Raw genomic sequence first — 144,179 nt, forward strand, 5'->3', positions numbered from 1 at the left:
TTTCTTTTTTTAAAAAAAATATTTTATTTTATTTTTGCAAGACAATGGGATTAAATGACTTGTCCAAGGTCACACAGCTAGGCATTAAGTGTCTGGGGTCACATTTGAACTCAGGTCTTCCTGACTCCAGGACTGGTTCTCTATTCACTGTGCCACCTAGCTGCCCCCTTTATTTCTTTTTTTGTCTTTGCATTCACAGTGCTGAGCATAGCATCTGGTTGATAGTAATCATAAAATACTTTATCCACTTGTTTTCAATCATGCCCAACTCTTCATGATCCATTTGGGGTTTTCTTGGAAGAGATATTGTAGTAGTCATTTGACAGATGAGGAAACTGAGTCTAACACAGATTTAAGTGACTGATCAGAATCACACTGCTAGTAAGTGTCTGAGGGCAGTTTTGATCCCTTGAAGAAGAGTCCTCTTGATTCCAAGCCCAAATGGTCTCTCCACTACACCCACCTAGCTACTCCTTAGATAATAAATGTTTATTGATTAATTGATCTCTATCAAATGATAATTATTCAACTTATGCCACATATTTTTTGAAGAAAGGACTTTATAACATACACTTATGTGACTACTTGCTGTTACATAGGTTGCAGACCTTTTTAAGAATATTATGGCAACTACAGTAAACTTCTATTACTTTTTTCCAGACTTCATAATTACCAGAAGTATATAAAAATTTTAACCAAGAAAAATATGTGTGGATTGTATAAAATTAAGCTTTTGGATTGAAATCAAAACAGTACTGCCTTTTTTAATAAAGAAAAATCCTGAGAAAAAATATTTCCTAAACTATCATCTTCTTAGTAAGGGAAAAATAAATCATGCTACGGGGATTTACTGGAACTACATCAAAGATTTGAAAAATTCTGCATCCCTTAGTTGCTGAATAAAGATCAGTGGGTGTGTTCTTAGAAGAAGGACACGGTCTTCACAGAAGCACTTTCTCCATGACCAATGGAGAATACTTGTCCGTGATCATAATTGTTTCATCATTTAAGATTTAGAACTTTTGGATTATCTCACGCCTCTTCTTCAAATGGATATTCATCATCACTTCATCTTTTCCATCATGTTTGTAAACTATAAAGTGCTATATAAATGTGAGCTATTATTATTCCTGAAAATCCCAAATATTTAAACATAGTGATAGAAAATAACTGCAGAGAGTTTCAGAAAAAACACCACAAAGATCTGTATGTAATGTTGTTCATCTTCTGAATTATATGGGATAGGGTGTTCAAACAGCATTGGCATTGCTGAGCACTTTTCAGGGATGTTCATCCATCTTTTGTTTCTACCTGTGTTAGGTGGCACAATGGAGACTATATTGGCCTTGGAATCCTGAGGACCTGAATTCAAATCTGACCTCAAGCAGTTGACACTTAACTTTGTGACCATGGACAAATCATTTAATCCTGATTGCCTTGCATATTGGGGCATTCCCAATCATCCTGAATCATATCTGTCCACTCTGACTCTGGAGGAGAGGCTATTGAGTGCATAGCATCCTCTCTCTCAAATCCAATTCACTTGTATTTCATGGCATCACCTCCCTTATATGTCATGATTTTCTTCGAGACTAAAGAACAAGCAACAATAACCTGTCAATTGACTCTCACCTGTGGCTCCAAGAAGCTATTATAGCCTGAGCATCAGTCACATCTCATCTTTACAGATAAGCTAAACTGGACTGAAGGTACCTCACAGAACTCAGATCTGTGTGTAAGGAGGATTTCTACCCCAAACCTGTAAAAAAATTTCCCTGGTAAAATGGATTGATGAAAACTATTTCTTCTTTTCATCATTACCACACTTCCTAATGGTAGTTGAGAATATATACAGATATTGCTGTTCATCCTTCATTAAGCCTTGAAAATGGCTTAAACAAGGGGACATAGTGGATAAAGCACCAGCCCTGGAGTCAGGAGTACCTGGGTTCAAATCTGGTCTCAGACACTTAATAATTACCTAGCTGTGTGGCTTTGTCCAAGGCACTTAACCCCATTTGCCTTGCAAAAAACCTAAAAATAAAAAAGATGGCTTAAACAAGTGCTGTGGAGAGCATAGATCTTGGTCAGACCTTGAAGATGCCAAGATCATCCTAGACATCTCTAGCATATCCAGTTGACTTGACTTTTGTCTTCCGCTGGACTTTGATGACTCTGGATGAGAGAATGTAGCTGAAGACTTTGTGAAACTCTCACTTAAATCTAATTCATTCGCAAGTCAAGACAATACTTTATACCATTCACTCTCATTGAAATGAAGGATGAACAGTAATATATGGAGACCACATATATTCTCAACTACCATTAGGAAGTGTGGTAATGATGAAAAGAACATAAGTTTTGGGGGAAAAAACAGTTCAAATCCTGGCTTTTCTAGTTACTCACTATGAGAACTTGAGAAAGTCATGCAACTGCCCTGAGTCTCTGTTTTCCTCACCTATAAAATTAATATTTTGGACTAAATGACATCTATAGTCTCAACTCTTGATCTGTCATCTTATAATCATCCATTTGGGAAAGGAAAGGTTGAGCAAAAGTGAGAGTATGAGTGAATTGAGTATTTTATTTATTAGACTTTAAAGGACCTTCAAAAGACCATTTAGATTTTCTGTGAAGCATTGAAAGTAGCAATTTGGTAATTATACTTAGTTTGATCCATGTAAACAATTAACCTGAATAAATGAAGCCTACAAACACATAAATTGTGAAGATGGATTGGTCAACTGAGAAACAACCAAGTGTTAATATTTATAGAAAAGAAATAGAACTTTTGAGACTTGCAACCTGTTATATTTTGAAGCTACCCAGAAGGTGATGTTTAATCTAGTGCTTGCCAAATCACAAAGAAATTATGCTTCTAATGATAGGTTGGCAGCATGTACTAAGCCAATTGAGTCTGTCTCTTCTATTTAATTTAAAAGAGTGTCTAATTTAGAGGCTTCATTTTCAATTATTGCTACTTTGCAAGTTCTTTTCAAGTTTTTTTTTAATTTGATGAAACAACTCAAACTGCAGAAAATAGAGAAATTATCCAAGGTCTGATCATTTGCTTCCATTCATCCTTCTGTTGTTGAAAGCTTTAATTGAGCTGTACTAACTTCACGGGTTATTTTATTTTCTTGTATAAATGTGCCCTCTGGCAACTCCCTAAAACTCCAAGCTACAGACGAATGGCTGGTCTGAATTTGGATATGTCATACATGTTCCCCATCCTGATGAAAATAACAGATCTGAATTGGATGAACAATAGAATTATGCACATTCCTATGGGTTTATAAATTTTCTTAGAGAAGTTTTTTTTGCCCTTGATCTTTACAAGTACTGTTAATATCTCACTTTTCACTAATATCAGAATATGTGAACACATACCCACACACACACACACACACACACATACATACATGCATATAGATGCACAAAGAAACCATAGCAAGTTTGTAACTAAAAATTTGTAGCTTTTAGCAGAAAGAGATAATTTCTATTAAATTCTGTTTTGTAGTTACTAAAATCTACAGTGATCTTTCAAAAATTATTCTGCTAATTCTATTCCACTTGGAGTTCTTATAGCATAAATCTCCCCCCCCGTATACATATATATATATATATATATATATATATATATATATATACACACATATATATATAAAACATAAGGACTTATAACATGACTATTAAATGTATTTTATACATAAATAGTATTATTGTTTAATATAATTATTAAAATATATTAAAATTTGAAAACTAAATCAACTTCCCAGATAAGATCATTCTCATTGAATAGATGTATGTGCTTTTTTGAAACAATTTTTTCATGAAAGGAAAAGTATTCAAAGTCAATCCAAAGTGATTTGGCTTTCACAAGAGAAATTATTGATCATGGTTCTTTTGGGGAAGACAAGATAGATGTGTTTTCAGAAGGTCAGTGTACAATACATGCAGAAGGATCATGAGATAATTTTTACTGATTTCAAATAATTGTTTGTTTTTAGTCTTTTGCTGTGCTTAATTGTTGTGCTAAGCAATTCAGAAAACTCGGTAGTGACATAATGGCAGTGAAACAGAGTGCATGAAGGATAACTTATACAGAAGAACACCATTCATAGTTAAAAAGGACTTTCAAAGCACTTATCTCCTCAAAAGTTTTGCAACATATATTTGTAAATATCTATACAATAAAGAAGAAATCAACCATTTGTGTGTTTGAAAACTAGGCAGATCAAAACCAGTCTACACCAGTTTTAAATTAGTTTTTTTAAATAAATAAGTGCATACATACATACAAATATATTCAGAACAGATGAAAGTTGCCATATTCTTTTTTATTATATGAATATTTTGTTTTTTTAGTTACTTACAATGACAGTTTCTACCAATCATTTTTGGGCAAGGTTTTTAGTTTTACAATTTTTCTCCCTCCCTCCCTTCCTCCCTCAACCCCCCCCCCCCAACAGAAGACAATCTGATATAGGCTTTACATCTTCAACTATGAGGAACATAAATCAAAATTGAACATTTAGTAAGAGAAGAATCAGATCCAAAAGGAAGAAAGGAAACAGATAGAAAAATTACATAATGCATAAAAGAACTTTTTTTTTAATTAAAGATAAATTTTGGTATTCATTTAAACTCCACACTTCCTTCTCTGGATACAGATGACATTCTCCATAACAAATCCCCTAAAATTGTTCCTGATCATTGCACTGATGGAATGAACAAGTCAATCGTAGGTGATCATCACCTCATGTTCTTTGTTAAACCAGTTTAATCTTAATAGCTATCTGAGTTTTCGAGATTAAGTCTTATGGTAGCTCAGCTGGGAAGGGTTAGACTCTGCTTTCAACTTCCTAACTCCACTTTATACTATTTGCACACACATGACTATAGGTGTATGTATGAATTCATTTGCATATTCATTTATAATCACAAGTATAGATACGTAACACATATTATATATTATCCACACATATTTCATATATATATGTATATATATAAGCATTATACACACACACACATACATGAGTCTATACCCATATCTTGCTTTATAAAAGGCTCTGAATTTTCTAAACTTTTGGGTAACTCTCAACTTCCTATCAGCAGGTCTGCTTGGTTTTCATTCCATAGGATATCAAGCACCAAGATCATATCTTCCCTTGGCAATCTCCGACCCCCCAACCCTGTGCCCTAGATTTTTTCATCTTCCTTTGGTGTGTTATTTTCCCCCATTAGACTGCAAGTTCCTTAAGGTCAGAGTTTTTCTTTCTTTGTCTTCTTTGTATCCCCAGAGCTTAGAACAGTACCTATTATATATATATATAGTAAGACTGTCATAAATCATCACTGAATTGAATTAAATGCATTTATTGGCTGTAGTCAATCCAGAATGTCTCTGCCTCTTCCAATGTCTCATCCAAGTCCCTCCACACCCAGTCCTTCCCATGTGCAGGAGCTAAGAGTGGATTTTGGGAGCAGCTCAGTGACACCCTAGTGGATAGAGATCTGGACCTGAAATCAGGAAGACTTGAGTTTAAATTTGGTCTCAAATATGTACTGAACATGGAATCCTGGGCAAATAACTTCTCTTTGACTCAGTCTTGCTCATTAGTAAAATGAGAATAATTACAGCATCAATCTCCTCTGCTTGTTGTGTTGTGTGGATCAAATGAGTTAGTCATTGTAGATTGCTAGACACCATTTCTGGACAAATAGTGAGCATTATGTAAATGCTATTTATTATTATTATTATTACTATTCTCCACAATGAAGCAGTCCTCAATTGCACATGTTTATGTGTGTATGGCATCCTCATTGATTTATATAAATGGAATCTATAATTCACACATGCTTATTATATGTAATATATATGCACAACATGCATAAGTAATCCATAGGCTTGTGTATGCACATATATAACATGCATTCTAAACTTATGCATGCATGTAGCCCTATGCACATACTTATATGCATAAATATATTTATATATATATATGCACACATTCCTTTAGAGAGATAGTAAATCCTAAAGTAGATTTTTTTAAACCAGATTAAATTCAGTTGATATTTTTCTCTTCCTCTCCCTTTATTTTATTTGAAGAAATAGAAAGAAAATTCCTGGTATTAAATACGAAATAGCATAATAATGCAATATAAAATTTAGAATCCTATGAAGTAAAAATCATTTTAATTTAATGTTTAAGTCTGTAAAAATGTGTCTATATTATATAAATTTTATGCTTCTATTAGCCCAGAAATAGGGTATGCATATAAATTCATATGTGTGCATAACTAATAGGAATATGAATATATGTATATGTATAATATTTAGTCTTGTGTATTATGTATATGCCAAATATTTGATGTTCCTAAACTGCAGAGGCCTAGGCTTGGTAAAGAACAGATCCAGTGGAAAGAATCTTAATGATATCACCAGATGATATTAGGAGATACTGGAGGAATCCAAAGAATGCATTTCTCCTCCATGCCACTGTTTGGGTCACAAATATTCCGGCCACATATATTCCCTGTGTATGCCATTCCGCAAGAGTATTCTCATCACACATGTTCCCCATGTGGAATGTGGAGTTATTATGCACAGCTATTTTTTGTCACTTAATGTATGTGTATTTGTGGGAAATGAGCTGCAGATTTATAAAGGGGACAAAAGGGTGGAATTCTCATGTTATTTTATTACTCTGCTACCTCATTAAATGACTTTGTTTTTCATTATATTTTCTCTGGCTGACTAATAAAAGTAAAGGTGGGGTTTCATGAGCAATAGTTTCGGTATTAAGACTCACAATGTACTTAGAGTCTGAGGTAGTTCTTTTCCCCAAAGAACTTAGGGGGATTTCTTGTGATTGCAAGACAAATACATCATATTCTGAATTAAAGTATCATCTATGACATTTTGCTATTTTCACACTGTGCTATCTCAGTTATCACAATTCCAAGATGCTAAGAATAGGTGTTACCATATCATACAATATCAGTGACCTAAAAAGTGGGGACAACTTATGGTATCAAAGAACTGGATACCAAGAGGATGCCCATCAATAGGAAAATGACTGAATATGTTGCAGTGTATGATGGGAATGGAATAGACTATACTGTAAGAAATGATAAAGAGGTTGATTTTAAGAAAAACATGAAAAGACTTGCATAAAATAAAAAAGAGAGAAGTGAGTGTAGAACAAATATATATATATATATATATACATATATATAATAACAGAAATATTGTTTGAAGAGTCAATGTGAATGACTAAGCTATTCTGAGTTATATGGATATTCAAACCAACTACAAAAAAATCTATGAAGAAAGATAACTTCCATTTCCAAAGAAAGAACTTATATATGAATTTATTGTATAGTTTCACATACACATATACAAACACACAAATATGCACATGAAAATTGTGTGTATGTGCATGTAAAATGTTAGCCTTCTCTAGGATTGGGAGGAAGAGAAGGAAACAGCTTTCTCAAATATAAAAATATAAAATATAAATATTTTTTAAAATACAAAAAAGTAAAATAAGATAGTTTTTGAAAAGAATGGAGGGGATGGGTGAAATGGGATTACTATGGAGTGTACTGAATCATATGATTCTTCAAACAACAAAACAAGCACACCATATCGAAATAGTATTTAGCTTCTCCAAAGCTTTTATATTTTTGATCCTTCCATAACTGATTGCTATTGAGACAGAATTTCATATAATGTTCTATTTGTTGCTGACCAAACTTTTTCTGAGAATCATGTAAGAACTATGTATGACCTTCTGTTCCCCAAAAGATGGCCCAAAAGAGTCATAGGTCTCCTAGTCAAATACGTTATGTCTGATTTCTTATATTCCTTAGCCCCTGGAAACCAAGAAATTTATCCCAACATTATGCTATCTAGGCTTTTGATATATATTCTACTTCCAGAAATTTCTAGCAGTTTAGTCAGTCAATTAGCATTTATCAAATTCTTATTTTTGTACTTAGAATTGGAGATACAAAGAATATCAAAAGATAGTAAGTTTGAAGTTTATGGTTTGTTATGTAAAGATACCATGCAAATATTTTACAGAGTTTTATAGAGGATAAATGGGAATAACTAAAGGAGGGAAGGCATTAAGATTAAGGAAAACTAAGAACATACCTCTTAGAAGATAAGACTAGTAGTTTTCAAATTAAATAGGTACCTTACCATAGACAAATTACAATTTTACCAAATAAGACAAAACAAAAATACTCACGGACACAGTGTGTCTGTATGTGCATTTCAAGGTATGCACTTCAACCTGAACCTATGTATTTATTTTAAAACTTGAATTTCAATGGAAACAGAATGGAGATAGTTTAAAATTGAAACTAAAAATTGGAGGTCTTTTCCAAGCACCCACCTGATGGTTTGTTAACATATTCAAAGAGAGCAGAGAACTGAGCAATTACCAGATGAATATAATCAACTTTGACAGTCTGCCAGTTGTTCAAGGTCTAAGCCTAAATTGTATGTTTTGAAATTCCATTATGTGTTAGCATATTTTTAAAAAATGAAACAGTGGGTTTAGTTATATTAAGATAAGAAGGCAAGGAGAAATATGAACCATCAATGACCAAAAATATTAATATTTTACATTTCAGTGATATTTTTAGTTTCAAAAATCATTTTTTCTCATAACAACTATGAGAGGTAGGCAAAGAAAGTATAACACTCTCCTTGTTACTTTTCTGATTTTCCCTCTCTTGGGTTGAGTACCCACAGTGCAATCTAATGCTCTAAGTGTCTGTACTCTTAATATTTTAGTTAATTAGCCTTTACCAGTGCATTCTTCATTTGTAATCATTCATTAAACATAATTTGCTCGTATCAAAAGCATTTACTAAGAAGAGTTACTTTAAAACAATACTTCCCTAAATCTCTGTTGCACTCTTCCATAAATAGAAGTGCCATATATAAAAGAGTTGGTTCAATTTAGATTAAAATATTAGCAAGATACACATGCAATATATGCATGTAGCAAAGACAGTTGACTGTTCCTTGTACTTCAAGTCATAGAAGTCCTTTACTTTTCTTTTTTATAGAGTTATCACATATGTCTTCTTGGTACAATTGGGTGGGTTTCTAGGCTATGCTCCTCTCCAAAACTGGATTTCTTCTCTACTACAAGGGGTTACTCCACTCCTTTAAGTTGCTTCTTTCTCTGTGTGATTTCCTTTCATGTATCTTTGTATGAAGTCTGAGTTGCTTTTCTCAATGGATAGTGTTTCCTATTGATCAAGCTTCTCTTCTCCAAAACCATGTGGTCAATTTTGCTGGTAAAATATGGAGAAATGGATAGAATAAGAGAGAGAAATACTTCACAGATATCTGGATAGGCAACAGCCAGCTTGCAATCTCTCCCACTGGCAAACCGATAATAATCTAGTTCTTTAAAGCTCTCAAAATGATGTTTCTTTAGTAATTTAAAAATATTTTGTTATATAATGGTTGCAAATGTTGTTAAGTACCACTGGGGGACCCATGAGGGCTGAAGTAATACATTCAGTCCCTTTACCTCTGAGGAACACCTTGTATGTAATGCAAAAGCATAATGTAGTATAAACAAGATTTGGTCCTGGGAGATTCTGGCTCTGAATAAAAACAGATTAATCTCCCTTTTCTAATACTCCATTTCTTAAATCCCTAGTGACCTGGGGAGGAAAATATTTAAATCTTTGAATTTGGTTTATGTTTACCTCTCTTCTAAAAAGGATTAGAAAAATACTCAATGAATAATGCAAGTCAAGTATAGGAAAGCTATTTATTTCCTCCATACAAATGAAAAACTAATGGACCAAAAAAAAATGATTCACAGCACACATGGACAAAACAACTTAAAACAAATTTATAACATCTACATTGCACATTTATTATTATCACTGTTTTATAGATGGGAAAACTGAGACTAAGCAGGGTTAAGTGACCTGTCCAAAGATCACCAGGTAGTGCTAGAGGTAGAATTCACACTGAGTTCTTTTTATTAAATTTACTTTCATCCATATGCACATGTATATTTTTAAGTTATAAAATTTCCTTCCACCCTCCCTTCCCACCCCCCTCCCCTCAATGATGAACAGTTAGGATAGCATTGTACATACCCATTTCTGATAAACATGTTTACAGATTAGTTATTTTCAGTATAAGGAATTAGGCTTAAGGGAAAGAGATACCTAAGAGATAATTTTTATAAAGGGTTCATCCTTTATTCTTGAAGAAAACTGTCAAAATATTTGTAGTAAGAAAGAACTGAATTAGGCATAGATCCATATCTCACAGCTAGGCATAATGTGTGTGTGTGTGTGTGTGTGTGTGTGTGTGTGTGTGTGTGTGTATGTGTGTTGTTTTGTTTTTCTTCCTCTGGATGGGGATAATATTTTCCATAACTGGTCTAATATGGTTGTCCTAGCTCCCTGAACTGCTGAGAGGAGTTGCTTCCATCAAATCTGTTCATCTCACAGTGATAAATAGTCCTTGAGAAAATCTCTTAATCACTCAAGAAAGAGATACCAAAATCAAAACTCCAAGGAATATTGTAACTGAATTTCAAAATTCTCAATTAAAATAAAAAAAATACTTCAAGCTGTCAACAAAAAGTAATTTAAATGCCAGGGAACCATAATCAGGATTACACAGGACTGAGCAACTTCAGCATTAAAGTATTGGAGGGCCAAGAATATGATATTGTGAGGGCAAAGGAGCTAGAATTCAACCAAGAATCATCAACTACCCTACAAAATTCAGCATATATTTTCAGGGAAATAGGTGACTTGCAAACTTACCTGGTTAAAAAGATTAGAATTAAACAGAAAATTTAATTTTCAAATTCAAAACTCAGGATATGTGTAAAGAGGTAAATATATTTTATAAAGTTTGTTAATAAGATGAAGGAAAAGAAATGTTAATAAGACTAAATGGGAAGATAATAGCTGTAACTCTTGAGAATTGTATTTCTCTCAGTAATGTTGAAAGGAACATAATTAGAGATTGCAGGTATTTCCATTGGGACAACTAGTGAGATGGTACTGAGACAGGGTATGGGTATAAATTAATTATGATATTTATGGTTCTTGAGAATTATATTTCTATCAGCACAATTGAAAGGAGTATATTTTGACAGCAGATATGCATCCAATTTGTATAAAACAAATAAGGCATGAATAAAAAAGGTTAGATGGGAAAAGAAGGTGGAAGCATAATTAGTATCACATGAAAAGGCAGAAAGGACCTATTATAGTAGAAGGAAAGTAGGGAGAGTGTAAACACTGAGTAAATCTTCTTGTCAACAGATTGGGCTCAAAGAGGGAAGGATATAGACCCTCACCAGTAATTTATATTATCCTACAAGGAAGTAGAAGGAAACCAGAGAAAGAACAGTGTGAGATAGGCAGCAGACAAAAATAAAAACACTGGTGAGGAGGGATAAGGGGAAAAGAGTACAAATGGGGGAAGATAGGATGGAAGGAAAGAAAATTTCTGTTTTGCACAAATAAAACTAATGCAACCAAGATCAGAAAGAATGAAGAAACCTGGGAAACAATTTTTAAAGATAATGGTTTTATAAGAAATAATGAGTGGACAGACTTTGAAAAAACTTGGAAAGACTCGTGTAAACTGATCCTGAATGAAATGAGTGGAACCAGGAGAACATTATACACATTAATAGCAACACTGTAAGATCAGCTATGATGGACATGGTTCCTCTCAACAGTTCAGAGATGAAAGACAATCTTGAAGGACTTGTTTTGTAAGATGCCATCCTCATCCAGACAAAAAAATAATTGGAGCCTGAATGCAGAGTAAAGCACACCATGACCATTTCTTTCTCTCTCATGATATCATTTCCCTCTTTGTTCTAATTCTTCTTTCACATGCCTAATGTAGGAATATGTTAAACACAATTGTACATGTATAACCTATGTAAATTTATTTGAAGGAATAGGGGTGTAAGGAAAGAATAGAGGTGGGGAGGGAAGAGAGGATAGTTGAAAAATATGAAACTCAAAACCGTGAAAAAGAATTATTGTTGAAAACTGTCTTTGCAGTAAATGGAAAATGGAAAAAAGAAAGAATTGTAGAGATTTTTACACCAAAATAATAATAATGATAATAATAATAATAGAACAGCATTTGCTTTTACATTAAAAAAGGGTTTGGACTCTATCCACTATGTCATCTTGAGGTTTCAGTAATTTAACATGACTACTAGAATATTCTCTCAAGAGGATGATATCTCCACTTCATCAGAATATTTGAAAGTCTGCTGATTAGACATTTTACATTTCACCTCATATCACTGCATGTAGATAGCTCTGGGTTTGTTCAAAGAATTCTGTATTTTCTGGTGCAATGGCCTAGTCTTGGGTCAATAATCTTGATGGTGGATATCTTCTCCAACAGCTCTATGATAGTGGACGGTGACTCCTTCCCTTACTTCTACTCAACTTGGATCCAAAAGGATCCAGTGTTCTCTAAATCTCTAGTACTTATAGTGCAGCCTACAATCCTTTACATTTTTATGTTGGGAATGATGTTCTACCACTTATTTAGGAAAGAAAACACAAAGAGGAAAGAATGACCCAACATCCCATTTGTAATTCTCCTAATTGAGCCCATGTTCCGTGTGGGAAGAGATGTAGGGTAGGAGAAAGAAAGCAGTTATATCTCTTTTTAAAAGGACCATGAAATTATTCATATGTCATCTATATCAGATTGGGGAGGGAGGTAGGAAGGGAGGGAGGTAGAAAAATGTGGAATCCAAAAGTTGTATTTTGCAAACTATTTTTGCATGTAATTGAAAAAATAAAAACATTCATAACAAATCTAATAAAAATAAATAAAAGGTCCATGGAGTCACCCATTCCTCCTAACAATGAATGATAAAATCACTCCCTCATTTCAAAATGCTCACATACTTTAGCAGGTCATTATCATGTGGACTTTGTCATCTGTGTCATACATATATTCAGAAATTCCTATCACATCTATGAATACACCTGTCACACATAATGATGAGTAATCATTATGTAGAGTCTCCACAGGTTTCCACAGGAGAACCAGGCACATAACCCTGGGAAAACCTTTATGGATCAATTCAATTTCTAAGTATTTCAAATACTGACAGTATCACTCCTCTACTAAACTCTAGTGGCTACCCAAAGAATCAGAAGTAAAAACCTCTGCTTGGTATTAAAAACCTTTCACAACTTGAGTTCTACTTTTTTAGTCTTCTTACATTTTTCTCATCTCTATGTATTCTTTGATCCAGCCACATTTTGTCCGCAAGTTCTTCCTTGATCATATCTCTCCATCTCTATCTCAGCATTTTTGGACTAATTGTCTTATTCCTGGAATGCTCTGTGCACTCACCTTGATCTCTTAATTTTCCTGGCTTCATTCAGTATTAAATTTAAGCTGCAATTGTTACATGAGGTATTTCCTAGGTTCCCCAGTTTCAAGTTTCTTCCCCTCTCAAATTCCGTCCCTGTCCTGTAGAGATATCTTGCATGTACACAATTGTGTCATGCATTAAAATGTAAACTTGAAAGCCGGAACTATCATTGTTTTTTCTTTCTATCACTGGTGCTTATCATAGTGTCTTGCACATTATAATCATCAAATATATGATCAGTACTTGACAGTTGCTCTCCTTTGGCTTTAGGTTAAAATACAAACTATTTTGTAAATATTTAAGTTCCTTAATAGTCCTTTTTCAGTCTATTTTGGCTGATTACATATCTTCTCAAGCACTCTATATTCAAATCACTAACATTTTCAATTCCCTATTTCCATCTCCTTCCTTGGTTCTTTTGCCCAGACTGTGCCCCAAGCTAGCAATTCTTTTCCTGCTCACTTCTCTTTTTTAAAAAATATAGTTTGAAGACATAGCTTAAAGAATAGTTACACTGGATAAATATACACCAGATAAATAGAATAGTTCCAGAATAGTTAGAGTTAAAGAATAGTTACCCTGGATAAAGATACACTGAAAAGACAGAGCCAGATGTTAAATTGGCCCATTGAATAGAAGAATTCATTGATTCTTGAGAGATTTCAAGGTTTATATATGTTTTGAATTAGATAATAAAACTTTAGGATTTTTATGAGGAGTTTTTCACATGTATCATGTCTAATGAGCCTGGATATTACAATATAAGTCTTGTCCCCATTTGTGTGAGATATACTGTAGCCATGGTTACTAAAGGCATACCTAACTGTCTTTTCCTACTGATTTAGTCAAACCATCCATTTGGACTGATTTGCTTTTTTTCGACAAAGCGAAGGGTTTATTCTGAACTTTTACTAGGCATTTTGAATTGTAGAGCAATGAGGTAGGATGGTGTGGAATCAGGAAGATCTTAGTTCAAATCTGCCCTCAAACACTTGCTAATTGTATGTGACTCTGTAGGTCACTTAACTCTGTTTGCTACAGTTTCTTCATCTGTAAAATGATTCGGAAAAGGATATGGCAAAAAACTCCATTATCATTGCCTAGAAATACCAAATAAGGTCACAAAGAGTTAGATAAGACTGAAATGACTGAATAACAATAGATTGGAACTAGAAGAGATGTTAAAAAGACATTTAGTCCAATCCTCTCACTTTTCAAATGTGGAATGTGAGACCCAGAGAGGTTAAATAACCTGCCCAAGTCACAAAAAGAGTTAGTGGTAGATAGAGGTGAGATTTGAATCCAAGATCCTTTGACTCCAAATCCATTACTCTTTTCACCCCACCTTACTATCTCCTTAGTGTCAGCATCACAATATCTACATCTACAGAAATCTCTAGATTTCTTCATAGGACCAAATGAAAAAAATATTTGTAAGTCACTTAAATATAGTGCTTAAGTAAATGTATATCCATTTTCTTTCCTTCCTCCTTTCCATAGAATCATATAGATTTTTTTTTCGGTTTTTGCAAGGCAAATGGGATTAAATGGCTTGCCCAAGGCCACACAGATAGGTCATTATTAAGTGTCTGAGTCTGGAATTGAACTCAGGTACTCCTGACTCCAGGGCCGGTGCTCTATCCACTGTGCCACCTAGATGCCCCAGAATCATATAGATTCGAAGAAAGAGAAGACTCCTGAGGCCCAGTAGCTCAATTTCCTTATTTTTAAGATAAAGTTATTTTAAAAAAAAACCTGATAATTTAAGCAAATAATTGAATGTCATTCTTCTAGTAGGGACTCAGAGGCAGTAGTTTAAGTTGAATTCTTGTACTCCAAGTCTACAATATTAGCTATTCCTTTGTGCTACGTAATTCATTCTTTTGTCTTGACTTTAAATATTGTGTTACATGGCAACCAAAAGACATTTCAAGATTAATTGGAAAAAGAATGATTTATTTTAAGAAATGTGTGTATACATATATACAAACCTATTGTATCATTTAATTCATGTATGTGTGTATTTGTGTATATATGTATACAATTACACACATGAATTTTATATTTTGTCTCATGCTATTGCATGTAGAAAACTCTTTGCTGATCAAAAAATTCTGTTTTGGTTAAATAAACTAGTATTATATTTGTATATATTATATTAATATATGTGTATGTATTTATTTATACTTAAATATGAATAAAATGTTGCAATACATTGAATATAATAACTATATATAGATATTAATGTAATGATAAATGTAATGAAAGTACTGTTATAAATATATTCAATGATGATGTATATGTATTTCACATCTATTAATAAGGAAATATATATGATTATATTTAGATTTATATGTATATGTATACATTATTACAATAGAATACAATATAATATTCTATCAGAAATACTATAATATAATGTAGTACAATATACAATAGTGCATATAATGAATCACAATGGTACAATATAATAAATGATAGATTTGAGATGAGGATCTATGTTTGAATTCTAACTTCACACTCCTTGGACATTAATTTCCTAGAAAGGGATTAGAGGATCTTTGAAATCCCTTTTTAATTCCAAATCTATTATTTTTTTCTAACAATTAGCAAGAAGTGAGCAAAGAGAAGAGACTGGTTCAGGAGAAAACAAGTAAGAATTTTGTACGGTCCCAGCAGAGGGAAAACTCAGTGGCTTAAACATTTAATGTAACTAGTGTTTGATGCCAGACTCTCTCATCAGAAGACTCTCTGTGGCAAGATTGTCCCAGACTTGGATTGTTGATTTAGAGACTGTGTAAAAAAGCCAAGGGCAATCGATGCCATCTGTACCTGTCAAAGAAAAGAATTATTGTGAACCTCCTGATCTTAGAGCCAAATCATTAGCATATTGGTAATTAGCTGATGATGGGAATATGCTGAGAAGGAATTTAATTCAACCAGGATGTCTGCCTTGAATTTCACAATGGAAACTGTCTTAGACCTGGAAAAGGTCATAAAAGAGCAACTAATCCAACTTTCCATCTAGTACATCAACATTATAGCATTCTCACCCATGACCAGGTAACCTCTGGTAGAATCCTTCCAGCGATAGAGAGTTCTTTGCCACCCAATGCAACCCATTTCTTTCTTTACATATAAGAAACAGAGATTTATGCCTATGGTTCCTGTTACTGGTAGATGTTGAAGACAGTGTTATCTCTCAAGTTCAGGAATTCAGTGGTAGAACTAAAGCCAATCAAGTGCCCAAACTAAGTCTGAAGAAGAGTTCCTCAGAGTGGATCAGGACTAAGTTATCTAAGGAGGTGAGAACTGGCCTAGGTTTGAAAAAAATGGAGCAGATGAAAGCTTCCATATTAATTAATATTGGTATTAGTCCTATGAGTAACTGCTACACTTCCAGTCTTAGTGAGAGAAGAAAGAGAAAGAAAATGGAAGAGAAAGAGAGAGAGAGAGAGAGAGAGAGAGAGAGAGAGAGAGAGAGAGAGAGAGAGAGAGGAGAGAAGGAAGGAAGGAAGGAAGGAAGGAAGGAAGGAAGGAAGGAAGGAAGGAAGGAAGGAAGGAAGGAAGGAAGGAAGGAAGGAAGGAAGACAAAGGAAAAGCATTGGAGCTAGACTTTAGAAATTAAATGTTCCAATTCCTTTTTTTAAAGTTGAAGAAATAGTCTGCAGAATTTAAACAACTGGCTCAATGTTAGAGATTGCATTAGTTTAGTAGAGCCAAAACAACAACAAAAGCAAATAAAAAAAAATCTTCATTTGCTATCCACTCCTCTCTTCCCTAGACTGCCTTGTGCTTAGAAATTTCTTATACTGATTTTATTGCTTGTTTTATACTTCCCCTGAATTACAACATTGAGGAGCTCTGTGATCCCATTGATATTAGGTGATATTGCTTTTACCAATGCATGTCAGCACTTTTTCTATAACTGATAGTTTTCAGTGTCTTCAGCATCGGGAGATTAAATGACTTGATCAGGGTCATACATTAGCATGAGTGATACATGATCAGGGTATACATAAACATGAGGCTGTTGGTGACTTCATAGCAGGCTCTCTATCTAACTTTAATACACTGGAATGCATACAAAATAGAAAGGCAAATGAAAGTTAAATCCATTGGTACTAATTCTGCCCAATGGAACTTTCGTGGAAAACACTCGCTCTAGAGAACTGAGTTTCAATCCTTCCTTTGTGATACTTTAGATGAGTCCTTAATTTCTCTGGATATCTGTCCTTTTATGTATAAAATGAGATGATTATTCTAGATAAACCCTGCTGTAACTACAATTTTTTAATTGATGATTCTGTGACATATTCTTTTTTCTATATGACAACTCTTCAAATGTATAATGTTCCTTTCACATCTTGAATTCTCAGGTTAAACATTCCAAAGATGGGGAAAATTGACCAACGGCAACAAGGTGAAGGGAACAGCATATGCTAAGAGGTTTAACAAATATGATCATATTTGATCCTCCTAACAACCCTTTTAGTGTGGTACTATTATTATTCCCATTTTATAGTTGAGAAAAATGAGGCCAGAAAAACCCAAATAAAACAAGTGACTTGCCTAGAGTCACACAGCTAGTGTCGGAAGCTTTATTTGAATTCATCTTCCTGACTCCAGGCTGTGAGCTCATATCAACTGCCTCAGAAATTAATAAGAATAAATGAGAGTTCCTGTATTTGAGATGAAATTTAATCTCATTGAAGAAAAGAATATATTTCATCTGTGTCCTCATAACCTCATTTAATAGTAAAGTGCCTTCTATAGGGGTTTTCCAAAGGTCTGAGTGGGGTTTTAAGCCACTAAATCTATTTAATTTTTAATCTATTAAACCATAAAGACATATTAAGACTTTTGAGACACTCTAAACTAGCACTTAATGAAGGTGTATAGAATTTTATCAAATTAAAAAAATTAATTACTACCACATGATAGGAAGCTCTGAAATTTGTTCAGCTGTTTTTCACTGTTTTATCAGTTTTCAGTATCTGGTTTGGTGATGTTTTGGGGGATTTTCTTGGCAAAGATACTGCAATTTGCTTTTTCCTTCTCCAGTTTATTTTACAGATGAGTGAACTGATACAAAGAGAATTATGTGACTTGCCCAAGTAAGTTAGACATAGATAATTACAGTCTAAGCCTGGATTTGAACTCAGGTCTTAACTGCAGACCCAGCATCAGACTACCCTGGTGCCTAGAATAATATTAGCTACTAGGAATAATAATAGTTAATGTGAAAAGTGTCAATCAATGGTACCTACCTAGAGAATTGATAGAATATTTAATATACAATATAGCTGCCAAAAGCGATAAGGTAATCATAATATAATGGACCAAATTGTATTAGTCAATGCAATCCATACTGATCATACTTCAGTAATATTCCATTTTGGATACTGCATTTTAACAATGGCATAATGAAAAAGTAATTGTGACAACTGAAAATAAACAACACGTACCTAGGTAACTCCAAGTATGATGATCCCTTCAATAAAAAAAATAATAATTTTGAGAGAGCTATGTAGTTGAGGGGAAATACAGCAAATTCTACAGAATATTAAGATTAATATTAATCTTATAATAGTGCACTTAATAAGCATTATGTTTACTAAATTTTGGATTACAAACATATGTAGGGATAGCAAAGAAATTGGATATCAAAACAAGGTGTAGGGGCAGCTAGGTGGTGCAGTGAGTGAATAGAACACTGGCCCTGGAGTCAGGATATCCTAAATTCAAATCTAGCCTCAGACACTTAATAATTACCTAGTCACTTAACACCATTGCCTTGCAAAAACTTAAAAAAAACAAAACAAGGTGTGCCTTTCCATTGCCCTATCCTAAAAATAGGTTTTAAACTTTAGCAATGTGTGTAAGTTTGTTTCCCTCTTTCTTTTAATATTAAATTTTATTTTCTTGTTACCCATCTTCTCTGGCTTAGTGTCATATAAAACACTAAATAATGGTAAAATCCTTAATAAAATTATCTGTTATTATTTCAAATTTTTAAAGATACATAATGCACATACAAGAAACTCCAGTAATAACATACTTAAATAAATAGATTTTTTGTCATAACACTGGTCTTCAAAGATAAATTCTAGTATTTTTTAAATATATGTTATTGTTTTTGGTTTTCCTATAATACTAGTCTTCCATCCTTTTAAGAATGATCAAAATAGAAAATTAGATGACAGTCTTTATATACAATTAAAAGACGTTAAATACTTTTCCTCTTTGTAACTAATGGAAATTAAAGCTACTCCAAAATAATGTAGATTATGTAATTTTAAGTAAAATTGTATTTGCTGAATTTATAGCATGAAGTGAAAGAGTTTATTTGGTTATCAGTCAGTCAACCACTAAGTATTACTTAAGCACTTACTCGTCACAATCATTATGTTAAGTAGGACCAGCAATGCAAAGGTCTAATTAGACCCTGCCCTGCAAGATATATACAAAGTAAACATATATTAATAAAGCATTTTTATTTTTATTGAAAAAATATACAGAATATAGCACAGTAGTGAAAAGAATGATGAGATGGGAGGGAGGAACACTTTTCTTAGGAGGGGCTGAATCTAACCTCTGATAATTACTAGCTGTGTGACCCTGGGCAAGTTACTTTACCTTCTTAGCCTCAGTTTCTCAATTGTAAAAATGAGCCAGAGAAGGAAATGACAAACCACTCTAGTATCTTTACCAAGAAAACCTCAAATGGGATCATAAAGAGTCAGACATAGCTAAACAAGACCGAACCACAGCTGAACGGGATGTTAACTAGTAATGATAGAGGTCAACGGCTGGAGTTGATGGTTGAGCAGGGGTTGAGGCATCTGAGGGAACCATCAGAAAGAATCAGAGGGAAGGAATTCTGATTGATTGAACTCAGAATCTTTTAACCATTGCTCTATGGACCTATTGAAAGAAGCAAAAGACCAAAATGAATCTTAGCATTTCAAGGACTCTCAGAGATGATTTGGTCCAAGAATTCTTTCTCCAATATTTATCAAAAATGACCTTTGCTCAAGGACACCATGTACAGGGGAGCCTCTAGTTTCTGCTTCAAATTCTACAGTGTTGGCTTTGTTACCATCTCTCCAGGTAGCTGATTTTCCTTCTGTGTTGTTCTGTTAGGACCTTCTCCCCATCAAGTCTATACCTCTACCTCTCTGCAGCTTGTTCCCATTGGTCCTAGGTCTTCCAAGAAGGACAAGTTTTTCCCATACCAAGTCTATCATTACTTGAAAGCTGCTGTCACGTCCCCTCACCTTCACCCACTCATCCAATATTTACTTTTTTTAGGTTAAACATTCCCATTTTTTTTCAATTGGGCATAATCTCAAAGCACTTCAACAGCCTAGCTGATCTCCTCTTATTGGTTTCTTATTGAAGCCCTTTTGTGAAAAATGTACAACCCAGTCTGAATACAGGGATCTCTTAAAGATGTAACAGAAACTTAGCAGTAGGTCCAACATAATAGTGAAAGCATTGAAACCAGATTAGCCTACTATTTATGTAGGTTTTTGTAAAGAATGACTATAAGAAGTTCTCGTGATACCAGTGCCAGAGGTTAAATGAAGACCGTAAATGTAAACAAGTTTCTTCTAGGATTAGAATTTGTCCCAATTGGTTACTGAGCATTCTTCAGGTTAGAGTCAAGGATTCCTGTCTTTAATACATAAAGAACAACTACAGTAATGATGCTATGGTTCTTGAACAACCTGATAATAATGTAATACTTTGGAAATAAAAAATAAAGGCATATAAATAGATAAATAATGAAAGCATATAATAATACAGCCAATAATAAAGTAATAATGCTATAATAATATTTTATGACTCTTGAAAATTTGTGAGGTGATTTATAAGTATCATCTTAGTTGAGCATTGCAATATCCCTATCGGCTAGCTTCTATTATTATCATATCCATTTTACAGAAGGCCATATGCCGCAACATTGAAAGAGGTGACCATTGTTATGGATGTTCAGGACCAAAGCTGATTACTTGGATGGGGGTGACAAAAATCCAGCTTCCATCTAGGGATATACAAAGTACAATAGCACACCTTTGTGATTTAAGGGAAGACAAGAGTAATGTAACCCTTGACTACCCCCACCTCAACCCAAGCTAGGTCTTTCTTGGTAAGGAACATTTTAATATTTCAGAGACTGACCACAAACTATCTAGGTTAATGGTAGAATGACTTGGCCATGAGGAAGAGCATTTGCTATGAAAATGTAGATAATGGGGCCTTGGACTATATAATAGGAGAAAAAATATTTATGGATATGAAATATGTAAGCATTTATCTCCAGAATTATTTAATTGCAATTAGTGGAAAGAACATGGGATGCAGAGTCAGAGGACAAAGTTCAAGGCTCAATTCCTCTTATCTATATGATCTTACAAATAACCCCTGTTCCTTGGTTTCCTCATGAACAAGATGAGAGATTTCTACTCTATAACTTCTGATATTCTAAACCTTTGCTCCCATGAGGAAAGTATGATGTATTCTGCCTTACACACACCATGTTTCTCACCAATACCTTTGGGAGACCTTCAACTTTATTACATCAAAGACTATAAGATTCCATTTCTTTCTGTCACAAACCATTACTGAGAGAATAATGCTGTTAAAAAATATGGGCCTTTGCTTCAGGAAGCAGATTGAGGTCAGTAAAAATTCTGAGTAATTTTCTAAAGGCTGTCCTATATGCCTTTTTCTATCCAATTCTGAACCCTGATAATTGTCCATTTTCAGAGAAAAATACAGCTATAGGAAATCAAAGGTTTAATGCACATTTGCTTGGTAAGGGGATTTGTACCTATATTCTTATGGATGTGTTTCAAACATTTGTTTTGCTGTTATTTTTAGGTTTTTGTTTTGTTATTAGAGGGACATATACATATATACATGCATACATATACACATAAGTACATGTAATGTTTTATAGGAAAGAATGAATGAGATGATGTCTTTGTAGGCATTATAGGAAATAAAAACCTGAAAAGAATCAAAAACATCACCTCTGGAATACCTCTTCCTCTAAAAAAATTAAGATAAATATCATAGAAAGGTCAATTGAAAGGGAAATGATGGGTATGATCAGGTTGAATCATATAACCAATGATTATCTTAAGAGAAAAACAAAAAACAGAAAGTTATCAGAGAGATGTAGGACAGGGATGAAAAATAAATTGGTCAAACAGTAAGTCAAAGGGATGAAAGAGACAGAATGATTTACTGTGATTTTGATCGCATAGGGAAAAGGAAAGAAGACCTTTAGTATAATAGGTATACCCCACGTGGTAGACTCTCATCTTCCTTTAAACCCTGTGCAAGCTGCCTTCTGAACTCATCATTCATTTGAAGCTGTTCTCTCCAAAGGTACCATTGAACTTATAATTATCAAATTTAAGGATATATGCTCATTCCTCTTCCTTTGTAATCTGTCTGCAACAATCGCCAATCTCTACTCCTTTGAGTAGTCCCAGTTTCTCCAATGGTGCTTCCTGATTGTTGAAAGTCATGAGAAGTAAGTCCCTTCCAAATGCAGTCAGGAACTATCAGACTTGATGGATTTTTAAAACCCAGAAAAATCACCATATCTTTCACTATATCCTATCCTGATGACCAGAATCATTAACTTCCTGAACTCAGTATTTACTAGCTCTTCATAAATATTGCATCAATTAACATTTGATGTTCCACAAGATTCTCTTGTGGGCATTTGTGTCTTTTCCTTTAATGCTATCTTACTTGATGATTTCATCAGGTTCATTAGCCATCTTTATGCAGATGATCCCAAGATCTATATGTTCAGACTTTAGATCTCTCCTAGGCTCCAGTCCTTCATCATCAACTAACTTTTATCAATCTTGAACTTTAAGTCTTATAAGCATCTTAAATTTAGCATGTAAATTGAATTCACTATATTTCTCCCCAAATTCTTCTTATCTTAAGAACTTCCTTATAACTGTTGTGTGTACCTCTAACCTCCAAGTCACTCAGGGACAAAAACCATCTTCTCATTACTTTTAATCACCCCACATATCTAATTCATTGCCTAATCTGTGGAGGTCTTGCTTGATCCCCCTATGAAAATGATATAGTGACAAATATGGCGAGCCCCCTGGCCTTCAGAAATCCATCAAGACTGGCAGTCCCTGATTGTACAAGGTTGAGAATTCTAATTCCTTTAGACAACCAGAAAGTGGCATTGGAGAAATTGGAACTAACCGAGATCAGAAATAGATCTTTTTGCTCCTTTAAAGGAAAAATTAATCTTTATGGATTAGGAGAATAGGAATGACCTAGTACTCCCCAAATTGTAGGTTAGGGGAATGAAAGTATATCAGACCAATATTGCTACATCAGGGTAGTGGAGAAAATAATATGCTGTGAAGGTTGAAATAGTAAGACTTGGTAAGTGATTGTAAACATGGATCAAGTACAAGGAAGTGTGCAAATGATCAGCAAGTTTTAAAGCAAGATGACCAGAAATATGGCTGTGCCTTTAATAGAAGAAATGAAAACTGAATTGGGATGCGTTTAATGGTGAGGATAATTTTCACTTTGGATATGTTGAGTTTGATGTGCCTACAGGGGAGCCAGATATAGCAAGTATCACAGTCAATATTGCAAGACTGCAGCTTAGGAGAGGAAGACTATATATACATTAATGAATACATATTCACATATATACACATGTATATATGGGTATATGTAAATTATATGTATATATATATATATATATATGTATGTATGTGTGTGTGAACTAATGCTTTCACTAACTACTAGAAAGAAATTCAAAGCCAACCCTTACGGAACAAGTGTATTTAGCTTCATCTTTGTATAAAATACTTAACATGATGAGTTACTGCAGCTAATTTGTATTTCTTGTTTTAGGAGGATGATAAGACTTTGCTTTCCCAGGTTCAAATATAAAATGGAGAGAGGAAGGGTATATGCATTCATTAAGTGCCTAAAATGTGCTTATTGTGTGAAGCACTTTATAAATATTATTTTATTCTTAAAACAATCTTGGCAGGTCTTTGCTATTATATAATCATTTTTTAGTTGAAGATCTAGAAGTCAAAAGATGTCAAGTGATTTATCCAGAGTCACACAGCTAGTGGGAGACTCAGGTGATGTAATAACACACTTTATAAATATAATATACCATTTAAGTGTTTTTGATATTTATTACTTTGTTCATTTAATCTACTTCAATAAGGTTAAGATATAAAAAGCCTTTGGGCAAGTAGTCTATTGTACTTTTATTCTTTTATTTTGAATGTTATGGCGATTATTGCACAGGAAGATTCAGTGGTTACTTTTTGTAATTGAATCAAAGCACAGAGGTACAAGTGGATTTCCTGTAGGGTCACTGAAAATATTTTAGGAGCAAATAGGATAACTGTCCCATAAATGGAATTCCTTTTTCAAGGTCTCTATATTTGAAAGTATTCTTCCTTAGTTCCAGAAAATTCTGGAGACATTGACTACTCAGTTTATAAATATCTATTAAAATGTTGTGCTTAAATATCTGTGGGTCAATATTATGTCTGCATTCATTTTGTTTATGTTAATTCTGCTGAATTATCAAGAGTATGTATATATTTTTGTATGCAAATTTGTTGTCCATTAATTTTTGCAAGACAGAGAGCTACTTATATATAACCAGTAGATTGAGTTATAATAAATATCTAATCAGAGCCAAAGTATGTAATTTATAGAATTATGTTGCCCAGTATCTATAATTAATAATCTTCATTAAGAATAACTTTATTTCTTTTTTAAATTATTTTTATTTATGTAAGACAATGGGGTTAAAAATGACTTGCCCAAAGTCAAACAGCCAAATGACTATTAAGTGTCTGAGGTTGGATTTGAATTTAGGTCCTCCAGATTCTAGGGCTGGTGCTCTATCCATTGCTCCACTTGGCTTCCCCTTTTGTATTATTTCTAATTCATCTTCTTCCTCATTCTTTTGGTCTCCATGAAAGAACACAATCTAAAATCATCAATGAATCACCAAACACTATAGCCTGTCCTGATGACCAGAATCATTAACTTCCTGAACTCGGTATTTACTAGGTCTTCATAATTATTGCACCAATTAATATTTGATGGTCCACGAGACTCTCTTGTAGTCATTTGTGTCTTTTCCTTTTATGCTAAAGTGAGGCAGGCATGATATTGATTCCTGAGGATCCAAATAAATGCAAAAAACACCATTGTTGTCCTCATGAAGCTTATAGTCTGGTGGGGGAGCCAACAAACAAATAACTATCCACATATAAGATAAAGAGAAAGGAAGGAATCTTGGAAGGTGGAAAGGGAGTGGGAAAAACCTTTCAGAAAAAGTGGGATTTGATCTAAGGAAGTCAAAAGAGGAGAAACAGTCCAGTCAAAGTAAGCAGCCAGTGAAAAGATGTGGACGGCATTTAGTGTGACATGAGGAATTTTCTTCTGTCTTCTAGCCTGCAGAGATTTGTACTGTGAGTTCTCCATAGTCTCTCTAATTTCTCCTCCTCCTCTTTGATTGCATTCCTGGGATTTTCCATTGTCATCTGGCTCTGGGAAGAGTTTGTGTCACTTCTTCATCTCTGGCCACCTAAGACATTCTAAAGATTTATCAAGCTGTGTCACCGAAAACAGCTACCTTGAATTTAACACTTTCAAACTCCTTGCTCATCTGCCCTATCCCCCACTATACTAATTACAGTACCTCCTGTTGCTCAAGCATTGGAAAAACTGTTTTCAGAAAAGAAGAGAGCTTATCAGGTTAAAAGAAAGCTATCAAATTCAGTGTTCCTATAGTTGTCTGAGAAAGTCACTATTATTATTAATGCCATTTCTATTCCCAGCTAAAGTAACTGTGGCAAGTTAATTGATCTGTTTTATTATGTCAGAGTTGGAAAAAAATAGGTAAAATTCAATTAGTAACATAAGTATCATATTTTACCCCCAGATCTCATTACTCTTTCTTTGTCAACTGTGTTCTTCCCAGACTGTAAGTAATACCTTCTAATGGGTGCAGTTTAGCAATTTAAGAGAACTTACAAAGGGGGGGGGGGAATAAAAAAAAAGCTTTCTTTAATCCATGGAATATGAAACTAGTAATTTCTTTTCTTATTTAATACCATTCAACTTTTATTCTATAAATATCTGATATTTCAAAAGCTTTTTTTCATTTATTTTAGACAAAAAATAAATTAGGAGACAGTTATAAGAAAATGAAAAAATACAAATTAAAAGATGAAAACAAAAAGTTACAAGCAAAGGATCATAACTTTTAATACATGGAATAAGTATACTTGAAAACAAAGTGTTTTTTTTCCATTAGCGTGACTTGATTAAGCACAGAACTATAGCAATCAGGAAACATTTTTAATATAGTCAAATTGCTAAATGGAAAGATTGTTCCCCCTTTTTCAATTTTTGTAGTTGAGGAGAGCAGAGTCATAGAGTTAGAAAAGATCTTAGAGGTTATCTGGTTCATCATCCGCATTTTATGGATAACAAAACTAGGGCCTAAAGAGGTCAAGTGATCTTCTTTAGATCATATAGATAGTAAGTCAGAACCAGGGTAAAAGTTAATAGCCTTCACCTTGAATTTTATCTTGTAAAAAGCCATTTTGTTCATGTTAAGGTCAAAGCATTTTGACATTTTTCAACTATGGGCAATTGGAATTATCAGCATACTCTAATTCCAAACCTCTATCTGTCAAAAAGATAGATGCCTTGGTAGAGTATTAATCTGACAAGATCTAGACTCCTTGGAACCACAGGCAATGAAACAAAACTCTAGGAAGTTCATTTCCTTCTAACCTTTTTTATATGAGAAAACAAAACTAAGGCAATATCTTTTTCTCCAGGTTGAAAGTTGGACTCATCCCAATGGAGGTGTAATTGTACTTGGTTACCAACTCAAGTTACAAGATGAATGTCTCCTTCTTCCTGTCTTCAGTCAGACTTAGAGAGGGAATCATTTATTTTATTGTTCAAAAACAAGCCAAAGGATTCAACAGTAAAAAAACCCAAAACTATACACCAGGGGTCCCCCAAAGGTCAGTCATGGATCATGACTTGGTCCATTGTGGGAAGACATATAATCTCTGGGCACACCTCTCTTTGTTTTCTACTCCTAGAGGTCATTTCTTATGTGATGGGGTTGGGGGTTGGCTAAGCCCTGGTCAGTTTGAAATCTAAGGAGAGAACTCCCCTCTCTGTTCATTATGCTCTGGGATTCAATGTCAAAATCCCCGTCACTCACAAAATGAGGTTTTAGATAAAGAAAAGGATAACTCCCAACCTTGGGAAAAGTTGGAAATGTGATATATTCTATAATTCTGCTAGAGAACCAATTCAATAATTTCACAAACATTTATTATGACAGTTGCTGATTAGTGGAATTTGAGCTTAGAAGTTCCTGAAATGAGGACACGTATTCTCTCCTTTTTCCAAATAAAATGAACTCCCCACCTTCTTCCTCAGGCTAATATTTCAGCATGATCTACAGTATGCTAGAATATGCTAGCATATAGCATATTTGTATTAGAAAAGGAACAGATTCGTCAAATGGCAGATAGATATCAGCTAATTCCACCTTGAGATACAGGACATGTAGCAAATAAAATACGGGTTACAATGTCTTCTCAAAATTTGCTGAATTTTCTTCTATGTCTACCATTTTTCATGCTTCTTGCATTTTATATCTTCTCTTGGTGTTGGATTTTCCAGTTTTCCTTTTAGCGCCATATCTGCTCCTCTGGGCAGCTGGTAATGAAATGGATAGGACACAGACCTGGAGTTAGGAACACCTGAACTCAAACCTGGTTTAGACTCTTAACTAGCTGTATGACACTAGGCAAGTCCTTTAAATCTGTTTGACTCATTTTCCTCCTCTGTAAAAGGAGCTGGAGATGGAAGAGGCAAACCATTTCTATTTCTTAACAAAGAAACCCAAAGTGAAGAGTCAGATGTGAATGATATTTTCAGTTCCATAAGGTGAAGTGGTACGACTTTAACAATCTCTACATGGAAAAAGGAAGAGGCTACATTTATTTAGGTGGGTGTTGTTTCAAATATGGTATAAACACTTAAAATAATTATAATAATGATGATGATGATAAAACACTTTTATATAGAAAATTTTAATGTTTGCAAAGTGTTTGTCCTCACAACAATCCTGAAAGTTTTGTATTATAAACATTCTTTTTTTTTTTTTAGTTTTTGCAAGGCAATGGGGTTAAATGGCTTGCTCAAAGCCACACAGCTAGGTAATTATTAAGTGTCTGAGGCCGATTTGAACTCAAGTACTCCTGACTCCAGGACTGGTACTCTATCCACTGCTAGCTACCCCTTATTTTAAACATTCTTAATTCCATTTAGAGAACGAGGAGGCATTATGATATGATGGACAGAACTCTACCTCTGGAGTCAGTGGGCTTACATTTTAATTTTGATTTATTTAAGGCAATGGAGTTAAGTGACTTGCCAAAGGTCATCCAGTTCGGCAATTATCAAATATCTGAGATTGGATTTGAACTCAGGTCCTCCTGACTTTAGGGCCCATGTTCTATCCATAGTACCACCTAGCTGCCCCATGAGCTTACATTTAAATCCTACCTCTGATGCTTATTTATTGGACAACCTGAGACAAAATATTTAACTTCCCTGAGACCCAGGTCCTTTATCTATAAAATGAATGGTTTGGATCTGATGACCTCTGATTACTAAACCTCTACAACAGAGAGGTTCAGAGAAGAAAACTAATGTGAGAAGCACAAATCTGGAGACAACTCCATCTCAAATTTTCATTCGACCCCTTTGTATCCAACCTGTAGCAGAGCCTTCTGATCTCCTATTGGTCTGATCAGTCACAGTTGGACACTCTGTACTTTGATATCCCATCCTGATGTCATTTTGGTCCTTAGCAAGCATGAAGAACAATGAAGAAGCAGAAATGACAACTTGGTCCTGTATTGTCATTCTTCTTGCCTTTACTTTTTATATCTTCTCTCAGTGTCACAGATTGGATTATAATCAGTTCTCCTGAATATAGGTCTACAACAGTTCATGATACTGTGATATTTTTTTCTTTAAAAAAAATGTCATTTGAGCAAGTGGGTAGAGTCTTCAAGCAATCAGTTAAGAAGTTTGATATGTATCCTTAGGAAGCAGAAATTTGAATTGTCAAGCTGTACAAATTAAGATCCCCATTGGGTAAATGGGAAATTTAGAAAATGAACTAGAAAAGGACATAAAATTTATCTGGTGGAAGAAAAGATTAATAATGTGAAGGCAATGAATGAAAAAAGTGAGAAGGTAGGGAATCAACAGAACAAAACCTACTGCAAAACTATTGTCATCAAAATAGAATGTTACTGAGTAAAAAAAGGAAGAGACTAATTAGTGAAGCAAATTATCTACTGAAAATACAGAAGTAAATTAGCATAGAAAACTATTGTATGATAAACTCAAAGATACTGGCTACTTGGGAAAGAGCTCAATAATTAACAAAATAGAAATCAAGAAAACTGAAAAACAGCCTGCAAGAAACAAAGCATATATCAATATTTTATAGCATATTCCAAGATAAGCTCAAAATGTATATATAATTTAAACATAAAAGGTGATATGATAAGAAAAGTTCTGGAATGTGGAAGAAATTAACAGAGATATCTATGAATAGGGTGAGAGTTCATGACCAAACAAGAGTTAAAAAGTTCTCAGGAGATAAAATGGATCATTTGGATTACATAATACTAAAAAGCTTTTTGTACAAGTAAAACCAATGTAGTTAAAATTAGATTTAGAATTAAAGTAGAAACCTGGGGGGGGGGAGATTTTTTGCAGCATGTTTTTCTGATAAAGTTTTCACTTTTAATATTTATCAGGAACTATGTAAAATGTATAAGATAAAAACTATTCTCCATTTAATGAGTAAAGAATATTATTAAAAGTGTTCAGATGAAGAAATGCTTAGTGACTATCAATAGCCATATTTTTTAAAAAAAATTTGTATCAACTATTATAAAGTGAAGTGAGAATAATCAAGAAAATGATATACAGTAACAAGTCTATTGAAAAGATAAATTCTGAAAGACATAGTCACTCTGATCAACAAAATGACTCAATACAATTCCAAAGAATTCTTGATGAAATTTGTTATTTACCTCCAGAAAGAGAATGAATGAATTCAAAATGAAGCATTTTTTCTTCTATCCATTTGTTTGTTTTCTTTCTGTTTGACCACACACACACACACACACACACACACGCACACACACACACGCACACAATACATATTTCTACCTTTTCAATGATTGAGTGAGGAGAAAAATTGAAACTGAAAATAAACTAAAATTGACTTTTAAGTAATATACATATTAATAAATGATCTTCAAAAGTTATTCATGCATCTGAATGTCATAGTTGGGGCAATAGATATTTTTTATTCATCTGATTTTTCCTACTTAAGTCATCAAATCAAACTTCTTTTTGTAATCATGAATCTTCTTCAGGTGGCTATGCAGTATTTCAGCAAAATAAGCAAATTGTGAAATATAGAAAACTTCTCTACCTATATGGAATTCTTCTTTGACTCGGGTTTTATTTCTTTCCTGTTGTGGCAGTGGCAAATATCCTTCACAAACTCTCATCTCATTCTTTTATTCCTCAGTTGCTATTAATAATTAGATGGTCAATAATATATATTTGCAGTATATATAGATAAGTATATATAATTTTGTTTAAAGGTATATAACCTTTATTTCCAAATGTAAACTTTTCATAGTCCATTTGATAGACATCTACTTTGTTTGCTACTATGAAAAGTGCTACCACAAATATTTTAGCAAATGATCAGCATACCATAATTGTGGTAGATTCTTGTATTCTTTGTAATTTTTATTTTTCTTTCCATCTTTCCTCCCTCCCTTCCTTCCTTCCTCCTTCTTTTCTTCCTTTCTTCCTTCTTCTCTCTCCCTCTTTCTTCTAATGTTACATTTTTATAATATGAATATCAATATATTTTCATGTCATTTCATTTTTGGAATCTCTCCCTCTCCTTTGTAATGATGATATTTTGCTATTCAATTATTTGTTTTACATCATGTGCAAAGCATCAACTTTTCATTAGAATTATTAAGTGATTTCACCACATTGGAGATGGGGTGATCATTCCCAAGTAAAATCATCTGACTTTGGGATCTGAATAGGCATTTATCCTTCCTGTGCAACCATGACATTTTTTTCATAAAAGTCATAGGCAAGCAATAAATTGTTGATATTTTATTTAAAATTTACCAGATATTTGTTGTCAATTATTTTTTCCAGTCATTTAGAAGAGTTAATTTTTGACAATTGATAGTTAATTAAACTCTTTCCTTTAAACCTATGCCTGTAAAAGCTAGAATTTATTACATTTGTTCAGCCTTTGAAAATGGTTTCAAAAATATATTTTATGTTGCATTAAATGTTTTAATGTAGTAGATTTCAAACGGTTAAAGCTATAAAAACTTCAAAGGTTGAAAGAACACCCCTGGGTTTGATTTAATAGTGTTCTCCCTGTATAAACAAAAAACTCTTCCTAAAGGAAAAAGAAAAAAAAAAACTGGATTTTTTCAGATTATCAAAATGATCCATCCGGTTCCAGATAAAAGGTAAGACAATGTATTTAGCTCCTTTGGAATCTTATAGTAAAGTGATCACTTGATGAATTGAGTCTAACTTTCTAACTAGTGTCTATTATAAGCATACTCTGTAATTCATGGTTCTGAGCTACATACATTATGATCAGTATGTCTGCTTAATGGTTTTTGTTAATGCATTTTGAAGATATTGTTAGCTTCAGGAAATATATTTTTCCTTTTTTTTATGTGAGGAACCAATAGTCAAGGAATAACAAAAAAACTTACTCAATACTAGTCAATTGGGGGATTTATTGATTAAATAATTAAAAGTCAATGATTAAATGTCAATTAAAGTGGCAAGCTAAATCACAGAAGAGTACCAGGTTTATGAATCCCCATCATTTCAATAACCCAAATCTCTAGTATGGTTTTACTTATTCATGTAGGTGAAACCACATTCCTAGGAATCTAGATCTTTGACAATTGTCTTGACCCCTAGTCACTGTCTTATTCTAAATGTCTGGCAGATTTTAAGCGTAATTTGGTTTTATATTGATATAAATAAAGGGAGTTATGCATTCCCAGTCTAGAATAAATAAAACCTTAGCTACCTTTGGTATATCAGTTGTGAGTAGGTAAGGAAAGGCTAAACTCGAGGTTGATGGAATTGCTTTGTGACCAGAAGCTATATTCATGGATCTCCATGGTCAATGGAGTAGCTTAAGCTACTTCTACGTGTATATCTCCATCCTCTCCCTGTTTATATCAACTCACTTATATTTATGCTGTTCAACATGTCATCATTTAAAATAAACCCAATCAAATTATTTTAACTTAACACTCAGATAGATAGGATGCAAAGAGTTATTCTCTAAAATGGAATAATCATGAGAAATACTTTCTCTCACCAACACAAATTTGAACAAGAAAACAGATTAGTTATTTATCAAACAATGACTAAGTTTCTGAAGAATCATTTAAAAAACAAAAAACACCCCACCAAAATCCTAACTGGAATGACTGAGAAAATCTATAAAGTAGATTATTGAGACAAATAATAATATATAATTTATAATTGTTATCTTTTGCTATATTCTTGGTTGGTTATATTTAAATTTGTTATAAGGAAATGATATTTTTCCAAATATCTCTAAATCTAATTGTTTCCAAATTTATTTGGATTCACAAAAAGAACATTTTTGAAAGATTATTTAAACATTTTAATTTTGTACAATATTTGTAAGATAAATAATTCAAACTTGAACATATTTAAATATCCTTATTTATCCCATAACCATTAAATATTTTCAAATTTTACTTATAAAACAGATGTTTTCATTGCCATGAATAAATATCATCCATTTTCATTATAGTCACTCATGGGAAAATATGTAGTCACACTAATTAATTGGATTCTCAATTTTAATTTTAAAGAATTATTCAGCAGGGATAGTAATTACTAAGTAACTAGTGAGTTTAGTCTTAAAAATAAAAATAAGATCTGTATTAAAGAAAAAGTTTCTGAAATTAAGATATAAATCTGTTCTTTAAAATATCACCTACATTTCTAATTGTTGCAAAGAAAATTTCAAGATTTGAGAAATCGAAGGAAAGTCATATAGGCTTGTGAAGAAAATCAGAAAGCAGAATAAGATCCATGAATGGACTATTAAGAGATCTTGACTTTAGTTTCTCCTCTGTCACTAACCTGAGTGAGTCATTTGTCTTTGTCTCAATTTCTACGTCTTGATGGAAAGAACATAGATATGTTCTTCTGGGATAGGACTGGGAAACCTTCTGCCAAGGATCATTTGGATATCTATAACATTACTCGCAACCATACAAAAGTATCAATTTGAGAATTAAAAAAAATAGAAAATTGGTCAAACATTTAATTAGTTCCCCCTAAAAATCTCCTAGATTTATTGATTTTTGAGTCCCCACCTGCAGTTGCCATGGCATCACTAGGCCAAATGATTTTGTGGGTCTTATGCAGCCTGGTTATTGCCTGTCTCTGTTCTAGAGGAAGGTGATCATGAAAAAGAGTAGCATATGATGAAGGAAGGAATCGTGAATGTTTAATAAGGAGGAAAAAAATAGCATAAAACAAACCAAAACAAAAAACAACTTAAAGTATGACATCATCATCATTGCTTTCACATATTAAGGGATTTCTTGAAGAAAAGGATTTAAATTCTTCTACTTGTGCCTAGAAGTTTGAATTATGAACAATTGTTAGAAGCCTTAAAGTCAGATTTAGGTCACATTTAAAAAAATGCTTCCCAATATTTGAAACTTCTCAGAAATGGAATTGGCTCCTTTTGTGATACTGGTTTCTTATTTCCTGATGATTTTCAACCTAAGACTGAATGATCACATTTTAACAAATTTGGAGAATATGCAAAAATTAAAAAAAAGCAAATAAGAGATCTTAGGGCAAATCTTGGCCAAAACCCTCCCTCTTTTTCTTTTCAATTTTTTAATTTATTTTGAACTTTGAACAAAAGTAAATAAAAGAAAATTTCTAATTACACAGAATATCATAAGAAGATTCACTATAAAACATTAATTTCCATTTCATACTGTTTACTTAAAAAGCCCTATTTAATAAATTCTACTTATCATTTTCAAATTTGCCAAGCTTTTCTGTGCTGCTCTTTTTTGTTGTGCATTTTTCCTTCTCTACCCCACCAAGAGAAGATCACTATTACACACACACACACACACAATACCAGTTGTTTCTCTTGTAGTGGATAGTATCTTCTTTCACAGGTCCTTTGTAGTTGATTTGAATATTTATAATACTCAAAATGACAGTCATTCAAAATAGTTCTTAAAATAATAATGCTTTTGCTACATACTGCTTTGTACTATGTATCTTGGTTCCACTCCTTTAATTCTTGATCATTTCATGTGCCCCCACTTTTCAAATGAGAAAACTGAGGTCTAGGGAAAATAAGTGACTTTTCCAACATTCACACAGAGAGTAAGACATCAGAAGCAGGATTTGACCCTAGATCCTTTCATTCAATGATGGGATTTAATCAGTTCACACCAGTTTGGCAGAACCAATACCTAATTTTATGTTGCATTCTGCAAACTGGTTGTAAAAATGTCCTTGTAAACAGGGTGCTCTCTACTGTGGGCACTTGGGCAGCTGCCAAATATAGAAATTGGAAATTTATATGCCTTACTCTTTTTTAATGTTTATCTGAGCAACAGCATTTTCTAAGCATCTATAACAATGTTCATTCCATTCATAGGTGACAAAAGTTGACGGAACAATGCTTGTAATATTTGTATATTCATTTCAGGAAATTCATTATACCTTTGATAAAATGTTGCATTTTAATTCCTTCATTTTTGTTACTTCAGTAAATAAACATATAAAGAAAAAAGTGTCAAACAACTATGGGGACAAGCTATCATATGTCTCCTCTTTATGTTTTGCCCAAAAACCTTGCCCGCCCACCCTGAGATATTTTGAGTGGACTGGTATTATATGAATGGTGAAAAACAATAGGAAGTTGGGACACAATGAACCAAAAGAAATATAGATTTCAAGGATTATCTTATCATCCATTTCAGAAACCATGGAAGTGGAAGAAAAAAAAGTTAGAATAGGTAGAAGGAGTTTGGATTCTGCCTATGTTCCAACATTAGTTGCTATGATCATGTGGCTACTTTCACTCCATAAAGATGTGTTTGTTTCTGTGAGTAATATTATATAATCTATATCTTGCATACTTAAAACAGTTATAAGGGCAGAGAACCTGTTGTTGATGTATTTGAATCCCACCAGTTTAGAGGAAAAGCTCCTTTTAACTTTGAGACTTTCAGATTCTATGAAAATTAAAAACATATTAAATCTTATTGCAATTCAATTATTTAAACATTTACTAAACACTAACTTTGCAAAGCACTGATAAAAAATGAAATCAAATAATTTCTACTCTTAAGGAACTTGCCTCAATATTAATTCACATTTTGATAGTGTTTGAAGGTTTGTGAAAAATTTTCTTTACATAAATCTTCTTTTAGGCAGGTAATTCAAAAGGAACATTTCTATTTCATAGAGTTAGAAAAACTGACAAGATTAAGTGAATGAGAAACAAATATGACTGAGATTATGACATGTCATTGAAGCATATTCTATTCTTAGTCCATATCTTCAACAAGCATTATGAATTGTCAATGAACTGGACCCAGTGATAAATCATAGGAAGAGAGCAAGCTGAACCATTTTGTGAAATTATCCAGTGTTTTTAATAATTCTGAGTTGTTTGATTATTCAAAACCCCATCTTTCCATTACTACTAATTTCCAAGTGGGTTTTATGTCTATGAATTGTAAAATTTTACAGTCTCCAAAGAATCAGATTTGGAGAAATCTAAGTAAAATGGAAAACCATATGGTAGACATGTTTGTCATGGCATACTGCAAAATAACAAAATCATCAAAGGTCTATATTACTGGAAAAAAGAGGTAGGAATATCATTACAGTGAAACATTAGTAAATAAACAGGCTAATTACTGTCTTGAAATAATACAAAAAGCAAAAAAGAGACCTTTAGGACAATGAGTAGATATTCTATGGAGAATTTATTTAATAATTATGAAGAGGCGTAGAAAGGTTGTTTTACTAATGGAGGATATATAAATTATATATATATATATATATATATATATGCACAATGATTAAGTCACAGAAGCTCAGCAAGCCAGTGTCAGGTTCAAAATAAGAAACTGATACACTGATACTTTATGGACTATTTTAGCTTACCCAGTGACAGCCAGAATATGTCTCAAAACCCAGATTATCTGACTCTGAAGTTGTTATTCTTTCTTTCTTTTTTTTTAGGGTTTTTTTTTGGCAAGGCAAATGGGGTTAAGTGGCTTGTCCAAGGCCACACAGCTAGGTAATTATTAAGTGTCTGAGACCAGATTTGAACCCGGGTACTCCTGACTTCAGGGCCGGTGCTTTATCCACTACGCCACCTAGCCGCCCCTATTATTCTTTCTTTACAAAATACTGAGTGATTGAGAAAATTATACTTACAGACAGATGCCCATAGTTGGTACAATCAGAATGGAAAATAGAGTTTCAAAGTTTGGTAAGAAATATGGGTTAATAGAAGTCCTCCTATCGGAAACCAAAGGGGACAAATTGCAGCTGCTTGCTTCTAAGGAGGAGTTAAATTTGTCATGTTAAAAAAATACAATTAGAGAAAGCAGATGAAAAGAAGTTATGATCAATACTTTTGGAATACATAGTATGCAAACAGCTTAATTTGAAAAGACAGAAAACTCAAAAGATACATAAAAGTATTCAAGGGCAAATCATAATATATATTGAAATGGTTGGCTTTAGCTTAAGCTAGAAAAGATAGGAAATTAAAACTAGGACAAAGTAAATGGAATTGAAGGATAGGGTGAGATAAAGAGACCAAAATTGACTGCAAGCAAGTAAATTGGCAATAGCTGTCATCATATACACACATATTCAAATACACACATACATACATATATGAATATGTCACAAAAACCTCTATGAAAAAATATTTCCAGTTCCTAGATCAAGACTTATTACCTTGCAGAATCATCAAGAAAACAAATTTCAGAATGATAGAAAGATTTGGACAGTTCTGTTGAATGGATAACAACAGTATTTGACCCAAAGTAATCCCCTTTGCCTGCTTAACTAATAACATTAAAACAAAAATGTAAGGATACATACAAAAGTTAAAACAAAAATGTAAGGACACATACAAAAGTTTTAGGAATATCCCTAGAATAAAAGCAGGGTATAAATTAAATAAGCAACATCGCTTTTAAGATCACATCATTTGTAACTGAAATGAGTTTTGCAGATCATTTCAACAATTAACACTGTAAGCTCATATCTATGGAAAAAATTAAACAAATGATTAAAATGACAATCTTAATCATGTTATTGCCATAGTGATTTTAACATATCCGCTTTTTTATGTATCCAGACTAGATTGGTGATTACTTTCAAAAAAGGAATTCTAAATGAAGAAACTCCCTCTATCAATGCAGATTGTCATTTGATACAGTTCTGGAATTTATTAGCCTAAACTATTGAGAGGTTAAGGGAGTTATCCAGAACCACAAAACGCAAATGTTTTATTTTACTTTATCTTTTTTTTAGCAAGAGTCATACAGTTAGAAAATTTCAAGTAGTCTAAAATTAGATTTGAACTCAAGTCCTCCTGACTCCAGAGCCAGTGCTCTGGGCTATATTTTAAAAGTAAACTTTGAGCCCCTATCTTCCTGGTTTCAAGGCTGCCTTTCCAGAGGAAGCGTGCCTGGAGAGTATTACTGTTTTCAAGTCATTCCTGTGACGTATATTGGTTGCGTAATCCAGAGCAGGTCATTTAAATTTTCAGTGCCCACAGTTATGTCACTAAGATGGCAAATTATAAAGAAGGTACTAATACCCATCTGTAGAAGTTATTCCTTATCTGGGGCTTCCTACATCAAATAAATCATATATCAAATTAAAAATGAATGAATAAATTGATGAATGTATGAAAATTCAAATTTTATAGATATAAATGACTCAGAGCAAGCTAGATGGTACAGTAGATGAAATGCTGAACCCAAAGTGAGGAAGACTCATCATTCTGAGTTAACCGGCCTTAGACACTTACTATCTGTGTGTCCCTGGGCAAGTCACTTCAACCTGTTTGCCTGTTTCCTCATCTGTAAAAAGAGTTGGAGAAGGAAATGGCAAATCACTCCAGGAGCTTTGTCAAGAAAATTTTAATATGAGTCACAAATAGTTGTATATGACTGAAAAACAACAATGTATTTATATACATACACCCCCAGGGAATGCTATGGGTAAGCACACTAGACCTAGAGAAAGGGAACTTTGAGCTTAAATCCAGCCTCAGACAGTTATGATCCTAAGAAGGTTACTTAACTTTGGTTTCCTCAACTCTAAAATGTGCATCATAATAATAATGATGATGATGATGATGATGATGATGATGATGATGATGATGATGATGATGATGATGATGATATCACCTACTGACTCTGAGGATTATTGTGAAGATCAGCAATAATCATTGCAAAGCTCTTAGCAAAGTGTCCAATGAATGTTATGTAAATATTATAATATTAACTATTATTATTATCAAGATTTGCAATGGAAAGTGCTAGCAGTGGGGGCAGGAAGAACAAAGGCTTCATCCTGAAGATGCTTCAAGGTGTTCTGAAGGAAACCATTGATTACAAGACATAATAAAGAGGAGAAAAAGCATTATAGATTTTGGTGTGCCTCTGGAATGTTATATATAAGGAACAAGTAAATCAATATGGAATTCAACAATGAAAGTACCATATAAGAAGTCTAAAACTGGGCAATAGACAGGTGGTTAGAATTTTTAAAGACCAGAGGATTTTATATTTGATCCCAGTGGTTTTTTCTGAGAGAGAAGAGAATGGATAATGTACCTAGAAAAATCACTGGAAAGTAAAAACAAATTAAAAATGGAATATGCAATTTCTAAGGCACTAGAAGGAAAACTTTTACTCTCTATTGACTTAATCATCTTTGTCAATCCTTTTGCTTCTCAATCCTTAATAGGAATACCTGAATCCTGGGACATAATATTCTGTGAAAAACTTCCACCTTCTTAATTAACTCCATTTATACAAACTCAGTTACTTTTTTAATGTGATTTCTTCTTGTTATAATTGTCCCTGCACTGATGATCTCCAAAGTGAATTTATGGACATTTGAAAATTTTGGACTTGATTTGAAGTCAAATTGTGATTCATAGATGATATGTTTAATCAATCAGAAAATGGGGCAATAGGCTGTCTACCAGTTTTCCAAAGATAGAGACAGTCAATCATAGACTTGTCTTCTGTATAATGACATCATTTCCTTCATTCATTTATTGATCAACACTTCCCTACCCTACTCCCTCCTACTGACTTACTGTAGATATGCCAGTTGTAAACCTTTCAGGACAATTTTAATTAATATGTATGTATGTATGTATGTATGTCATATAAATAACAAAGTGTAGTTCTATAAAAGTAAGGAAAAAGTAGTTAAAAAGATAAAAATTAAAATTCCAAAGTTCCCCCTACCTGAGTATGCCCCATTATACCTTATCCCAAATTCCCCTTAGTGTATAAGTTCTGTGTTTTAGGGATTTTGTTGATGAATAAGACTTTCCTTCCCCTCACCTCTATCCCACACACTTTTTCATTTTTGATAGAAATGATTGAATAATCCAGGGTATGAAAATGGATAGCAATTAACATCATAGATCTCATGATTATCTTTCCTTCCAAATCCATCTCTGACTCTACTTTTCTGGAAGGTCACTTACTACTGTCCCTCTATTCTCCCAGATTCTCATCTGTCTTCATAATTTCACAATCTTTACACATACTCTTCAAAATTGCCAGTGATCACTTAACTGTCACTCTAATTTCCTCTTTTCAATCTTCAACTTTTTTGACTTCTTTATAGAATTTGATATTCAACCATTATATTTCTACCTCAATACATTATTTTCCTCTTCTCCAGATTGCTGAAAATAATGGAACATTTCATATCACATAAATAACCAAATAACTTCTATATACATACATTTTTAAAAACTTAGAAACACTTTTCTAAAATTTAAAAATAGGTGCGGCTAGGTGGTGTAGTGGATAAAGCACTCCAGCCTTGGAGTCAGTAGTACCTGGATTCAAATCCGGTCTCAGACATTTAATAATTACCTAGCTGTGTGGCCTTGGGCAAGCTACTCAATCCTATTTGCCTTGCAAAAAAAACCTAAAAAAAATTTAAAAATAATGAACTTTGGAGGATTTTGAATTCACATGTAAAAACAAAAACAGAACAAGAAAACAACAGCAAAAAATACCTTCCAGTTATTTGGAAGAAACATGATTAATATCAACAAATATAGACATTTGCTAGCCAAATTTCTGAGTTGGGGAGAAATGCCTTTTTATATTATTTGGTGAATTAGAGTGAAAAAATGATCACAATGCAGTCATTGAAGCACTTCTATTTAAATCTAAATGTCATTTGTGAAGTACCTTTTTTCCTACTAAGAGATATTAAATCTAATTATCTATTAAATAAACTAAGTTTAATTGGGACTTCAAATCTCAATACTAAGCCAAGACTTTAAAAAATAAACATATTCAATAGAATTGAAATATTTTAGTGAAAATAAAAATATTTTTTTGTAACAGCAATAAATAAAATATTTGGAAAATGCTATTTCTTATTAGCTCTTCTTTTTAAATGCCTAATTTTATAAAATACTCAAACTCATATATTAGCACAGAATATTTTTCCAGAATTGTTAATTTTTATGGCAAATGCAGAAGAAAAGTAAATGGAACAATAGAAACACATTTAGACTTGATGAAAATAAAGGGTACTTGACTTTGGGAATTTCCAGAATATACAGGATTGTCCACATGGGTCATTCACAGAAAACTCCTGGTTATATGTGTGATGTTGGGTGTTTTTGGAGGGGGATAGAACAGTGGAGGCGAATTTTCAAGTAGAGATTATTTTGCTATAGAATTGACTCAATTCTATAGCAAATCAATTCTTTAGCAAAATATTCTCTCCTTCAAAATTCTGCGTAGTCAAATAGTAATTCTATGAGGAAAGATCTATCCAATTGTCCACTGTCTAATCTTCCACTCACTGACGTACAACTAACCTTATCTATTAGCTGTTGGTTGAACTTGATATACTATCCTTTGTTATCTTAGATTCACAATTATTCATATCTACAATGACCTCATTCTTAATCTTTTCCCTTCTGATACTTTTTCCAGCCTCAGTTCATGTGCCTTCTTTGTAAGGCTTTCCCTGATCACACACAGTTGTTAATGTTGTCTCTCCACTTAGGAAAAGAAAACCAAATGGCAATAAAACTTCTTCAAACATTGCAAGATAGGTTATTAGAAAATGGACATATGTATATCAACAAACCCATTCTCAAAAGTGAAGTAAACAAAGGAAATGTAATATTGATGTCTTAGGAAGTCATATGCATTCAATTATTGGTGAATTTTTATTAAAATCCTATTGCATGGGGCGGCTTGGTGGTGCAGTGGATAAAGCACAGTCTCTGGAGTCGGGAGTACCAGGGTTCAAATCTGATCTCAGACACTTAATAATTAGCTATGTAGCCTTGGGCAAGCCACTTAACCCCATTTGCCTTGCAAAAACCTAAAAAAAAAATCCTATTGCATGCTCATCTCTAAGATCAGCATTCAGGAAGTTTTTAAATCTGAATTTTATATAATTATACAAATGGGCATATCTTATAATATCACATCAAATTATGCTGTATTATGTCATATTGTATTATGTTATGGTTAATTATATTACTGTATTGCATTGTAGAAGGTAAGCAACAAAACCTTTTTAAAAGTTTGAAATTAACCAATTTAGATATTCTGAAGAAAGTTGTCTTTGAAATTTTAATTACTGAGCTCATGGCCATTCTTATTACACACAATAATTAGACAGACAAAAAGTTAATATATGTATATTTATACATACATAAATATACACATATATACATATATATTTTCCCAAATAATTTTCCTTCAAATTTTGAAATTCTTTAGGTAGCAATAACTGTGAGCAAGATAAGACAGATATGGCATTGTTTTATTTTCTGTGTTTTTCTAGAATATTTAGGTGTTAAATGGAAAACCAAGTCAATTTAAACAAATTTGCAGAAATCAGACAAGTGTTCTGCAGATCTATTTTTTCATTTCTTTTATCTGTTGGATAGTCAGGAAAACCTACAGTCAGACCCTAATATCTAACATATACTGACTGAGACTCAAAGCAAGTCACAAATATATCCTTGCTCTAGGCAATTATCTGATATGGTAAATTACAGACCAGAAGTTAATCTTGATATTTAATATAAGGTGTTTTCTTTCTTATCAGTTAAACATGCCAATGAAATATCTGTGCAATTTTTTTAAAAAACATAAAATGATGAAATAATCATTGCCCTCAAGAAGAAAGACAGTATTTTAAAAAATCTAAAAACTACTAGTCCAACAGGGAAGCAAAAATATGTATGTAAATAATATTCTGAAAATGAAATATGATGGGAACAGAAAGTTTCAAATGAAGTCTTAAGAAAATCTATGGATGAAGAGACCGTTGTCAGATTTATCAAGGAAGGATGCATAAGCCATTGAGTTAGATCTTCTAAAGAAACAAGAAGGAAGTGTGTGTGCGTGCATGTGTGTGTGTGTGTGTATATATGTGTGTGTGTGTGCATGTGCATGTGCATTTGTACCCTAGGTTGGTAGGGTTGATGGTGCTAGTGCTGGTGGTGATGGTGATAAAGTTCCAAGCATGAGGGATGGTTCATACAAAAATCATGCAAATGGCAAAAATAAAAGGTTATATGGTGAATGGAAGGAAGGAAGGTGTAATAGCCCAATGAAACTGAAACTATAGAGTGTAAAGAGAACTGTATGAAATAATGCTAAAGTAGTGAGCATTCATATTCATGAGTTCAAATCTGTTCTCAGAAACTAGCTGTATGACCTTGTGCAAGTCACTTAACCCTGTTTGCCTCAGTTTCTTCTTCTATAATCTGGAGGGGAAAAGTGGCAAACCTCTCTAGTATCTTTGACAAGAAAACCCTAAATGGGACCACAAAGTCAGGAGTGACTGCAAAGACTGAAAAATAACCATAGGTTGAAACCACATCGTGGAGGGATTGAAAGAGAAGACTATGGAGTTGACATTTTATGCATTAGACTATAGAGATCCACTGAAAGTGATTTAGCAGGGAGATGACATGACTATGTGTACGCACTAAGAAAAATGAGCTTGGCAGCTCTGTGAACATGGATAAAAGAGGGCAAAGGATGAAGGCAAGAAGGACAATTTGGAGACCAAATAAGAGAGTCAAAGTGAGATATTATAATGCCTCGATTACAGAAGTGGCAGTATTGATGGGTAGGACAAAAGGAATGTGATATATATATATATATATATATATATATATATATATATATATATATATATATATATATATATATATATATATATGTATCCTTGCCCCTAAACTCTATTTGTATTACCCCAGAAAATTCCAGATTTACTTTTTATTTAGTAAATGGGTGGAAAATATTCTCCAGCAACTCGGAACTGTCTTTCGAAGACTGATTTTCTTCCTCCCAGAAGAATTTTCCTTATTCTATAAAAATCATTAGTCTAAATACCTAAGTATCTTATTAATAGTTTATTATTTATTGTTTAATATTTTAATATAAGTAGGACAAATATGACTCAAAGTTAATTTTCACTCAAAAATCTTTTGTTGAACTTATACTATTGATGTACTACTTCATGATTCAGTACTCTTAAGGTAAGAATTTATATGAACTATATAATAGCTTAAGAGTTACAAATAAATCATTTTCTTTGTTTCATTTTACTCCTACTCAGTGACTCCTTAGACACATCCCTGTCTAAGATTACACTTATATGGAAAAATGTCCTTAAATCCCTTAACAGTATACATAATAGTGATGAGTATCAGATAAAGGCTTATCATTATTTTAATCCACAGAAAATATTGAAAATTCATAGCCTGAAGTTATTTAATTAATACAGTTATCCTGCATTTCTGGTGAATCCTACCTTTTTACCAGGATTGTGAAGTTCTCTATATTCAGAGCCCAACCTTGAGCTGGATTCCGATTAGAAGATAAACTAATTTAGGTTTGTTGGTAGGGTAACCCTCCCCTCCCCCATACTCTGTCTGGTCAGCCCCACTTTTATCCCAAAGATGTATAGGGATCTAACCATATTCAGAAGACCTGGTCTCCTCCTAGAAGCAAAACAAAAAACAAAAATGAACAAACAAAAAAAATATGTGCATTGTTAAACAGCAACTTTCCACTGGGATGTGGGCTGGAAGTCTCACCCCAAAAGAAAATAGACTTGGAGGCGGCTAGGTGGCACAGTGGATAAAGCACTGGCCCTGGAGTCAGGAGTACCTGGGTTCAAATGTGGTCTCAGACACTTAATAATTACCTAGCTGTGTGGCCTTGGGCAAGCCACTTAACCCCATTTGCCTTGCAAAAACAAAAGAAACCTAAAAAACAAAACCTAAAAAAAAGAAAAGAAAAGAAAATAGACTTGGAGTTTTTAGACAGGCAAGCTCCATTCCATTTTGACACATAGTTTGGGAAATTTCATAGGAATATGGAGCAAAGAGAAGGTCTTTTGTTCCTCTGTTTCATGGCCATTTGATGCTTGTTTAAATGTAGGGTTCATCTGGGGAAAAAACTACTTTAAAGGCAGTAATCTTGCATGGCAGTCACATTACAATGAATAACATGAATTCACGCATACTAGCAAACAACTAATAGAGAAGTGATAGAATAGATAGATAGGTACACAATGAAATATATGTTTTCAGACATGGCCAATGTAAGAATTTATTTTACTTGACTATGTATGTTTCTTACATTTCTTCCTCTTCTCCACTCCCATTTGGAGTAGTGGAGAAATTCTTGTTATTTGCTAAATAAATAAATGCTAGATGACTGAATAACTGAATAAATGAAGGAATAAGCAAATAATTAAGTGAATGAATGAACAAATGAATGAAAAAAGTTCTTTTTTTAAAAGGACATGAATTCATCTCACATCATGCTCAGACACTGAAAGACTGTTATAGGAACACTAAAATTTAAACCACTTTATCTATAACATTCAAAGGGCTTAAATCTCTGATCAGATCCTGGCAGAGATGTACACTAACCACATGTTTGGCAATAGATTCACAAAAATGTACTTTAAATAACTTTGAGGAGTTACCTTTCTATTCCAGTTTGTGAGAAAATGTTGAAAACACTTAATTACCATGATGAATCTGTAGTTACTGTCAGTGTTACTATTGGCAACCGAGAAAAGTGATCTTGAGAGTAAGCTAAGACAAGATTATTAAAAGGAAAAAGCTTATAGAAAGTTCACTTAAACCTTGTGCTAACACAGAAAGCATCATAGATGGTCCCTTCAAAGATTTCCAAAGATGGTATCAATTCAGTAATGTTCATAAGTGAACCAAGGACATTTTAATTATGTTAAAAACATTTAATATCTCTAATTGCTATTATTGAATCTATAGTCATATCATTTGATAAAACTCCTTCCCCGTCCCTTTGGACAGCAACAATATATTTCTCTGTTTGGGGAACTGACAATAGAGATGTAGAGAAACAAGAGTGGCATGCCTCAGAGTCAGCAATGTCTAGATTTCACATATATGACCTTTGTGATCGTAAGGAAGTCACTTGATTTCCCAATGTTGCTGAGGGTTTCTAAAATAAGACAGAAATTTATCCGTATTGGTGCAAAGAGAGTCTTTATGGAAGGATCATATTAACATAAAGTTTCAGTGTGAGTCCAAGTTCAGCAGCCTCTCCTCTCACCTCGTCCCCAGTAGAAAGCTTGGTATGGTGTAAAGCCCACTGGTTTTGAAGTAAGAGACCAATGTGTATTGTCATTTGCTAATTATATGTCTTTGGGCATCACATAACCTTACTGGGTCTCAGTTTCTTAATCTGTAAAATGAGACATTTTAACTAAATGCTCAGCCTAACTCTCTGTCCTATAATTTTATGAATATATATAATTACCTTAATTTCAGGAAAACTTCACAACCTCAGATCAAAGGGAATGACCAGATCGAATTAAAGAAAATAAAACAATGAAGTTTTAATTGTGATAGTTCTGTTTAACCAAATATATTGCAAAATAAAAATATAGGAAGAGTATATAATTATTACATCAAAACACCTGTATAAGCAATGTTGACCTTGGCTTATGCAGCCACTTTATTGTTTATAAGTAAATACTACCTCAAAGTGCTTGGAAGGAGAAAAAAAATCTTACCTAATCAAACCTAGTAAGCATATATATAAACTTTTTCATCTTAATTGCAATTCTAAATTAGATGATAGTGAATTATGTTTGCTTTTCTTTCTACCTGTTTACTTCTAAATCTAAAATTACATGAATCAAACTCAAAGTAAGGAACAAAATAATTCTCCAAAAATAAACAATCAATAACAGTTTATTGAACATCTTTGATGTACCAGTTACCATTCCGGTACTACCAAAACCAATACATTTTTAAAGGTTTTTGCAAGGCAGTGGGGTTAAATGGCTTGCCTAAGGCCACACAGCTAGGTAATTATTAAGTGTCTGAGACCAGATTTGAACTCAGGTACTCCTGATTCCAGGGCCAGTGCTCTATCCACTGTGCCAAGCTAACCATCCCCAAAACCAGTACATTTTTATTAGAAGTCTACAACTGTGTATCAATACTTTAGCTATAATGGAAGATTGTTGAGCAAGCGTCAGCATGCCTACCTAACCCCATTTTCCAAGAGGGAAAAGTTGAGGAGCCTGCTTCCAATTAGTCATAATGGAGATCAGAGTATGTGGACTGACTTTGAATTAGAAGGTTTGATCTGATTGCACCATGAAGAACTATTTTGTTTTGGTTCCATTTTGTTTTTTTTGTTTGCTTTATTTTTGCTTCATAACTGGACCTGAATTAATTCAAAAGACACCAGTTGACCCAGAATGTACTGACTTCTTCCTGGATGATTCATCCTGCTTAGTGGTGTTTCAGAAAAAAAAAAAAAAAAGAGAAAAATTGCCGTGACAGTAAAGTCTTTGGAACATCTTTCATGGTCCTTAGACAAGCTTGATATGTGGTCCATGAACACATTACCACTCTATTTGGCTTAGCATGGGTTCTTTCATTAAAATGGAAAAACCATTGAAGGCTATGTATATATGAGTCTCAAATAATCAGAACAAGACACCAGGAGGTCCAGAAATAGAGTCCATACTGGAGTTTGTAACCAGCCAACCTTGCTTTGAGTCATCCTATCAATAAGTAAGATAGGAAATCATCCAGTAGTGGGACGGATGCTTCCATGCAAAGAATAATCGTAACTCTTTCATGAGAATGAGTTTTTAAGTTTTAGTGTGAACATTTATGCCAAAAAATCTGTAAACACTTACATGCATACTTTTTTTCCCTGAAAAGGCAGTTATTAAACATTTACCCGTCCACTACTATACAAAAGTGACTATGTTCTTTAATGTTATATGTTTATGTGTGTGCTTGGGTAAGGGGTGCTTACATATATATATATATCTTCAAAGGTTATAGTTACATAATGTGTGTACCTGCTCTAAATCTCTCCAAGGATCTGCCATGACATGTTATCATGACTCCTTGGAAGCCGACTTTCTGGCCTCTTGCAAATGGGGATTCCATTAGTCAAGTGTATTGATGCCTTGTTTACCACTGCTCTCCTTCCCCACTACATAGTCATTGCATAATAAAATGTTGGTTTAAACATTTTATAAATTATTTAAATAGCACATTTATATGTGTGCTATCCATTGTAGGATGCATTTTTAAAAGAACTTTTAGGATTTCTTTTCCTCCTCCTTTTGGTTATCCCATTGTATCTGATAAGACAATTTGGAATCATGTCCACTAGATAGATTGACTTGTTAATAAATATCAACATTGATATTATGTTTGCTATCAATCCATGTTATATAAACATTGGACAGATCTATGGTTTCAATAGTCAAGGGAGCTGTTTGTATGAGCCCTCCCTTTATATATGAATGCAGGTGATTTGGGAAGCAGACCCCTGAAGTACAATGAGTTTAAATAACTTGCAGTCCCAAAACTAACAAAAGTGTATAATTTAGAAGACAGTCCCAAGATCGAACCTAATCCATGTAATAGAAGAATTGAGATAAAGGTTCTATCAGCAATTAGCATAGGCTGATAAATGTAGGGTCTTAATTTGATCAAGCTTTCAGGTCAAACTTCTTTTAGATGTTGTCAAGCAAAGAAGAGATTAACAAATCTTTCTACTAGATTATATTCCTTAAAATGAAATTTATTTTAAAAACCCTTAAAATAAATATCAATAAAAGAATTAGAGTGTTTTAAAAATCAAGTTATTTTTTCACATTAAATTGTAATCACGTTATACCTTGTGGACAGACATACAATCCTTATGAGCCGAAGCATCATGCAAAACCAAATCATTTCATGAACCGTTTACACCCCCCCACCCAACACCAGCACACTCCCTCCCATTGTAGCCAAAGCGTCAAGTAAAACAGTCTCTTCAGGGTGTTTTCTTGTATAGTTCCTTTGAGTACACTCTCCCCCTCCATCTCTATAATACTCCACCCCAAGTCCTAAAGCCCTCCCCAACCAAAGTATCAGGATAAACTCTCTCCCACTGTCCCTTTAGTTCCCCAACCATGGAACTAAAACCCTTATTAAATAAAGTATGGATTAAGATTAGATCACTTCCTAATGTCTTTATGTCCAATCCTCATGGAAGGTCTCTCTAAAAAACTTTAGAATTGATTATAAGGCATGGGAGACACTGGCACAGGGCCACCCAGCATGGTGTGCCCTCAGAGAAAGTGCTGAGTTCTATGAGCAAGGCAGAATTAAAATAGCTCAAAGGAAAGGTGAGATGCATAAATTTGGAGTAAACACTCCATGTATTCACCTGGACTATTTTTCATGACCTGTGGTAGAGCATTCTGAGTTCATATTGATCTCTTCAGTCACAGTTATAATTTGCATTGTAATTTGTCTCAAACATGGTGTTGTCATTTTGGTCTTCTTTGATAAAAAAGTTTAGGAACCAACCATACCTATATCCTCTAAGTATCTTCTTCATCTATGTTCAGCCTTGAACTATCCTAAGCAAAATACAATTGTCAAGAGTTACAAGTGTTCTTAACTAGCATTTAGTTCCCCCTTCCCCTTTCCATTTACCTTCTTATGCATCTCTTGAGTCTTGTATTTGAAAATCAAATTTGCTGTTCAGTTCTGGTCTTTTTATTAGGAAACTTTGAAAGTCCTCTACTTCACTGAATATGTATCTATTCCCCTGACAGAATATGCTACATTTCACAGGGTAGTAATTTCCTGGTTGCAATCCAAGGTCCTTTGTCTTTTGAAATATCATATTCCATTCCCTCTGATATTTAAATGTTGAAACTGAGAAGTCTTGTGTAATTCTGATTGTGCTTCCTTTGTATCTGAATTGCTTCTTTGGGGCTGTTTGCTGTATTTCCTCCTTTATTTGGAAATTCTGAAATTTTATTTTTATCCTGATCTCTTTCTGGAGGTGTTTTGTGTATTCTTTCAAGAACATTGTTGTCTTCCTGATCTAGTATATTGGGACCTTTTTTCCCTTGATAATGTCCTAAAAGATATTTTCCAGGCTATTTTGTTTTAGATCTAGACTTTTTGATAGTCCAATCATTTGTAAATTATCTCTCCTGGTTCTATTTCCATGTCATTTATTTTTGATAAATAGTTTTCTTTTTTACATCTTCATTTTTTTCAATTTAACTTGGATGGAATCTGGGTGTCTTCTAGATTCAATAGTTCTTATTTGTCCAATTGTAATTTTTAGAGTTTTATTTTCTTCACCTATCTTTTGTCTTTCCTTTTCTAGATGGTTAATTTTACTTTTTGTTGTTACATTCCTTTGGCAATTCAATTTTATTTTTTGAAGAGTTGACTTTTGAATTGGTTATTTTTATTTTTAAAGGAGTTGATTTCATTGATCAATTTTTCATAATTTTCCCGTATGATTCTCATTTCTTTTTTTCTATTTTTCTTCTTTCTCTCTTCTTTGGTTTTTCCAAATTTTAAAAAAAAATTTTCTATGAGGTTTTGAATTTGAGTGCACCTATAAACTCCTTTGAGACTTCCCAAGTAGGTAATTTGTCACTGCTTTCTTCTTCTGAGATGACAATTTTATCATCTCTATCTGAATACAAGCTTTCTATGATTGATACTCTTTTTGTCTTTTTGCTCATTTTGATTTTTGAGCTCTGCTCCTGGGGTAAATGGAGTATAGTCCCATCTTTCTGTATTGGGGCTGGGGTCTGATCCCTAGCTTATAACTAGCCAAGATTTTGCCTGTACAGAGATTTGTTTCTTCCTTCCTCCTTTATGTCCAGGCTCTGCCTATGCAGTGGTCTCTTTTTTAAAGTTTTATTCACATTCTTAAAATTTGTATTGATGCTTTACTTTTCCAAATATATATTTCATGAAAGCTTTTTTTACATTCATTCATTCATATGCTTATGTATATTTCTAAGTTACAAAATTTCCTTCCACCCTCCCTTCCCACCCCCCTTCCCCTCAGTGATGAACAGTCAGGTTAATACTTTATTTACACATTTGTGTTAAGCATCTTTACAGGTTAGCCATTTTGGGTATGAGAAATTAGGATTAAGGGCAAGAAATAAAAGGGATATTTTTTTAAATATGAATATTGTGTTCATCATATTCTGAAGGATTTTTTATTTGTTTTGTTTTGTTTGTTTTTCCTTCTTCTAGATGAGCATAGCATTGTCCATAGTCAGTCTATAGGGTTGTGCTGGTTCTCTGAACTGCTGAGAGGAGCTGCTTCCATCAGGGTTGATCGTCTCAGCCTCAGATCCTATAACTCTAGATTCTGACAACTTATGGTTTCTTATATAACAATAGTATTCCATGATATTCATGTATCATAACATGTTTAACCATTCTCCAATCGATGGGCATTCCTTTCATTTCCAATTCTTTGCCACTCCAAAAAGAGCAACCATAAATACTTTGGAACATGTAGGATTTTTCACAATTTTCATGATTTTTTCTGGGTATTTGGAATTCCTAGATTTGGAATTGCTGAATCAAAGGGAATGAAAAATTTTATTGCTCTTTGGGCATAGTTCCATATTGCTCTCCAGAATCATTGAATCAGTTCACAACTCTACTAGCAATGCATCAATGTCCCAAACCTCCCACAACATCTCCAACATTGATCATTTTCCCTTTTTGTCATCTTAGCCAATGTGATAGATATGAGATGATAACTCATAGTTGTTTTAATTTGTATTTCTCTAATCAATAATTAATTGGAGCATTTTTTCATATGATTTTATATATAGCTTTAATTTTTTCATTTGAAAACTGTCTATTCCTATCCTTTGACCATTTATGAATTGGGGAAACACTTCCAACCTTATATATTTCATGCAGTTCTCTATATATATTTTAGAAATGAGATCTTTATCAGAACTCTTAGATATGAAGATTGTTTCCTGGCTTTTGGCTTTTCTTCTAAGTTTGGTAGCATTGATTTTATTAGTGAAAAAACTTTTTAATTAGTCAAAATCATTCATTCTGCATTATATAATGTTTTCTATTTCTTCTTTGGTCATAAATTTGTCCCCTTTCCATAGAACAGATAGAGTATTTCTTGGTCTATTTATTTATCTATGGTGTCATCCTTTGTGTTTAAATCCTGTACCCATTTTGACCTTATTTTGCATAGGGTGTGAGATGTGGATCTATACCTAATTTTTTCCATATGATTTTTCAGTTTTCCCGACAATTTTTGTCAAATAGTGAGTTCTTATCCCAGAAGTTCATGTCTTTAGGTTTGTCAAACAGTTACTGTAGTTGTTTACTGTGGTTTCTTTTGAACCTATCCTGATCCACTAATTTATTTCTTAACAAGTACCAGGCAGTTTTGATGGCTGCTGCTTTATAATATAGTTTTAGATCTATGCACTCAGTCCTGCCTGTTACGCCAGTAATCCCAGGGTTCAGACTTTTTCTGCGGATGAGTCTCACCCTGATGGCCTAGCTGGGACAGGACCTGGGCTGCTGTCTAGCTGCTGGAACCTGGTCTGATATTTAATTAGAAGTTTCCTGCTGGCTCTCTGCACTCCTAACTAGCTGGACTTTACTACCCTGTCCCCCCCCCCCCCAAAAGACAGTCTTCACTCTATACTATAATGTCTGCAATTTTAAACTTATTTTGATCTTATTTGGGGGAGGAAGGGGGGATCTGTAGCTTTAATATCTGTGTAGAGGCTTCATTTAATGTGGTGTAGGAAAACCTCCAGGAGCATGCTAGCTTTATGCCTCATCTGGATTTTGCCTTGGAAGTCTCACATTATTTTTAAAATAGACATTTTATAATTTTTTTCACTAATTCTTAGCAGACATGACTTGACCTAACTCTGCTTTTCTTAAATTTTTTTTTAGGTTTTTGCAAGGCAATGGTGTTTAGTGGTTTGCCCAATGCCACACAGCTAGGTAATTATTAAGCATCTGAGATCAGATCTGAACAAAGGTACTCCTGATTCCAGAGCTGGTGCTCTACCTACTATGCCACCTAGCCGCCCCCTGCTTTTGTTTTTTTAAAAGTTTTTAATGCCTTTAACAACAATGATATTCCCCAATAAAACACTTCCTATTTCATCTTGTTTTCAGGAAGTTGACTTTGTCAAAAATGATTAATAGAAACATACACAACATATACAAACACACACACACACACACACACACACACACACACACACATACATACACATACTTACCATTCATACCCAAACTTGATTTTTTTTTTCAACTTACCTTGAAACTTTAAACTGAGAATCAAAACCTTCCTGGGCCATACACTTGGCTTAGGAGATAGAGTAATGTGATTTTTGAAGCCCTGGTGGTTAACTTTTTCATATTTTTAATAAGACACCCCCATAAATGGTTTAGAATTCTTCTGAAATGATGATATTACTAAATAAGGTTCAAGTCTTTACATTCCTCAATGTTCTTTGTTCCTGTTTTCCATACATAAACATTTAAATATAATAGCTAGAATTTTGAACATAGTATTTTCAACATAATTCATGATCATGAAACTTAAAGTAGTCACAGAATTTATAACTGATTTCATGCATTTCTACCAAAATTTTCTCTACCTTTTCCTAGGAATTTTTTATTTGTGCAGAAACCACAGCTTGATTTTAAGGAGTGGCTAACAAGTAACTTTGCCATTATTTTTTGGAGTGTGCACATGTTCCAGTTTTATGATGTTGTAATACCAGGACTGCCGTACAAGACAGTTTTGAGAATAAATTTATTCAGGAAAACATCAAAAGATCTAAGAAGAAAAGAGTTAAATTGAAATATTAGTCTCTTATGAGAATCTGAAAGGCAGAAAGTACTTCTATATAGTCCAACTTTTATCTAACTATGAATTTCCTTTTCAACAGATTAAACAATTGATTTACCAACCTTTCCTTGAAGACTGCCAATTAGAAGAAACTCACCACCTCCCAAAGCAGCCCGTTATACTTCAGGAAATGTCTCTCCAGCCCTGACCCCCCCCTCCACCCTCATGCACCATACCCTTTAAATCAATCTATGACATTTCTCTCTTGGCAGCTATTACATATCATTTCCAGTTCTGCTTTCTGGCACCAAGAACAAGAAGCCTACTCTCTTTTCTATGTCACATGCTTTGGAGTGCTTGAATATTTCCAGCTTCCAATTTTGTGTTATTATTTCAATTGAAGGCTCTTATTTATTTGAAGAAAACACCACCATCATCCAATGGAATAAATTAGTGTCTAGATGAACAGAACACTATTAAATACAATAGTATGATAAGGAAACCATGACACATGCAAAAATTAACAAATTCTTGACCTTGAAACTCTGTGGTATTGGTGAATAGAGAAAGAACCAGCCTTTGAGCCAGGAAGACTTGGGATCAAGTTCTACCTGCATTAACTTGAGCTATATCTTAGTCAACAGAGTATGCATCTTGCTATCTCTCTATCCTTCTATCATTTATCTATTTATCATCATCTATCATTTATCCATCTATCTATTTATCTATCTATCATCTATCTATCTATCTATCTATCTATCTATCTATCTGTCTGTCTGTCTATCTATCTATGTATCTATTTATCCATTTATCTACCTACCCATCTATCCATCTATCCATCTATCCATCTATCTATCTATCTATCTATCTATCTATCTATCTGTCTGTCTGTCTGTCTGTCTGTCTGTCTGTCTGTCTGTCTATCATCCATCCATCTATCTATCTCTATCATGCATTTATCTTTCTTTCTTGACACTATTTCCTCTAAATATCTTTCTACGCACATAAATACAGTTGAATTTAGACAAATATATTTTTATGTCTGTATGGATACATATATTTGTATGTTTATATATTGTGTAAGGATGCATAAATGTTTGTTGAGTGCTGTGCACGCAAGCTTATGTTCCTGTGTTTATGTATCATGGACATATATGTGTATAATTTGAGCAAAAGAGTTCTATATCAGGTTCCTTGTGATTGTCTATGGCAGGAAGCTGACAATCATCCCTTAGCACCCTTTAATTTAGTTTGCAGTCCATGATTCTGATGACAGTTCCATAATTTCATTAAAATCACGAAGTATTAAAAGGTCTTGTGATCAAATGAATACTTCAAAAGAATTCCTTGGTGCTAGATAGTTCTGTAGACTTTAACAAAATAGTTGCTACTAACATATATAATTCTATTTTCCTCAGACTCCTTCTGCACAAGTCATAGCTACTCACCAAGAGATACTAACCTAATTTCTAAAATCTTTCTTAAATGGCTCCAGATTTTTAGTCATGTTAGAAAAAAATGTGCTAAGTCTTAAAGTGCTCCCTAAAATGCTGCTGTTGTGGTTTATGTTATTGTTGTTGCTGCTTTTATTATTAGAAATTCACATGTTCAGTTTGTTGCCCAGACTTAATCTTTTTCTTTCTGACTTCTGTCTCCTTTTCTCTACTCACATGGGTCTGGTGTTGCACTATTCATCTTTTACCTGGACTGATGCATTAGACTCCTAATTGCTTTCATTGACACAAGTCATTTCCCTCTCCAAAACATCACGTACTTAGCCGCCAAAGTGCTCTTTTTTGCACTTAAGAACAAGCTTGAACACCCATTTCCGCTACTCAAAAAACTCTAGTGTCTCTTATTACCTATTAGATCAAATACAAAATCCTTTCTTTGGGATATAAAATCTTTCTCAACCTGATGCCACCCTACCTTTCTAGATTTATTATGAACAATTAATTTCCTTCATACCATTTACAATCCATCCAAATAACCTTCTTGCTTCTGTTATTTTGTTCTGGATGTTCTCCCATTTCTGGAATGCCTTTCCTTACTTCCATCTAACAGAATCTATATTCTCTTTAAAAAACTTAACTCGAGCATCACCATCTTAATAAGATATTTCCTGATCCTCCAGAACCTGGTACCTGCTCCCCTTTTATTTTCTTGAATTTTTGTGTTTATTTTGCTAACATTTTGTGCAAAAGAGACAGGCTGTAATGTAGTAGGAACATTCTAAACCAATAAATTCATGGGTTTCAAAAAATCTTAAACCTAGTTCTTAAATGTTGTGCATACTTATATGAGTTCAATTTTCTCCAATGCTAAAGTATAAGCTCAGGGGCAGCTAGGTGGCACAGTGGATAAAGCACCAGCCCTGGAGTCAAGAGTCCCTGAGTTCAAATTTGGCCTCAGACACTTAATATTTACCTAGCTGTGTGGCCTTGGGCAAGCCACTTAACCCCATTTGCCTTGCAAAAAAAAAAAAACCTAAAGTATAAGCTCCTAGAGAAAAAGAATTGGTAATGTTTTGAGTTTTCATGACTGACTCTAAAAGTATATCCAACATATGAGAGATCCTAACAAATACCTGTTAATTGATCACCAATAATCTCATTCTCACATTTTTTCAACAGAAGTAATGCAAGGTCAAAATATTATTAATCCTTGATATTAAATATCCTCCTGATTTTATAGCAAGAGCAAAATCACTGTTTTTTTGTGATGAAAGTTGTTGTTTAGTCATCTTCAGTTGTGACCGCCTCTTTTGCGACCCTATTCAGGATTTTCTTGGCAAAGATACTGATGTAGTTTGTCATTTCTTTCTCCAGTTCGTTTTACAGATGAGAAAACTGAGGCAATTAGAGTTATCATAGTATCTGACTATCATTAATTAGACTGTGAGCTGAAAAAGGACAGGAATGACATCCCATTTTGCTTTGTATCCCAGAGAAGAGAAAAAAGATACGGTTATAATCTGTGGCAATTGAAAAAATGTCTGGGGCGGCTAGGTGGTGCAGTGAATAGAGCACGGGCCTTGGAGTCAAGAGTACCTGGGTTCAAATCCAACCTCAGACACTTAATAATTACCTAGCTGTGTGGCCTTGGGCAAGCTACTTAACCCCATTGCCTTGAAAAAAATCTAAAAAAAAATGTCCACAGTGATAAAATTATGGATGCTTCAAATTATTACCATCTTTCAGCACCTTAGACATAGTAGACTTAAGTATTTGCATAAAAATTGTTATGAGAAGGGAAAGACTTATGGCAGTGAAATGTATATTATTTTATAAATATATAATATATATAAATAATATAATAATTAAAAATATTGATTTGATTAGTATTTTATAGAAGAGATGGAGTATAAAGAGAGATTTGGGGGTTATAATATTGCTCAGCCCCATTTTCCACATCTATGGGATTATAGTATGTAATGCCCTAAAGGATTTTAGAAACACTTTTCATCTTACTCCTCATTCTTTAGGTGAAGGAACCAAGGACAAAATATTCAAAGAACCTTATCATATGAGAAGAATAGATAGTAAGTAGTACAGCAAAGACTGAACCCCAGGTATAGTCTCTGACCACAAATTCAATACTCTTTCCACTAAAAATAAGATTTAGTCTAAAGTCCTTTCTCTCTAACAATATATATATATGGAATTCTTGAGGTAAAATGAAATGGCTATGTTTTTGTACGGTGAGATTTCAATGAACTCTTTTCAAAGTTAGTGATATATTTCATACTAAATGTCTATTATAGAATTAAATTGATCATATGACTACTCCTTTAGGAAGGGAAGTAAAAATGGGATAAATTGACTTTCTAAAATGGCAAGTGAATAATAAGGTCTGGAGATGTTAGAAGTCCAAGAGTAAGCTGTTTTTGAAAATGATCAATTGGGGTGGCTAGGTGGCATAGTGTATAGATCACTGCCCTTGGAGTCAGGAGTACCTGGGTTCAAATCCGACCTCAGACACTTAATAATTACCTAGCCATGTGGCCTTGGGCAAGCCACTTAACCCCAGTGCCTTGAAAAAGCCTAAAAAAAAGTGATCAATAAGTTTATTACAGTCATCTGAAATGGTAAATTCCTATTAAATCACATAATATTTAAAATATACTGTGAATCTAGAAATCTAATTTTATAAAACCAAGCACTGAGTCTTTATTTTAAAGCAATAGAAGTTCATAAATATTTATTTCTTATGTAAAATAATGAGGTGTGCCATACCAGCCTGAGATTCCTCACAAATTTCCACATTTCTTGAAATATGATTTTATTAGAAAGGGCAGATCATAAGATTTTGGTTGTCTTACATGAAAAACCCAACTGATTCTAACAGATTGATATTTATAGAACAATCAATAGTTTTTCAATTTGTTTAAAGTGATTAAAGATAAGGATGAACTAGATATGCACTCTTTCTATGGTAGAGGTTATTTTCATAATGGAGCAGGCTCGAGTTCTGGGATATTTTAGTTTAAGATTTTGAAAATGAAGTTGGCTCTAAACTAGTTTTAAAGAAGGAATAGAAACAATATTGCTGATCCTATATTGCCAGTTTATGGAGCATTATAACCTTCAAGAATCAAAATTCAAAAGCATATGTGTGATAGTTGTCTTTGTCTTTGCTTGTGACTGTGTGTGGATGTGTGTGTGTGTGTGTGTGTGTGTGTGTGTGTGTATGTGTGTGTATGTGTGTGTTTGTGTATGTGCCTCGCTAGTAATCAATGTATCTTAAAGATTTAAAAAAAGAATTAGAGCTCTAGAATGATTCCTAACTAATCATTTGTATGATGATATTCAAAGAATTTTCTGCTGGGGGAGGTGTGTGGGGTGGGGGTGGGGAGAGGCAATGCTGAATAGGACCATGCTATCTCATATTGTTCATTCCTATAGTATTTCTTTGCAGAGATTCTGAAACAACCTTGGAGTTCCCAAGTCCCCATAAGGGGTTAAATGGAATCATAAAAATTTTCTTACCATAAGTCAAAAAAAAATAGGGAATAGTTATCAGTTATTTTTGTCAGAAAGAGTTGTATCCTAAAAGATATGGACAATAATTAGATGTTTTCCTCTTTCAAAAGAGTTAAATAATTGAATTTAAACAAACATAAAAATGACCAAGCAAAAGGGAGAACCGTTTAATCTTTGAATCTTCATACATGTGCTTTTGAATTTTGGTTTTTGGAGGTTATAATGTACCGTGGGCAAGTCACCTAACCCTGTTTGCCTTAATTCCCTCATTTGTAAAACAAACTAGAGAAGGTAATGGCAAGCCACTCCAGTATCTTTCCCAAGAGCCCCCATCTCAAAAGAGGGGTCACAAAGATTTGAAAATGACTGAAATGATTAATAGCAAACTATAACTATACATTATCAGTAATATAATTTCTAAAACTTTTTAAAAACGATTTCAAGTATTCAAAGATGAGTCACAAAAATCTTAAAATAAAAAGGCCCTAAACTTCAAACCAATGATTAAACTTTAGAAGCAGACGAAGTTCTTGCTCCTACTATAGAGAGAGTTGCTTTTTTCCTTGACTGGCTACTATATGGGGCAAGTCTGGCCTTTCTAATAGATTGCAGTTTTTGTCTAGGTGTTCTAACCTAAAAGAAAGGGAGCAGAACCCATTTCTGTGAAGTTTTGACTCCTCTTCTCTCTCTTTGATAGGGGTGGGAGTAAGGAGACTCCAGAAAGTTGACCTCCACAAGAATGCTTAAGGGCCTTATGTCACTTCTCCAGGTTTAATATCCCCATGTTCTTCAACAGATTCTAAGATGGCATAAACTTGAGGGTCTTCCCTATTCTGGTAGCCAATTACTGGATATTTTGCAGCTTATCAAAGTGAATGTCTTATCTTTACAACACCCCAAAGCAACAAAGGAATCCATAAGTATAAGCATGTAGAATATTACTAATGATGAGTAACATGAAAGAGGTGGCAAGAAAAAAATCAAATGAAAATATATGACCATGAAAAGCTGTAGATTGGTAGATAGGAAGAGTGAGATAGCAGGGAGTCAGGTCCTTGGACTCCTTTAATTGCTAAAATATCTAGAGGAAGGTTTTATCACATAGATTATATGCTTTAGGTAGTATCCAAGGGCCTGCAAGGATAAGAACCATGCAGAAAACAGATGCAAGGATGGATTTAGATATATACATTTGGAGAAAAGTGCACATCAATTAGATCAGGGTTCTATGAAAGTGTTTATAAAGAAATAGTGTGGGCTAATGAATAGTAAATAGAATACTGAGTTTACAGTTAGGAAGACCTAAGGTCAGATTCACCGTTAACATTTATTAGAACTGTGACATTCAGTTTAATTTCTCTAAGCCTCAGTTACCCATTCTGTAAAATGAATGGAATAGACTAATATTGCTTCTAGGTCTAAAGTCAAGATGACAGAATAGTTACACACACACACACACACACACACACACACAAAATCAAAAGCTCTGGCAAATAATAGGTGTTTGTTGGTTAATTAATTGCCTTAAGTCACCCAAATGAAATTTCTCAAAGGCAAACAGGTAGAACTAGACTTTAAATACAGGTTGCCTTACGTGGGAGAAACTAATTTTCCTCTACTCTGTCTTCCATCTCCACTATAAGTTGAAGAGAAATAAAGGTCATCCATTACCAGTAGGGATGGAAATCCTGAAGACTATATTGACTATGTTTTATACTGAATGTGTCAAAAGAACCCAAGTATAATGATTTCACCCATGTGCCTCACTTAATGGTTTCATTGAAAAGAATCTGGCCCACAAGTAGCTATTCATCAACTCCAACACTTCTGGGAAATTCAATAACAGAGTTGATAGATGTTCTTTCTACACAATTTGCAAAGAAGGGGTTAAAAAAAGAGTGCTAAGGGTTTTTTTTTTCCACATGCAGAAAACTTACAAGCAGTAAAAATGGAAACATAGAAAGGTATTCAATATACCTTAGCAGAACAAATATTTAATATATGGAGTTTTTTATTCAACAGAGAAAATAAAATACACTTCATCATTATCAAGCATTATTTTTCTTGTCATTCTAAAACACTAATTATTCATTGCATTGCTATTATCTTTTCCATTAAAGTGGTGCCCTAATTAAATAGAAGGCAAACTCATTGAAAGAAGGAATGGTTTCACTCTTTGTATTTGCTTCCCTGGCATTTAAAGTGGTGCCAAAAGCATAATAGGATTAACAATTATTAATTGATTAGTTGAAATAAACAATATTTCTCTTCTCATTTAGGACTTCTTATCCCCAAGGAAAATAACTAATACATACCAGTTGATGAAAAAAGTGTTCCAGGTACATTCCCTGGAGATCATATATAATTAAATTCAAGGAGTTTTAGGAATCCTTGACTTTTATTGACTAATGTTCAGAACATTATATATTTAAAGCTTGAAGGGAATTTAGAGCTTGTCTAATACAACCTTTCTTTTTACAGATGAGAAAATACAGTTCTAGGTTCATGACATGAAGTGCCCCAAATCAAACAGGCAATAAATAGCAAATTTAGGATTTGAAACCAGGTGCCCAAATCCAAGTCCACCATAGATATGCTCTACCAAATTCTTCATTTATTTTATTTTGTTAGGGGACTTGGATAATAGAAAAGTGAGAGGTGAGAGATAGACTAAAAGGGGACTGGAGAGCAAAGATTTTAAAAGGTGGTACTCAATAATCAGCAACATGCATCACAGATTTTGATACTCTTTGCCTAAATTTTTTATTTCTAAAGTAACTTCTGAAGGATTCCAAGTTTTTACAATATCTTAGAGTGCAATTTTGTTGTATCTAATTCTATTATTTTGAGAATTAGTTGCTGAGTTATCATCAAATGATCAACAAATAAATGTTTATTTACAGTATTTTTTTTACTGACACTTTTTTTACTGGGCCCTGATCTGAGAAATTAGAATCTAGAATGAGTGAGCTGTAGTATCTAGAGAGTAAACAAGTCACTTGCAAAGCAAACATAATCTCAAGGACAATGATTCTCTTGACCTAAAATATGTCATTATTAAATTAAGTATTGTATTATAGAATATTAAAGAATAGCAACTAATATTTGGTCTACAGAGAATTAAATTTTGGAAGACATTTTAGAGATAATTTTGTCATTGCTCTCATTTTCCAGATTAAATAGCTAAAGCTTAAAGTTATTTATTCTGGATCTGAAAGTCTCTATTTCTTTTATTCTCCTCAGATTTAAATAACTGAGGAGGAAGAAGTTGGAGATAGACTAAAAGGAAACTTATAAAAGAGGTTCTAATATCTATTGTTTTAGGAGAGTCTTGGAAATTAAAACCAAAATTATATATATATTTTTTAAGCATTAAAAGAAACTCTCAACTTCTTCCTTCTTCTTGCATTGTCCCCCTTCCTACAAGACGACAATTTCTTCATGGCTGATCTAATTCTGAGACAACTCAGTGCCCCCAAATTTGACTTGTATATCCTCATTGGCACAAATGCATTAAAATATCAAGGCTAGTCTCTTCCCTTCTCATTTCTCCTTTCCTCTATGATTGTCTCTGCATCTGAGAGATTAAGCACTACCAGAGGATAATGTAATTAAAAATAATGGACATATTTGAATTTGAAAAAAAATCTACCTTATACACATTATTTTATTTGCAACCTTATTATATTATTATAACAATCTTGTAAGAATATTGTCACTCTTCCCCATGACAGCAATTCTGTGACCACATGTACCATTATCCTCATTTTATAAAGGAGAAAATAAACTCTCACTTAAGTGATGTCCTTGTATATAGCTAGTGGGTAATAATAATATCAAATATATGTATATGTATATTTATTTCTATTTCCATTTTTATTTTTAAATATTTATATTTATACAAACATACATAGAGAATTTAACAATTTATAAAGAACTTTTTATATATTGTCACATTTGATTCTCATAACAACCTTGTATAGAAAATATTATCCTTCTCAATTGAGCCATAAAGACATTGAGATTCTGAGAATTTAAGTGACTTATCCTTTGTCACATAGTTACCAAGTGCTAAGGTGAGAGTTGAAGTTATTTGAATCTTATCTCCTTGCTTCCTCTCTAAGATGCATCATTGTTTGAAAGTTTCCTCATTCTTGCCAGAAAAGATGCTCATAGACTACTTTCCCTGTTCTGTCAGTCTAACTAATCTGGGCTTTCTACTAGTTGCTCTCATTTAAAAAAAAATTGAATCTGTTTTTCATCCATTTCAATGTTAATAGCCTCTCCTATGGATTCCACTTTGAAGTCAATGGGAGCCCCAGCATGTGGACAAGATGCCTCTAGGGGAATAAAAGAATTGAAGTCCTTTCTAAATTAAACATACACAATTGAACACAGCCCAGCAACATAAGAGACAATGCTGGCTTTTCTCTTTTAAATAAAAGGAAATACTTTTCCCTCAAAACATAAACACCAAAACATCACAGTTAAAAATCTATGAAACAAGCATGCTTGGTCATTTTTCAAAGAAAACTTTTCTAGACCTTGTTATTCAATGATCATGAGGATCTCAATATAAAATAAGGCCCATCATGCTAGAATTTGAAGGTCTCCCCAATTCCCCCAACTCCCCAGCAATAATTAGAAATTTGTTTAAAGGGCCATATTAAATTGTTTCTAATAAGATGAACTTAACAAAAAAAAAGATGACAGTAGAAAGCTTATAGACAGTTGGGCAAATCATTTTAAGTATGAGAATACTCTAGTCCTGCAGAATGGCTAAACTTCAATGGTCAGGAGCAAAAGTCATTGTAAAATGAAAAAGATGAATATGTAGCAGACTTTTTTTTAGCAATGATAATTCAAAGTGATATACTTGTCAGGCAGTCAACATGACCACATTAGGAATCTGTCTTAAGCACTAGAGATACAAAGAAGAAAAAAGTCAATCCATGCTATGAAAGAGATTGAAGTTTAACGGTAGAAACAATGGAAACAACCATATGGAAACAAGCTATACAGGGTGTCGGAAAAGTATTAGTGAAGTTTTAAGATTAGATAGATGCATTAAGACTTTTGGGATACCTTGTAGATAGGATAGATTGGAGAGATTCCTACTTAGATTCCAACTTCCAACATGCATGTGCAAATATACCACTATACATATATTCAAATGCATGTGCATGTGTATGTGTATGTATATATGTGAATGCATGTTCATGGGAACACTTGAGTGTGTTTATATACACAACATGTGTGTGTGTGTGTGTTTTTAAGGGGGAGAAACTCTTGACTGATTTCATGAGTAAAGGAAACTCCTATATGTAAATTTACTCCACTGGATTACCAATTTATTTAAAGTTAATGACTTAAAGAATGATTTGGGGCACTCAGAGGTAAAGTAACTTGCCTTGATAAATCACTAAACCTTTATTTTTTAAAAGATATCTCTGGACCAGAGATTATGCAAAAGGAAAAAGAAAATTGTTCATTTCCCTCAAGGAACTTACATGGTATCATGGGGGGAAAAATTGTGAAATACATCCAAAGTAAATAAAAGGTAATTTTAGAAGTCAGGGGCATCAAGAAAGACTTCATTTAGAGTTGGTACTTGAGTTGAGTTTTGAAAACATCCACTGTTGAAGTTCTTATGATTTTCTGTATAACATTCTCTTTTGGCAATCTGGTGATTATTTAAGGAGCCCATCTCAGAAAAAAAAAATAAATTATTGAAAGAAATTCTAAACTTCAGTTATTCAAGTATTGAAAATAATTATAAATAAAAGAAAAAATTATTGAAAAGAAAAAAAATGCATCTTTTACCCATATAAATTCACAGATCCCCTTAAATCCATCCATAGAGTTCTTGGTTTAGAGATTCTAAGGGAAGACAAAGAAAGAATATTGCAGTCTTGAGGGATGGCTTGTGTAAAGTCACTGAGTTGGAACATACTATAATACTGTCTGAACAAGAGCAAGAAAGACAATTTTGTTGGACCAAAGATTAAAGGAAGGTGGGTAACATGGATTGTTCTTGCAAAGATTTGAACTATCTTGTTAATGGCTCTAAATAATGAAGAGTCAGTTGAGCTTTTTATAAAAGGGGAATGACACATTCTGATCTGTATTTTAGGAATATCACTTCAGTAGCTAAATGGAGCATGGTTTAGAAAGAAGAAAATAGAAGCAGGAAGGGAAAAATTGGAGAAACTCGAAATAGATCAGATGAGAGATTTGGGCTTGAACAAGGATGGAGATTATGATAATGGAGAGAGGGAGACAAATTTGAAAAAAAAAATGTAAAAGTAAACTGAGCCAGACTTGGCAATGTATTGGATATTGGAGAGAAAGGCATATTACATGGTCCTAAAGAGTAACACTTGTGGAACTAAAATGATAGTTTTATGTGCAAAAGTAATTATAAAGTTAAGAAGATAGATGGGATCAGAAAGTTCTATATGACAGGCATGACTTGAATCAAGGACTCATAGAGTTGAAAAATAGCTTTCTATGAACTCGGCTGTTTCATCTAATGACTTTATTATAGATGCGATGAAATATTTATATATGGATAGATATGTGAAGAGGCTTATTTTATTTGTTTTATTATAAATAACTATATCATAATAAATCAATATTTTATGATGGTTTGTCACTGAAATCTTGTTTTATTATAATTAACAAATATATATAGTTATAAATCAGTTTTTTATGACAGCTTGGCATTGAGATTTCATTTTTTAAATCAATTTTGCATCTTACTATTTTGGTTAAAAAAATTGATCACTCCTTTCCCAAAGAAGCATTAAATGTTAAGGAAATCTGGCATGTTTTAAAAAGCAAGGATATCTCTGTTAAGTGCTAAGTCTCCTTTAAGCATTTTTTCTGTGCCAACTCACCATCTGGGCCCAATTTATTTTGTAATGTCAACATCTGCTTATAAGAGACTATATGCCTGCTTATATTAAGGTCTTACTTTCCAAAAACAGAATGGGAACTTTATATTACTCCATACATGATCCATTCATTGTTCTCTAGCTAAAAATCAGTGAGCATCCTGAATTTTTACTGAATGTGAAAAGTATTAAGATCTCAACATAAGAATGAAAAACAGACAGATAGACCTGTTGGACATGATCTTTGAAATACAAATGCAAAACAATGAAATGTATGAAATGTCTATACATTTCAGTCTGGGCAGATTTAAAATTTATTAAGTAACCTGATCACGTGAAAAGGCCAATTATGGACAAATGCTCATTCTTTTGTGAGTCCCTCATAAGCTTTCTGAATCTATAGCCCTTTGTCATCAAAGACAAGAAATACTGACATGATTCAGCAGCTCAAGGATGGATGCTTAAACAGAATGAATAATTTTGCTTCCATAGACCAAGACCAGGTCTGACATTTGACACCTACTAGAGTATTCTGCTGACTTGGACCATAGCCAGTGAATAAAAACTCTTTAAGAACAGAAGATGTTGGAATGATTGGCAGTTATTTCAGGGATTATAAGAAATGCATAGAGAAGAAAGTTTAACCTCATCTGGAAGTCCCTGAATGGCAAAGAATCTGGAGTTACCATAGAATCAGAAGATTTTAGAACATCATGTATCTGATTCACCCATAGGACAGAAGTTCCCAACCTGGGGTTAAAGGCAACTCAATATTTTTATGGAAATATTTTAGACAGTTTACTTACAAATGTGGATGGAAAAAATTCATCTTTATTTTCATCACTCTTTGTTTTCTTTGTAATACTAGATATTTTGTTTTATTTCTCAATATAATTCTGAAAAAGGTTAAGTTTCATCAGACTGACAAGGGGATCTCTCTCTCACACACATACACACACACACACACACACACACCTTTTGTAAGGATCATGGATATCTTTTATATAACAACCCTGACTGAAGTGCTTTTTTGGTAGTGAAGCACACTACCTGAAGTAACCTGTTCTTTTTTTAGAGAGCCCTAGAATTTAGAATTTTGTTCTTAAAATTTTTCATGGATTTAGAACTACAAATCAGGTCCAAACTTTTTCCCTAACCCTTCAAATACTTAAAATACAACTATAATGGACCCTTGAGTCAATTTTCCAAACTGAAAAAGCCATGACCACCACCATCCAACTCCTTCAATTAATCACCATATGACAAGACTTTTTCTTTTATTTTTTAAAACCCCTAACCATCTTGATACCCTTATCAGTATATATTCCTACTTACTGCAGCATCACAAAATTTGAGAGATGGATGGGATTTCAATGGCCATCTAGTCCAAAAAAAGTTCACAAAAAAGACCAATTGCCACCATCACATAGCTAATGTGTGGTCATCTAGCCCCTGATGGAAGAAATCCAGAAAGAGATAATTTATTTCCTTTCAAGACAGCCCATTTTTCTTTGAGACAGTTCAAATAGTTAGGAAGGTTTCCCTGTTTTGCTCTTTCTACCCATTTCTATTTTTCGTCCACTCAGAGGTCAAATAGATCACTTCTAATCACTCTTTCACCTTATAGTCTTTCAGCTCTCTGGTGAGAATAATCTTATCCTTTATGTTTTCTCTCCTAAGAGCAAAAATCCTCATTTCCTTCAATCAACTCTTATAGAGATGAACTCAAGACTTTTCAATATTTTACTTATTCTTTCCTGGATACTCTCTAGCTTATTTGGTCTTCAGTAGGTATGGTGTTGAAAACTGAAAAGAATTCTCCCAATAAGGTCTGAGTAGGACAGAGAATATTGTATCACTTCCATACCTTTCATATTACATACCCCCCTAGAATTCCCTTCCCCCTTCTATATACCTCTCAATATATATATATATATATATATATATATATATATATATATATATATATATATATACATATATATATTTCCTTCAGGATCCAGAAAAAGTACCATTTCCTCCGGGGTAAAACTAGGAACTATGACATCTAAGACAGAATAAGGTAAAGTTGGTGGGAGGAAAATCATAGGCCAGGGAATAATTCCCAGGTTCTCTACTCATTCTGAGGATACCACATTAGTATGTTACTTATCTTTCTAGTCTGAACAAGGCAGGTAGAATCACATCCTTCACATCAATTATAGTCTGACCCCTATCCCCAGGATGCAGAACTCTGAAGTGCCTCATTTCTGTGAACAGATCATACTTACTAGACCAAAGAAGCACCCTTCTGATAGAATACATGCCTATGGAAGCATTTTTCACTCCCCAAAAGAATCCCAACCCTGTTCTTGTAGGAGAAAGAACTTAAAGACTCTCCTCTCAGAGGATGGAAGATGGCCTAGGGCACGGCAAACCCTATGTTTCTGTCATCCTTAGCCTGTTATGGCCTCAGTCATAAAGTATCTTTCCAGTGGGCAGTATCCCTGGTCCCAACTTGTACTTTTTCCAAATAATGTTATCTTAAAGACCCAGAGTCTTCTGTTTTTCCACCATCTCAGGTGTCAGCATTCTTGTCAAACCCTGATAATTTTCTCTGATTATCTCCATGAAGCATTCTTTGCTATCCAACATCTTAGATAGAAGAATTATGTCCCCTTCATGTGGCTCTCTGGCATGATGAATGTATCATGATCTGTGTTATAATTGATTAATCAGTTTTATTTCCTCTTAGGTAACAATAAACTTCTTTTAGGACAATTTATTCATCACTAGAGACCCTACAGTACTCAGCCCTTAAATCAAAATAACTGCTCAGAAATTTTATTGGGAACTCCCTAGGAAGAAACTCCTTCCATCAATACAGGTTAGCACTCACTTATAGTCCTTGAGAGTTGCCTGAGATATCAAGCACTAAGTATATCTCAGAGACAGACCTTGAACCCAGGTCTTCTTGATTCTGTAGTCAACTCTATCTACTACCCCACACTGCCTCTAAAAGTACGAGAGAATTTTAAATTTTAACATATTGATGCAAAGGATTTACAAATGTTTGATCCATTTTAAAGTAGAACAAGGACCAAAGTATTTAAAAAACCTAAATGCTGAAGAATTTAATGATGGGAAAAGAAGAAAAACGCTGTTACATACTGTTAATGTTCTCTGGAAATGATTAAATTGACATGACTGTAATTTTATAATGCCATATAGAAGCAATGAAGCATATAATTTTAGTCAAGTATAGAAACACAAAGGGGAAAATGGACAAGAAGATAATTTAAAATGCTGATTTTTTAAAATCAGTCAAAAATGTAAAGTTGAATAAAACGAAGTTTTTTCTGAACTTCATTCTTCAATTATCTCCTCCTCTGAGAAAACACATCTACAACATAATGGATTTTCAATCTCTTGGCAACCCCAAATATGTGTAATAAAGAAAATTCATAAGAATACCAGAGGAAGATACTTCAAACTGTGGAAAACAGGGTATTTTCACTTAGTTCTGATTTTCTATAATAGTTCTATCTTTTGAACTTTATATAAAAAATTAGAAATCCTCATAGAGGAGAATAAACTGTCAGTCAGCAAGCATTTATTAAATGCCTAATATGTTTCAGACACTGTGTAAAACCCCTGAGGAAACAAGAAAAGATAAAAACAGGCTCTGCTCTCAATAAATGCATATTCTAATGGGAAAAACTAAATGCTATTTTGCAGAGGATAGAGTGTAGGATCTGGAGTCAGGAAGACTTTTTTTTCTCAGGTTCATATCTATTCCCAGACATTTTGACCCTGGACAAGTTACTTAACCCTGATTGTATCAATTTTTTAAAATGTAAAATGAGCTTCGGTAGGAAATGGCAAACCATTCCAGTATCTCTGCCAAGGAAAGCCCAAATGGGTTCATGAGTAGACTGACAGGATTGAAAAAAAATTAAACAACCACACTTACAATATCTTTATTGGAAAAAATGGGTGATTGTTTCAGAAGAGAGAGAGAAATAGCAAAAGATAACAGTAAAAATGTCTTGGAGAGGCAGCTTGTTGGCATAATGAATAGAGCACTGGTCCTGGAGTTAGGAGGACCTGATTTCAAATGTGACATTACACATTGACACTTACTACATATGTGACCCTGGTCGAGTAACTTAATCCCAATTGCCTTGCAAAAGACAAAAACAAAAGTTATCTTTTAGAAGGGGAAATTTAGCTGATACTTGAAGGAAGTCAGGGAATTCATGGAAACCAAGAGATGGAGGTAAAGAAGGGGAAAATTTCAGGTATGGGTACAGATGGTGAGAAAGAAAAGAATAGAAAAGGAGTATCATTCACAAATAAATGTCCTTCAGCTTCACTAGAATGTAGGTTATATGATGAAGATTAGCATGTAAGAAAAATGGAAGAATCATTGGGAACAGCCTGAAAGGATAGTGAGAGAACTCTGCTGAGCCAGAGTGTGTACGGAGTGGAACACTGGCAATAGAATAGCTCTGTAGTGAGAACCTGCAGCAGGAGTTGGCAGACCCACCAGCTTGTCCTGAACTCTCAGCCCATAGAGAGTGAAGGGGTAGGGGGAGACTTCAGAAATCTCTCTGCTTAGGGGTGGCTAGGTAGCACAGTGGATAAAGCAATGGCTCTGGAGTCAGGAGTACCTGGGTTCAAATCCGGTCTCAGACACTTAATAATTACCTAGCTGTGTGGCCTTGAGCAAGCCACTTAACCCAGTTTACCTTGCAAAAACTAAAAAAAAACCTCTCTGCTCTCTCTGGGGCAGGACTCAGCTGTTTGTCCACACTCAGATCCAGGTTGCAGTTTGGGCTTCCATAGTACCTAACCAAGCAGGGACCCTCCTCACAGCTCCAGGGAAGAGGGGAGAGCCTGAAGTCTCTCATAAGCCTTTGGAGGAATTAAAATCTCTGTGGATTGTCACCAAAACCCCCCCAAAGCCTTGGAAGTGCAGCAAATCATAGGCTGAGGAAATGAACAAACAATAGAAAAAGAAGAATCTGACCATAGAAGATTACTTTGGTCCCATGGAAGATTCAGAAGATGACAAACTTGAAGCTTTTGTTTCCAAAACTTCCAAGAAAAATAGAAAATGGGTTCAGGGGGTGGCTAGGTGGTGCAATGGATAGAGTACTGGCCCTGGAGTCAGGAGTACCTGAGCTCAAATCTGGCCTCACACACTTAATAATTACCTAGCTTTGTGGCCTTGGGCAAGCCATTTAACCCCACTGTCTTGCAAAAACAAAAAAGAAAAAGAAAAAAGAAAAGAAGAGAAAATGGGCTCAGGCTATGGATGAGCTCAAAAAAGACTTTGAAAAGCAATTAAGGGAGGTAGAGGGAAAAAATTGGGAGGACAAATGAGAGTGATGCAGATAAATCATGAAAACAAAGTCAGCAACTTGGTGAAAGGAATACAAAAAAACACTGAAGAAAATATGTTAAAAGCCAGTTTAGGCCAAATGGGAAAAAAAAAGCAAAATAAAAGGTAGATGAGAAGTAGAATGCCTTAAAAATCAGAATTGGACAACTGGAAAAGGAGCTCTGAAGAAAATAACTCCTCCAAATGCAGAATGGAACTAAAGGAAGCAGATGACTTTACGAGAACCCAGGAAGAAATAAAAATTAGAAGAAAATATGAAATCTCTCATTGGAAAAACAACTGACCTTGAAAACAGATCCAGAAGAGATAATTCAAAAATCATTTGGCTACCTGAAAGTCATGACCAGGAAAAGAACCTAGACTTCATTTTTCAAAAAATAATACATTAAAATTGCCCTGAGATCCTAGAAGCAGAGGGTAAAATAGAAATTGAGAGAATTCAGCAATCACCTCCTGAAAGAGATCCCAAAAGAAAAACTTCCAGGAATATTGCAGCCAAATTCCAAAACTCCCAAGTTAAAGAGAAAATGCTTAAAGCTTCCAGATACAAGCAATTCAACTACCATGGCTCTATTGTCAGGACTACATAGAATCTGGCAGCATCTGCACTGAGATCTCTAGGTCTTAGAATATGATATTCTGGAAGGCAAAAGATTTTGATTTTCAACTGAGAATCAACTACCCAGCAAAACTGAATATCCTCTTTCAGAGTAAAAGAGGGACTTTCAATTAAATAGGGGACTTTCAAACTTTCCTACTGAAACAAGCAGAGCTGAAGAGAAAGTTTGATCTCCAAGTACAGGCCTCCGGGGAACTATAGAGGGGCTGGACAAGAAGGACTAACTATGAGGAACTTAATGATGTTGAACTGTTTGCATTCCTGCATGGGAAGAAGATACTGATAACTCATATGAACTTTTTCATTTATAAGAGCAGTTAGAAGGAGCATATATAGACAGGGCCCAGGAGGGAGCTGAATATGATGGCATAATATAGGAAAAAGATGGAGTCAACAGATGATAAAAGAAAGTGGTGGAAGAAAGAGAAAGGAGAGGAAGAAGAGGCTACGATATTTCACATAGGAGTCAAGAAGAAGCTTTTACAATGGAGTGGAATGGGGGAAGGCTAGGGGGAATGAGTGAGCCTTCATTCTCATCAGAAATGGCTCAGAGAGGAAATAGCATACACACTTAATAGGTTATAGAAATAGGGTATAGAAATCTATCTTACCCTAGAGAAAAATGAGATGAAAGAGATGGGACAAAGGGGAATGGGGGGAGGGAGGGAAGGGGGTAATAGGGGATAGACAGAAGAGAGGGTACTCAGATACAACACATTTCTGAGCAGGGACAGGGTGAAAGGAGAGAGAGAATAGAAAAAAATGAGAGTGGAGAGAAATACAGCTAGTAATACCAACTGTGGGAAAAATAATGAAGCAACTTTTTTGGTGGACTATGATAAAGAAGGCAACTCAACCCAGAGTCAGAGTAATCTGAACACAGACTAAAGTACGTCTTTTTCTGTCTTACTATTCTTAAGGTTTCTCATCCTTTGGGGGAGGAGGGGATTATGATTACTCTCAAAACAAGATTATTGTAATAATATGAAAGAAAAAAGAAAAATGGAAAAGTACAGTGTTTTAAAAGTCAGATGACATTATATTTGATTCTGGAGGCAATAGGGAGCCATCTAAGAGAGTATTATCATCCTCCACTAATTTACTAATTCTCTTCATGAAGCATTCTTTGCTACCCAACATCCCAGATAGAAGAAATAGTTCCCTTTCATGTGGCTCCCTGGCATTGTGAATGTTTCATGATCTGTGCTATAATTGATTACTAATCAGTTTTATTTCCTCTTAGGTAATAAATAAACTCCTTTTAGGGCAAAATCTTTTGCCTTCCAGAATGATCTTCTTAAAACTCAATTCTGTTAACACTGATAAAGATCATTTCAGTAAATTAGTGGACGATGGTGCAGAGCAGCAGAGGATGAAAGAATTGAGGAAGGAACTTATGATATCAAGAAAAACTTCATAGAGATAAACATCAGAACTATAATATATTTATGCTGTAATGAATTTGATTTATAAAATCAAGGTATCACTTTTTAAAAGGACTTATACATTTGTCAAATGCCCCGACCCGCGGGGCAGAAAAGTGGGGTGTCGAGGAGGACCCAGCCTGAAATGGAATGGGTGAGAATAAGGAGAGTGAGACCCAAGGATGGTGGATAAGGTCTGAGTTTATTTGAGAAAAATACCTGCTTATATTTTGTAGAGAAGGAACAAGGGGATTAGCTTAGGGGTGGAGTTGGTATGCCTTGGCCTGAGAGAAGGAATAGTCTGTGGTCAGTTTGTTCTTGATAATGGAGGGTGACCTTCCTTTATCTTGGCCCTTAGTATGCCTGGAATTTTGTTTGCTCCTTTTATCTTATCTGACAGGGGGCTTCTTGGCTCCTGGTATGTCTGGAATTTATTTGCTCTTTTTATGGGGGCTTCTTGGCCCCTGGCATGTCCCCCTTTTTTATTTTAAATTTATGGGCAGGATCCCTGTCTTAGGCTGTGCAACTTGATTTTCATGCTTGGTATCCGTGACCAGGAGGGGGACCTTAGCGAGGTCCTTGTTATCTCCTGTAGGATCTGATGTTCCCAAGTCATGGAGTTGCACTAAATCCCGTCATTGGGTATCACTGCAGCCCTTAGGGGGTGCCTTTCCTTGAGCAGATGCGCGCATACCAAGGTGGGCGAGGTGTAAGAGCAGCGAACCTCAAGGGTTCCATTTGGGGGGTCCTCACAGGACCCTTGGCTTTTCAATTGGTGATATAAGACCGAAACTGGTTTTCCAAGGGCTGAGGCAATTTGGGATTTGATAAAGTTGGTCAGTCTCCTGAAGGCCCATGGTCCAAAAGAAATTAGAATTAGGAAGCCAATTAATGGGCCTAGAAGGCTTGGGAGCAGAGTAGAGAGCCAGGGGGATGTGGAAAAACCAATTTTTATACCATGCCTCACCTTTCTCTCTCTCCCTTTTTCTTTTTTCCAGGCTATCCTTAACCCTTTGCAGACTGTCTTCTACCAGGGCCAAGTTTATCCTTAAAAAAACAGCATTCTTCCTTTAGTGCCTCGCAGAGTCCCCCCCTGTTGTAAAAATAACAAATCAAGACCGCGTCTATTTTGTAATGCTACTTCAGCTAGAGAGGCAACAGAATCTTTTAGGTGTTCTAACCCTGCTTGAAGTTCCGAGTTAGGTGAGGAAAAAGGGAGACAAGGACACAATAGTCCTTTTTCTCAAGGAATTGTTTGGTGTCCACAAAGGTGGTTAGTCCTGAGGAGCAGGCAAGATAGGTATTAGGAGGGGCTACAGCATATCTATAGGAAGTATTAATAAGGGTACTTTGGTTACATACTGTGTCTAGCTGAAGAGGGGGGAGCATTTGCGGGCCAAGGAGACAATTTCCCTGAGATTTTTGCAAGAGTGAGGCCTTGGGATTCCCCCAGTGCCCCATCTGAGATCATCTGTTCTGTTGGAGTGTGTGATGTTCCCGAATTGAGCAATACCTTCATAGAAGGGAGGGGAAGAGGAATAGCAGATCCAGCATTCTTCCAATGAAGAATTCTGTATCTGGGTCAAAGCTTGTACAGAGGCATTAATGAGGTGATCCAGTACCCAGTTCCTGTCGTCTCACAATCCCATTTTTACAATAGAAGTCCCCCGTTCTACCACATTGTGGGGCTGATGAGCGATGGTATCCCGGGCAAACATAAAAGGAGAGGGTCCCAAGCCTCTCTTTTCTATCTTGAGAGCCACAGCCTGTCATGCGATCATCGGACCCCCATACTGCGTCCCATCCACTGTTCCATTCGGATAATCGACAAAGATCTGGGTACAGGGGAAGCCAGGGGTGTCGTGGAGTCAACTTTCGAGGTACTCCAGATGCAGAATCCTTGAGCATCTTCGACTGACCCAAGTGTAGTTAAGTAGTTGGTATGAGCAGGACAGCGGAAGGAGCAGGCACAGGATGAGTGCCTTCATTCTGGATCTTTTATCTACAAGAGAGCACAGAGGGGGATTCCTCAGGGGGTTTCCCTGGGTGGATTATGTGATTTTACTAGATGCTCGGGTAGCCATCTAGCATTTTGAGCTGATGAATCATAAATACATGCATGTCCTTTACCCCAGGAAAGGACTGGGTTATGTCCTTGCCATTTGTTGGAGATGGGATCTCTCCACATAGCCTGTGCATAGTTGTGTTCAGTAGTGGGATGCCAAAGGCGATCTGCTGCAGATTTGGCATTAGCATCAAGGGAGAGGAAATTGAGGACAAAGAGGGCATGGTTAAGAATAGTTTTAGCATTGTTAAATCTTGGGGTAGAGTGTCTCTGACCCTTTCTGTAATTTAGTAATCATGTTTTTGAGCGTTTGGTGGGCTCTTTCTACAATGCCCTGTCCTTGAGGGTTTTTCATAAGCTCCCTTAGAAGTTTTATAGGTAGTTGAAGCAATGGTTTGACAATGATCAAAAAAATCAGCCTTCCAGGTGAGGAACTGTCCTCGTGTAAGTACTGCCTGGATGACCCTGAGCCACTCGGAGGGGAGAAGATATCCCCCACAGGAGATGGCTTCTAGTGCGGAGAGATTAAAGGGGGCATTAGGCCCCAGGGGCAGGAAGGCAGGGGCAGTTAGGTATGGAGGGGGAGCGGAGGCTAGGGGCCAGTCTGGGTTATTATATCTAGCAGCTTCTTCCTCAAGTTCTGCCTCATCGCCTGGGGTCTGGAGGCTCTGAATCTGGGTCCATCTCTGGACTGGGCTGGAGATTCTTATTTCTTGTAAACACTGGGCAGGTTATGGGCTCCTCTGCTGGTGTTATCTCAGAAGGGAGAGGGAGGATAGAGGGATTTGCTTGGGGGGATTTCAATAGCTGCTGAGGGAGATCTAGCTGGAGTTTTAGGGGGTTTCGCTTCCTCTTCTTTCAAAGACTTTATAGAGGCTGTACGCGAAAGAGGGCGAAAGCAGGACTCCGCAACTGAAAGAAGCTGTTGTTTTGTGGGGTCCCTGGTTGCGCTTTCCACTATGTCTCTTATAAGACCCCAGTAAGAAAGGGCTGAAACAGGGACGGCATCAGGTCCTTCTATTTTCAGTTTCTGATTAAGATCTCTTCCTACTTTCTGCCATTTGCCTGGGTGGATCTCAGGTCCTGTTACCAGAAACCACGGGCATACTTCATCTATAAAAAGGAAGAATCTAACAAGATCCTTTTGCTTTACTTTAACTCTCCTGTCTTTAAGTGCCAGTTTAAGGTCCCCTATAAAGACCTGTTATTTAGACAGCTTGGAACCCATGAGAAAAGAATGAGGCAGACGTCACTTACCTGTTCGTGGGGCTCTCCGGAGCGATCAGAGGGGGTCGCGATCAGAGGGGGGTCGCGACGATTCTTCTTTACGGGGTCTGCCTGGCAAGAGTCCGTGCCTCGAGCCGCACGATGGGCGCCACGTGCCCCGACCCGCGGGGCAGAAAAGTGGGGTGTCGAGGAGGACCCAGCCTGAAATGGAATGGGTGAGAATAAGGAGAGTGAGACCCAAGGATGGTGGATAAGGTCTGAGTTTATTTGAGAAAAATACCTGCTTATATTTTGTAGAGAAGGAACAAGGGGATTAGCTTAAGGGTGGAGTTGGTATGCCTTGGCCTGAGAGAAGGGATAGTCTGTGGTCAGTTTGTTCTTGATAATGGAGGGTGACCTTCCTTTATCTTGGCCCTTAGTATGCCTGGAATTTTGTTTGCTCCTTTTATCTTATCTGACAGGGGGCTTCTTGGCTCCTGGTATGTCTGGAATTTATTTGCTCTTTTTATGGGGGCTTCTTGGCCCCTGGCAGTCAAATGCCTTATAATCAGCAGGTAGGGAGAATGTGATTTGTGTGGAAACAACACAAAATTGGAAGTCCATTCATATTAGGGAATGAAAGAAATTGACTCAAAGTTCAATGGGGGGAGAAAAGAATTTCAAGATAGAAGTGAGGGAAGACTTCCTAGAAAAACTGGCATTTGAGCTGTTTTTGAAAGAGGGGTGGGAATTTAAAATGGAGAAATCAGTGATGAGGCTGAAGTAGACAGGGAAAATGGTAGGAGGGAGAATTTCAAACTTTAGGGGGAAAGTGAGTTGTTCCCAGGAATAAGGAGGTGGCAATCTCTCTATAGTCTGCACCATTTAGATAACAACTGGAATAGCATGCTTAGTTCTGAGTACTACATGTAAGGAAAAACACTGACAAGATAGAGAGGATGTCAACCTAGATAGTAGATATCCTCATAATCATGACATTGCTAATAATCAATTGATATGTCAACAAAGCATTTGTTTATTAAGTCCCTTCTCTAACTCAGGTACTAAACAGAGAATACAAAAGAAAAAGTAAAATGGATCCTGTCCTTAACAAGTTCAAACTCCACTGGGGAAAACAGCATATTGGAGAAAATATCAGAGAGAGAGATAATGAGAGAGAGATTGACAGACAGACAGACAGACGGATGGACGGATGGATGGACGAATGGAAAGACAGACAGACCAATTGATAAATTGATAGATTGATAGATCAATTGATTGACAGATCGATTGATGGATAGATAGATAGATAGATAGATAGATAGATAGATAGATAGATAGATGTAAATTAAATATAAGGATAGTAAAGGGGAAGGCACTGGGACCTGAGGAAATCAGGAAAGCTTCATGTAGAAGATTGCCCTTCAGGTAAACTTTGATGGATACAAGAGTCTGAATCAGAAATGAAGAAAGAAGTCTATAATGGAGATAGTCTGTAAAATTACAGAAATGAGAGGTAGATGGGATGACACATGTGATAAACTTTAAGAATGGATTTGAATGGATTGTAGAATTAGTGAAAGAGAGTAATGAATATCAAAGTTGGAAAGCTCAATTGTGGCCAGTTTGTGAAGATCTTTGACAATAGAGGATTTTATATCTGACCTTAAAGAGACACTTGAGCTTACTGAACAAGGGATAATCACATTTTTACTTTAGTAAAAACCTTTTGATATCAAAGCAGGGTGGAAGAGAATGAAGGTGAGAAATCATTGAAGGTCTACTGTAACAATCCTGGAAAGCTATAACCAAGGACTGAATTAAGGGAGAGGAGAAGGTGATTAAGAAGAGAGGTGTTAGGGAAGTAAAAAAGCACAATATTTTTTAATCCATCAGGTAAGTTTGTGAATTGAGAATGAATGATACTGAGCTTATGAATCTGAATGGATGCCTGGAAGAATGGTCAAAAATGGATAAGTTCAGAAGAAGAGTGAATTTGTGGAATATATGTGTGGTCCAAGTATGAGAAAGTAACCTTGCCTCTTCAATTACTTAATTTATTTTTATTTCTGGAAAGCATGTCTTTGGTTGTTATATATTTCCTTTTTGTTTCTTGTTAAATGACTCATGGATTTTATATATATATATACATATATATATGCACACACACACACACACATATATATATATATACATACGCACACACACACACACACACACATATATATATACACACACACACACACACACACACACACACACACAGACAAATACAAATATACATATGTTGATGCCTTCCTTCCTTAATTTCTCTTTCTTTCTGTATCAGTGCCATATTTATCTCACAGAAGGAGTCTGGTAGGACACTTTCTTCCCAAAATCTTATAAGTTTTATATTTTATGTTTATATAACATTAGAATTATTCTCTGAATGATATAATCCTCCAATAAATTCATCTTTTCCTGACTGTTGAAAGGCCATCAGATGGGAAAGTACTGTCCAATCGTGCCTCCTTTCCAAATGACCAGTTGGGACTGGCTCTGTTCTCTGTGGTTCTGACAGATCAGAGGCAAGGACCTTCTGGTTCATTACCTCTACCTCTTTCTTCCAATCAAGACACTGGAAGATTTTTCTTTTCTTTTTTGGTTTTCTTTATTACTGTATTTTCTAATGCATTATTAATTTTTTGCTGGATTTTTCTATGGGACAGTTAGGCACCTACCTAAGATCTCTCACAGTAATATATTAACTGAAACTCTTAAGTTAGCAATGTTCCACTGTACCTAGAGAACTACGTGAAATATGGTTTGAAGTCTGCTTGAATGAGGGTCTTGTCAGAACATTTAATTCCTATAGAATCATAACCTTCCTGAATACTTCATTCAACTTATTTTCCCCCTACAAAATACATCAGGGCAGATGATTCAAACAGTGGAAAGTTCTGTTCTGACCTATTCTAACCAAGCACATACATCACTGTGGAATATATGTAGAATTATGAGTGGAACACATTATTGAATAAAATTAATATTTCCAAAATTCTGTTTTCCATTTCCATAACTTATTCCTTTTCATATTAAAAGATTTAGTGGGACTGGGATTCATGGAATGCATTCCACATTAATTTTATTTGTAAGTCAGAACTTTTTTCTTTGCTACATGAGTACTTCAAAGTTGATCCTAAAGAAATATGAAAAATTTGAAGAGTGTAAAATTAAGGAAATCAAGAGGTATCTTGGATGCACAATGAGTTGCAATACTAATGAACTTGGGAATGTACTAAGAAATTGATCAGTTTTAAATTGTAGCACATCTCCATCAAAGAAAATAGTATTTCATTACATAGACCAGTTGATGGCATGATTAAAGTATGAGGAGACTATTTGAAATAAAATTTAGGAAAGAAGCTTGTGGATGCGAGTCTTTTGTTTGGATTTAGGGGAAAAAACATATTGTGAATCCCAGACTTGACTGGAAGTAGAAAATGCTCCATCCTTGAGAGAGGTTGTTCCTTCATCAATATGGTCTATATGCCATTTCCCATATTTCCATGTCATTCATTGACCAGTATTGTTGATGGGGAAGAGAGGATCCTGGAGGGGGTGTGAGCCAATCTTGTCTAGCCACATTATCCCTCTCAGACCCCCCCCCAAGAAAATAAGTGGAACTCTCTAGAAAAGAGGGTAGCCTCAAATCATCTAAAACTGCTTCATCTTCTAAAATTTTCAGTTCTAGCTCTAATTTATCATTCTAGTTAGTGAGAATTTCTATCCCTCATAAAAAACATCTCAAAGTGCTCATTTAAAAAAAATCATTAATGAAGATATGCACATTATTATTTAATATTACTATGGTAAATACCATATCCTCCTACTACACTACAATTATCCCTTCCAGTTTTTAGGGTGTGAGGGACACAGCACTGCTGTGATCTGGAAAATCTATGTAAAAAGTTTTGGTTTTCTCTTTGTTAGAGAATTCTGATTTTTTTTTCTTTTATTATAGTGTGTTTAAAGCACAGCTAGGGGTCGAGTATTTGATCATAGACTCTGTGTCATTTGCTAACCTTTGCACACTATCTGTGGCTTCTGTAAATGGGCCCCCCAAAATTCTCATTTAATTTCTTATGCTAACTCCTTGAAAATATAATGGGGAAAGATGTGATGTGGAAAGAATAATAAGCAAGCTTCCTAAGTAAAATATCTTACCTCAATTCTATAGCCTAAGACATTGCATGGTACAAAGTAAGTAATGCATGAGAAATTAATATCTATGTTAATTGATTCATTTCTCTGCCATCCAAGACTGTGAAGAACTCAAGATTAAAATGCTAAGGTCATTTGGACTTGAACATTGTTTTTGATACTTGGATTTAACATAGGCATGGAAGATTAGAAAGGAAGTGGAAATTTGAGTCAGAAGACCTGATTCAAATATCAGTTCTGCTCCTTGCTATCTCTGTAATTTTGCCCAAGTCTTTTAACTTCTCAAATTACTTCCTATTAATAAAATGTAGTAGTGGAACAAGGTTATATTAAGCATATTTTACAATTCCAATTCTGATCATCATAAATTTTACTCATATAATTTTTTTTTACCTATTGCCTTTCTCAAGTCCGGAAATATAGAAGAAAAACAACTCCAGTAAACCCATGTGTACCTTGGGAAAATCAATGAAATTTTCTGGGCCTGTTTCCAAATATGGAAAATAAGAGAATTGAATTTGATGGTCTCTGATTTCTCTTGCAACTTTGCAAATATGATCCAATAATTAAAATGTTTAGTCCTAGGATATTTCAGTGGTAAAAATATATGGATTAGCAGCAGGAGTGTAGTCAAAAATGACAGTCACTCTTAATCAAAACCAATTTTCATCTTACTCTACCAGTGCAAATCCTCATTAGATTTACAACAAATTCAACTAGTTTGAATTCAATTGGTTTTATAAAGCAAGTCTGTCTACATCTGAACACAGCTTAATTTCAAAAACACAAATGAAAATAAAGTGAAGATAAATTAAGAACTCAAAACAAAAGGTGAGTTGATAGGGTCAACATACCATTATTTACTTCAAAGGATTTAATGACTTATTACACCAAACAGAAGAAAGGACAATTAGTAAATATATGGATTATCTTTGAAGTATTCATTTTAATAGCAACTTGTCTAAGTAAATCCTTTTCTTTTGATCAGAGATTTTATCATAGTCACCATAATCTTCTGTATGCATTCCTTTGGTCATATCACTTCTTTGTTGCTCAACAGTATCTAATGAATACCTGTTCTATTACCAAATAAATACATATTCTTTTGCCAACCATTTAAATACTGCCTTGAGTTTATTGTAGTCATTTGCCCCATGTATCATTTTTTTCAAGGCCAGGATGGTTATACTTTATTCCACTTAAGGATTCTCTTATATCCTGCAGGAGTTAGATCTCTTTTTCTCTACCATTGGTTTAATCCCCCACAAACTGTGTTCCTTCCAATTTTAGGTGCCCAATGGCTGGATTCATTAACCACTCAACATAGAATTAACTTTTATAAATGACTATTTACATAAAAATCAGAAAGAACAAACATAAACATTTTCTTTAATATGGGGAATAGGAATAATTTTCTACACTTAAAATTCTCTGAAGATGGAAGATTACAATCCTATCTTACAGAAGTTCAAATTCAAAACTGGCAGTGTTCCTTAGAGAATCATTTATGATTCATTTATACATCCATCCTAAATACCTGTACTCCTGGATTCTCGTGACTCATATATCAAGCTAGATTAGTCTCCACTTGCTGAGCCTAAAACAGAGTAGTTAGACAACGAAATGATCTAAGTAGTTAGACAACGAAATGATCTAAGACCTTGGTTGCTTCTTGACATGTGAGGAGAAGGAATTTCCAAGTGTCATGAATGAAAGAATGAAGGTGTCCTTGACTCTCAAAAAGTCAATTCAGCAAAAGTTTTGATATTTTGGTGAGTCAGAGAGCTTTAATAAAATGGAAAGTTCCATCTATTTAACAAATAGGAAAATATTGCTCCCAAACTAGTAGTAGGCAGGGTAGAATGTCTATGAATGTTCCACAAGTGAAATGTGTAATTTCCCCAAATTATATTATGCTAAGGTTTAAGTATAAGGCTTGGACAAAATTATAGAGATAGCAAGAATCAGAACTGGTATTTGAATCGAGTCTTCTGACTCTAATTTCCACTTCCTTTCTATTCTACCTTGCTTATGTTAAATCCAAGTATCAAAAGCAATGTGCCCTAGGCTCCAAGTTGTCTATAGCACCTTCCATGTAGTATGTACCATTTTATTTAGTGTGTAGGTATGCAATGAACCCCTAATGCACTACAATTGATTGTACTTGAATGTGAGGTGAGATTTCCCATCTCTGAGCTTTTCTCTCTCTTCCCATAACTAACTCTCACTTAAATATTTCCTCTATGGAGACTTCCCTGTTTTCCCTACTGATAATGCTCTGTCCCTTTTAACGTTACTGTAATACTTTAGAAAATCTCTAGCGTGCAATGTGATATTATAAAGTATAGATATATTGGGAAACAAACAAAGTTTTGACAAAAGTGATTTTGTATTTATAGCACATCTTTTTGTAGTGGCAAAGAATTGGAAATTGAAGGGATATCCATCAATTGGGGAAATGACTGAACAAATTATAGTATATGAATGTGATAAAGTACTATTGTTCTATAAGAAAGCGTGAGCAGACTTCCAAAATGTCTGGAAAGAACTGTTTATGCTGATACTGAATGAAGTGAGTAGAACCAGGAGAACATTATGCATATGAACAGCAAAATTTTGAGATGATCAAATATGATGGATGCAGCTCCTCTCAGCAGTTGTCTCAAGGAGAATTGTAAAAAAACTTGTGATGGAAAATGCAATCCACAGCCAGAGGAGGGATAAAGCAACAGAATAAATCTGGAGTCTGAATGCAGACCAAAGCATATTATTTTCACTTTTCAAAACTTGTTTTTATATTTTTCTTTCTTTCTCATTTTTCCCTTGTAGTACTGACTTTTCTCTTATACCATGACTAATATGAAAATATATTAGCACAATTGTACTTGTATATCCTATTTCAGATTGCTAGCTGTCATAGGGAGAGAGAAAGGAAGGGAAGATGGTAGAAAAAATCTCTAGAATTTAAAGGTTTACAAAAAGATGAGTGATGAAAACTATCTTTGCATGTATTTGGAAAAATTAAAAAATAGACTTAAAAAAGTGATTCTTGTTCTCACTGACCTAGCATATATAACTCCAGCTTGTAACTTAGGAGATGACTTGTAACTTAGGAGATGAAAACCCTTTTTGAATTTGGGAATTTTAAAGTCATTTGGATCCTTTGTGAGTAATTGACTTCAACAGAGCAGTAGGGGTAATGAGGAGGGAGTAGCTTCATTAGGAAAAAAAAAATGACCACTGGCAAAAGGTGTAAACTCAATCGTATTTGGATAATGCATGCACAGATGAAATGTGGAGTTTCCACAAATTATTTTATGCTAAGATTTAAATACAAGTCTTTTGGGAGATTGTACAATAACAATATTTGAAAGTTATTTAGTCCTATTTTAAGGCACAATTAGAACTGGACAAGACCAACCTGCTCATCTCAGGAAGAATCCTCTGTGTAGTTAGGAAGTGAACTTTGAAGGTGTTATTTATCTTGTGTCCTCAGCAACACCATCTAATAAAGATTACAAATCGAAAATTTGTATTATCAAAGTCTTTGGCACTGTCTAATGCTGCACCATTGGTGTATGGAAAATGGGAAAACTAATGATACCTGCTTCACAGGATTATTGTGAAGATCAATTGTAACAAAAATATGTAAACTTTTTTTGAACATCTTAGAATGTTCTGTATTTCTTATTCCTATCATGACCTCCATTGATCCTAAAAGCAATCCAGTGCTACTATTATCTCATTGATTTATCTAGATGAGAAATTGAGACTCAGAGATTTCCAGAAAACAGCCCTAAGGTGACAGATATAGCTCATGTCTGAGGTGGAATTCTAGCACAGATCTTCCCAGCTTTAAGTCTATGGTTCTAACAATTCTTGTTGATTCTTCTACATGGTTGCAGAGTTGTAAGGAACATGAGAGAAAAGATTATACAATTCTGTTATTATAAATAGAAATAACTGAAACAAAGGGAAGTAAAATTATTTGTCACATGGTTAATAAGTAGAGGTAAAATAGGAACTGATACCTTCCAAAAATAACATTATTTCAGACCAATAAAAATACAATTCAGTTTTTATCAATGTGCTTATCTTAGGCTTAGCCATATAGATGATGGATATGTGAAACTAATGATAAAACTTCCTAAAATTATAGGCCTACAAATTACTGTACCAGAAGTAATGAGAAAAAATCAATTTTATACAGTTCAAAATAGAATGTTCTAGGCATTTTTCCAAGTTTTGGAAAAATGTTTATTGCTGATGCATTTCCTGTTGAACACACCTAAGTTTAATATTCATAAAAAAAATACTGGATAGGTAGGTAGTGTATCTAATATGCCTCTCTTTGAATCCCTATTGAGTCATGATAGATACTGTAATATGAATAAACATAGGATTTGTATACATTTAGTACTTTAAATTTTGCCAAATGCTTAACAAATATCTTACTGGCTCCTCAAAAACAGACCTATGAGGTAGATGCCATCATTATCCTAATCTTATAGATAAAGAAATTAAGATAGGCAGAGATTAGATGACTTTCTTAGGCTCATAAAACTAGTAAATGTCTAATATTTTTTCACTCCAGGTCCAGGGCTCTTTCCACTCTAACACCTAAGATGCCTCTGTTGTACCTAATTGAATTTAAGTGAGACATTACTGCACAAAGTTATCGCCTTCTCTCCTACAGAGTCAAAGAAATGCAGTTGAAGGCAAAAGGTTAACAACGTGATGGACTGTAATATAATGAATGACCTGATTTAGTCACCTTTAGGGACACTGGAAAAAATTATTCTCATCTTCCCATTCTTCCAGGGTGAATCTTCATATGCTTGGGGTAGACATCCTCCTAACTCACTGATGGGGTTGAGATCTTTTAGTTACTCAGGTTGATTCACCCCATCTGCACTGTGACCACTGTACATCCAATGGCTTCTCAGGGCCATAAGTGAGAGTTGGGGGAAAGGTAGATCCCAAAGATGGATAAGTACCCTGACAAGGGCTGTGAAGTATCCTCACAGACCTACAGACAGAATCTGTCTTAGTAAACTTTTCTATATATAGCCAACAATAATGTTCTCCCCTGGATGATTGATGGCTCACCTTTCTATCCCAGTCTTGAGACATAAGAAGACTGAAGACCAGAGTTTAAATGACTTGTATGAAGACACACAAAAGACACACAGGAACAGATACCAAACTAAGAGAAATTTGGCAACATCCAGAATTCCTTTGGAGTCAAATCTGGAGAATAAGCTTTCAACATCAAGAGGTAGAAATGAAGGTGATTTCAGGGTAGTTTGTGTCCTCCATCCATCCATCCATCACCCAAGGAAGGTTACCTAGGCCCCTTCAAATAATCAGAGGCAAACTCACCCTTTAAAACAGTCAGTGGCTCCAGAGATCAGTGTAGGGGCATCCCTCTTGCAGAATTTTTGGATCACTTGGTCCTTCTGAGCATAAGAAAAAGTATTTCACTCTTTTTCTCATCCAATTTATTGTTATTTCCCAAACCAGCCCTTGTTAATACTTAGGGAACTCCATCAATGGCTAGACTTCAGGAAAGTCTTCTCATATATAAATAGAGAGAATGTAAGTTGAAAGGAAGAAGAAGAAGAAAGGAAAGGCAGGAGGCAATTCCTCTCATGAGAGATGGAGTTAAAAGTGTCTTCTTAATGTGAGTTAATATGAGAAGTGATGAGTCCTCTGGAGGCTGGTAGAGGTACTCCAGACAATCTGATCAAGCAAAGACTCCTGTGTGAGATAATCAGTCATTCTGGTCACAATTACACCATTTGGTGACCTTATCACTGCTCTAGCAACCACTGCAGAGAAATGCCACAACTATAACAGTGGTGGGTCTAGTGGTGGCACTGTTTTTAGCTCTATAGTGATCTGTCTTGGAAGAAAAAGGAACCATTACCACTGCTATTGTCAAGGAGAGTTATATAACATGACTTAGTGATGGTATTGTGGTTCAGTGTAATCATCAATATGGGAAATTTGGGAAGTTCTAGAATAGCTACCATAGATTTTGCTGTAGGAAAGCCTGTCATGGGGGTCCCAAACCCAAGAAGACCATTTATAAGGTAAAGGTATATATATATATTGTCCTGCTTTGAGGCATTCATGAATTTTGGCAAGAACTGGAAAAGAACCAGAAAGGTCTGACAACTGTCTTAGAGAAGTTGATAGTCTTCATACAACTGCAGACATAGATAATATCAAGTTCTTAGAGGTGATTCACCATGATCTGCCAGACCAAATGGAGGAAGTGACTGCCCCTTGGACTACAACTCTCTATTATCAAGAACACTTTATTTATAAGCCAGAAGCAGGGTTTCAGGACCCATCTCAATCTAGATGCTGGTGGATCACTCCCTCATCAGGGAAATGGGGTAAATGGCCATTCCATTTATTGACTGTGTTCTCTTCTCATCCAGTTCATTATTGCCCATATCTGCCCTTGTTAATACTTTAGGAACAAAGGCAGCGGGAAGATCATATAGAGGGAAAGTGGGTCAATAGGAAGAAGAGGAAAGGAAAGGCAAGAGGGAAATAAAGGCCTTCTTTTTACAAAATGAGCATAGGTTTGATCAAACCAGAATTGATAACAGATATGAGTCATTTTAATGTCCTCAACTCTTCCCTTTCAGTCACATGGTATTAAAAACCCTACTCTTACTCCCTATCTTCTCCCCTATTAAAGCTCCCTATAAAAACCATCTAAAAACTGACATGTACAATTTCTGTCATGAGGGAGGGAGTTAAAAGTTATTTAAGGTGAGCTAACAATAGGTTTTCCTTTCTAATATTTAATTAAGCCCTGGGTTTTTTTTTTTTGTTTATTTTTTGATGAATTAGAGAACTGGATGAGTGGAGGTTGATCAAACTCATTGCACATATGAGTTTATGTGTTTGTATGTATTAATGTTCAAGATGTGGGTGGACAAGTTGGAAAAATTAGGTAACTGCTTTTTTTTAGGTAATGATAGTGTTGCTATTTTTAAAAAAATAAAAAGACATTTGGATACACATTGACATTGTTAAAGGTGATATTTTGAGGAACAGAGTATCAGTGCCAAATGATAGTATGCAAACAATTCAAAACAAATTGAGGAGTCATAGTTTGGAGATGCAATTTAAGCTAACTTTTTCTCACTATTGCTCATCTGGATATTGGATTTTAAAAAGATGTGCAAAAGACTCTCTGGGAAAATCCAGCATCATTGACAATAAACACCACCAAAAGTATGATTTATCTGGATAAGGAATTCACTCAGATACATATTGACTTGGGAACTCTAACTCCCATGGTATCCCATGCCATCTCTGAGTTCATACTTGTTTGTATGTAGATGAATCTCAACTGTATCCAGTGAATATGCTCCTGATGTTTCTATTAAATTAACTGTGAAATGCTTTAAAAAAACATAGATGTAGAAGGTCAGTACTGGGGTGGGGTTTCATTTTTTCACTGAGAGCATGGGAATAAGAATAAATAATTGTGATGCTGGTATTACTAGATTTTATATGAATAGATGTTGGGACTAGGAGTGAAAGAAGAGAAGAGAAGACTTCACAGGAAAATTCAAACATCTCTCTTCAGGTAATTGTAAGGACATGATCACAGTCCTCAAGAACTCAACAATTTCCCTAATGTGTTTTTGACAAGCCTAAGTGTACCCCATAAAAGATCACCTACAAATATATATCCTATGAACTGACAGTGATATTCTTTAGTTCATTATTTTTATTGGGACTAAACCTTGATCTTGTGTCAAGGATTCTTCACCTAGGTGAGTATGAATAGAATTCAGGGGTTGATGAATTTAGGTTAAAAATGCATTTTTATTTTTCTAACCTTTAGCTAAGATTTTGCATTTTCTTCAATTATTTTATTTTAGCTTTTAGTTTTTAGTTATTGCAAGGCAATGGGGTTAAGTGGCTTGCCCAAGGCCACTTAAGTATCTGAGGCCGGATTTGAGCTCAAGTACTCCTGACTCCAGGGTTGATGCTCTATCCATTATACCATCTAGCCACCCCTATATAAAAATTGTTTTAGTGGCAACTTAACTGGGTAGCCCCCTCCATCACTGCAAATAGTAATCTTTCAAACATTTCCATCCTGTACTCCTCTCAATATTATACCATAAATTTTCCCCAATGATCCAACAAATATGTTGATAGTTGTCCTCTGCTTGTTTTGTTTGTATGTTTGTTTTTCAATGCATAAATAGTGGCATAGAGATTGTTACATTATCTAGCAATCTCGTACTATATAACTTGACTGCCTTTCTGGACATGAGCAATTCTGAGCATGAACATAACTAAACATTAGCATGAAGAAAAGGATACCAAAGGAAACCTATGAGAATGTTCCTCCATCCCATCTTTGCAGAGGAAGGAGGCTATCATGACTCTATACTACATATCAGGTAATTAATGCATTGATTAGTTTTACTGAACTATTTACCTCCTTGCTCTCTGGAAAGTATTAAGGGGAGAATACTGGGAAATGACAGTGATGCAAAAACAAAAGTTATTGATAATAATAATAAAAAATCATAAAAATATTTGATGCCTGCACAGAGATTCTTTACTTTTTTCTGAACCATTTTTGGAAGTCTAGGGACTATGGACCCATTCTCTGAATAATACTTTAAACTTTTAAAATAAAATATATTTTCAAAGGAAACCTATTTTCACATAAAATTTTAAATAGAATGTAGTTATATATAAATTATACATATGTGCATACATACATTATGTGTGCATGTATGTGTGTGTGTATGGAGATCTGAATATAGGCATATATTCCTGGTCCTCTATATAGCCTATAGACTTCTATATAGGCTCTTAAGACTTAGGAACAGAAGAGTAAGTCATCCAGTACAAAGCCTTCACTTTATAAACCAAGTAATTGAAGCCCAGGGGAGATTTGCCCAGGGTCACATAGGTAGAAGAAGCAGAACTAGAATGGAACCTGAACCCCTCTTCCCAGATCCACTGCTCTTCTCCACACATCACGTTACTTTATAAGATTAATATAAAGAAGAATATAAAGCTTGTATTTAGATTTTTTTTCTGCTGGATCTGTGATTTCCAGGTTTTTAAATCCTCATTATCAATGCAGACAGACACTTGTCCTGCAATTGATCATCTTGTTGATTGGCTGAAGTATTGAGAGGTTTAACATTCTATGCTTCAGATGTCGTATTCAAACCCATCTTTGCTGTTTCTAAAGTTGGCTTTCTATGTACTACCTCAGCGCTGATTCTGATAGAAATAAAAAAAAAATTCTCCGAAAAGAATGCACTATTCTTCACAGAATCTTGGATACAGCCAGAGTTCTAACACTTGAGGGTATTTGATGTCTGTGGAAGAAACTACTGGGTATTTATTTTTGAAACATAGTTTTAGTCTATGTATAAATTTTAAATTATTCAAAAGTTGTTTTAAAAGGCTCACAGAAGAAGAAAAAAGTCAGTCAATAAAAGTAACCTGACTGAAATTATGCTAACATTTTCAAAATTTGAGGATGGAAAGAGGAGAAAATGTAGGAGTTCTATTGAAAACAAGGCAGGGAAAGACTGGCTTTGTTGGAAGCTGCCATTAGTTGCCAAGGCAACAGTTGGTCTCTTTGCCAAATTGGCAAGGAAACACTAAAGAGTTGGATCAGACCAGAAAGGAAGGAGACCCCCCCTTTTTTGTCTGATTGTAAAGAAAGAAAAGGAATAGGAGGAAAATGCCATGACAAAGAGTTCTCTTTAAATCTTGCCAGTGATTGGCAAGGATAAAGGTGATGGCTGACATGTTAGAGTAAACACTTAGTTAAAGACCTGATGCCTAGAAACAAGTTAAAGAACAGAGACTATTCAGCAAAGATACAATAAACTCTAAAATACTTATAATTTTAAGCTTCCAAAAATGAGGATTAGGGTTATTAATGTTGCAAAGATGATAGCAGTTGCAGAGGTTATATGGTCCCCAAATCCCCATATGTGGAAGTATTCTTGAGTTTGAATGAAGAAAAATCAAATAAAAGAAATAAGTCAGGAGTCCACCAGGACATACATCAAGCTCTGCAGAGAACTAAAATTAGCTCTCTCACAAAGTGTGATTAACTGTCTTGCTTGGATTTAATAGGAAACCTTCATTAGGAAGAGATAAGGATTATTTTTCCCAAATAAGATATACTAGAAAATTAGAATCCAGAGATTTCCACCCAGCCCAACTGCTGGCTAGGGATCAGTAAGACTGATTAATAAGAGACTCTAAGGAAAGACATAGGACTTTCTTTTTTTTTAATTATCAATTATAAAATTCTTATTTTCTCCATCAAATTCTCCTTCAATAAACGAGTGCTGATTGAAATTAATTATACAGTGCTTTAAATAAATTTTCTTTTTTGATCCTCTAAAACTCATTAAATGCCTTTCTCATCTCAATTTTACCAATGAGAAAAACTGAGTAGATGATTTGATATGACTTGCTCAGGATCACACAGGTTGTAGGTATCTGAGGGAAGACATAAAAACAAGTATTTCACATTCAAGTCAAAAGTAATTGTCCTCATTCTTTTTTTATACTTTGTTTTATTTAATTTCCCCTGGTAACAAGTTAAAACAAGTTTATAACATTCATTTTTTAACACTTTGCCTTCTGAATTCTCTCCCTTCTTCCCACCCTACTCTTCTTCATTGAGAAAGCAAGTTATTTGATATATGTTAAAAATGTGTAAGAATACAAAACATTACCGTAAAAGTTATGTTATGTAGGTAAACATAGCCTTCCCCCCACCCCCAGAAATGAGAAACCTCAAGAAAAATAAAGTTAAAAGAATGTGCATCTATCTTTATTCAGACACCATCATCTCTGTATTTGGGGATGTATAGTATTTATCATAAGTCCTTCAGAGTTGTTTGGGTCACAACATTGCTGAGAAAACTTGTCATTCACAACTGGTTATCCTACGATCTTGCTCTTGCATTACATATTTTTCCATTGCATCTGCCTATGTAAGTCTTTCCAGGTTTTACTGGGAGCATCCTGTTCATCATTTTTATAATGGATTAACATTCCATTATTATTACATCATATTATTACATCCACAATTTGTTCACCCATTTCCCAACTGACGGGTCTCCCCTCAATTTCCATTTCCTTGCCACCAGAGAAGAAATACTATAAATATCCTTATACATATAAGTCCTTTACCTTCCTGTTTTTCATCTCTTCTGGAATACAGACCTGGTCCAAATTGCTCTCCAAAGTGGTTGAATCATTTCACAAGTCCTCCAACAGGGTATTAATGCCTCATTTCTTTCCTAAATCTCCTATAGCATTTATCATTTTTCTCTTCCTGTCCTCAGCCCAACAAGTATAAAGTTGTTATTGTTCTAATTTGCATTTCTTCAATCAAGAATGAGTTAGGACTTTTTTAAATATGATCATAGACAGCACTTATAACCTCAACTGAAAATTGTTCATATCTTTTGATCATTTATTAGTTTTATAACTGTCTTCCTTTTATCAAGTCTTACTTTTATAAATTTAACTCAGTTCTCTGTTTGTTAAATGAGGTCTTTATCAGGAAAAACTGGTTTCAATATTTTTTCCCCACAGTTACCATTGTTAACTGTATTTCCCTCCATCCTGTTCCCTATTCCCTCCAATCCCATTTATTTTATTCCCTCTCTCCTTTCACCCTGTTTCTTCTGATTATCCCCTCCCACAATCTTCCCTCCCTTGTATCACCTCCCCTTTCTCCTCTTCCTTTCTGTTCCTACTTTCCTCTAGGGTAAAACAGATATCTATACCCAATTGAGTATGTATGCTATTCAGTCTCTGAGACAATATCACTGAGAGTAAGGCTAACTCACTCTCCCTCTATTCCTCCCTCCTTCCCATTCCCCTGCAAAATTTTTTTCTTGCCTTTCTTATATGAAATAACTTATTCCATTCCACCTCCCCTTTTCCCTTTCTTCTAGTACATTCCTCTCTCATTCCCTTAACTCCATCTTTTCAATATTTTATGCCTATATATTCAATTCCCACTTGTGCCTTACTTATATATGCTCCTTCTATCTTCCCTAATAAATGGGGAAATAAAAGCAGTTCAACATCATTAAGGCCCTTATTATTTGCTTTTCTTGCTTATCTTTTTATACTTTACTTGAATCTTGTATTTGACTATCAACTTTTCTATTCAGTTCTGGTCCTTTCATCAGGAAAGTCTGAATGTTCCTATTTCATTTAATATTCATCTTTTCCCTTGAAAAAATATGTTCAGTTTTCCTGGGAAGTTGATTTTTGGTTGTAATCCAAGCTTTTCTACCTTCCAGAATATCATATTCCGGTCCTAGATCCCTTAATATAGAATCTTCTAAATCTTGTGTTATCCTAAGACTCCATGATAATTGAAGTGTTTCTAACTGGCTGCTTGTACAATTTTCTCTTTTTGGCTATAATATTCCTGGCACTTTCACTTTGGAACCTCTTTCAGGAGGTGATCAGTGGATTCTTTCAATTTCTATTTTACCCTCTATTTCTAGAATATCAGGGCAGTTTTCCTTGATAATTTCTTGAAAGATGATATCTGGACTCTTTTTTTTTTAAATCAGGGCTTTCAGGTAGTCCAAAAACTTTTACAGAATCTTTCCTGGATCTAATTTCCAAATTAGCTGGGTTTTTTTGCAGTGAAATATTTCACATTTTCTTCATGTTTTTCATTCTTTTGGTTTTGTTTTATTCCTTGGTTTCTCACAAATTCATCAGCTTCCTTTTGCTCAATTTTATATTTTGAGGGATTATTTTCTTCAGTGAGCTTTTAGATCTCCTTTGATGTTTAGCCAATTCTGCTTTTTCAGGCATTCTTTTCTTCACTGTTTTTTTTGGGACCTTTTTTTCCATTTGGCCCAATCTGTTTTTTAAGGTCCTTTTTTCTTCTGTATTTTTTGTGTCTTCAGTAAATTGCTTATTCAGTTTTCATGATATCTCTATATCACTCTCATTTCGCTTTCTAATTTTTCCTCTATCCCCCTCCTTGATTTTTCTAAATCCTTTTTGATCTCTTCCTTGACCTGAGACCAATTCATATTTTTCTTAGATGCAAAAGTTTTGACTTTGTTATTTTCTTCTGAGAGTGTATTTTGATCTTCCTTTTGACCATAGTAATTGTCTATGATCAGATGTATTTTCTTCTGTTGTTTGCTTATTTTCCCAGCCTATGTCTTAATTATAACTGCTTGTTAAGGTAGGACTCTGCTTTCAGAGTAGAGGGTGCACTGTCCCAAGTTTGGGGGCTCTTTTGCAACTGCTTTCAAAGATAAATCTGGGGCAACTAGATGGCACAGTGGATAGAGGTCCTATCCTGAAGTCAGGAGGACCTGAGTACAAATGCAGCTTCAAACATTTAAAAATTACCTAGCTGTATGACCTTGGGCACTTAGCACCATAGCCATTCAAAAAAGAAAAAAAAAATATATAGATCTTGAGACCTGCACATTTTCACTTCTTCCAAGGTCTTATGATCTAAGGAGAGGTTTTTACTATTCTCCTGGTCTTTGAGTGACCACTAACACTCCTTTCTGCTTTGGAATAATGAGGAGGGTCCCCTCTCTCCTTAATGCTACTACAGCTTTTCTTCCAAGGATTGTGACCCAGATCAGAGTATGGGCAAAGCAACAGAATTCTGCATCAGAGATAGAAAAGAGATCCCTGGAATCTCCGTCTGTAGATGGAGAGTGCCCCGAAGTGACTGCCTCTGCTGACTGAAGTCTGCTCCTGGTCCACTGAGACCAGGTCTGCACTGCTGAGGCTTGAATGGAGCTGTGCTTCACTCTCCCTCTGCGGCAGCTGACTTTTCCTGCTAGCCTTCCAAACTGTGCTTGACAGTCTGGACTGACAGGTCTGGAAACCACCGCCACTAAAGCATTCTGCTGTCTGTTCCTAGATTCCTGGCACTGTTTTGCTCCAGAGTGACCTGGGTTTCACTGTGGTCCTCTCGCACCCTGGTGCAATAGTGCCTTCCCACCTATCTTCCAAGTTATTTTGCACTGGAAAATGGTTTCACTTTACAATTTAAGTTAATATTTACAGGTATTTGCAGTGATTTGAGGGAAAGCTTGGGTGAGTTCCAGTCTTTACTCCAACAACTTGATTCCACCATTCTCCTCATCCTTTAGTGTTTTAAAGAAATGTTCTCTAAACTTTTTTGACTATACACATCATCCATGAAAAAAATAGCAAAAACAAGTAGACCTCCTATATGTGTATATTTACTTTTTTTAAAGATGATGGTAAGAGGAAATAATATTTGATCCTAGAGTCACTAGAGTTTTGTTTTGTAGGGGAGTCCCATTCCAAATTTTTCACTGACAATCTTTGCATGCCCATTTTTACACATATGTTCTCCTTCTCCTCCTTCTTCCTCCTCTCTCTCTGTCTCTCTCTCTCTCTCTCTCTCTGTCTCTCTCTCTCTCTCTCAGTCCTCTCACTGTCTCTATCTCACTATTCCACTCTCTCTTTCAGTAGGAGTGATCTGTGGGAGAATGTGTTAATGGATAGAGAGTTGATCTTAGACTCATTTTTTACTGAGCCAAATGCTATGACTAATCTACGATAATATTTATTAAGTGGTTTCTATAGAGGCAGCACAGTGGATATGATGATGAACCTGGAGACATTTTCCTGAATTCAGATCTGGCCTCAGATGCTTACTAGTCATGTTATCCTGGAGAAGTCACTTAATCTCTGTTTGCCTTTATCTACCAGAGAAGGAAATGAACAGCCTTACTAATATATATGTATATATATATATATATATATATATATATATGTATATGTATATATATATATATACGTATATACGTATATATATATATATATATATACATATACATATATATATATATATATATATATATATATATATATATATATATATATATATAATGGGAAAAAATAAAAAAAAAACCCAAGCAAACAAATAAACAAACCAAAAATAAAAACCATGGGATCACAGTAAGGAATGACTAGACAATAATAATCTTTCATAGGGGTGAAGTTTGTGCTGAATCTTGGAGGATAATGTGATATAGAGGGAATTAATATTTCAAGCATGAGGGATCACCAGTATAAAGGAAAAGAGAAGGAAGATCTTTTGGCAAGGAGGCTAGTGTAAGCAGATCATAGAGTGTGCAGAGGGAAGTGAAATGTAAGAGGAATAAAAGGGAGGAAAGGTCCAGGTAACAAACAGATTTATATTTAATCCAGACAATAAAATAGAACCACTTTAGCTTCTAGTGGAGGGTGGATGAAATGGTGATACCTTTGCTTAAGGAAATGAAAGAGAAAAAAATAAATAATTATTATATTTATACATCAATCATTGATTTCATGTTTATGTTTTAGTCAATGCATAAATATATAACATGTGTTTGTAACATACTATACTATTTATGCAACTATATATATTTATATTTACATTTTTGCTGCATATAAAACATTTATCTATTGTTTTTCATAATGAAAATATTTTATAAACATGTATAAATTAATTTCTTATAAAATTGCATGATATTTCATTGTTTTCTTGTCTTTTGTTTTTCTTTACATTTTCCACAATTTCCTTTACTCTGTATGCCAATTCTTCTACTTCATACATTTATAGATTTGTTTTCTGATTTGTTAAAGAAGCTGTTTGCACAAGATCATAGTTTTTCCCATTTTCCTGTTTATTTTATCCAATAGAAATCTCAGAATATTTCATACTATATTTCCTTTTCATTAGAACTATAGTTCTACTACTATTTAATTTCTTCAGTTCTAGATGATTAGATCCAAAGGATATTACTATAGTACAATTCAGATGTTACTAGATCTCCTTATCATATTCATTTTGGGGGATTGATAGGTAGGTGCTATCTCTTTAGTACAAGAATTTTAATCAACAATTTTTTTCAATTCTAATTCTTCCATTTTTTCCTGATACTTGTTAATATTAATGTTGCCATTTATTTTCTTTATTCTCGTATTCGATGGTTTTATCATTATCAAGCTAAAATAAGATCATACAAACCATTCTGAAACTCAAAACCTTGTGAGACTTATATTATAAAAGATTCTGTTGTTTATCCTTTTGGTTGGGCCAAATACAAAAGTTATTTGGTTCCGGTTAATTAGAAGCAAGAAAAATCAGTTGAAAGGTTCACAAAGTAAGGGATGCTCTGACACAATGGATTATATAGACAATAAAGGGAGCGTTCTCTATAATTTATTGTTGTCATTGCCATTATTGTTATTGCAGTTGTCATTGTTGATATTTTGTTATTTCCCTCTTTCTCATTTAACCATTCAGAATTAACATGAGGAAAAATATCCTAATAATTTTGGTTTTCCAAATGGAATAGACAATCTTGTCATCAAGTATAGATTTCCTTTTACTTTAAGTCTTCGAGTATATGCTAGAATCCTACTTCTCAGGGAAGTTGCAGAGGATATTCATATTAAGGTATCAATTCAATAGATGACCTCCAAGATCCCCTGTAGATTTGAGATTTTGTGATTCTCTGAACATAGAAATTCTTAAATCCAAGTGTATCAATAATTTATTGATCTACCTCGCCTATGCATGATCTTGGCAGACAATCATCTGTTTTTCCAACCAAAAGTTTTTCAAAATATCCTCATTCTTTCACCCAAGACTACCCCCACCTTTACTATGATTTTTATCAAGGTTGCTAGGTGGAAACTAGATAGACTTTGAGTCAAGCAGTCCTGAGTTCAAATTTAGCCTCAGACACTTACTAGTTGTTTGCCCCTAGGAAAGTCATTTAACCCTATTTGATTCAATTTCCTTCTTTGTTAAATGAACTGGAAAAGGAAATGGCAAACTACTCCCGTATCTTTGCTGGGACAAATGGGGTCATGAAGACTTGGACATAATTGAACAACTGAACCACAACAGTATAATTTTTGTTTGGTTCAATTATTTTTGAGAGGGAAGGGGAAGCATTTTATTGTACTAAAATATATATATATTTTGGAACTTTTCACCAATTTCTCTCTCCTTCCTTTTTACTTTCTTGCTTGTTTCTCCCTCCTTCCCTCCTTCCTTTCATCCTTGCCTTCCTCCTTGTTTCTCTCCTTCATTTCTTTCTTTCTTTCTTTCTTCCTTTCTTTCTTTCTTTCTTTCTTTCTTTCTTTCTTTCATTACTTAAATGTTGTGGGAAAAACCCAGCAATCAATTCATCTTTATCTGACCCCAAGGCTCTTACTTTCCCATTACCAATCTGGTCAGGCTTTTCATTTCTTGAGTAGGTTTGCTTGTTAAATCATTTTCTTCTATATGTTCATATCCTTTCCCTTCCCTTTCCCTGTTTTCCTCACAAAAGTTCCTTGAAAACGTTTTCATTTTCCAATTTCTCTCTAAATTATTTTTTTATTCTATAAGTCACTTTTTTCTTTTCAAATCCTATATAGATTCTCTAGAGGTGGTTTCATTATTCTAGTTTGACTTTTTCTCTTCTCTCTGATCCATTCTGATCAGGTAGCCTTCTCTGATAATTATTTTTTTAATATTTCAGAGCTCATTTCTAGTTACTTCACTCTCACTTTTCTCTCAATGTATAAAATGGTTTCTATATATAAGATTATCTAGTTTGCTCATTATGTCTTATGCTTTAGTTTCTTCTGTTCTGAAGATATATATATAGCTTGTCTCACTCTTTGGTGTCCTCAGAGAGTTATTCCTCATCTTAATGAATGTTCCAAGTTCTACCTATTCAAAATTCTCTATAAAACAATTTTAAGAACGAATAGGAAGCTCATATAAATTCTCTATTCTTTACTTTTGAATTACTATAAGTATTTCACATGGATTTCTTGCCCATTAAATTCATCTCTGTGTCCACAACCTAATCCTTTGCTGAGCAACTGCTCTTATTAAATATGAAAATAGTACTCAGGTTATTTTTTTCCTGAAGATTCCTTGAGTTTAGTTTTCTTGATGTGTGCATAGCTCCACAGAATCTTTCTTTACTCTCTTTATTCTTCCTTCCTTCTTTCTTTGTTCTAACCTCCTCTACTCCTGTAAACTTTGCAAAAAAAAACAGACCAGAAGTATAGAATCTGTAGTCCTTGCATTAAGCTTATTCTCCTCTTGTGTCTTCTTGAAAGTTTCCTTTTGCACATCGCTGTCCCAAATCTGCTTTTAAAATTGATTTTTCTCTCTTTCCAGTGAATGGATCAAAATACTCACTATGATTAGTCAAAAGTATAATTTACAGCCAATCAAAGGAGAAATAGTTGTGTTTTAAAAAAAGGGTGTGATTTTGTTTTAAGGGAAAGCTTAAGGTTTCAGTAGAGGAGAACAGCAGAATTTCCCAAATCTCACGCATCTCCCTCTTTTCCTCATTCATTCAGTTGATCAATCAACACATATTTTTAAAACATCTACTATGTGACAGACAGCAATATAAAAACCAAGAATTGCACTTATTTGGGGGTCTTAGTTTATTGTTCACTTTAAATCATAGACATTAAATAAATATGGATACAGATACACAAACATGGATATATATATATATATATACATATATATGTATATATATATACATATATGTACATACCACTTCCACATTCATGTCAGTCATTAAGAAAATAATGAAATTCCTCTTCCCATCCCTAATCCCCTATTTTACTATCCATTCCTGGGACTGACCCACTCTTAAATGTACACTTTGTTTAAGTTGTACTTTAGTCTCCCCATCTCTTGTCAGTAGGATCATAGATCTAGAACTATAAGTGATCCATGTGACCATCAAGCTTAATGCTATAATTTTACAGATGAGAAAACTGAGGCAAAGGGAGATTAACTGATTTACCCAAGGACTCCAACAGATATCAGAAACACCCAACACTTCTGATTCCAAAGTGCTTTCTCCACTGTGATACATTCTGACTTCTAAGTCATTCTTCCTTGTCATTCCTCCAAAATCTTAATATCATGATTAAAGCAGTTCAATTTTCCTTTATCTCCTGTTAAATCACTTTTACTCATGTCCTTTCATTGCTCATTGTTTCTAAACACCTAAAATGTTATTGCTCCAAATCTACTGATCTTAGTTATGAGCTTTTGAATGCCATTGAAGGAAGTCATATGTTTGGGCTTTAATGGATTATGAAGCATTTATGCTTAATTACTCCAGTATCTCTGCTATATGGAAAACATTTTATTTTTCCCTGATTGTTTCTATATATTAGCAGAGGTGTCAAGCTCATAATTTATGGGTGGCAAGAAAAACAACACTCCAGATTTTGGCCCAAACTAAAGAGTAATCAGGAAATGTTTAAAAAGATTAATAAAAATATAATACACTATAACTAATGTTAATTTGTGGTTTTCTTTTTTTTAAATTTTGTGGTTTTCTAAAAGCAATGTGTGCCATGTATTTGAGTTTGATACTATTTTATAGCACTCCCCAAAATGTGTATTTCAACTTCCTCTTTTCTTTTCAAACCACATTCATGTCAGTCATTAAGAAAATGACACACAGACATACACACAGGCACACACACACACACACACACACACACACACACACACACACACACACACACAAATAATCATACTCCTGATTACTCCAAGTATCTCATCACTTTCTTTATCAAGAAAACAGAGACCATTAATTCTAAGCTTTCTCTTCTTTCCTATTCTACATCCTCCAAAACCAAATTTATTTTTCTCTCCTATTATCTCTTCCTTAATTCCCATTAATACTGATGTTTGCCCTAACTAGTATTTTCTTCTATTTGGGAAAAAGAGCAAGTGTTTCATGGAAAAAGTGGTATTAAGACTCTTAAATTTACCTTTAATTTTTTTTTTTTTTAGATTTTTCAAGGCAATGGGGTTAAGTGGCTTGCCCAAGGCCACACAGTTTGGTAATTATTAAGTGTCCGAGGTTGGATTTGAACCCAGGTACTGATGACTCCAAAGCCAGTGCTCTCTCCACTGCGCCACCTAGCCACCCCTTACCTTTAAATTTTTGTTAGAGTTTGTGAGACCGCGGTACTGCCTGCTGCTTTATCTATTAGCCAGGATCCCATGTCTATTGACTGAAGAAGTTTTCAAACTCTTTTTTTTTTTGCTCCAAGTCCTACATTCTATCCACTGTAAAGCCTAATGTACTAACAGGTAAGTAGATTACAGATATTGTCTAAATTATGTTCATTTATAGCCTCCTCCTTTCTGTCATTTACTCACCTCTCAAAGAAGAAGGTAAAACATAGCCAAATGCTATTTTATCAGAATAAATAGAATAATTAGTTGCATTTTATTGGGTTACACAAGCCATCTTGAAGCATTCCTTTTACAAGTTCTTCCAAGAGGAAGGACCATTAAATGGTCATTACCCTAAAAAGCTCTCTTACCTCTTGCCAAGACGCAAACCAATTTTTGTTACTGCTTTTCACTTGTTTCTCATTCATGTACAATTCATTTTAGCTCCATTTGAAGTTTTCTAGACAGAGATACTGGAGTAATTTGCTATTTCCTTTTCCAATTCATTTTTACAAATGAGAGAACTCAGGCAAACCGGGTTAAGTAACTTGCCTGGTATGTGTCTGATTTGATTTGAACTCTGAAAAATGTGTCTTGCTGACTCCAGGCCTGGTTCTTTATACACTATGGTGCCTCATAGCTATTGCATTGGGGTGTTTTTTTGCAAGGCAATAGGATTAAGTGACTGCCCGAGGTCACACAGCTAAGTAATTTTTAAATGTCTGAGGTCAAATTTGAACTCAGGTCCTCTTGACTCCAGGGCTGGTGCTCTACCGAATACACCACTTGGCTGCCTCATCTTCTGTTTCTTTATTCCTTCATCTAACTTTTAGTTATTAAGCTACATGCTGATTCAATTCCATTAAAATAGCATAATTAATAGAACATAAAGTAGACGATAAAAATAATATTGGAATTAGATTTGAAAGATGTGAGTTCAAATCTTGTATTGGACTTTGGGCAGGTCATTTATCTTCTCTGGACTTCAGTTTTGTCATCTGGAAAATGAGGGGATATTGAGTAATTGATCTCTATATACCCAGTATCCTATGATTCCTTCCTATCTATTTTATATCCATCGATCAAACAAACAAAGAACAAATATCTATGAAGTCTTATTGTATATCAGGTATTTTAGCATACAAGTACAAAGAATGAAATTATCTTTATTCCCTAGTAAGATCTTGAGGAAAAAGAGACCTTCATTCTCTTTAACCCTCTTCAGAGAGGGTGACTGAATGATAGAAAGGGGGAAGACAACACCAAAAAAAAATAATTTAATTGCATAAGTGAGAAAAAAAACCCTAAGTAAATAAATGCATAAACCTGAAACCACTGTTACTCAATACAAATAGAGCTCTTTTAAATTGTGCAATTTAGTAAAATTAAAACTCTTCTTTAGAGTTTATTTTGCCATTCATGTATATCATATTTTTATGGTACTGAATAAGGCATTCAGGAGACACCTATAAACTGGTTCTCACCAGTAATTTCGGCGAAATTATTCGCTAGTGTTTTTAATCCATTTATCCATTAGCATGAAATGCTAACTTGGAAAAGAACCCTCTTATGATTTCTTTATTATAAACTATTAGCTATCACATTAGCACAATTCATTTATATTCTCTCCTAGCTGATAGATACTTCTGTGTAAAAATAATTGAGCCTCATTGTTTATTTTCAAGAGTATTTAACATTCAAGTTAGTTAAATCCCAAATTTCTCCATAGATGAAAATGAATTATCAATTGTTCCACCAAATAAAAAGAGCTGTCATTTACCCAGTTCCATCTATTACTATAAACATCCTGTATGAAACACTAAATTGAATTCAAGTTATACTTTCATTTTTTAAATCTGTTATGAAATTTAACTCTTCTTACATTTTCTATGGTTATCATTCTTTAAAATGCATCTTTCTCAAGTTAAAACTGTTTTTAAAACTGGATAATATTTTTATGGTAAATGCAGTAGTCTTTCATTGGATAGTAATTATCACAATGATTGATTTAATAAAACACCTTAATAACAGGTTAGAAATTAGAAATAAAAATCTACCTTGTGCTTAAGTACATTTTGTGAAAGTTTGAGAAATTGTCAGACAAGCTCATGTGTTGCTTTAAAAATGTTTTCTCTTACAAAAGAAATATCAACTTTTTTCAAATTCCCTCTTCCTTTCCAATGATACCTCCAGCCACCTCATTTCTTTATAGTCCTTTCCAACTCCTCTCCTTCCTTACTTCATATGCTCAATCTGTCACCATGTTATAACAATTATTTCACTATGATGTCAGTGAATTAGTCAAGGAAATTCACCAGAGAAGACCCTCTCTTCCATTTTGCTATTCTCCTAATCAACATTCTTTATGATTTGCTTTCTCTATTTGTCTGAATAAACTCATCAGTATCCTTTGTCTGCTTATTTTCTTCCTCCCTACCCCAAATGTGGGCATAGATCCATTTTATCATCATTTAAATTGAAATAGGCATAAATGATGACTCAAAGCAGTACCATGATAAGATCAAAACCTGAATAAAATCTTAACTTTGTCACTTATTATCAGTGTGACAAGACTAGCCTCAGCCCTTTTGCACACACACACACACACACACACACACACACACACACACACACACACACACACACACACACACACACACAGCATCCCCTGTTCCAGACTCTTCTTTGTGCTAGAAGAATATATAGAATAGACCACAGAGTATTTTGGACATTTGTTAAATATATTAAAAAGGAGACAGATAATGAAGAAATCTTAAAATGGAAATGTTAATCACAGAATCACAATGGTTTCATCAAGAGCAAGTTATATATCATTTCCTTTTTGACAGAGTTCCTTCTTGTCTGGTACATGAAAGAAATGCTATAGTTTACTTAGGATTACAATAAGACATTGCTTTTTCCCTTCCATGGCATGACTTTTCCCATTGTGGTTTCAGCATATAGTGGCTTGGCGTAAGAAATTAAATGGGAATTTTGGGGGAATTTTGTGAAAACCACAGACCATACACAAAGACCAGCAGATAACACAGAGAAAAGTTTAGAAATTAAGAAATAAAATATATGTACAATATTATAAAATGTCATCATATATAATCTTTTAATACCATAGCAATTCAGACTTTTTCTGTGATATGATGGAAGGGCAAAAAACGTTTATTCAGCTTTTCCAGATCACAGAAGTACTGTACCTCAAAGCCTGTGATAAAGAAGGGATAACACGATACATATGTGAATCTATATGTATCTATGTATATCCATGCATACAAATACATACACATACAAATATACATATGAATATATACATATACCATAAACCTTAAAAATATAGGGTTAAAATAAAATGACAGAAATTAATGTTAGACATAAAGTTTTATTTCTCAAGATTTACAAGAAACCTACAGGTGAAGGCTATCTATTCAAAATGTCCAGCCCAATATATATATATATATATATATATATATATATATATATATATATATAGAGAGAGAGAGAGAGAGAGAGAGAGAGAGAGAGAGAGTATTTATCCATAAACATAGAATAAGGAAAATCATTAATCTCTTTGGAGACTTGTCAACTATATTGCACAATTCCACATGTAATGCCATCAGATCCAAACAAGAATGAGGACAGCACAAATTTTCCTAGCTTCCTAATCATTTGTCTTCTTGAGTTTATAATTAATATACAGAGAGATAATATTCCATTTCTTACAGAAGAAATAAGTCAATCATTTTTTTTAAATTAGAAATATAGGTTTTTAATACTTAACAAAATTTCAGGAGTGGCTAGGTGGCACAGTGCATAGAGCACTGACCCTGGAGTCAGGAGCCCCTGAGTTCAAATCTGGTCTCAGACACTTAATAATTACCTAGCTGTGTGGCCTTGGGCAAGCCACTTAACCCCATTTGCCTTGTAAAAACCTAAAAAAATAAAGTGAGATAATATAGAAAATATATAATATTTTATAATATCTATATTTCATTTATTAGTTTGAAATCTCACAATAGGTTTTAGATGTGTGAATGGTTAATAAAACCTCTGGGAGCATAAGAAGGTAGACTCCTCACAACAAAAAGATTGCCAGTTTGATCCCAGGTCCTTGCTTGAAATCTTTCTATCTTGATGGAGCTGGTCAGTGCATGTGCTGTATTGACAGCCTTTCAAAAAACAGGGTCATCTCCATTGTAACCCATTGTCAAGGTCATAATGCCATAATAGATGATACAAAAGGAAAGGGATTTTAGATTGGATTAGATCACAGAATCAACTTTTAAAATAATGAGTTGTGGGTTAGACTATTAGGCCAAGTCTAATATGTTTATATTTAATGACTTCATGCAAAGTCATAGGGTCATAGATCTGAAGACCAGAAGGGACCTCCTTGTTCTGGAATAAGGAGGTCCCAGGTGCTAGGCAATTGAGGCATGGAAGAAGTAGGTTAGGAAAAAAAATATCTCACTCCTTTTCATTATATGCACTTAGTTACTAGCAACATGCCCTCTGGATTTCTTAGCTTTTTCGTCAGTCAACAAACATTTATTGTTTACTCTGCTGGCAGTATCAAACTTTCCTACAGAGAATGCTTCTCCAATAGGTGGCCCTTGTTATTCAAATATCTTACTAAATATCTAAATTCAAATATCTTACTGCCCACTTACTAAAAAGACTCCCACAGTGGTCAGAAAAAGAGATATAAGGACATTCTCAAAGTCTGTCTTAAGAACTTTGCGATTGACTGTGTGACATGGGAGATATTGGTGTAGGACTAGTCTGACATGCCAACATCAGAGAAGGTGATATGCTTGTGAGCGAAGCAGAATGGTAGTAGCTCAGAAGAAATGCAAGATGATCAAATTTAGAGAATCTATCCCAAATGTTTGCATGGTCCGTTTTTGCCTGACCTGTGGTAGAACCTTCTAAGCTCATATTAGCCAGTCAAATGCTTGAGTCTGGCTTAGTGATGTCATTTTGAATTTCTTTGAGAATGAAAAACAACCATCAACCAACCAATTGTACTGTCATAGGAAACTATATGGTATGGTGGATAGAGATCTAGGTCCGTGTTCAAATATAGTATTGATGACATGGAATTTGGGCAATGATGCCCCAAAGAGCTCAGAGATAAGAATTATGTGAAGAATGATGTCTGGTCCTGGAAGTGCAGGAGCTCAGATTCTTTATTTCACAAGCCTGCAGTGTTCATCGCAGGTCTTGCAAGTTGAAGCAGTTTCACATATTAAACTTGTTTGGGAGACACAGTGAGTTACATAAGGAAAGGCTGAATAACAAAGGTCTAGGTAAAAAATGTCTGAGGGAAAGGGAGAAAGGAAAACAGCCTTAAGACGTGGCTTAAATTGGAATGCGTGATTCCAAATTCCAAGTGTGCCAAAGTTTTTTAATCAGGGAAAAGCAGATTCAAGGGGGACACACCCCTTTATTTGACTGGGGTTAGGTATTCACTTTGGAAGAGTAAGAAGCAAGAAGCTGGAGGAGGGGTTGAGGGATGGACTGAGGTTGCTCATAGAGTGGTGAATTTACTTTTAACAATGAAGTTACATTGAACCATCGGAGAGAATTTGCATCTGAGCGGTCTCAGAAAATATCAGACAGGTACAATTAATATTTTTATAATATTTAAAAACTAGGCAGAGATTTCTCCTTCAACATCAACTGCTTATTACTTCTTTTACCTGGACAGGTCAGTTAACTACAGTCTGCTTCAGATTCCTTAGTTGTAAAATAGGAATAATAATAGTACCTTTACCACAGTGTCATTGTGGGGATTCAATTGTTTAATATTTGTAAAGAGCTTAGACCTGAAATACCTACCATATATATTTTATATGTTCTCTTTCACCAACCCTCTTTTCCAGGAGGATAAAGAGCCGGGGATTCTAGGTTTGAAAAATGGTCAATGCAGACACACAGGAAATGAAGTGAGTGTCTTGTTTAAGGAAATAGGCCAATATAGCTGGAGAGTAGAGAATATGGAGGGGAGTTAATTGTAAGCAGACTGGAAAGGTAGGAAGGAGGCATGAGGTAATCTATGTCAAAGTTTTATTCTTGGGTTCCAAAAAGATAATTTTATAACAAATGGCCAATTTTGTTGCCTCATTGTTGCATCAAGATAGCTGAGTACTGTAGAGTTATGCCAGCGAGTACAAGCTGTGACAAGTCATATATAAGATGCAAGGATTTGAAGCACAGGTCTGCTAGATCTCTATTTTCTGAGGTCAGACCTAGTTATATTCACAAAGGCTCATTATGAGTTTGTTGACCACTACAGCTTCCAGATAACCTGCCAAGACATAGAATGCTTCAATCTAAGTCCCCCTGATTAATGAAACCATGGATCCTTGAATTACTGAAAAATATATATGAGGAGTACTCCTTTTTTTCACCTAAAGAAAATCTCAGTCCACAAGTATATTTTTGCTCAAACAGAAAGATTAATTTGGAAACATTCCTATTGCTGGTCTGTTAATTTATTAAATAATGTTTGTTGAATTGAATAAGTAACATTTGGAAATCTTCCCATTGTTCAATTAGGATTTCCTTGTTTTGATTCTCATTTCCTTTGGTTGCTAGTTTCATCCATTGTGTTTTAGTTTTATTTCTTCCCTGGTTTTCCCTCTTCATAGCCTCAACTTGGAATATCATCCAAATTATATTAGAAAGAGAAAGGGAAAAATATGAATACAGATGATAAATTGAGAATTTTCATTTATCCTTCTGAGATTATCGACTAATTTAAAGATAATGAATGTGATCAGTATTGTGTTTTGTTCATTCTGTGAGATGGGGATGATATTTTAGATACAACCTACACATTTCACACTTTTGTTGCAAGAATTATAAGGGACTTATTCATTGAAGATCCCATAGAACCCCACCCTTGCCAATATTTCTTCTGTCATTACCTCCCACTCCCCATGTTTTTCCCCCCAGACACTGTTTCAACCTGTTGCTTAACCACTCCCTTTATTACCCCTTCTCCTTTAGCTGCTTTTGTTCCCTCTTCCTTTCTCAGTTTCTACCTGGAAAGGTATTTGCATCTGAACCATCCACCACTAGCTGCATTTCTTTCAATCCTAATTTTAATTCAATTAATCCCTTAAGTGATACTTTACAATGTTTTCTCCACTCCCCTCCCTAAAGGAAATGTGCTAGGGTTGTTCAGAAGCCAATTTACAAGGTTAATTATCAGTATAGTAAAGTCAGTACAACTTTTTCAGTGGCACATGATTTTGTTAAGCATGTGTGGGAACCCTGAAAAGCAGATCAGCTGTAATTGTTTATGTCTTGGTGAATGCCTAATTAAAAATGGCAACTGTCATGGATGTATGGTTCTCTTATAAAATGCACAGTACAATTTTTATATATAAAGTTAAGCACATTTCTATTATAGGAATTATATGTAAATCACTTTTTAAAACAAATAGGAAAATGATTTTTTCTTACTAATTTACAAAGTTACTTAAGTAATGGTTAAAGTTGCAGAAAGAAAGGTAAAAGCACAAAAATACGATTTCATGAAGTTTAGTGGAACCACCATTGAACCAAATTGCAGTTATGGCTGATACATTTCAGTGTTACCACAGACCTAACAAAATATTATACTACCAATAAAAAGATTGTGTTATGAGTAATGCTCTTAGTAATTAACCTTGTAAAGTTAGATTTTGAACAATGCTTGTAAAGTAAAGATTTTGGCATTTAATAGATAACAATGGAGTTTATGACTGGGTTGAATCTGTAAATGAAGAAGAGTCAGGCTTCTTTGTTTTATGTATCACTAAAACACAACTCCAGTGTGTTACCAAAAAAACCCCACAAAATAACTTTTGGGATACTATGTATAAACTCCAGATTAAGTTTGGCATCATCCTTACAAACAACCTAAAATTATAAGACTCATCCCAAAATTATTACATTAGCATGCAGATGACATATTGAACAACTGAATTGTTAAGAACCAATTAATTATATCAGTCAGAAGTCATATTACATAATCCATAGATACTTTGGAAAAGTATGGTCATATACCTCAAAAACCAATGCCAATGACAGCAACCAAATACATAATTTTAATGTGCTGACTTTCAATTTATATTAATAATAATTAATAAATTATATTTATATTTGAATTATTTTTCTGTGTCTTTAAAAGGAGAATTTGTGGGTTGAAGCTAACCTTCACATAGATGTGTGGGACAAATGCCACTTAAATAAATTTCGGAGATCACTCAAGGTATGAAGAGAAGGCTTTATTCATTTCTCGAGAAAGGGGCCACAATCAGAGAGATTGAGGCAAAAGCAAAAGGCCCAAGAATCACATTTATCCTAACTTGATCCCCCCCCCCCCAACTGACCCACCCTGGTTAATGAGGAATGTGGTTTTACAGTCTTAAACATGAAAACTACCCTAGGGAAAGGGGCATAGAATTCAAACAAAGCAAACTAATCTAGGGAAAAGAACATAAAATTCAAACTGAAACCAGATTATCTCTTTAGTCCCAGGAATTGAATGATTCTCCAGACATCAACAGATAAGATGAAGTCAGTTGACTCTTCAACAATATCCCAGAAGTTTGCTTTGTCAAGGGAGGAGGAGCACATGGTTAACCAAATTCAATCTGTAATATTTTACTGAAGAAATCTCAAAACTTGATCCCACACATAGATACTAAGGTTTCCTGGAAATCTGATCAATTTAGAAATTATGAAAGGTTCTTTGAGAAAACCTTGATTGTAAACAAAACAAAGGCTTGCCTTCTTAATCCCATCAAGATAACCCATGAAATTATAGCCATGCTTTAAAGGTCTTTAACTTTCTAAGCATTCCTTTTACTGGACTATTGAATGTCCAACTCTCAACTCCCCTTCTCCCCCCAAATTGGGAGTTGCCCCTTGCTCCCTTTAGTTGGAGAGTCATATTGAAGCCACTGATTTGTTTCTTGGGTTCAGTTCTGCCCTGTGAGGAATCGTGAGTCAGACTTGGGAATGCAGGTTTTGGAAAGAAAGTAGAGATTTATTAAAGGAAGTTATAGCATATTAAGAAAGGGATAGAAAAGTTAGAAAGAGTCTTAAGACCACATGGATTGCTAGCTGCCCAGCTTTTCAGTCAAAAAGAGCCAAGTTCCTTTTTCCTTCTTCTTATGTTCTCTCCCAGGGTGGAGATGGTGACCCATTGGAGATTTTGCCTTTTGGGGAGGGGTCTCTTTTGGGTGGTCTTCCAGGGCCTATGCTCCCTGGCTGCCCAACCAAAAATGAAGGCAACCCAAATCAAGTTGAAGGTCAGGCCCTCAAGTGTGGCTTATGTTAGATGATAAAGGAAGAAAGAATCCCTTTACAAAGCAAACAAAAGATTTACAGTCTCCAACTGATCTTACCCCCTCTGCAACAATATCTTTCTTTGATTGGACAAGCTGAAGATGACATTTTGTATCCCATTTTTTCTGATAGTCAAAACTATTTGAACCATGGTTCCATTTTGGGGTGTTTGGTTCTCTAGCTAGATCCCCACACACAAGCTGCATAATTAGCAATTTAGATATAGATAGACAGGTAGGTAGGTAGATAGATAGATAGATAGATAGATAGATAGATAGATAGATAGATAGATATGGATTTTAAGCTAATTCTATTTTGCCCTTTCATAAGGCAAAAACTTTGGGAATGTTTGTACCTAATTAAAACAAACCCTCAATAGACCAAAGCTTGATGAGGACTCCTGCTCATTGGGGGGGTACTCTTTCACCTATACTATTCAAGGCTTTAAAAATAAAATAAACAGGGGGCAATGGAACTTTCAATTAAGAAAAATGATTAGTAATAACCCATGATTAATAACCAAGGTTCTGAAATTCTCCTTTTTTTCTGAAGTCCCTATTTCAAAAGCCCAGTGTTGGAAGGTTGAACTATCTTTCTCTTCAATTTTGGTCAGACTCCACCCAACTTACATTGAATTTAATTTAAGGTGAATCCCTGCCCATTGTGTTCAATTCAAGCAAGTTTTGGGTGCAGGTAGAGTTTTTGTCTAAATTGCCCAAGGCTGGGGGTGGGCTAGGTGTAGAGATAGTCTCTTTGTCCAGGAGTCACTTGATGTCACTCAGCCCTCATTAGAGTGAGCCTATTTCTCACAGTAATATTCATTCTTTTATGAATAACAATCAGAGTAGAGATTGTCATCCTCAGGAACAGCCACTGATCCCTCATGAGAAATCTTTGGCATTCAAGAGTGCCACTCACCTCTTTTAGTATTGAAATTCTGGCATTATAAATAAAATTATTAATTACTCAGAAATTATGTCTCTCAGACTTTCAAATATATTATACTGTAGAATGACTTTACACCAGGTTAGTCTTATGATTTTTTATATAATCCCTCTATACATCTGGAAATTAGATTGCCCAGTAGACAGAGTACCAGAACTGGAATCAGAAGATGTGAGTTCAAAACCCTACTAGTTGTGTGACTCTGGGCAAGTTACTTAACCCTGTGTGCCTCCATTTACTCATCTGTAAAATGATCTGGAGAAGGGAATGAAATAGAGAAAATATTGAATGGAAAAATGTTTTATAATTAATCTTTCCTCTGTACCACTCATGTGTTTTATATTAACACTAAGCCTTCCCTACCCCCCATTCCATTGTGCAAGGTATGAGATGAGGTCAATGAACTTTCCTGGCAAGGACTCTAAGTAAATCCCTATCCTCACAAGACAAGCCCCTATCAACATAACAATGGATCCCTGCCTTAGCCTGAAAGGATTGAGTCTATGAGTTACCACTCCTCATTCACACATTCCTAATTACTTTATCTCTGCTCTGAGTTTCTGTCCCAATCAACATATACCTAATTTACTCAATCTTCCTGGTCCATTTAAAAGTATTCACTCCTCAATTGAGTTGCTCTTCTTCCTTTGGAGGACAGCTTTCTCTGAGGGAGCATGATCCCCCAAAATAATGAGCCCATTACTCCTCCTTATACTTTATCTTCCTTTGGGATGTCAGTCCACTCTGGGGGAGTATGATTATCCCAGACAACCTCTCATTCTTCTATACCCTTCCTTACTACTCATTCTCTCATGACTTTGCTTAGGGATCAGTGATGTCCTGCATCATCCCCGGAACAACATCACACCCTTAATACCTTTCTTTTCTATTTATGCCCTGATTTTTTGCCTTCCTTCAGGAGACCAGACTGCTCTTGGGGAACTTGATCCCCAGGTAAACTTTCATGCTCCTATACCTTTCCTTGCATATACATTTTTTCCTTCAATTAAGTTTAATAAGACCTGGTGGAACATGGATTGTAAAAAAGAGGGTGTTTGTTTCCTATACCCTGTTTTCTCCAGGGGTTACTTACAGTTCAGATGATCTTTCTAAGTGGATTAGTTCTGTCCCTGTTCCTTTCCAACTTGAACCCACTAAAGTTACCTGGGGGAATCCAAATGGGATCACAGAGAGTTGGACACAATTGAATGATAACTATACATTCACTTCCTAAAATCTCTGTGATTGTTTAAGCTCAGTTCAAATGCTAATTCCTACATATTCTTTGTGTTAGTTGGTATTGTCTCTCCAACAGTGCTATCTTGAATTTATATTGTATGTTCTTATATGTTTAGGTGCCATTTCTCTCTCTAAATTCCTTTATAGCTTTTTAATTTAGGGTTCTGGAATCCCAAAGTCTTACACAGAACCTTGTCCTTTATAAATATTTGTGGGTATACACACATACACATGATCTATGTGGTAGGAAAATTTTTCTTAATTTCTTTGCTTTCCAGTTCCAAAGTGGGAAAACAAGACCAAGGAAGGTTTATTTTGGAATATGTAAGAGTTTGGAATACAGTAATTTGTTGGTTTCAATTATAGTTTAGTGGTTTCCTTTAGTTTAATAAATTTGGTATGTTGTTATGAACATGTATATATGCATATTGCATTTGGAATCGGACAAAGGTTCAAATTCTATCTCAGTTATTAGACTTTATGTCTTTGTGCCAGCATAATTCACCTCATCTCTTAGGCTTTGATTGACTCATTAATAAAATGAGAGATCTCTTCTAGATATAAATCTTATGATATTGCTTTATAAAGGTTTTCACATTTTTTTTTCAAAAATATGCCAGTTTGTAAACTATTTTAAATTCCTTGAAAAGTGGGATCATGTTTCATTTCTTTGGAAACCAACAGATGTGCAAACCAGTTCAGTGTATAGACCATATAGTACAACCACCCTGTCTTGAGAGTATTAACAAAATAGAAATAGATCTTTGTTTCATAAAATTAGATGATATGAAATCTATGCTTTATCTCTACTTTCATGTTTGCTTACTGGATTATTGTTACAATTACTCAACTTCAATGTTCTCCCTCCTCACTTAACCTGTATTTTTCTTAGAAACATTGTTCTCTTCCAAGATAAGCTCATGACTACTTCCTACATGAAGCTTTCTCTGATTATCTCTTATGTTCCTGCTCCTTCTTCTGCTTCCCAAAATGACTGCCTTTATTTCATGGATATTATGTATTTATTTTCACCTTTTGATCATTTTTTACATTCCCTAACATTTTGAATTTTTTTTTTTAGATTTTTCAAGGCAATGGGGTTAAGTGGCTTGGTCAAGGCCACACGGCTAGGTAATCATTAAGTGTCTGAGATTGGATTTGAACCCAGGTACTCCTGACTCCAAGGCCAGTGCTCTATTCACTGCGCCACCTAGCCGCCCCGACATTTTGAATTCTTGAAGTTTGCTTTCACTCCATTTCTGTGTAGACATTCAGGTCACTATCACAATTCCTTGATCTTTCCAAATGATCCTTCATGTATCCTTTTGTCCCCCAACCTTTCCAATTCTGGTTAGCCTTTGTATTATTTTAACGTAGGCTCTTTTGCACAAGGATTGGGGTGTGTGTGTGTGTGTGTGTGTGTGTGTGTGTGTATTTGAGACAAAAAAAGTTTATTTCCATATTGCTGTGATTAGTAGAAGCTGAGGGAGAGAAAGATCAGCAGCAGCAGCAGCAGCAGCAATAATAGCAGCAATGGCAATCACCATGAGGGAATAAGTATATAGAGGATAAGAGTTTACTTGAAGAGGGTTCACTCTCCCCAAGACTGGACTGGCTTCCCAAAGGGAGACTACCTGTCTTATGTGTTTTTATATCCCAGAGTATAAAACTAATGCTGGCAAAAAGTAAGTCCTTAATAAATGAGTATTCATTTATTCATTCTTCATTCATTTTGTTGTTGCTGGGATTTTTGGGGGTCACCAATTAAAGATGGAATTTGGGGTAACTGAGAAATAATAAAAGGTCACTGAAAAGGATGAAATAATTTGTGTGCTCTCTGGAATGTTAAAATGTAAAGGATTTTATTATGAAATATAGTAAACTGGTTAGAAAATTTTTCCAAAACTCTTTATGACAGGGTGAATAGCAAAAGGCTAGGTGCAGTTGCTTGGTAGAAAGAGAAAGAGACAGAGGGAGAGAGATAGGTAAAGAGAGACCAAGATAAGGAACAGTCTAGAGTTCATTGGGCCAGGTGGGCAAACTGGCCCTGAGGGGAGGTACAGCTCAGGTTTTATAGCCTTGCCCCTTATTTGGGCACTGAGTGCAAAAGGGCACTTATGTGACCCAAACCAGGTGGAAGGTTGAAAGCTGGGGGTTGGGAATGAGGAGACAGGATACAATTTTACAATAAGCAATATAACAATAGGAGTCAATTTACATCTCAAGAGCAAAGACTCTCCATACATCTAACAAGATTTATTTTAACAGCATTTAAGATGACAGAATTTGTTTCTAATTATAAATTTTTACATTTATAATTTTCTACATCAATTTGATTACTTAGTACCTTTTAGTCTCTCTAGTAGAATCTAAGCAAAGACTTTTTTCTTTCATTTTTTATTTCCCCAAATGCTAGCATAGTAACTCACCCATAGAACATATAGTAGGGATGAAATACAAACAAATAAAAAATTAATATCAAAAGAAGTTATTATTTTTAGAATAGGTCAGCAAACACTTTATTAAATACTTATGGGTATTAAATTATTTAATTAAATTACTGATTTTTAAATACTGGATATCACAATTTAATAGGATAGATTTTATACAAATAATATACAAAAAAGAATATATGTAATGCATACATATGCCCACACTTATATGTATAATATATACATATACATATATGTATTTATGTATATACACATACATACAACAGAGAGAAGAATAACTTAGAGATAATGTGAATGGGAAGGCAATAGAATTAAGGTGGAGATATGGGGATATGTTCTAAATGCTGGTATTTTAACTGAGATTTGAAGGAGACCAGGGTAACCAGGAGGTTCAGGTATAGGGAGAGTAATCCAGTCATGGGGGAATAGTAGAAGAAAATGCCTGGAATTGGAAGATGGAATGTCTAGTGAGAGGAAGTTTTTAAGGGAAACAAATGATTGAATAAGAGAGTGAAACAAATTGGTTTACACTGTTCTAGACATCATGCTACATTTGAAGATTTTAAATATAAAACAAACAGAAAACAATCTCTACCCTCATAGATCTGGCATTCTATTTATGAGTATCCTTTGATACTGGAGAATTTAAATTTTTTTGAAATAGATAAATAGATATAGATAGATAGATAGAAATTTCAACCTAATTGATTTCCTTCATAATCCCAGGCATTTTAAAATATTTTCTTTTAAGTATTCCAGAATGTTCATAGCCTTCATCAGACTACTGAAGGACAAGAGAAAAAAAAAACTTAAGAATTTCTATAATTTTAATAATACAGCACATATAGAGGAATAATGACAAGAGGAAGGAATTTTGTTATCAGGAGTCATAGGGATGGTGAGTTGATCCATTAGGCAATCACATCCTGGGAGGGAGGGAGGAAAGGACAGGTGACTAGGTGTTTGGGATAAATGGCTTCAGGTAATATGAAGTCTCATCTGGTCTGGGGTAGGTAAGACAAAGCAGGTTATTTGAATCTGCATGTTTTTACTCATCAATCAAAATAGTTAAATCTCAGGGTGATATTTCCAAAGGTGAGTTCACTAGCTCCCCCAGAATCTAGGGATATGATCTTTGGAGGACTGAAGGATCCTTTCCATGTAGGAAGATGCAAGGCAGTGGAGATCAGGTAGAAATCTAGGTGAAATGAGAGAAAAGATAAGATGCAATTAGGTGTCTTTCCTCTCAATTACTTAATCATAAAATTTCCTAATTACAATGGCCATGAAATACCAACACCAAAAGATGTTATCATCTTCTTTATTTTGTTGACCTGAATTATTTTTTTAAAGTTTTCCTTCCTAAAAAAGTCTTCCTTCCTTTCTCTGTCTCAATGCCTCTCTCCCTCTCCCCAGAACTCCCTCAATCCTTGCCTCTGTTTATCTCTTTTTCTGTCTGTCTCTCTGTCACCAGCTTTGCCTCTCTCTCTGTCTCTCTGTCTTTATCTGTCCATATCAATCTATTTCTCTCCCTCTCTCTGTCTGCCTTTCCCTCTTTTTCTCTCTTTCACTCTGTCTTTATCTCTCTGATTCTGTCTTTGTTTCTGTCTCTTTCTCGACCTCTCTCTGTTTCTCTAGAATAAGAAACATCTGAGGAAATGGATAAATGAATGGAAAAAAAGAAACAAAATATTTTCTTAACTTCTTAACCACTGTGCTTAATCTAGGATCACTAATGCAAAAGAAAACATAGTCCCTAACCTCAAGGAATTTACATTCTGGAAACATACATTTTTTTCTTGACTTACTGATTTAAGATTTTAAGATATTCTCTGGTGACCGCTTGGTGGCACAGTGGATAGAACACTGGCACTGGAGTCAAGAAGACCTGAGTTCAAATCTGGTCTCAGACATTTGATAATTATCTAGTTTTGTGACCTTGAGCAAGTCACTCAACTCCATTGCCTTGCAAAAAAGCAAAAACAAAAAATAGATCTTCTCTGCTTCCCCTCATTCTACCAGCAATAAGATGGTTTAGTAGGTAGAGTGCTGAACTTAAAATGATGCAGATCTGACCTCAGAGTCTTCCTTATCACTTAAAAATGGTATGACCTTGGAGAAGTCACTTAATCTAGTTGTTTCCTCAACAATAAAATGGTATTAATAATAATATGGTTGTTTTTAAGGACAAATAAGATAATCTATATAAAGTGCTTTGTAAAACTTGAAGGCTACATAAATGTAGCAGCCGCAGCAGCAGCAATAGTGTCATTATTATTATTTTTTAATCTACCTTTGGAAAGTATGAAATACCTGTCCCCTGCCCCATTCTCCCCGCCCCGCCACCCCACTCCTCTTTCTCGTTTCAGTTTCCCAAGGTGTCCACTGCACCCCTTCCATCTGCCCAGGCAGTCTGTTCCATTGCAGTTCACTGAGGCTATTTATCAACCCTGTTAGCTGATTTCCCTTAGCAACCCACTTAGCAACTGGCTCTATTACAAATTGCCTCAGGAAATTTAAGGAGTCTATCTCTTATGACCAAACAGAACATTTTGAACTGAATGTGAACAGGAAAAAAAAATATTTTATTATCATGTGCTACCTTACTGATTTTTAAGGTACAGCATGTACTTTATTTCCTCACATTTTGTGATTAAATAAATCACCAAAGCAATTCAGAGTTGACTAGGTCTTAAGGAAATGTTTCTGAGACTTTCCTGTAAAATAAGATTACCTTGATTATTATTGTACTTTTTGACCTCTTAAAGAATTATCCAATAAAGAATTTTTTCCACTTTATACAATTATAATTATTTTTTTTTAAAAAGTTATCTCTTCCATAATTTGAGCTTTAACAATTGGAATTTCATCAGGTTCTCCAGGAGCACCATAATCATGCCTTAAAAACAAAATTCTGTAACTGCCATTACAACTTCTTTTTTTCCAAATAGTCAGCAGTTTTTATTTAAATGGAGCAATACTGTCAGAACTTTAAATATGTGTCTATTACTGGAATCTCTATTTTAGTCAGTAAAATATGAGAATAATAAGTACATGACTAGACTTAACCCAAAAAGATGGGATGCCATGGAAGTAGAAAAATCAGAAACTATAGGTTCAGAAAACAATTCTTAAAATAAGTATTCATATACATGATTACTTTATTTTTTTAACTCAATGAAGTCACTGAAAGATGGTCATATAGAGGTAGTTAGGTGGTGCAGAGGAGAGAGTAGCAACCCTGGAATCAGAAGGAACTGAATTCAAATCTAGCCTCATACACAATAATTAGCCAGTACCTCGGGCAAGTTACTTAATCCCATTGCTTTGCAAAAATCAAAATTAAAAAAAAAATGGAAAGATGGCCATATAACAAATGTTTTTAATATGAAATAAAGTGACCTTGAGCAAGTCATTTAACCCCATTGATTTGCAAAAATAGAAATAAAAAAATAAAAAGATGGCCATATCACAAATGTATTTAATATGAAATAAATTAACCAAATTCCTCTGTTCAGCACAAACTCTACCTTTTTAGTGTTATCACATATTACTCTTCTTTATGTATGCTTCAGAACAGCCACACTGACTGTCTTGGAAATTCCCCTCCATCACATATCTTCTCTCATCCATTTGTCTTAGAACAACCAGAGTTTCCCTGACCTCTTCACCACTAAACTTTAAAATTCCAAATTCCTTCAACATTTAGCTCAAGCCCAATATTCTTTATGAAACTTTATGATTCCTCAAGTTGCTGTTACCATTCCAAAAAGTTCATTTTGTGGTTACACAATAATATAGATCTACAATATAAATAATGATAGCAATATGTAGAAAGAATAGCAACAAGCTAAAACTGAATCTTATTTAATTATAATGGTAAAGAATGGTTCCAAAAAACCCATAAATCTTTATTTTCTTTGGAGAGGGGTATGGGTAACATATATACATATGTATGAGTGTGTACCTATATATGCATATATACATATATATTCACACTATATATATTATATATAGTGTATATATATAATATATATATATATATGGACATATGATGATGTTTGTCCTTTGCTTTCAAAGAAGACCATGACATCAGGGAGATGTCATGACAAGCACATTCATTGATTTTGAGAGAGGGGTTGTTGTGCTGAGTCACCAGCCTCACTTTCTCCTCTGGGTCTGTGGCCAGATATGAATCAGGACAACTGGAGATGGTCTTGGATGAGAGGCAATCAGGGCAAAATGACTTGCCCAAGGTCACACAGCTAGTCAGTATCAAGTGAGTGAAACTTAATTTGAACTCAGGTTTTCCTGATTCCAGGGCTGGTACTCTAACTACTGTACCACCTAGTTGCCCCATATGTACATATATTCTGTGTTTGTGTATCATGTGTGTGTCATATGCACAACCCATGTAACCCTGTATGTTGGTCTATGTGTACATATAAACATACGCATATCTTTTCAAACCTGCATGCATGTGTGTTTACATGCATATGAATATCATCATGATAGCTTGCTAAGTATACATTGGTTTCAGTAATGGACCCAAAAACATTCAAGACTTTCAAGAGAATAAAAACACACAACTTAACATTTCAATTTATCTCAATATGCACATATACACATTGTGTGCATAAATTAATGTAAATATATACTATACATGTATGTGTAGTTATGTAAATGTATGATGTACATATATATGTATAGATGTATATGTGATATGGACAAATTTGTTCCAGTAAAGAGGAAGCCCATGAAAAGACCAAATTTGTTTTTTTGACATTGTCTTTTTTGTCCTAGCAGAATGCCTGGTCCATAGTTGGCACTTATAAAAGATTTGTTACTAAATAGAGCATGAGAATTCATAATGATGCTATCTAAGAGTCCAGTGGAATGAAAGATAACATGTTTGGGAAATCATGGAATGATGTCAGTGGAGAAGAGAGTGCTTAGTCTGAATCTTGAAAGGTAAGTGGAGTTTCAAATGATAAAGATATAGGATTGTTATCTTCATTTATATAATATTGTTTAGTCCCTTGGCTTAATTCCGGTAATTGCATAACTCCTTTTATTTGTCGATAATTATTGCACAAGATACCTTTGGGTCATTTATGGTACTTTAAAACCTAGTACTTTTACCAAAGTCATATCTCTTAACTTGCATCTTGAATTGTATGTTTCATTTTTCTTAAAAGTGACTCACTCCTATATAATTCAAAAAATATATTTTAAAGGATTACAGAGTTTGTTGAGTGTCTTTCTGGTTGATTAATGGACCTCAAAGTGTCAAAGCTTCTAAGAACAGAATCCAGAATTTCTAGTGATTTGAGTTTTTTTCTTTGCCTTCTTGTTGACTCATCTTTTACTTTGCTCCAGACAAAATTTTTTGTTTCCTTATCTTATGTCTTTTGTTTCAAGTTGAGAGAATCTTTTTTTGATCCAGATCATACCATGCTTGAAAATATTCAAATGTAAGCTTCTAGTGGTCAGGGAATTGTTTCATTATTATCTTTGTATCTGCATTGCTTAATAAAGTATACAAAACATACTAGGTGCTTAATAATGGCATATTGATTTACTAAAAAAAACAACTTTGACACTTTTTTCCTTGTGTTTTTCGAATCAGGATCACTGTGAAAAAATATTATGTCCTTTATGAAATCCTCTTCCACTTATATGAATTAATATAATGAATGAAATAAATATAGTAAATCAAATCTAGTAAACAGGCTATATTGAATGTATTGGAAAGAATAACAAGATGAAACTAAGCCTTGTTTAATTATACTAACAAAAAAGGACCCCCTAGAAGACATGAACAAAATGTTCCTCTTTTCCTTCATTGGTAGGTGAGTGACGGTGGGTGTTGGGATTCTGCCTGTGTGACAAAACAACTGATATGTGTATGCTAGGTTTTTGAAATTGCTTCCCCTTCTTCCTTTTGTGCTTTCTTTTTAATTCTTTACTATAAAGAATAGCTATCTGAAAGGAGTAGAAGAAAGAATGTATATGGAAATGAAAGAGATATAAAAATAAAAAAAAGAAAAAGTAATAAAATTCTATAATATATGTGTGCATGAGTTCTGTCTATGTAGATACCACTGAGCATGAGGATAGCAAAAACAAGAATGATACTAATAAAAATAGCATATTATATATATATATATATAATTATTATCATCTCTCTTTTTTCATATATGAAAATCTAGGCCCTGGGGATTAGACAGTTTTCCCAGGATCACCTAAAGGAGATGTGATCTTGCAAAATCTGAATTATTGTATTCCAAGTTCAAGACTTTTGCTGCTATCTGATTTTAATATGTTAATGTATTCATTTTAAAATTAGAAAAAGTCATAAATGTGTCATTTTTAAAAGTCAATATGTAACATACAGGATTCTTTATGTACATGATGAATTGGACATAGATCAGTAACTTAGAAAATTAATTGCATCAGGTCAGTTCATGGAAATATTAAGTGACTTATCCCTGGCCACAAAGTCAGTGTCTGTCAAGGACAAGTCTAGAACCTAGGGGCTCCTGAATCACAGGGCAGTCCTTGATTCACTACAGCAAGTGTAGTAATGATTTGGTTCAGACATGTGCTTTATATAGGATAAGGAATCCCCTATAAGAAAACGCCCTTGATGTAAAAACACCACCACTATACAACAAAAACTTTCTGTGACTTGTGGAGTTCCAAAGATCCAATATACAGCAGAGATAGGGCTTAAACTCATATCTTCCCAGTTGGTTATTTTACTATTTTTCTTCTTCTTCTTCTTCTTCTTCTTCTTCTTCTTCTTCTTCTTCTTCTTCTTCTTCTTCTTCTTCTTCTTCTTCTTTTATTACTATTACTATTACTAGTTACTATTTTACTCCCATTTTTAATAAAATGTCACTATTTTTCCAAATTGCTTTTGCATATACTTTTGCAATTCAAGTATAAAGAAGAGTACAAAGATATAGACAAATTCTAGGGTGGAAAGTGTGAATATGGGTGTAACTATGTAAATAATTAATTCTCTTCTGCTAGAGAAATGCATAAGTTAGAAAATATTGATTGTTTATAAGCAAGAGTAAAGTCAGAGCTGAGTCAGTCTTCAAAGGACACCCTATTACTATGCTTATTAAAAACCCACAAAAGCTGTTTTTATTGTTCAACAGCCTCCACCTAACTTGATTTTGCAAGATGGCCCTGATTAATGCATCCAGTCACTTATGCTTAAGTCAATAGAGCATCTTTGTAGTGAAGAAGTAGCTTGTTATGGCTATGGTCACTGGAGACTTCTGAGAGATCCTTCAGGAAAATGGCTCACCAGAAGAGTAGGGGAGACTCTATAGCAAAGAGAAGGTAATCACTGTCTCACAGACATAATATGAGCACCTGACATATACTATAGTTAAGGAGCTGCTTCATCTCACAAGTGGGTGTAAATAAATATGTTTCACCAAGGTGTAGACTTTTTAATTAAGGGCTCAGATGTAGGCATGAACTTTGGCCGCATATATTATGATCACAACTCCCCAAAAAGTCATTAACTTTAAATCACCAACAATGTCTGACTCATCTGCCTTTGTTCAGTTTTTTTAAGCTATCCTATCTCTTAGAATGGATTATCTGTTACTTTTATATTTTACTTTTATTAAAATATTATGTTATGTCTATTTAGTATACATTATTGTTATATTGTATCATATTATATATAATGTGTAATTATATTATATTATGCTACCTTATATTGTATAACTACTTCATATCATGGTATTTTATCTAATGTTATATTATATTATGTTATATTACATCATAGCATTATGCTATGTTAAATAATATTTGTCAGGTCTTCTAATATCTTTGATGTAGAAAAGTTCTGGGGTGGGGTAATATGGTACAGGGAACTACATTCTGGAGTCTGGATCTGGAGTCTTATAACCAGAGATAAAAATTCTGCCTCTGATATTTATTACCTGTGTACTTTAAGCAAATCATTTGGACTTTTTAAGCCTCAGCTTCTTGTTTTGTAAAATGAGGAGATTAGATGACATCCCTTCATTGGACTCTAAATTTATTCCCTTATGTGCTGGGGAATATATGCTGCATATATATATATATGTAAATAAACTCTATATGTTTGAAGCTACTCTTAAAGATTAAGGGACTAAAGCTTGGATCTTTCAGAGGCAAGCACTGAACTCAAGTTTTCCTGAGTCCACGACTGGTTTTCCATACAAATTTTCTCTCAAAAATGGTAGTCATTCATTAAAAAAGACTCAATTGAATTGATTGATTTGGAAAATAATTCACATAGTTAATCAATAGAATATGGAGAAATAGGTTCAATTTCCTATTGCCTCAGTAGCATTGCTCTCATTTTATCTTCTTGTTGCTTAGATGCAAAGGACTGTTACATGAGACTTCATTGGTTCTGACTCTGATGTTTTCTGTCCAGTTGCTTCTTTAGATTTCTGTCACTACCATAGTATTTACAAGTTTTATAGTCACTTAGATTTATAAACTTTCTGGAAGACTGCCTTCCCATGTCAGAAGAGCCAACAGTATGTGGCAGAGCTGGGATTTAAACTTAGGTCCTCTAATTTCAAATCCAATGTACTCTATGAAGCTGCCATATTGCATCCATTGGATTGCTCCTTTTCTCTGTGTGTCTATGTAAATATGTCTTTTGTAATAAAATTCTACTCCAATTCTGCATAATGATGCATGGTAACCCTGGGTTCTCAAAAGCTACCTTTGAATGGAACTCAAAACCTGGAATGACCTTTTTTTTTGGGGTGGGGGGTTGGAAGGACCCTCTAAGCCATAAAGATTTTGAATATAAGCCTAGGGATAACGCACATGTCTTTATCTGGAGGCCACCCTAGCTAAGAATAGAGCCCATCATCACAGAAGTTAGCCAAAAGAGGATGACTTCCAGTTCAATCCAAACCACTAAACATTTGTTACCTAAGTATCTACAACATGCCAGGCTGGGAATACCATTAATAAAAAGAGATAATTCCTGTCCTCAAGGAGCTTTCAGTCTAAAGGGGGAGACAATACTCAAAATTAGATAGGAAAGGGGTTATTATGATACACCAGGGGCATGTTGTTTTATAGAGTTAAAACTAGGTAGCTCAGCAGATGCAAAGTGAAGTGATCTGATGGGTTTGTTTCTATTCTCTATAAGGAAAGGCATTGGGAGGACTTTGGCACTCTGTCCTCCACAAGACCTCCAAGGGAGAAGGAAGAGGAGACTGATGGGGGTGGAGTTAATCAAGACTTGAGTTGGAAAATGGCAGTGAGTGGTCCCGAATGGGAACACAAAGTCAGATAACAATGAGCAACATATACGTATAAATGTATGTGCAGTGTATGTATGTGTGTATATAATATATGTGATATATTTATGTGTCCATGAATATATATATTCTCTATGGATATGTTTGTAGGTAAAAAGTTAGAAAGAATTAATAACTTTAATAGAAGTGGGGAACTGCTATAAATTTTCTTCCTGAGGAGTTGTGACTTTCCCATGTTTATACTGTTGATATTTGTCAGAGGCAGGACCTGAATTCTCATCTATTTGACTCCTTTCTCAAGTTTCCCACTGTCAGTCTCTTATTCTCTTCCCTAGAGAAAAATTGCTGAGGGATGATGTATAGGAGTCTTTTTTTTGAAATACACAATGTGGGAAGTTAGGTAACCCTAAAGATGAAATACTTTAAAGACTCATACATACATTAAGAACAACAAACACTCCTGATTGAGTAGCAATATATTAGTAGTTTGAAGGGCAACTTTCTTTAATTAATTTCTTTTCATTTCTAGAAGCTTAAATCAAAACCTACATTTTTAACTAAGAATACATAGTGCTGTATTTTGTAACTCTTCCTGAAATGTCTAGATAGAAGCAATGAAAACGGGCCCCATGTGGGTCTGAATTTCATTAGATGAGTCTTTTTCCTAAAGACAAACCTGAAAGAATGCCCTGGAACATTTCTTCAGTGTTATGGTCCTAAATGAAATCCTCCATCTCACTGTCTGCCCTTCTGAATGGAAGGAATTATAAAAATAAAAAATAAAAAAAACCTTTTGTAATGAACTCCACAATTCATCTGGAATTGAATTCTTTGGCAAATATCTTTCCAAAATAGACACAAAGAAGTTTGTGCATCATGGTTACCATGATGGCTAGAACTCTTCCTGTAATTATACCAGGACAGTCTCCTGAGGTTGAAATGTCCTGAAAGGCAAGGTTAAAAAATAGGGAGGTAGATTTGGAATTTAGAAAATTAGAGTTGACTCTGGGGAAAATTTTGAGACAGAAGTTGTTCAGGGTGCCCTGCTGTTCATATTTCTATTCTCTTTCCTCCTTGGTGATGGATCTTCTTCTAAACTTCCAGGCAACAAATGTCCTTTAATTCTCAGAATTCCAACCTATGAAAAACTGAACCAGAAGTGGTTTCACTCCCATTTAGTAAAATTATCAGGATAAACAGGATTAGGTGAATAATTGATTGGCTCAATCAGTCCCAACCCCTATACTTGCATTTATTCAGATTGAAATGGAAAAGTATTACCTGTCTCAAGGACATCTTTCGTAAAGAAGAATTTCAGGAACGACTCAATGGATAATGCCAACTTTGCAAATGTGTCCTTGGAACACAGACAGACAGAGACTAAGATAGAGTATCAGAGATAGAAAGGCAGAGATAGATAAAAAAAGAAACAGATAAACAGAGGAGGGGGGAGAAGGTTTGATGGAGAGAGAGAGAGAGAGAGAGAGAGAGAGAGAGAGAGAAATGCAAAGTGAGAGAAAGGGAAGGAGAAAGACCAAGAGAGATACAAAGGTAGAACAAAGGGAGAAGGGTCTCCTAATGCATGTTGGCAGTCAATCAAACAAGAACCACTTTCTATTTTCCAGACATTGTATATGATTATATAAAGAAAATTTAAAAATCCTTCCCTGCCTTCAAAGAATTCACTTCTCATGAGACAACATGTAAATACATGAGTATAATAGCTCCCCTTCTTACAAACAAACCTTTTACTCAGAGGATAAATGCAAAAACCACTAGTTTTGGTCTTACACATTCCTCCTATGTGACTTTGGTCATGGTTTAACCTCTCTGAAAAAGCAGAGGTTCTTCCCTCCTCTAGTCCCTTAGTAGCCTGAATAAAAAAAAAAAAATTGTGAATGTGAAAAAAAATGGAAATTCACTATTTTTATTCAAAAAATGATAGCCTTGGAGGGTCAATGTTGTAGAAAATAAAATATTCATTCTACCCAAATATCTTAATGTTAGGGCTTAGTAGAACCAAGTTTAGAAAGTTTCTGGATTTCCTACTTCCAAGTCAGTCACTCAATCAGCAATTAAATAAACACACACATACACACAACACACACACACACACACACACACACACACACACACACACACATACACACACACACACCAAATACAGAGCGAGAGCGCGCGTGCGCGCGTGCGAGAGAGAGAGAGAGAGAGAGAGAGAGAGAGAGAGAGAGAGAGAACTTATGTGCTCAGTTCTAAAGATAGAAAAAAAAAAGCAGGCAGGACGAAACAACAAGGAAGTGGCAATTTATGTTTTCAGTGCTTTTCCCCCACTATACATAGCCAGAAGGGAATGCTTTAAAACAGTGTTTTAACCTAGAGTTTGTGATTTCATGGGCTTACTAAAGTTTAATGGGGAAAATACATTTTTATTCATTCTAACTTGATTATTTAATAATCTTACATATTATCATTATGCATTTAAAACATAATTTTGAGAAGAATTCATAAGTATCATCCATTTGCCTCATATATATATATATATATATATATGCCTCAAAAAAAATTAACAATGCCTTAATTATAGTAATGACATGGACACAGAAAAATCACTTGAGTAAACAAATTTACCAAATTTTAAAAATAATCTTTTTTATTTTCTGTTTTACACACACTCACACACACACACACACACACACTTTTCTAGGAGAGGAAAATTAAGAACATTAAGTCTAAAGAGGATGACTCTCTGCCTTTGATATTTTTAGCCATGTCCAACAATGTCAAGGTAAAAAGTGGGCTTGTCAAAATGACACTCCAGGACACATAATGGATAATTAAACTTTTGACATTTATCTTAGGTACCTCTTGTAAGGCTCATGCATGGGAAGCATATAAACATTGGCCCTAAAGTTATTGGTAAACAGTGGAAATGACAGAAATCCATTGTTAAATATTTTACAAGCAATAGGCCTCAGGATACTTGGTGAGGAACAAAATTCTGGAAACTTGAAGGAAAAAAAATGTGTATACATACATGCGTATATGTATTTTATATACACATGCCTAAACCTATACATACATATGTGTATTATATACATATATACATTATCTGTAAGTAATACCTTCCTTTTCATAGTTCCAAAAAGGCCTAAGTGAAACAATAGTCATCTGGGGAGATGAATATTTTCATGATTCTCTCTTTTTTAAAAATTACTCTTCATGCATCTCTTCAATATATATATATATATATATATATATTCCTTGACTAGAAATATTGTGGGGGCTGAAAATGACATTTAATTTCCACTTAACTCTGCTCCTATTCATAAAAAAAATAATAAATGAAGAAGTAATCCATTACTTTTGAAAGAGGACCATCATAGCCCTGAGTTTAAATCCCAGTCTTCCTACTTACTATATGTGTGTGACTTTGTCACTTATTGTGTCACTGTTTGTCACTATATGTGTCACTTATTAATCGCTTGTTCTCAGTTTCTTCATCTGTAAAATGAAAGGTTTGGACAGCATTGCCTCTAAGTTTCCTTCTAGGTCTAAATCTATAAGTTTAAGAAAGAATTAGCTGTGTTGAGTGATTCACTATAGTTATTCAAATTAGTAATCAGGTTCCCAGTTCTCATTGTTTTAATCTATGTGGAAACAGCTTTGTTGATATACATTTATCAAGTTTTCATCCAGTTGCTTGTGTTGGTTTCATCACTTTAATTTTAAATCTTCTTAGTTAATTTTGTGTCCAAAATACTCTAGTATTGGTGTCAAATATAAATGATAGGTCTTCATTTTTCTTCCTACCTTTCATAGTAGAATTCCAGCTGACTTTTTCTCATAAAAATAGGATTATTGAAAAAATATTCTTTGATTTTGATTTCTTGGAGCATTTGTTACCTCTCCTTTAACATTACTGCATCATTAATGACATATATTCTTTCAAAATGATTGATTCCCTCTAAACAAAGCCCATCCAGAGCTAGCAGTAATATTAATTATACTAATAATTAGAATATATACACCTTATTAAGATTTGAAAAGCCCTATGTACAGTCTCTCCTTTGATCATCACAATTCTGAAAAGTAGGTAATATTGTTATCTCAATTTTTAAAATGAGGAAACTAAGATCAAGTGGCTTCCTGAATGTCAAAAAGATAATGTCTCAGTCAAGATTCAAACTGATATTTTCCTCATTCTAAATCCATTGTTTCATACACCATGCCATCTAGCTTCCACAGGCAAGCCAAACTCCACACAGAAATTCTCATTTAGCCATATCAGGCAGCCAGGTATAATGGAAAGAGTACTGGACCTCAAGTCAGAAATACCATATTAGGAATCCCATCATAGATTTTATTAGCTATGTCACCCTAGGCAAGTCATTTTACTTCTCTAGGTCTCAATTCCTTCCTCTGTAAAATGAAGGGGATTGTATTCAAGGACTCCAAGGTCCTTTAAAATTCTCTCTATATGAGCTTTATATGAAATACAAAATCCATATGTGTGTGTGTTTGAGACTCTCTGAGTCCCAGTTGTCTCATCTAGAAAATGTAGGTAATAAAACCACCTGTATTATGGATCATTGTGGATAAGACAATGCATGTAGTCTATATATTTTTATATAATCATCTATTTGTCTATCATCATTTATTTAACTTTCTATCAATCTAATTTATGGAATCCTTATCCCATTTATAAAATGCACTATCATTCTGATTCTCTCAAGATCGGCTACCCAGTGGACATCAACTAACTTATACAAAGTAATACTGAAAACACACATGCATACAACATACATATATATATATATATAATACATATATACACAAGTATTTGATGCAAAACATGCATATATATATGAATATATCTATATATAAATATATGACAGGTAGTTGGCACAGTAGATAGAATTCAAATGCAGTCAGGCAAATCACTTAATTATATTAGTATGTCATCTTTAAAATGATCTAGAGAAGGAAATGGCATCTCACTCCAGTAATTTTTCCAAGAAAATCCCAAATGGTCTCACAAAGACTTGGATATGATTGAAATGACTGAAAAAACAATATGCATTTTATAACTACAATGGATGTACACATATATGTTTGCATGTATGAACATACATGTGTTTGAGAACAGAAGTATGAAAGTACAGATGACTCCAGTCAGGGGCATGATCTTCATTCTCACAACTTTGATTCTTGGGAAGAAAGGACTGTAATTATAAGCAATTGTTGCCATGCATCCACTCTACTAAATTTCCTATTGATACATCATTGCTACTGAATTGAGTCTATTTATTCCTTGATTGCCAGACACAGTATGTTTGGTTGTTGTGCCACTACTCTGAGTTGGGTCAAACTGATTGATCATCAGAACGAAAAGTTCTGATGGCTTATTCTACTTTTTGAAACTTACAACTTTATAACCAATCTTCCTTTATCTGGGAGGAAAAAAATAAACACTACAGAGACAAAAGCAACAACAATTTCATTTCTTTTTCATGGACAACATGATGACTTTGATACCCAAGTGGGAAAGGTACTGGTCACTCCGCCAAAAGGCCCACAGTCGTTCTTGCTTCCCCTTCAAGGAAGAAATGGCTCATATTGGTCTATTTACCGTTTTTGGTTTGCATATTTCTCATCATTCTGTGGTGAATGGAAAATTACTAAACAGTCATGGAATAGTTGAGCAATGAGAAGAATAAAAACAAAAATTAAAATCGTAATATTTATTAACAATTAATAAAATATTAATTAAAACATTTATATAATACCTATATATACTAGATCATATGCTTAACATATATATCTCATTTGAGCATACTCTAAAATAGAAAGCGGAAACCCCTAATTTCTTATAATACAGAAGCAGATATAAAATATCAATAGGATCTCCTCCCCATGATCATTGTTCCCAGGGTTGGACCCTCTTTGGTTAATCCCTTACAACATGCTTACAAAAGAGTTTGTAAAAGTTAAAGTACAAAGTAAAAACAAAGCGCTCAAATCTTGAGACAGGCCTAAAAAGGGATGTAGAACAAAAGAAGTGCTTATTGTTCATGCATTTTTTAAAGTATCCCTGAACAAGTTTTAAAATATGTTTTTTTAATATCACATTCATTTTGAAATGTATTCCTTCCCCTTTCCCTTTCAAGTGACACATCCCTTGTAATAAAGATTTAAAAAAAGGAAAAAAGGGGGGGAAGGAAGGGAAGGTGATTAAAATCAATCACTATATGCAGCAGTGAAGGTGAAGAGGAATTCCACTACATTATAACCACTTAAATGTTAAATACTGACACAGAGAAAAGAATACAAAACCAAGAAAATAAAATATGGTGATTATTCTATGTAAGTCAATTAAATAACAATAATGAGATAATGGAAGTGAAATTGATATAATTGCAATGACAGATTCAGGCTCTGAAGAAGAAATAGAAAAAAAAAATTATCCCATTTTCCTTCTCTGAAGAATCTGTGGAACTGTGAATCTGAAACACAGTATTTACTAACAGGCTTTCTCAGTATGCTAGTGAATTTTTCCAAGTTATTTGACTTTTTTTTCAGAAGTGAAAGTTACTTAAAAATAAAATATTTTGTTAAAAATTAAGTCAAAATTCAAGATTTTATGTCAAGTTTTTATCCTTGCTTTTGTTTTCAGTGATTCCATTTATAATTAAAAAAAAAATTAAAATAGTGTTAAGCCAGATGGCTCAGTGGGTGGAATGCCAGACCTGAAGTCAAGGAAGATCTCAATTCAAATCCAACCTTAGACCCTTAAAGGCTTTGTTGGTCTGTTTCCATATCTATATAATGAGCTAGAGAAGGAAATGGCAAATCACTCCAGTATCTTTGCCAAGAAAACACCAAATGGGATCACGATGAGTTAGACATGATGGAAACAACTGAACAACAATATATTTGTCAATTATGTATGTAAATTATGTATGTAAAATATGTAAATTATCATTGGTCTATGTGACACTTTTTAAAATTCTTTGGAAGACTTGACTTCTTACGTTCCTTATTTGTAGTTAAGGCAACTAGAATCTGCGGTGATTACAGTGTGGGACTTGTATGCTTACTAGCATCCATGCTAGCACTGTGATCCTGAGTATGTCATATAACATATCTCCCCCCACTCCAGTTTCTTTACTTCTATAGACAAAGATAAATGATATATTTATTTAAAAAAAACCAAATAACCTACTATACAAGGTTGTTGTGAGAATCAAGTGAAATGTTTTGTTATTGTTCACCTGTTTCAGTCATGACTGATTTTTCATGATTCTATTTGCTTTTTTTTTTTTGGCAAAGATACTGGAGTGTTTTCCCATTTCCTTCTCCAGCTCAAGTTACAGATGAAGAAACTGATGCAAAAAATGGTGAAGTGACCTGCACAAAGACCCAGAGCTGGTAAGTGTTAGAACAGATTTGAACTCAGGAAGACGAATCTGGGCACTCTACCTACTGTGCCACCTAGCTGCCTTCTCAAATGAGAGAATATGTAAATTGTTTGGTGAAACTTAAAGGTCTAGATAAGCCCTATTAATATTAATATTCCTAATGATTGCTCATAGTTGCTTGGATCTGTGAAACTTTCTGTCACCTTATCTCTTATGCATCTACTGACATTTTTTCCTTGTTAAACCCACCCCAGGAGGGATTCTACTAATTGGAAATTGACTCACCTACATTTTTGATCATCTTTCATCGTGACAGCTGTTTGAGGACATTAGATTTATTGCATGTGCTAACAGACAGCCTCCAGAGCTTTATAATACTACTCCTAAATTCCAAGGTTTGAGCATTCTCCCCCTAACCCTCTCTTCTCTCTAAAATAGTAGTATGGGGCATTACCCTACCTTCATTTTTATATTTTAAAGTCCATTTTTGACTATTGAATGAAACTCTGTTAAGATGTTAGGGATAAATACTTCACTTTTGCCATTTTAATAATGACTTTAAAAGAAAACTCTACATTCTGGGAGGCCCAGGAGGGAATTATGAAAATAACATCATATATCTTAAATCTATGATCTCAAGTATTTAAAGTAGAAAGAATTATGGACCAAAGCTTCCTCAAATGAAGTAGACTAGTCTACATATACTAAGACAAAGAGATAGCATGCCCCTAACTTTGCACAGACGCTAACTTTCTTAGGGGCCAACTTTCCATTGCTACCCAAGACATCAGAAGACTGCATGGAAAGATGGGAGGTGTCATATCATAGAAGAATGTGTCATTGTCTACATCATTTCCTTCTTCAGGATGTAGGAAGGAAAACAAAGCAACTCTAAATAAATTTTACTCTTGTAGGTATACATGGAAGAGAAAGGTAGACTACTTTAAATAATTAGCATGTTATTCTTTTCTGAATGGGGAAATGCATTTAACAGCCATAATTAAATGTTTACTGTAACAGAGGCTAAAGTATCACCTCATTAAACTTCAGTTAAGCAACTGTTGTGTTCCATTTTTCACTTGCCTTCATAATTTGGTAAATTTTGCAGATGTGTACAGCCTGGAGTCTAATTATATACCTTAATTAAAACTCAGCTCAAACCATGAATTACTTAGTGTTGACATTCTTTAATAAAAGAAGGGTGAGCAACAGAAGAAGTTTTCTTGGGATCTTTCTACCCATCTAATCCTTATCCTTCCATGACCTTCAATGAGGCTGAATGATAGTCCAGGTCCAGTGTAATCAGCTGCCTCAACTATTTGCTCTAGGTTTCCATACATCTTCCAGGTTTATTTTTTCCTCTTAATGCTAATTCTATATAATATTTTAACTTTGCAACATGCAGGATATGCATTATTTATACCTGTGACACAAAAATGAATACTTTCCTCATCTTCCTCCTCTTCTTCCTTCTCTTCCCTTCACCATTGCTACCCTCCCTCCTACCTGGGAAAGACTTCCATCTGATTGGTGACTGCTTATTTACAGTATTGTTTCAGAAATCATAACCATTTTTTCACTTCAATCTGGACTCTACTGTATTGACATCTTTTCTCTTCCTCCTTATCAACTACCTTGCCTGAAATTCCTCTTCTTTCTAATTTCTCTTTGCATATTTTCTTCCCCAGTAGAATGTAAGCTCTTAAGTAGATGGACTACTGTCCTGTTGTCAGGAAGTTCTGAGTTCAAATCCAGGCTCAGACCCTAATATATGACCTTTGGAAAGTTACTTAATCTCTGTCTCAGTTTCCTAATCTGTAAATTCATCTACCTTATTCATTGTTGATAGAAGGATCAAATAAAATGATATTTATAAAAGTTCTTAGTAGAGCTCTTGGCACACATGCTATCACCATCATTATCACATCATCATCATCATCATTGTCATCATGAGCATCATCATCACATAGTAAGAAGAAGCAACAGAGTCTGAATACATGTCTTTTCCTCCAATTTCAGCTCTCTACCATACTTAGACATGTTGGTAGGCACTTGCCTGTGTACTTAATTTACATGTGACTTTCGACAAGTCTCTATAAATTAATTTTCTCATCTGTAAACTGAGATATTTAGACTAGGTGATCCATAAGGTTGCATCAATATAAAGAGATGAACCTAGAAACCTCCGAAGACCATATGGTCTCAGCATACCACAGATCACAACTGTGTGGACGATGCTTACTTTCTTAACAAAATCACTTTTTTTGGTTGTCACTTTTGTTAAAGAAAAATGGATATACCCAGTTCAGGAAAATATGAGAGCAGAGAAAATATGCAAAATATATTTCTGTGCACGCAAAAGACAGAGGACAATGTAATTCAGTGGTCAGAGATTTGGAGTCAGAAGTAAGTTAGCTCCTCAACAGCTGGGTCAACTTTCCCCAGGTCTTAATTTTCTCAACTATAAAATTAGAAGTTTGATTTAGATAGGTTCTAAGGTCCCTGAAAAGTGTATAGCCTTTGATTACTACGTTTCTCTGTAAGAGATGAACACAAAGATTGTCAGAAGGAAAAAACAATTAGGCATTTTCTGCTTGGCTCAGAGAGAAGGAAAGCAATTAGTTATGGAATGTGACACGATTTCAGCTCAGTGGCTAACCTATAACTGAAAAAATACTCTCTAAAACAGACAAATGAATAGTTAGCGTTTATTTAAAGACTTCTATTGAAGGAAAATTCATTAATTTCTGGGGCAGTCCCTTTGGCTTATAAATAATTTTAATTATTTTGAAGCATTTCCCATCATCAGGTTTAAAATTTTCTCTTGGTAACTTCTACTCCTGGATTCTATTTCTGCCCTAAGCTAAGCAATGTAGATTTCAACCCAATATAAAAATAAACTTTCTTTTAAAAAGTTTGTCGTTTATTTTAAACATTTCTTCTTTTTAAATTCTGAGTTCCAAAATTTCTCCCTCCCTCTCAATCATCCCCCACTCCCTGAAAAGTCAATCAATATATCAATTAGACATATGATACCAAACAAAGCACATTTTTTAAATGTTAACCATACTTTTTAAAAAGCAAGGAAAGGAAAGTGAGGGTGTGCATATTCATATATTCACACATTTTAGTGTTCTAAAAGGTTTTAGAGCTTTTATTTAAGTTTTATTAAAACTTAAATATGTATATCAGGTGTATACACACACATACATACACATGTGTGTGCAAGCATGTGTCTGTGGTTATTTATGAATCCCAGGTGGAGAATTATTGCTTTACAAGGGGAAGACTTGAAGTTGACCTGTACTGGTAGACAGTGTTTGACCTTCTGGAGTTTCCTATATCAAAGCAATCATAGGTTGACTGGCTACCAATATTGTTTATTTACTTATGTCTACATCTCTAAGGAAAACCTGAGCTCAATCCTTCCTTAGTAGCTGTTTGATCCTTATTCTAATCACTTAACCTCTACCTCAGTTAGCTCAACTATAATTGGGAGACCTGGGCTCAAATGAGTTAACATGTGCAAAGTGATTTGCAAACTTTAAAGAATTATCTTTTTTTTAGGTTTTTTTTTTTGCAAGGCAAATGGGATTAAGTGGCTTGCCCAAGGCCACACATCTAGGTAATTATTAAGTGTCTGAGACCGGATTTGAACCCAGATACTCCTGACTCCAGGGCTGGTGCTTTATCCACTGTGCCACCTAGCTGTCCCAAGAATTATCTTAATGTACATTATTTTTAATACACATGTGTACAAATATATGTATATAAATTCATATGCCTATATACATGCCTTTATTTATCTTAATATACATAAATAAACATGTTCATGCTTTTATTTATCTTAATTCCTTCATTAAAATGTCATTTTCTTGAGGATGGGACTATTTTCATTTGGTCTTTTACATCAACCAGAACTTAGGTGCAAAGAACCTCTTAGCTCATTACCTATCCATGTTGATGATCTAGAGCCACCTAGGGAAAAGCATTAAATAGAGAACAGGACCTGGAGTCAGAAAGACATTCTTGAGCTGCTTACCCTGGATAAATCACTTAACCTCTGTCTGCCTCAATTTCCTCAATATAAAACAAGCATACTTAAGAGCATCTGCCTCCAAGTGTTGTTGAACAGGATAAAAATAGATAATATTTGTAAAGTACCTTGCAAACCTGTGAATTACTATGTAAATGCTTCTATTCGTTCTTATGTCAAATGTGGGTTTCCTGAGAATTTGATTCCTCTAGACATGCCTCTCCTCTCGGATGAAATGTGATGGCCTAGAAAAGCAAGTTACTTCAGATATTATCAAAGATAGTTATGTTAGTTTATTGAGTTTCTCTATTTGCAATGAGTGAGAGTCCTGTGGGGTTGAAGGGGAAATGGATGTCTATCAAAAATGATGTTGAATGAAAATATGGTTTGCATGACTGGTATACAGCAACAAACAACTTAACAATGAATACGTATATTAAATTTTTTGTCTTCTCAAAGAGGAGAGAAGAAAGGGAAGCAGCATTCAGAAGTCAAAATTTATAAAATTGCTAAAAATTGTTTTACATATCATTTAAAAAGTAAGATAACAAATTATATTAATTTAAAATAGGAAAAAAATTCAATCGTTAATTTTGATGATTATAAGATGGTTCTGCCTTTCTTCTTCCCTACTCTTTTCTACCATTTTTTTTGTTTTCCTTTCCTTCTCTCTTTTTCTTTTTCCTCCTCTTAGTCTTTCTTTTTTGTTCTCTTTATTTCCTGTTCTTTACTTTTGGTCACTCGATTCAATTCCATGTAGCCTGGTGAATAAAGCAAAGAACACAGTATGAGTGTCTAATTCCAGAGTCCAATTCCAACTAAAATGCAATTTGCCACTGGGCAAGTCATTTTATTTCTCTGTATGTACCTTAGTCTCACTCTGTCTAAAATGGGGATAATAGTGTTGACTTCCCTACCCTGAAGCAAGGTTTTGAAAATAAACTAAAATAATATTTATTTATAAGTACATCAAGTCTTCATAGTATTATAATACAAGGTGTTATTAAATACAAGAAAGGCTACTCCTCTTTGTGATCCTGGTAAATGTTGGGTAGGCATGATGCTTCTCAGATTTAGAACGAGCAAAGTAGCTTATGATCCTTGTTTATTAGACTTGTGTAAGATTTATGGGGGTCCATATCAATTAAAAGTGATACTATCCATTATGGCCAGCTTGTCTAAAGTTCAGTAATAATGAGACATGGTGGACTTCCTTCCCAGCTCAAGATTCTTGTTCAAGATTCCTTTATTATAATTCAAGTACAGTCAACTTGCAATTATTTATGATGATAGGTTTCACTGGTGATCCATAGACAAGATCAGTGTTAAGAGACCTGTCACCTCCTATGAACTTCCATTCTACCACTTAGAATGGAGTGATAGATGAGGCTGCCAGGAGCAGCCTCCTGGCAGGAGACTGCCAGGCTGACTTGTCAAAATTTTGGTATATTTGTTCATGCAAGGATATTTTCTGCCCTACTGTTTCTTAGATACTAAAATAATTCATAAGTATAATGAACAACCTGAAAACAGGTTAGTTTATAAAAGTCAGAAAGGTTGCGTGATTTACCTGAGATCAAATAGTAATTAATAGAAAAATAGATTTGAATTCAAGTTCTCTCATCTCAAGGCCAGAAGATATTGCTCTTTGAATCACCGTGCTGCCAAAACAAATAAGTGAATGAATGAATAAATGACCAGATAAGCAAATAATTAAAAAAGGAATGAATGGATGAATGAATAAAAGAAAATAAATGAAGAATGGATGGATAGATAAATGGATGGATAGAGAGGTAGATAGAAGGATGGGTGGAGAGAGAGAGAGAGAGAGAGAGATGGCTAGATGAATTAATGAATGGTTCCATGTCAGGTTTTGCATGCAAATTAAAGTAGTTTAAGACATCCTGAATGACTCTTCATATTCACTAGACTTTCTGAACCAAAGTGATGTGCTTGATAATATTTTTAAAGAAATTTTGAAAAGTACTTCAATATAAAAGAGAATGTTCCCAGAATACTGGTAGGAATGGGAAGAAGCTTCCTCTGAGCAAGTAGTGCTGAACCATAATACAGTACCAAGAGAAATGAAGAGGCCAGGCTTCTCAGATTGCACTGAGTTCCTACATCAAGTATCAAATATCCTGTAAACAAGCAAGGAGAATGAGATAAAGATCCCACTTGGAGAGACATTATGAACCAGGAGAAAGGATGTTATCTCTTTCTGTCTGTGTGTGTCTCTGTGTTTCACTGTCTCTCCTTTATCTCTATCTCTTTTGAAAATTTACATACTTACATTAGAATTGTTGATTCTTTAAGTAATGCTCACATTCTCTCCCTGAGAACAGTCCTACATCCTCTACACCTTGGAACTTCCCCATAAACTATTCCCTCTACAACCGCTCCAGATGCATTGATCATTTAACACTGGGAGTTTTCTATTTTGACTGAAGAACAGGTAGGAACTAACAACAACAGTAGCTGGGGCTTTTAAATAAAATACTCTGGTACACGAATATATACAGGCCGCATACTTAATGTCTAAGTCTAATGCAAAATGACTTTTAATTCAAACATGGCATAGGAGAAATGTTGGCACATGATTCATTATTTCCCATGATATAATAACTAGCATTTATACAATGCTTAGTATATATTGGGAACAGGTTTAGAAATGTTATCTCATTATTGATTATTAATCCTCACAACAAGCTTGGAAAGTAGGTTCTTTATTATTCCTATATTTAGTTTGGACAAAGTGAGACAGACAAGGGTTAAAGTGAATTTGCTTAGATACTAGTGGGCATCTGAGGTAGAATTTGAACTTAAATCTTCCTGACTACAGGCCTAATACATTATCCACTGAGTCACTTAGCTGCCTCCTAACTTCTTGCTCCAAATATTGAGGCAAAATCCTCAATTATATTCTGGAATTCTTTTTAGCCAACTCATCATTCACATGAATAAATTCCATTTAATTATCTTAGATATCACATAGCTGTCTCTACTGAGAAGTAAACCATCAAAAGCAATTTTATAAAATTGAGTCAACCTCTTGGTGAAGGAGAAAAAGAAGCATGGATCTCGGTTTCAGAGACCACGTCTTCAAATTCCAGCTCTTTAGTTCACCAACAGGGTGTCCATGAATTCATCAGTTGACTTTGTTGAGGTTCAGTTTCATCATATGTAAAATGAGAAGGTTGAACTAGATGGCCCCTACTGTCTCTTCAAGTTCCATGATCCTTTTGCTTTGAAACTAAGATCTATGAAGTCGCTAATGAGGCTGATTTTGAGGCCCTATGCTTTTCTCATCCATGCCCATCCAACTGGAGAGATATTACCAACCACAAAAATGCAAAAACAGCAGGCATAAAGGAGAAGGGACAAAATAAATTTAAAGACTTAAATGATTGAGAGCAGCTTGTCTCTGAAAACCACACTCCTTGCTGTGAGTTTTTAAAAAAGGCTTTTATATTCTTTTGTAATTGAGCACTTAAATTGATCTGGGATCTTGCCATTTGTATACTCTCGCCAGTTTTTAATATGTCCTAATAAAGAAAATATTCATTCTATTTATCTGTCATATTAAGAAATTTGCTTTTATTTAATACTATCCACTCTTTGTTGCAGTCATCATGAGGTTTATTTAGAGATACCATTGGATATTATATTTGTTAGGATATTATATTTGTTACATTACTATATGCATGCAAAAATTATTTTTAATAGTAATGTTTCATCAAATGGAGAATGATATATTGATTATATTAAACTTTTCTATATGGTTTATATTTTAAAAGGCCTTATTTTGTATCAGTCATGTGCATTCTACTGAAAACAGTTCCAGGAAAAACTATTCCAGGTTCATTCTGGCTATATGATTTCATTTGGAAAGAATTCATCATTGGATCATAAACATTTCTTAGAGCTACTTAGAGGTCATAGAATCAAAGATGTGGAGCAAAAAGAGACCTTAGTGTCCCCAGACTTCAGTTTATAGCAAAGGAAATAGACACAAATAGATAAAACAACTTGCCTAGGATCATATAATATCTGAGGTGGGATTGGAATTCAGGTCTTCTTCACTCATGATTAGTTGACTAACTTTACTACTTCAGATTCTCATCATCTAGCCTACAACCCTCATTTTATGCAGGGGAAGACCAAGACCCAAAGGGGCTCAGTGTTTTAGTCATGATTACAGGAGTAGATAGTCACTAAACCAGGATTAAGGCCCTCTACTTTTAATTCTAACATTCTTTCCATCATAGTAACCTCTCTTTCTCTGTTCCACAACTATCTAGAGGGCTCTTCTATTTCTATCTCCATGGTATTTTATTGAGTGACTGGCTGAGATCTTGGCTACTCAGTCTTTTATACTCCACTTACCAGTTTCAGGATAGTAATTAGTATTAATTATTCCTCATAGATACAAATTGAATGAAGCTCAAAGGGAACCTGTATACCCTGTATTTTTACCCTAGTCATAATTACATATTACCTGGATTGAGCCAGCTGTTTCAACAGTTGCCAATTTGGTTTAAACTCTGAGAAGCCACAACACCTGTGGAAGCATGATAGCCAGGCAGTCACATCCTGGAAATGAGTTAAAGCTGGCTGAGTTCCGATCCATGAGGATCGGATGGGTGTTAACCAAAATTTAAACCCTCAGAGCTATAACACCCCTTCCTCCTCTCCTCATGTTTATTTCTCTGATATGCCAATTGACTTTAATCCTATTGCCTGACTCTGGCTGCCATATATTCCCAGAAGAATGTAGTGGCAGCTTAGAAGATGTGAGGGTGGCATTTTAAAGTGTGACTTTTTAGCAGTAATTGAGCAAAAGAGGAAACAGGGCGTGTTGGAAAACCTTCTGTTCTTACACTAAGACAAGTCAAAGGACCTGCTTTCAAATTCTGCCTTTGAAAGCCAACCAGTGTAAGCTTGAACAAGTCCCTTAATCATTCTGCCTTGGTTTCTTTCTAAAATGAGAGGACTGGATTATATCATTTCCAGATACTTTCCATACTTTCCAGTTTTCATTCATTCCTATATAATGCGAGAAACAATCTTTTGACTTAGAGGTAGGGCTAAAAAAAAAGGAAAGAAAGAAATACTAGAATTGAGTCAGGAAATTAGCATCCAATCCTAATTCTGATATTTTTACTGGGCAGGTTAATCTGTCAACCAATAAGTATTTTACTAAACACTCTGTTCCAGTCATTGTACTTTGTGTTGGGATCCAATAAATCCTCTCTGAATAAGTGAGGGCTTTCTAGGCTTCCTCAAGGAATCCTATGAGCCTGTTTTTTTTCCCTTTTTTTCTGAATGTTGGGAAGAATAATATTTATATAGGATGTACCTAGAATTGATATATATATATATATATGTATGTATATATACATACACACACACACACACACACACACACACACACACACACACACACCTCAGGATTTGATATGGTCAGATAGAGCTCTATAGATAAAATTAACTCTAGCTTCTTCCAAAGGATGTGTAAGGCTTTTCCCCAATCGAGCCAAGCTCAGTGAAAATGGATACAACACAGTGGAAACAAATTAGATGATACAGAATTTCCTCTTTCCAATTTGCATTGCTGCCATGTTAAGTGATGAGTAGAATCAAGATAAATATTCATGTAAATAATGTAAAAATTGCCAACAGAATTAGTTCATATTTATTTGAGGGAATCTAGAGTGAATCAATTGCTGATTTTATAATCAGGAAAACCTGGGTTCTAGGCTAGTGCCTGACTTTCTCTAGTTACATGATCATAGATGAAGTACATCTCTGTGTCCCATTCAACAAAGGGGAAAAAAATATCAGATTATGAGGTTTTTGAGGGGTAGATTTAATAGAAGATTGGATCTGAAATCGGGAAGATCTCAGGTCAAATGTGACCCCAAATTTTTTCTGCCTGTGACCTTGGCCAAAGTACTAAGCCTCAGTTCCTCATCTATAAAAATTGGGAATAATAATAAAATCTGCCTCCAGGGATGTTGTGAGCATCAAATGAAAAAAAAATTATAAAGCACATTGCCTGATACTATGTCAGTATGTGCTATATAAATGTTATTTATTATGAGTGTTATTATTAATCATTATATAATATATCCTAATTGCATATAACATAAAATATGTAACAATTATAACAAAAATATTGTTAATTGATGGAGTTTCTGCACTAGGATTCTCCTACATGAATTAAATATAACATCCACCCCTTTCCTCAAACAACAAAAATCAATTTTCCTTTCCCTTCCTGATAATTCCTTCAATTTTAAAACTTTAAAGTATGAGTCTTCTATAGTTTTTTAAACCTCTGTAATTTTGATTCAAAACTTTGAGAAGATTTTAAGATACTGGGAAAAGTTTCCATCCATGATCTTTTCTTATTAGATTCATGGGCTAAGAACAATTAATATTTTCAGACCCTTTAGAGTGAATTTAGCCCTGATGGAATATATTTTTTTCACCCAAAACTAACTCATGCTATCTTCTACATGGAGTGTTTACCCAGGCTGCTAAGTGGCAAAAACAAAAAAATTCTTTGTACTTATTTAAAATATACTATACTTGTCCCTCCTGATAGAATATAAACTCTTTGAGGGCAGGAATTATTTCATTTCCATTTTTGTACATCTGGTACCAATCACAGGTTCATGAACTTAATAAAAACTTGCAATTGAACAATTGTCCTTAAAAGAAAAGAAGACCTGTAGCTTGAAACGACAGGGAAATCCATTTTAGGATGTGAAGTAAATTTGGTAGATTGTGGTAAAGGAGTTCTGCCAGTATTAGGATTATTTACTCATTCTTTCCTTCAGCAAACATTTATTAAGAGATAGATTTTGCTTGAAGATTCTTTATTTGAAGGAATACTTGAAAATTCTAATAAAGGAAATATCTGCTTATATTTGCTTTGATATATTTTTGAAATGGAATATAATGTGAATATGTATCACATATTATTTAATCAGGAAGAATATTCAGAAAGTTAATAGACAAATATTAAAGTAATTTGTTTCACTTGGCACAGAAATGATATGTCAATTAATATAAACTTATTCAAATGTAGTTTCACATGATACACAGAAAACTCAGTCAAAGAAAATAGTAGAATTAATCATTTAATATTTTATATCCATTACAACTTGAAGAAATCATATATGGTTTCAATTTGTCCCATTGGGTTCATTAACTGCAGCAGAGAAAGGAAATGATGTTTAAATATATTCCCCTTGTCTGAAAAACACACTCTCATACATTTATATATATATATATATATATATATACATATAATATACACATATATTTACATATGTACACATACATAATATTCATATCATGTATGTGTGTATATGTATATATATATATATATATATATATATATAAAATACAAAAACACAAGTGAGATTTGTAAATGCTGAAAAAGAAAGTGTAAATGCTGCATGGAATATTTTCATCTTTAAACTGTTCAAAATGTATCCAGTGAAAATATTTTGTCATTTAAGTAATAGAGAAGATACTTAAATAATTTTTAAAAAATGTTTCATTTTACTATTGGGGAGGGAAGGGGAGTTAAATTTCTTCTATTGCATCTTTGCCTTGAAATTGAAGAATTGACAATTGAGGAATTGATCTGTGCTTAAAAACCGAGAAAGGTAGCAATACCAGAATACTATTCTGTAAGGAAATTTCAGATAATTTTAAATGTCTTTCCTTTTTCTCTGGACAATCTGGAATGAAAATATACATTCATCCCTATGTCTATAATTAATAGATTGTACCCTAATTTAGCTTTATTGGTATCTAACTTTTTTCATCAATCACTGTGAAATTTAATGAAAGACAGCAGCTGTGTTCAAAAATATTTTTGGATGCCCCATGACATGGCTTGGTGCTTTTCACTTGTCTCATATTTTTATTATGGAGCATACAGCTGGTGCTATGATAATGATGGTGATGATGATTATATAAGTATCTTTTAGCTATTTAATTATGTGATATCCTTTATTAGCATTACTCTTTCTAAACTGCATAATCCATGAGTACAAGGACCATTTCTTTACTTAAATTTGTTTTTTCCTTCCCCAAGTGGGAACACAATTAGTGCTTATTAAGTCTTTGTTGAATTAACAAATAGAGATCTTATTAAACTAATGGAAGACTTGGCTCCTAAAATGCTATCCTAACAAACATTTTTGCTTTGTTGTTCAGTCATTTTTGAGTTGTCTCCAACTTCAGGACCTCATAGGGGGCTTTCTTAACAAAGGTCCTGGAGTGATTTGCCATTTCCTCCTCTAACCCATTTTACAAATGAGAAAAGTAAGGCAAATACTAGAGATATAGCCAGTATTTGT

General features: G+C 34.4%; 1 protein-coding gene and 1 long non-coding RNA gene across 3 annotated transcripts in view; both read right to left on the minus strand.

Moving 5' to 3' along the window:
• Nucleotides 1-27,827: 27,827 nt before the first annotated feature.
• Nucleotides 27,828-86,507, minus strand: LOC141511759 (uncharacterized). The gene is made up of 3 exons (XR_012475390.1): nt 86,366-86,507; nt 84,405-84,488; nt 27,828-28,235 (listed from the first exon to the last, which is right to left on the minus strand). It is a non-coding gene; the product is annotated as an uncharacterized LOC141511759 (long non-coding RNA).
• A 56,742-nt stretch (nt 86,508-143,249) lies between these two features.
• Nucleotides 143,250-144,179, minus strand: part of RASSF9 (Ras association domain family member 9) — a 24,087-nt gene continuing 23,157 nt past the window's right edge. For both annotated transcript variants that reach the window (XM_074226534.1, XM_074226535.1), the window contains exon 2: nt 143,250-144,179. This exon is cut by the window's right edge and continues 4,990 nt beyond it. The gene's annotated coding sequence lies outside the window, so the exon portion shown is untranslated.

Source organism: Macrotis lagotis, chromosome 2 (assembly GCF_037893015.1).
Source record: "Macrotis lagotis isolate mMagLag1 chromosome 2, bilby.v1.9.chrom.fasta, whole genome shotgun sequence".
NCBI classification, from domain to species: domain Eukaryota; kingdom Metazoa; phylum Chordata; class Mammalia; order Peramelemorphia; family Peramelidae; genus Macrotis; species Macrotis lagotis.